Below are 132520 nucleotides of genomic sequence, written 5' to 3' on the forward strand. Positions count from 1 at the left end.
CCTCCTCTGCACGCGGCTCCATGTAGACGTGACCCCCCTCCTCTGCACGCGGCTCCATGTAGACGTGACCCCCCTCCTCTGCACGCGGCTCCATGTAGACGTGACCCCCCTCCTCTGCACGCGGCTCCATGTAGACGTGACCCCCCCTCCTCTGCACGCGGCTCCATGTAGACGTGACCCCCCCTCCTCTGCACGCGGCTCCATGTAGACGTGACCCCCCCTCCTCTGCACGCGGCTCCATCTCCTCCGCCGTGACTGTGTTGTCATTCGCCTCTTTCTTTCCTCTTCCCTCGCTGTTCTTAGTTTTGCTTATTGTCGCTTTCCTGCTCCAAGCCCCCTCATTCAGGATCATTTTTTTTTTTTTTATGAACTGTTCTCTTGCATTGGTGGGGCTTTTTTTCCCTTAATTTGACCAGGAGAGTCTACGATCTACGTCGCCATCTGGAAACGCACACCGGAAGTCACCCGGAGCTCCGGCAAGTTTCTTCTCTTGATAACTATAATTAATATATATTTACCAGGTACTTTAATCACTTCTAAGTTAAAAGATTTACCACAAACACACCTTTGTGCCAAACTAAATATCTTTTCACTGTCCTAAAAAAATCCCAAACCTCATTTGCTCACAAGCTGTAAAGCCTGACAAATCAAATATTTTTTTTATATTGAAGTGTTTATTGGACTTTTAGTCCAAAAATACAGACAATCAAATATTTGTATTTACATTGCATACATCAGGCATATTCATCAATGTATTTATTTGAATGCACTGATGGGCAACTGCTCAGTCCTATCTGAGCATCCCTCAGCAAGCACTGCACGAGGAGTCTTTTCATCCTCATCATCTTCTCCTAGCTGCTCCATGTCACTTGGATTGCCTTTAAGAATCATGCTGATGACATTTTCAACACTACCTTGATGCCATCTAAAAGTTAACAACAAACTAATGATTGTTTACTCAGAATGTATCCTTTTAATTAGGCAATATAACAAAAGATTATGTTAGACAAAGATTGTTTAATATCTATAAAAAACAAAATCAACTCAATATATCTTACTATGACGTTTCTACTTTTTAAGGATCCAAAACATTGTAGTTTTGTGTCAAGCCATAATCCAGATTGAATAATGAAATACAATACAACACCTGCTGTATCATATTTGAAAACAATTTTACTATAAAATAAGGAACAACATATTAAACACTCAATACACATATTGACATATTAACAATATTTTGGAAAGATCATTTAATGAAAAGCCTGCTACTGCCTACAGTGCATGAAAAGTCCACCAGATGGCAATTATTTGATTGAATGTGTTTATGTAACTCTGTTCATCTGTACACATGACATCTATTACTTCTGTCCATCCGGGGAGAGGGATCCTCCTCTGTTGCTCTCCTGAAGGGTTCTTACCTTTTTTACCCTGAAAGGTTTTTTTCTATTATTTGGGAGTTGTTCCTGATCCGATGTGAGGTCAAAGGTCAGGGATGTCTTATGTGTACAGATAAACGATGAACCGACTGTCCCAATGTTTCTTTTTCATCACGTCACGCCATAAACGTGCACGCTCAATGTTACGTCAGGATGCATGCAGTTTGTAGTCACGTATATTAACGGCTCCGCATTTCTTTGAAAGAATGAGTTACTAGTTACTTAGCAGATTAAGGTTATAATACAACATATACTCAATTAATAAATGAAGTGTTATTATAGATTAAACTACCAGCAGCATATTAAAACGAGTAGTGGGTCCTTATACTTGGGGTACTTAAAGTTTGTTTTGATGCTAAACTTTAGTACTTCTACTTAAGTCATTTGTTTTAATGCATGACTCTAATAAGTATAAGTTGAATACTCTTTAACTTTTATTGGTCAAAGAGTATTTACACCATATGGTGGTATTCATATATTTATTTTTACAAGATCTGTATACCTTCATCACCACTGTTAAAATCAGAGAACACCAGAATGTGATAAAGTTGTTTATTATATAGTATAATCATATTCTGATGGCATGGAGGGGGTCTGCCATTGAAATGTAAATAGTGTAGCTCAACAAACCCAGGCATGCAGAAAGAAAGGCACTTAATGTACACATATCATGTTAAATTGTCTGTACTAATCTCCTGCTTTCCATACAGACTACCTATTAATATCTGGTGTGAAAACAATGCCAGTGATGGATGAAGATGAAGAGCTGGAGAGAGATGCTGAGTGTCTCTCCTTCAACATGTGCAGAGCTGTGAGTAAACATCTGATGTCTTTTATTTCTTTGTCTCTACTAGCTGAAGATTCAAAATAATAATTTACAATTCATCCGATTTGCTATTAATCCTGTATTCTATTTAGCATATATGATATTGTTTTGTTTGTGTTTAACAGCTGTTTATGCATCATCCTCGTCATCTGCCAGACAACTGGACCATGAATTCTTATCCCACAGGAAGCATGACTTGTCTCATGTTGACCATGTTCTGGTCATGTTTGTCTTTTGGTATTCTGATGAGAAAATATGATCCTCATCAGAGACACATTCCAGGAGGAGGGTTATTACTTCCACCAGGACCAGTGGGTCACTGGAACACACGATTCCCCAGAGCCGTTTCAAGTTTAGGGGATGACTGGGGTGGCACGGTGGACTTGAAGCAGCCTGGTGGACTTGAAGCAGACAGGCGTTCACCTCCCAGCCGTCTCTGATCCTGCATTAATGGCCCAGCTCAATGCAGTCTCCAAACAAGTGTGTCCAGATTTTCATTTCTCTAGTAGACGCTGGAGAGAAGTTTGGCCTGCAGTACGTTGCGCGGTTGCCGCCAAGTTGGACTGGGACCAGCACAGGACCAAGACTCTGCCCCACCTCCTCCAAAGCAGCACATCCACTGCCCAGTCATCCTCAATGGCACCACTCAAGCTGTTTCAGTTTCCTCCATGCCCTCCTGTGGATTGAATCCCAGTACGACTCCCGGGTCTCAGACAGATCCAGGTAACCATTAAACAGACAAAGTAATGTCACGGGAGAACAGGATTTGGACCCAATAGCAGACCACAGGAGACAGAATTAGCTAATGGAGTTTTATTCCGTAAAGCAAAAGAAGTGTGGAGCCCGAGGTCCAACACAGCAGCGAGCCGATCACGACGTGTGTCCCGAGGATCGACGTCGGAGGCAGGCAGAACGAAGCAGGTACTCTGCGCACAAGGAGAGAGAAAGTTAGCGTAACGAGCCAGTGGAGAATCTCATGGCGCGGCAGTGGAGACTACCGGGGAAGAAGACGTAACAGACTGACAACCCAGGCCTGCAGGACCAGGGTTGATATGGAGCTGGTGACGAGCCAACAGGCCACAGCTGTGCACCGCTCGGGGGTGTGGCCAGCTTCTTGAGGTACACACCCACACAACAAGCACATGGCAAAAACAACACAACCAGGGCATGACAGACACAAGAGGTAAGGAGACTTGGGAGAACAGAGGTAAACACACAATGGGTCAGACAGAGATCCTGACAAGTAATGGACGAGACTTCAGCATTAGTTGGTAGGAACTGAATTTCAATCGCATTTATTTTTATTAGCAGGGTAATGGATATGTTGCAGTTTTCTTTTTTACAAGATGTGACAATATTTAATGTGTAAATGAATAAACTGATGCATAAACATACCAGTTAGCCATGAGTCAGTATCTGAAAGTGGAAAGCGTGTTTTGACCCGGACAAGTGTGTGAAATCAGGCTTTTCCTTCCTGTAGGTCAGAATAACTTATTGTACTCTTTGTCTTTTGTTTTCATAGAAACACGTCGCCCGTCTCTGCCCCTGCTGTCCTCACCGACTGGACCTGTGAAGACCGGAGGGAGAGTGTTTGTGTTGGACCACAAGAGGTGGCCGGCCCCATGAAGGCAGCTGACAACCTGCTCAATGAACACCGTGGGATGAAGGCCGTGCTCAAGCTTGTTTCTCATTTTTATTATATTAATTATTATATTGGTTTTAGATATTTGTGTTTTTGTGACCTTGCACTATAAGCTCTGTGTTCAATATTTACTGTCTCTGTTGTGGTTAATACATATATTTCATGGACTAATATCTACATGTCTCATTAATATGTGAATCATTATAGTGAACAGTAAAGACATATTTCATTTAATTAGTTGCTAGACTCGCAGGTTTTTGACCGTATGAGAGCAGACAGTGTCACAACGAATGTTTTGATTTTGATTTTTGGGACAGACAAATGGGTTTTGTAAGGGAACGTATCTTTTGGTTTGTGTTGGAAAACATACAACATTAGAAATAAATAACCTTTCGCGTTAAAACCTGGACATTGCATCTGTTTATTGCACGCATCTAAACTAGTCTATGAGCAACCATAGTGGCCTTTTCTTTGATAAGCAATGGGGTCACTACAGTAGTAATTGCAATTAAAATGTTCATAAGAAGGAAAACTGAAATATAATATGTTAATAGCCATAAATAATTCAAATACTTATATAATCTGTCTGCCATTACGATATAGTGACAATCAGTAAACAGCAACATTTTCTTGACTGATAAATAGCTCTTCTTCTTTGGCCCAACTGAAACTTGACCCTGTGTCCAGGAGGATATTTGAGGCCAAGGCTTTTCAGCACCTTGGACAGCGTTAATAATGTCATGACATACTGACCCTGAAGACATCCATATGATAATTTTGAATTCTAGTCATAGCATTGCTATCATATTTTTAGCTAGCACCCGATGCTAATTCTTAATACAGAAAACCTGTAACCAACGTTACAACGTGAAACCGAATCACCTTCACAGAATGTAATGGGTAAAATTGTCTCCAAAGTATTTGTATTGTGTTTTGTGCCCTTGACATGTCACTTCACGGGACCTGAAACAAGAGGAGAACATATTTGAGGCAGATCTCCTCGAGCTATGGGAAGACGTAGCAGGCGCTCGCTCAAATCCAGATTAGAAAGGTCAATCCACAGCGCTGCACTGCCCCCGACTGTCCATAGGATGAAGCATACATCCGAGGCATTATAGATCCTTTTAATACATGTTCAAGAAATGACCTAAATCAAAGAAATTAATAATCACATAAGGAAAACAGAGACCACATTTTGGATCATACAAAAAAACACTAATTCTGACAAATGGCCGATATTTCCTGAGTGCAGGCTCAAGCAGTCCAAGTTTATGTGCTTTGCATTTTAAAATCAAGAGTTTGAGTGTGGAAGGACTTTCATTTCAAACATCATTAGCGCTGCCACGATATCGTTTGTTGGTGTTTTTTGGAGTCAATCTGAAACAAGAGCTAATATGTATCTAATGCTCGTCAAGTAACACAATGTCCACTATGTACAGACACTAAACATGTTTTCAGAAACCTTGACTTCCATCTTTGTCGTAGCTTAAAGCAGTTTTGCTGTTGACATTTAACAAATAACTCCTTTACAGAACTGAATGAAGCATTGAACCATACTGGCTCATTTAAATGCTCGTGTTCGGAGTGTCAATTAATTAACTGAAGAAACATGAAATCAAATTGATGGTAAAGGAAATCCTTTTGAGTTCTGTTCATGCATTTATTTTTTTGCCCAACAAAAACATTTTATCCAATCATTCTGAATCCTTAGATTAAGATTAGGAACCTGAAAATGTTGAATAAATCATTATAAGTAAACCATCCACTTCCACTTAAGTATTGTATTTTGTGCATGTATGCAGAAAAATAACAGATAACACTGCTCCAGCTAAGCAGTGCTAAACAATATCCCTTCCCATGCCTGAAGTTTGGGGGGAAAAAAGTGTCATTCTTTTCATCACAAAAGAAACAATGCATGCTGGGAACATCTGCTGCACTGCAATTGAGTAACCAAGAAGGAGACACTCACTGCACTGACATTGATTTGAGTTTATTTTTCAATAAGATGTAGAGAGGTGTTACAGACACTTAACTCTTTCATTAAAATATCTTACCCAGCCATCAAAATCCTGATTAACCATGAAATTAATGAACTAAATCCTCCTTTCTTGCTTTAACAGAAAACTAAATCCATCTGACATTTCCACCAAAGAACACGCTTCACAGCGACAGAGAAAGAAACAAATCAATAAATAAATAAATGCAAAGCACTGCAGGGATGCTCCGCAATCACTCGAGCCCACAGCAGTCAGATAACAAAGCAGCCAGTCGAAGGATTACAGAAGACCACAACAAAACCTTCAGGAAATCAGTATATTATATAACTAACTGTCATACGTAACTGTCATTGTATCCTTTATTCAATTAAAATGTCCAAAACAAACACAAATGATCTCAACCATTTAGTTATTCTCAGAATAGATTACCTTTCAGAATAGATTACCTTTCAGATGGATGTTTTACTGGAGCACATTCAACCCTCGGCTGTTTTCCTAAAACGGTATGGAAAACACTGAACCCTCTAATAGAGCTATACGAACAGCATTATCCAATCATCTTCATGCGTCAGCGCCCTGAAAGTTGCTTGTACATGTCGGGTCAACCAGGGACGAGTCTAAAACCAAATGAGGGAGATCGACGTTCAATTTCTTTCTGCAATTTAAATGAGAACATGCGGTGGCGAAGCCTCTTCATGCAGTTACGCTGCCAACCAGGGTGGATTTGACATCCAAAAGCTCCAATTTCCCGTGCGTCGTGAACACATCCATAACCACGTTTAGACATAGATGGCAATCATCGGCTCAAATGTGCCCTTATTCTTATCAGTATAAGCCACAGTGGTGTTGTGATGCACAGACATTACCCTCTGCTCCTGTGTATATAATACGAGCCCGAGAGGATAAGGCTGCACGAATGCAGATGGAACGGGAAGACAGGTCTAGGTGCTGAATCGGGCAGAGTGACAGGAACGCAGAGCTCAAAAAATTATATTTAAAAAACACACACTGCAAGAAAGCAGCATTGCAACTAATGGTGGTCTGGTGTGGAATGAATGGAAGTGAGCCCGCAAACTGGGAGGATGACGAGGGGAGTGAGAAGAGATGTGAGGTAGACGGGTGGGACGGTCAGGTGATGGGGTAGAGGAGGGAGTGACTGAAGGGTTGGATGGAACATGTCAATAACGAAGGGGCCTGGGGAATAGGCTGTGGCTGAAGAGGAGGCATTGTGGCTGAGACTTTGAAAACCATCGTAATAATAGGCTGTACAAGGCTTTGTGTTTTTCATGGAATTTGTTGACAAAGAAAAATAGAAAAAAATCCCCCACGCACATCCTTTAGCAACTGAATATCATGACACAGGACAAATGATGATTAAATGCAACTGTATTTCACAGGTTTACTATGCGGCAGAATCTCAAAGTGCAGTTCCTGATAGTGTTGACATGTGTGAAAAGGTCACGATAGATTTCACTTTGTCATGACCAGATCCAGTTACCAACGATTGGAGCTCCCTGCCTCTGTAAAATAAGGACTCTGCTGTGACTTGCCCTTCACAAATTGTTGCTATCTCTGCACTTTATCTGCACCATTGTTTGGCAGGAAAAGGGTTAAGTAGTTTACCTGCACATGGAGTACCAAGTCTTCAACGGGGAGGGGAAGCAGGCTGCTTTTGCTGGCACGAATCAAGCAAGATCTTTGTCGGCAACTTCTTCTGAATTTAAAGCTACTGGAAGGTAATTACAAAAATTATATTTATCCTGTGACCGTGGGACCATATAAAACTGCACAGAAACATCCCAGCCATATATATGACTTAGTGGTGAGGAGGTGTGCACACTTGAGAAATGAGGCCTTCTCCTGCTGCAAAACGTGATGCTCCAATAACTCCTCCACGCTCATTTGCATTTCGACACACTGGACAGTCAGTGTTACACTGTGTTACACATCCTGGTGCTCCTATTGTTGTTCCTGTGAACTGACAGACGAGATTAAGTCTCCGCAAACACCCACAGCCTAATTGCTCTAAAATATGCACTCAAGCGTCCGGGATATTCACGCAGGCTGCAGGCTAATAATATCTCAGTCGGGAACATCATCGGACCAGCGAGGGGGAGCGGCACCAGAGGTCCAAAGATCCCGAGCAGAGCAGTCGGCTGATGAAACAGCACCATTTCCAACTGAAATAGTTGAGAGAGAGGAAAGCACTATTCACACGGAGCCACCGGTCCTCGAGCGGCCGCGTACACTCCACACACTCGTGTGCGGCCTTCACGTCCGGACATCCGATCGGCGGCTGCAATGAGGCAAAGCGAGCACGTCTCCTGCCTTTTAGCGGACAACCGGTGTCGCGCATCTTTCCCGGGCCTGGGAATGCACGTCAAGAGGAAGAGGCCCGTGTGATGATGATGATAATGATGATGATGTCAGACGATTGTGTTCCCAACACCAGAGGAGACGTGATGGGAGCGGACAGGCCTGGGAGGGATCAGTGAGCAATGAATGAGTTGGAACGCTCCGGACGAGAAGAGACGGGAGAATAATAATGTGGGCCAAGTCCAAAACAATGTAAGCGATAACAGTCATCAAACACGCTCTATTTAGATGTCCGGGCTGAAAATGGGATGAGACTGAAAACAGCTCGAGTATCAGTGATACGGATACAAGTGACAACCCGGATTAGCAGCGTTGTCTTGATGGACCACGGCTGTGTGTTGTGCTTCATACTCTCCCTTTACGTCAGTGGTTCGTCACGACGGGGAAACAAGCCCTTGACCAGATGTGCTGACTGCTCCAGGAACAGGGACAGGGCCTCCGGGTCTCCAGAGGACTCGGTGGGTCTGGATACGAGATGGCAAACATCAGCGATACAATGTTCTGGTCCCCTGAGAGACTCTCGATAACACTTTGACCATCCACTTCATCCTGTTCACCGCCGTGTCACAAAAAGCACCAAAAAAACGAACACAATACTGCACCGATGGGTTAAAGATATATCATGACTTGTGAGGTATTATTAGAAATACTGAATGGAATGAAATAAATAGTTTGACTTTTTCGGGAAATTTTCTGGGCCATTTTTTGCTGAGAGTTAGATGAGAAGATTGACACACAGCTACCATAGCTCTGTCCATAAGAGAAACAAAATATGCCTCCCATTACCTCTAAATATGTGTCACGTGCCATCTCATTCACTGGCAATAATATCTACATATATATATATAACTCTTATCTGTGTTGTATAGATACAGGTAGAGACTCATGGGCAGTTGAAGGAGGGAGGTTGGACTAAAGATGAACACTTTATGCTTCCCTGATACAGATAGAGATATAATATAATAATATAATATAATATAAAGAGGTTGGAATCATCTGTTATATTGATGTTCCTCTTCACTCAGGGATATATATATATATATATAGCATTGGGCACACATTCCATAACAACCTTTCAGCATCTTGCAATTCAAGTGGAAAACTAAACTCCTGCACCTTTTTTCAGGCTTTAGAAAATCGAGCCAATCACAGGTCATTTCAGAGAGTTCCTATTGGCTGTTCTGCCAATGAAATATTCAGAAAGAATTACGGCTGCAAGAGTTGCTTGTCCAGCATTGGTTTCCTGGTACTGATTTCTGGTCAAGTAACTGGGAACCTCTATGATATGTTCAAAGGTGCCGACCAGCACTTTTGATGTGTTCATTCACCCATCATGAAAATAAACCAACTAACTAAATGGTCACATCTCACGCTTTATTGCTTTAAGCTCATGTTTCAATCTGAACTCAATGTATAAGACGTTCAGCATCACACACAATGTACCGGTCGTGTCCACGTCGGGCCTTTGAGACATTCCTTCGTGGTGTCGATGGAGCGCCACATGCTTTGATGTGTCGCTCCGTCTAACGCACAGAGACGCAGGAAAGTCGTCTCTGGCGTGTTTGGAATTCTTCATTGTGACAGAAAGCTACGAGGTAGACAAGTTGGAGCCGTTGAAGCCACCTGGTGCCAGCTGAGACGTATCGATATTTACTCATCCAAGAATTGAAATCCCAGTTTTACAATGACATTCTTAATCAGCACAGAATCACTACGGTTACAGCTTGAATCCACAAACATTGAAATACATTGCGTGACCAATAATGTTGTAATATAGTTAGGAAAGCCCCTTTGGGTTGCTTGAGGCTACGATTCACCTCACATTTTATTTAGCAAACAATACATTGAGAAAACAATCACCAGATTAATCAATGAAATAATTCAAATAATTCAACAAAATGAAATCAACTAAAATAACTGTTAGTTGCAGCCTATACTGGCATCACTACATTAACACACCTGTCCTGATGTACAGGTGAAATCCAGAGTGAAACAGTGAATCCAGAGAAATTGGATAATAAACAGCGGACACATTTTTCACATAATCCAACCGATGGAGTCCAATATGAAGTCGTGGCAACTGCAAAAGTAACACATGGCTTTAAGAATGTGTTTTCATACTGTAATCTGGATTAAAAGTGCATGCACAAGTCCGCCCTCCAGAAGCCGGCCTGCATTTTTGCCACATCATCACTGCATGCCGTTATTTCTATATTGTCGCAAACCGTAAATGAAAGAAGAAGAAAAAACAACACTAACAAACTCGTGTCCAGAGCGTTGATTATGATGAAAAACCTTTTCAAACTTGTTTTCCATGTGTGCACTGCAGGAGCATGAGGAACTTTCAGTTTCCAAGGTGTTGGTTGTTTCACGCTGCGATGCTCCCTGTCCCACTGATTGACTGAGTGGAACACTTGAATCAGACGAGGCCCTCGGTAATGGTATTAGTAACATTGTGCTTTTCCTACTATGACACAATGGAGATGTGGTTCTTGGTTTTTACCCCTCAGGGAATGGACTCAATAAAGCATCTGATGAACTTATTATCTTCTTTTGTGTTGGCTACAAAGGAAAGCTATCAACCTCAGTAGCCTCCACCGCCATCTGAAGCTCCCTAATAGACACAGAGGCCGTGAAGTTGCATGCACGACATGCTGAAGCTGTTTCCACACTGGCAAATGCATATTGGAATGGGCAGACTCGTCTTAAAATAGGAGCTAAACACATCAAAAAGCTCTGTTTAGTAGCGGTTCTTAAAGGCTTTATGTAAGCCGACATACAGAGACACATCAAGGTAACGGATCATTTTTAAAAAAAGAAGCTTTTAAGACTTATTCTACACATGCACGTGTAAAATACACATTTAACCCTGAAATAAAAAAAAGTGAACCAGTTGCATTAGCAGTGTCCAGTTCCTGCTTCTACTCATATTGTGCTCTCAGCACTGAAATGACACGGTTGTCCTCCTCCCCCTCGACTGGACGGAGACCTGCCGTCAGAGGATTTGGACTCAGCCCGTCCGTTGCTGCTGTCCTTTTCAACGGTCCTCATCCCTCTTTTGGAGGACAAAGCAGCGGCCGTGCATTTCATCTCCCGGTCGGACATCGCCGCGGATTTGCGGTAGGAGCTCCTCAGCCCCTTGCGAAAGCGTATGGTGAACAGGCCGTAGATGATGGGGTCCAGGCAGGCGTTGAAAAGCCCGAAGATGAACAGGATGTGGGTGAGGGAGTGGGAGACTTTCCCCTCCAGGTCGTCCGGAAAGAACCAGTACCACAAACCCAACAGGTAGTACGGAGTCCAGCAGACTATGAAGCAGATCACTATAACGATGCTCATTTTCAGAGTTCTCATCCTGGCTTTGGGGATGTTGTTCTTGGAGCAACGGAGATGCGGCTCGTCGGAGGACACTGGAGGAAAGAGAGAGAGAGAGAGAGAGACAGTGTTCATGGACGGACGGCATATTGAGCAAGCGACATATTAAAATGAATGCATCACATGTAGGTCTTTTTGTGACCCACGAGAACTCACAGTTCCTTGTTGTCATCCGTTTGGAGATCTGGATGAAGATCCTGGTGTAGCAGATGATCATTATGACCAGCGGCAGCAGGAAGAGGCAGGAGAAGGTGAACATGTTGTACGCCGTTTCCTGCCAGTGAGTGACGAAGCTGCCCCTCGTGGTGCACTGAGTAAAGTTGGCTGGGTATGTGATGGTCACATTATGGAAAATGAACATCTGTGGAATTAAAATGGAAAAATATAAGGATATCATTTTGCTGGCGGTAATTTCTTCGCCTCGTTTGTTTGGCAGAGGTGTGATGGAAAGAGTAAAGCATTATGTTGGTTTGACCAAATAGCCCAGCAGAGGAATCGCATTCATGTAGGTCAAATGCCAGTGTTTGGTGGAAATTAATATGTCTGTATTTTATCATAATATTGCTTCACCGCCCCCAACTAACAGTCCAAAAGCAAAAGATATTAATGTGTATCTATTAAAACAACCCTTAAAGCAACAGCGAATGTTTGCGTATTTTTGCTTGAAATTTGATTTAAAAAAAGGATAGATTAAATATCAAAAACATAATTGCAGATTAATTTGCAATCTATTTTAGGGCTGCAACAACGAAGTTGAGTTGAGCGCAGAGTGGAACAAAAGAAAAAAGCCGGTAGAACAAAGACCATCGGAGAGACCCGTAACGTTGTGCGAGAACTAACGTCTTATTTATGTACAATTTCTTTTTTCTTTTAAAAATTAGCAGGTGCGGCCTATAGATAGGTGCGCTCTATAGTCCGAAATTTACGTTTGCCTGTTACCTGTGCATTTTCTGAATAAAGGGTTGGGAATGAATGCTTTTAAAAAAAAAACATTTTTATCCGATTCATTGTTTGATCGAACAAATAATCGACAGATTAATCGATTATTAAAATAATCGTTAGTTGCAGCCCTAATCTATATGCATTTGTGTTAATTTGTGCATAGATGTAATCTATTTGCATATGTGTTCATATTGTAGGAATTCAACCAGTGAACTCTGTTTGGAGATTGGAAAGCAGCGTATCAGCAACTTGTTCTTCTTCCCCCCTCATGAACCTGATCAACAGTGTTACACGCTAGGCTGCCATATGGCTCACTGTTTACAGTGGAGCATTCATACAGTCAAGATTAGGGATCCCCATCCTTGTGGAACTAAATGATGGAGCCCCTAATCCCCAACACCGAGACCACTTGGGGCCCCTGAACCATGCCGGTTGTTATTGCATTAAAGCCTCTATGAATTGTCACATTTTATGTAAATGCAGAGAGATATAGAGAGCATGATGAACCACGCATATAGAGATTTTTCATTTCCTCCAGCAAGTGTGGATCACCTACATTTAAATATCTCCGTGAAAACTGAGATAATGTGTGCAGATCCGATAATCTGAAGACCTGTATTCTGCTCACTGTGTTCCTGTTTGCAGGAGACAGAGTTCATAACATCTCTTATAACACAACACTTCTCTCCGAATCCGTTGCTTCCGTCTTTAATTCAACCGAACAACCTGTCTTGTCCAACCAGTGTCACACCTGGCCTTACCTGAGGGATTGAGAACAAGGCGCTCATGGTCCACGCCACCGCCAGCATGACCCGGTTCCTTCTCGGCGCCATGCTGATGGCCAGAGGATTGAGGATGGCTGACTGTCTGTCCAGACTGATCACCACGGTGACAAAGGCACAGGAGTACATGGCCTGCAGCTTGAGGAACATCAGGAACCGGCAAGCCAGGTCTCCGGCCAGCCACTGGACGGTGATGTTCCACACGGCGTCCACGGGCATCACGATGAAGGTGACCAAGAGATCGGCCGCAGTCAGGTTGATTATGAGCACGCGGACGTGGGATTTGCGCTTGTGGTCGTTGGCCGCCCACAGCACAGTCAAGTTGCAAAAAGTGGAAACGCCACACAGGATGAAGGTGAAGATCACTCGAACTTTGGCCGCCGTGGAAAAGGTGGGCAGCCGCGGCGCTCCGCCGTCCGCCACCGTCCAGTTACAGCGGGGAGGAGACAGCCAGTCACAGCTGCCGTCAAGGTCGCACCCGGAGCTCTGCTGATACGCCACGACTGCAGGATCACAGGAGGCGTTCATTTTCTGACCCTCGCCGAGGAGTCGGCGTCTGTCAGACCAGCGACATGGGAGGCCGGTGCCAGCTGGGGGAGGGAGATAAGGGAAAACACATCTACATGAGCCCAGTGCGTGAAGTTGGTGCAACATATCCTTCTACATGGATTTGCATAAGGAGGCTGAGAGAATAGTTCTGTGAGCAATAGAGTGGGTAGGGTGCATCTCTCTCTCTCTCTCTCGCTCACTCACAAGGATAGATGCTAAGATTGCCCTCTGTGCACATGGGTTTCTCCAGACTTTAAGCACAATTTTCTGTTATTGGACAAAATAAAACATAGTTGTTTGGTATTCGTGATACAACCATCTGTGATAGTGAGAATTGCAATAAACAACATTTAAATAATGGCTTCTAATCCCCCCCCCCCCTCCCACACACACACACACACACACAAAAAACTGAATTATTTCTATCTTTAATTAAGTTCGGTGTCTACGTTTGATATCAGGAATTATTAATAGTGCCATCAACGGGTGCCACAAAGAGTCACATAACAAAACACTGCATGTCACATTACACTATGTACACAACCCCCAATAATGCCAAACAATATATGTATATTAAACACATAAATGCAAGAAATAGGCAGAACAAACTCACATCTACGAACGTGTTGTCGTGGAGCGATACATTTCCCACATCAGATATTAATAAAAAATACAAAAAAAATAACAACATTTAAATACAAAAGTGCAATCCTCTCTCTGGAAGTCCCCCGGATCCTCCTTATGATGAGCACAGCACCGAGTGTCTGAGAGGTCTCCGGTCCTCCCTCAGCGTCCCCCTTCAGGAATCCATCAGATCGCTGTACGCGTTCTCCATCCTCGTGCGCGCGCCTAGTTGCTCCGTGCGCGCGCCGGCTACCGAGCGCTCTCCGCACCCGCAGGAGCGTCAGTTCAGTGACACTGACGCTCCGGCACAGTTTCTAATTTTAACCCCGTCCGGAGACATTTTAAGCCTCTCTTTTATGAGTGCAGTAATTAGTGTGTGCCGTGAGGTCACGCGACGATACAAAACGGGGCAAGAACACAAGAATATGCGCAGAATAAACGAACGCAATGCAAACGTGACGCGGTGGCGCATGTTTTTAGGAGCCGGGCCGTGTTTTGTGTGGTTGCCCCCGAGATGGCAATATATTGCCACGTGTTCACACGTGATACACAATGTTCTTGTTTTCCTGTAGTCCAAGACAGAGAGACACTTTGATCCTCAACAGGTTCCATTAGCGGATAATGGGAAGGACATACATAAATATGTAAACAGATACCACAGTCTTGCACTCTTATTGGCCCACTTTTTTTTGATTTTGAGCGGGGATACATTTCATTGTGCTCAAATTGTGCAAAATTAGAGTTGTTTTTTTTCAGGATTTGAGGGAACAGGTGCCCCACTGAGGATCACATGACCGCCAGTGGGCGAAATGTGTTGCTGGTTGGGATGAACCCACACAGAATTCCAGTCCAACTCTGCGGTTCCTCTCCTCAGCTCCGTGATCCAGCCCCCGCCGGCTCTGCTGTTCTAGTTCACGCTCAGCATTCTCGTTGTTCTCCAGACACGCCAGGCAGATGTTTCAGCAAGTTCATCTACTAAAACCAAGGTGCAGACCAAGTCAGCGACGAGCTGGTGAATATCGTTTTCTCAGGGGTAGGTGGAGACCAAAAGCAGAGCTAAAAGGAGAATGAACGTTACACTTCTCTCAGGTAGCCAGAAATGAGATCTCCAACTGAACTCTAATGTTGCTGCCCCCCCCCCCCCCCCTCCCCCACCTCAGTGTAACAATGTGTTGGTACATGCATACGATTACACAGGAGAAAAAGGTCATCAGTGAGTAAGCCGCGTACACCCCACATTTAAGACATTATGTTGAGAATGAAAACCCCCTGCAGACTTCGCTTTTACAGCACATTATCAAACATAAGCGCTATACACTCGCATAGTATGAGCTCATTATATGAAGTAACAAAAGGAGTCTTATGTGTGCTTCCCTTATAGACATTCAAGAAATAAAAAGGTGCTTAGTGGAAAATATTACTGGAAATGCCACAGCCAGGATCAAAAGACTCAGCATGAATTCATAAAAAATAAAGTGTAGCTAAGCCACGTTTTTTAGATATGACAAATGGATAACTTTTAAACCACGAGTCGTCTATGAACCACACACGTGTGTTGTTTGCTAGTTTAGGAAGATGAAACAACTGCAACAATGAGCAAAAGTAAATTTACAGAATGAAATGTATATGTGGACATATTTAACTTTCCCTGTCCAGAGGGACCGAAATGATGCTGAGACTGGATGACAAGCCGTGACCTGGATTCAAACCAAATCGGTTATGACGTGTATAACTAAGCTATCGCGGCACTTCTCTTCTGTTACAAGATGATTGTTATGCTACGTTAGACAGAAGAGCACTGGAACATGAGATAAGGTAGTGTGGGAATACATGAAAGGACCACCTTGATTTGATTATATAAGGACCGACAACACGTGTCATTTGACCTTCACTGTTCCTCAGAGCAGAATCAGAGAGGAGAAAACACACCTATTGTTGGTAAATAATTGCCGCACCTCTCAGTCGCACCCAAGCTCGCCCCTATTCATTCTACAGCGGTGGATTATCAGCAAAGTCATGGAGCAGCTGATCGGCGATGGCCGAATGTCACACTGTGGGCTCCAAACAGGTCGTGACCTTCCCGGCTCCACAGACACTTTTTCATGCTAATCCACAGTAATTGCGTTGCTGGTATTGAGGCTAGGTATTGTTATCATTCGTTGCTTCACCGGGATCCTGCTGAAATCCCTCACCTTCCACAACCCCTTTGACAAACCCTTGTTGAAGCCCAACAAAACAGTGTGTTTAACCAATTAGTTTACTGGAACCATAAAAAATTATAAAACCTGCCTACTACCTACCTCTATTCAGAGATTATATTGTGCCGATGGAGGCATAATGTGGCCTGTTTCTCCATTATGCAGCACATTTGTTTCCTTGTTAAAGGTTTGGGTCCTCATCCGACTCAAATGTGACAAGTTAAAACTCAAACCTGGTGGTGGCGCTAGATGTAGAGGTCAGGTTTTGAGGACAACATGGATATGTGCAAAGAAAAATTCACAGCAACCCAGTTGTCGAGACATTTCACTGAAACCCACAAATGTCAACTGTGTGATGAGACTATAGGAAGAGTCAGGGGATCACCGACGTCTTTAGGATTCATTATCATACGTAATGCCAAGGATGGATTACTGAACGGGCTTCCTGTGGAGGGGGTCACCCCGGCCTTAAATGTCACTCAAAGAGACACGTAGCCAACAGGAAGAGACTCTCAACGACCACCGAACAACACAACCTTACCACAAAGAGACACAACCTTACCACAAAGAGACACAGAATGAGTACAAAGGGACACAACATTACCACAAAGAGACACAAATCGACTACAAAGAAACACAACATTACCACTAACAGACACAAATCAACTACAAAGACACACAACATTACCACAAAGAGACACAAATGGACTACAAAGAGACACAACATTACCACAAAGAGACACAGAATGAGTACAAAGGGACACAACATTACCACTAACAGACACAAATCAACTACAAAGAGACACAACATTACCACTAAGAGACACACATTGACTACAAAGAGACACAACATTACCACAAAGAGACAGAAATCGACTACAAAGGGACACACTTCGACTACAAAGAGACACAACATTACCACTAACAGACACAAATCAACTACAAAGAGACACAACATTACTACAAAGAGACAGAAATCGTCTACAAATGGAAACAACATGACCACAAAGAGACACACATTGACTACAAAGAGATGCAAAACAACCACGGACAAAAAAAATAGGTGCAACTAGAGAGGGGCACTCAGAGTGCAGATCTCCGCCAGTTGAGTCTGCAATGATCACTGCTGCATTGTGGGATTGAATGAACGCGCTGAATATGACCTTTCACATGCAGCATAATGCAGAGGCTGTTATACTACAACACTAAGGCAAGAGTGTGATCTTCAAGTGAATAACAAGTTTTTTTCAAGATCATGAATAAAGACACTATCTGTTAAAATCTGTTATAAAACCAACATTAAAACCCCTAAAACAGCAGTCGACAGCCCGAAATGAGATAAAATTGCTATTTCTTTGCCATTTACTTTCACTTTTCACAATATGCATTATAAAATATAATACAAAAAGACAAGAGATGAAATGCAAAAGATAAAGTACAGAACCAAAGCTAGACTACCCAAATTATTTTGTCGCTGTGACTCGTGGAAGTGGGTTCCCCAGACAACAAGAGCTGCCCATGACTACGCTTGTGTTCCATGTCCTGTAATGAGAGTTGAATCAATCGTTGGTTACATCTGCCCTGTTGGCCAATCCCTGGTAGCTACACGTACAATCATGCCACAAAACCCAAAGTTGAACTCCTTCGAGCTGTTTGCCCGCATAGTAGCAGCTGAGAGGCGGCGAGGTACCGCAGTGTGTGTACTGATATAGTCCGTTAGCTATTAGCTGTTAGCAATAAAAGTGAACGAACCATATGCACTCAGCTGTGTTATCGCTACCGGCTAGGGGCCGTTAAGAGTGGTGTGTGAGGAGTCAGCAGGCAGTCCACAGCAGCATAGAAACAGGCAATAAAAGGTGCTTTGAGAACACGTGAGTCACCGCAACCACGCGAGGTCTTTGAGCATGAAGCCATTACTGGACGCCCAACATATTATGTAGTTTGCTGCAGCATAATGTGAGATTAGCCGTGGACAGACACACACGCACACACACAAAAAACACACACACACGCATTATCTCCTGGCAGAGTTAATAAGAAGATCAAAACAATTAGGAAGGGACTTGTAATCCGCCCATAATTATGCAGCACGGCGTTCAGTTCAGATCACAAGTTTGGAAAGTGATTTGACCGCAGTGAAACCTTTGTAATGGTCGAAACAATAAGTGGCCACACTCTCTAATAGTGACCTACATGTCGTGCCAGAGGAGATTTCCCAGGCTAAAAGGAGCTGGCAGGGAAGTGTTGATACAACATCACAGCCACATGCGCCAGACGGGGGGGGGGGCACACAGTGTTTTATAGAGGGTCGAGCTTCAATATTTCACCGTGGTTCTACAACCAATGCACGTCGGTCCATCCACAATCATGTGTTACTTTCTCAATAGAGAATCTGCTGCCACCACCACCACTGTCATAATACAACTATTGATGAGCTGTGGGTGATCAACAGCTGTTGGACAAAAAGGAAAAGGAAATTGCAATGGATATAACATTTTAAAAAAAAGATTACTAAATGAATGAGATATTCAATGCAAAGATCAAATTGTTCCAACAGCTACCATGGGCGATTTTCGCAGCCAGAGTGGATGTGCATTAAGAAGCAGCTCCACTGATGGGTGTAAGATACCGCGGATGGCCTTAATGCAATTTTTGCAAAAAGGCTGAAACCTGTCCTGACCCAATAAAGGAGCATGTCAGCGACAGAGCATTTCATTATCCGTATTCTTGAAGTGAAGGTCACCTGAATCCGACGATTTCATCGGAAAATGCTACGCTCAACCTCCACCAGATCTGCACGCTCATGGCTTTAGACTGCAGGGTGGTCATGTTGAACAGATGGCTGGCCAGCATGAGTCAAGGTTCCTGAGGATGACTGCAGGTCCACTCAGATCGCGTGGCTATAATAAGTCCCGGTGCAGTGATCTCTGACATTTTGGCGATTACCAGTAATTGAAGATTATTTTAGTGTTTGTAATGCAGATTATATTTCCCAGTGGCATTAAGATACGTATTTATTTGTTCACATAACACGCATGAACAATTAAATAGTCATGCAAATGACAATAACGACACAACATTATATTTCATAGAAATCAAATGCTGTTTGAAGAGATTATTGAATCAGAGAAGAGAAGGGGGGGGGGGGGGGGGGAGAAAACTGTTTTCAGCCGCAGCACGAGCTGTACTTATCAAAAGAATAATAATCACGGCGCCTCTGAAACCGAGAAGTGTCAACAGATAATGGGTGGACGGGCTTGAAAACGAACACACCAGCTGTTTCTGAACGCGTCAGACGAAATATCAACGCCGATCTTTCCGCAACCATGAACACAACTCTTTGTGCTTTCGCCCCAATTGCCTATCATTTTCTCTCCAATTAGCAACACTTGGTCTGCCCGCTGATGAAGTGAAGAGAGCGGGCAGCGGGAAGCGATACCTGCAGCGAGGATTCTACGACGTCGGTTCAGAGCAGCGTACTACAATACCACCAGTGACCTTCTGTGACCTTCTGACAAAAGTACAGAGGTTGTAAATGTACATGTGTTTCACGTCCTCTGTGCATGCGAGCCATGTGCCATTCATCGCTCTGCTTTCGGTATAACGTGTGCCACCCTATTACAGTATGTAAATCAAAATGCATTTGTCCAGTCAAACTAATCCAAATGGTTTACTGAAATCACCGACGGGGCCTTTTAATGCTATTAATGGCTCACACATCTTTGTACAACAAGCTGACCCGAACTAGCTCGCCCTGATGGCTCACATATACAATCCTCCTCTCCAAGCGAAGAAGAAAGCCCTTTAGCTCTCAATCTAATTACCAGCCGGATGGACTATGGCAGAAAGATAATTGACAGACACTTTTCACCATGATTCATAGTCAACAGCCCTATCTGCATATGGGGAGATTACAAGGAGGGGGGGGGGACAATCCTCTGGTGTTCTGGTACTTTCCACGGTGTGGCTTTTTGCTCCGGGCGACAGCAGCCACAGAGAGTTTTTAATGTCGGGGTATTAATCAAACTGAGCAAGTGTCAAGTTGAAGTTAATCCATCATGATGATGAATCTATTAAAAAATGTCAAATGAAAAACATATAAAAAACTTGCCACATCGGGACACATGCATGTATTACTATTCAGACTGAACACATCGTTTTATTCTCAACGTGGGCACCGTGTGCAAAAGTAGTGAAAAGCCAGCGGAAAGCAGGCGTGCATGTATCCCCGTGTCCCACCGGGGGGGGGGGGGGCAATCAGAAAAGAGAAGCACGTCCCTCTTGAGTCGATTAAAATTGGACTGGTGTTATTAACAGCCGCTGCGTGTGAAGGGCTCCATAGGTTGACCGTAATCATAACGTGACGGCATCTCATCGTTAAGCGACGGCCACCGCCATCGGGTCGTCCTCCTCCCTGATTGTCGGAGGCTACTTCTACAAATGGATGGAAAGCGGCGTGCGGAGAGACGGCTGCTGCTCCGACCGACGTGGTTCACCGCGCAGAACGGCCCCCATATTGTTTCGTGACAGGAAACACTTGACATGGAAGGCCGAGATGAGTCACTTCCCACGTTTTGACAAATTGATGAAACAATGGGTGAGGACATCAACGACTTTCAGTGACATCGCCTTCAGCAGTAATAGTATTTTAATGATATTAAACAGCTGGTGTGTTGTTTCTTCCTCCTGCTCCTGCACGGTTACCTGCAGTGTTGCACACAGGGGGGGGGGGGGGGGTTATACCTTATACCTGGTCAGGTGCATTTGTGAATCAGTGACCTCTCGTGTATTACTGACTGGGGCACACTGATTGTAATTGTGCGGGCGGGGAGGGGGGCCGAAACCACTGATTACATTTTCCTCTCTCAACGAGGTCGCAGAAGAGAATTAAAATACAAAAGGCATGAACATGATGGAAGCAGCAGGGCCGGGAGAATTAACTGCGCCGGGCATTATTACGAAATATGCAAATCGTATAGGCAAATCTCGTTTTAATTTATAGGCACATTTGTTTCTTGTGTCGCTGCTGTGTGGTGTGATGGATTCCAGAGAGGCAACGGCAGACTGGTTTGTGCTTTTGAAATGAAAGAGGGATGAGACTCCATCATCATCCATTTGGTTTGTACTTCTATTTGAAGATGCTGGCGGTCACGAAGAGGTCTGGAACCCGGGAACTGGACCACTGGGACAGTTCAAAAGGCTCAATTAAAACCGTCCATTAGACGAAGAATGGACATGCAGCTTTTATTGAAACTAAATGAAACCATTCCAGGTTGGCTCTGCGGTGCAGGTAGAACAGTAAAGGAAGCGGTTTGTCAATTAGATAACCCACAGGAAATATTTTTATCCCTGGCTCGCTCCCCTCAGAGTGCCAACGCGTATCTGCTACTGTCTCCCCTTCTCTCTCTCTCTCTCTCCCTTTGGGAATAAAGAGGGATAAACAGAAATGTCAGCTGGACGCTTCGCGTCCAGAGCCGAGGCCCCGTGGTCCAGCTCTTTGTCACCCAGTCATTCACTCAACACACAACCATTTCAAGGCAGCCTTGACGGGACAGAGGAACGCTGCAGGTTCTGGGGCTGACAAGGATTCAATCATCAGCCAGATCAGGGTTGTGTTGGTGGTGGTGGAGGAGGAGGAGGAGGAGGAGGAGGAGGAGGAGGAGTTGACAGACTAAAATAATAATGATGTGGCTGCTTCCGGATTCTCGGTGGACACCAGTCAGTTTTTATTACTGTAATGTCAGTTAAATCTAGACCCCGAGCACAATTATTTCGAGCAACTCAGCACAGTTGGTTATGCGCTTCTGTGAATAACACCTGACTTCAAATTTCTCCGGTCTTCAAGCATAAGCACACTCCCAGAGAGAGATGTGAGCTTATGGGCATTGTTTTTAGGGCATGGGTCTCAAACTCGCAGCCCAACGGGATGTTTTGTGGCCCCATACTTGACATCAAAGTTTAGTGTTAGTGCGACACTTTCTTCGGCTAAAGTAGTTTACGGTTACGCTTTCTCCAGCCGACGTGCGTGACATCCAGCCCCCCATAATTCGGCGCGCACGGCGTAAGTGCAGCGTTCCATTTTCAAACACTTTCATCGGATTGACATGAACGCTCAACACGGAAGTATCGCATCCAAATGTCGAACACTTTCTTCGGCTAAAGTGGCTTAGTGGTACGCGTTTGAGTACTCTGGCAGCAAGGAGTAGACAAGAGAAGCCCATGTTCTGAAGAACATTCTGAAGAACCCGTTCAACTGTTCCTGTTCTGAAGAACCCGTTCAAACGTTTATGTTCTGAAGAACCGTTCCTGTTCTGAAGAACATTCTGAAGAACCCGTTCAACCGTTCATGTTCTGAAGAACATTCTGAAGAACCCGTTCAACTGTTCCTGTTCTGAAGAACCCGTTCAACCGTTTATGTTCTGAAGAACCGTTCCCTGTTCTGAAGAACATTCTGAAGAACCCGTTCAACCGTTCCTGTTCTGAAGAACATTCTGAAGAACCAGTTCAACCGTTCATGTTCTGAAGAACCTGTTCATGTTCTGAAGAACATTCTGAAGAACCCGTTCAACCGTTCCTGTTCTGAAGAACCCGTTCAAACGTTTATGTTCTGAAGAACCGTTCCTGTTCTGAAGAACATTCTGAAGAACCCGTTCATGTTCTGAATTGTTCTTAATTAAAATTGAGAAGATTGGATCAGACTGGATCAGACTCCAAAAAAAAAAAGGCAATTAAATGTTGCCTTGTTAGCCTTGTTGTTGCATAATCAAACAAAAATGATAAAAAACTTGTTCATAAAAATTAAGAATCCAATTAAAATGCTGTTATTGTATTCCGAAATGATGACAAATTAATAACACAATTTGCTAATCATATTATGCATATTAATGTTCCCTTGGCGATGAATCACAACATGGACCCACCGTGACTTGGTTAAGAGTACCCTCTAGTGGTAAAGAAACCCAAAATCATACAGGGAGAGATATCTTTTACGCTGAGACGTCAAGCAGTCACAATACAGGCCCAAATCTGGGAGAAAACACAGATTTTTTTACTACTGATACTGAAGCCATCACATATTCCTGATATTTCTTTGTGACTCATAATTAAGGCCTGAACATCATTATGACTTGAGACTCCAGGAAGGCACCGCACCCAGCCAAGAAATATTATTTCCCCTACAAGAACGAGCGAGAGAGAAAATTAAAGCGTCATCCCACAAAGAATTCAATTAAATACTAAGCCGACAGAAAGATATGAAAGCATATTATTACGCCACAGAACATCAGGAAAGATTTCATAAATATGATTTAAGGTAACAACAGAATAGCTCAGGTTCCCATTAGGCATTAGAAGATTATGTATTAGAAGAAATATTGGAAAAAATACCATAAATAAACCTTATTTAATATAAATATAAATTTGTAAGAAAGAATAAGTATGTAGAAATAAGTTAAAGACACATACAGAGGGAAGTGTATCAATGTACTTGTAGATATAAACTCAATGCGAGGTCGGATGAAGGGTTTCAAGTCAAGGTCAACGTGTAGACCGTAACGGAGCAATACAGTCTGGGGGTCACCTTATGACCTAATGTTACCACGGATACCAAATTCCACGGTGATGCATCCAGGTGTTTGTCGAGACATTTCACTCAAAAAACTAAACTACCCACCTCGTGGTGGCCCGAGAGGAGTCCAAGGGATTCATCCTCTGGGGATCATCAAGGCTTGTTCCAAATTTCATTGCATCCAATAGTTTTTGAGATGTATAATTAAATTCTTGACCCAATGTGGTGCAACGGCCAACCAACAATTGCATTAAAAGGTCGACAGAGTTCTTTCACTGTTGTAATAAAATCAGACTAGTGATGGAGCACATTAGAACCAGCCAGTGCACAGTGAAGATGGACTTGAGACGAGCTCTCGGTGAATCCTGTTCACCCCCCCTCACAAGAATTCTTGGTCCCCCAGAAGTGACGTACCACCGTACCGTTGGCTCTCTTCACATAAACGAATCCAGCCTCCATACGAAGAAAGCCTGTCGGCCCCCCGGTGGTGACCAAACCCCGGCGGTGCCCAATTTAAGGACGAGGCATTAGATCCCTGATTTCCGTCCAAACGGACCAATCAGAGCAGTGCGTAGAAGCAACAGTCAGCGTCGTTCACGTTGGCTTCCACCAAAACACACTCACAGATCCTTCAATCGGGGTCAAAAGGTCGAGACACAGTTCCCGATCGACAGACGAATATATGCGTCGTTTCCTTTGCACATTTATCTGTAGATTTGCATAATATTTTGTCGAGAAGCGGGAGCTTCGTGCCCCTGCTGCAGAGCAACAAAGAAACAAAGATATTCCTGAGACGACTTCAGGGGAGCCATGAAAGACCCCATTCTGGCTTCAGCCATTCGACATGCATATTCAAAGACTTACTAAAAATCATTTCTAACTGCCGCACGTAAAAAAACTAAACAGATAGATTTTAGAGATCACGAACACACCTCGATTGGTCTTTATATGTACTTAAGATGTCCACAAAGGAAGCCTATATTGGGAACATTTTCCAGCACATTCATGGCCCTGAAGCAGCAGGAACTGTATTGTATTGCTTTAATCCCCTTTGGGACAGTGCAGAACTAAAGTCACATTGTTCCCCGGCCTTTGTAGCCCCCGACTTGGTGGACAGAATGAAAAGCAGGTGGCAAAGATCGGAAATGTGTCTCGCTGCTTTGGAGAGCGAGCGTGTTGTCGGAGGCAGACGGGCCTCGCTGGAAGTTTGGTTCACATTAACTTTGTGTAACTTGGCCAAAATGCTCTCAGAACAGAACGCATGTAAAAATGCACCTTCATACTTTATGTATGCTTCAAAGAAAAAAAGATTGCTGAACATTATCATAAGATCGCAACAGCTCATGTCACGGTTTGGGTTTGAGAGTTCATCCAAACGTAAAGCCAGACACTGAAGCGCGTGTGTAAACACTCATTTCTTTCAGATTGGACTTTAGAATAATTCATTGTGAAAACATTTGTAACTCACCTGTAAATCACATTCTTCTCGACTGAAATGGGATCAAAAACACAGGTGAGGTGATTATTGCTCGCCTTAATCTGAATAGTCCACTGCCCTTTAGTGTTTGCTACTTTTTTTTTTTGCCTCCACTCTACAAAAGAAAATAAAAAATAAAATCACAAATTCATTGTCGTTTAAACGGTGACTTTTCACATTTATTATACAGCAATACCTGCGTTTATTTTCCGCATCACTTTGAAGACACATACAAACGATGGTAGACGAACCCACAGCTACACAAAGTAGTCGCTGTCCAGAGGAATTAACTCGGGTCGCTCTAATCTATTTGCCGGCCCGTGGCACGGCACACCGACGCCGCTGTGCCAAGTGAACCGGCTCCACCCACCCCCCGCCCCCCCCCCCCCGCCCCCAGCTCTCCGGCGCGCGTTACTAAATTCTTCCTTCGACTCAGACGACCCGCTTGCTGAAGCCGCAGCAGGTCGGGCTGGTCACGCCGCAGCGGGTGGCACGCTGTCAGAGCTTTTAGGAGGTAATGGACACCATGTTGTTCGGACTCAGGATCTCGATCCAGTAGCCATCAGGGTCCTGAACGAAGGCCAGACCTTTCATTTTACCTGAGGAGAAGATGAGGGGGATGTTGTCAGAATAAAAGATACACCAAGAATACACTGCAGTTCATGCAGGTGCTTTCTGTTATGTAATGAGGCAGTACGCGGAAAGCTATTGGCAGTCCATACAGTATATCAGGACAATACATAGTTCATATCTTTTGTTAATTTACAAATACTTTTGGATCATCTGTTGAGAGCTGCATACAGCAAATGCATTGCTTTAATACATCTTGGGGTGGCGCGAACGAAACACGCACAAGTCTTGGTAGATTCTTTCAATTATAACATTACCTGTGAGAAAGCAAACATTGTTCACCTCTACTGTAATTCGAATCAAGACGTTTCAACCCCAATTTTTGGTTATTTACCATTTTGGAGTGTTTAGGCCAACTGAAGAGGGGACGTGGCGAAAAGAAAGAAAAGGAAGGTCACAAACATGTCGCGTCTTACCGTCGTCTGGCTTCTTCACAAAAGTGACTCCTTGCTCCTCAAACAGTTTGCAGGCTGCATAGACGTCAGGAACGGCGATCCCAATGTGTCCTGTTAAGCAAACAAGAGACCGGTCACAATAAAGCCACACCGCAGCCTTCAAACAGCACACAGTAGTAAAAAGGAATACATGACAGATGAATTGGCACTGTATGAATTAAAAAAAAAAAAAAAGGAGATCAAGACTGCTAAAATGTTTAATCATTTTACTGCGTGCTCCCAAATTTAAAAGACCATGCAGTAATATATTAGATGCCTTCGTACAAGAAAACTCTCGTGAAACAATAAAGTCTGGAAATTGGAAGTCACTTTTCAACATACATACATCTTCCCTGTCTGTTTATTAAACAGGGAAGCAAACTTACCAAAGCCACGTGGATCTGAGTTTCCGTTGTGATAAGACTGGCTCTCATCAGCCTCAGAGCCCCAGTTACTAAACGACAGGAGGGTTGGGGACAAAAAGGTAAGAGAAGAAATGAAGAGGCGAAAGGAGGAGCAGCGAGTAAAACGAAGACCCTTACTGCGTCAGCTCAATGGTGGCTCTTCTGGAGAAGGTCCAGGCCGTCTTCTCCTTCACATCTGTTGGAATCTCCTTCTTGTCCTCGTAGCCCAGGAAGTAGAGTGAGAACCGCATGGAGGGGAAGTCAAACTTCTGCATGAGCCTGGGAAAAAAAATAAAATAAAATGTTGGCACCCCAGAAAGAAAGCCCCTACACACTTTAGCCACCGAGTCCAGTTTGTGTATGGGAGACGTGCTCAAAGCGCACACAAACGCAGAAAAAGCTGCACAAATTTGCATCGTGTCACTTTTTGGGAATGCTTTGTTGCAAAGTGGAAATACAGATTCGTCGACCCCGACGCCCACACTACATACTCACGTCATGCCGAGGATTCTAGTGTAGAAATCCAAGGACTTGACTGGATCCTTAACCCGCAGCATAGTCTGCTGCATCATGAAATCCTAAAGAAAACAAACAAACACAATAACAGAGCTTTAGAACACTCAAAGTGAAATGGTTAATTTCAGTGGCTCTAAGCGGCGTGAAGTAAAAAAAAAACATTTGCTTGCGAGGTACGTCGTTCCCTGTTGGCCGTGCTTGAATTCCAGCGGGAGGGAAATTTGTATCCTGGCACACACTTACGAAAAAAAAGAGGGATCGCAGCCAAACTCCACTGCTGTGCAACCAGCCGCATATAATAATTCAATGATCGCCACATTTATAGTTATGCCTCGCGCCAGGCCTGCTTGGACTTTCTTGTTTTCTATGCAAAAAAACAAACATGCCGTGACGGGGACGAAGCCTGATCAGGTCCTAGAATTTGTCCGAAACCCTTTGTGAGCCAATAGTGACAGCAATGCTTTTCACAATGGCTTGTTGCTTGTAGGTTGCAGGTACATGTCAAGAGTCCTGCTGCGTGCCCATGGATGGGGTCAGAAGTGTCACGTGCATTTGGATTGTCAGAACAGATACGATGGGGGGAGGGGGGACGGGGGGGAGACCATCTCATGAATCACAGCTTACATGGGTCAAATTTAGGTGAGTCTTGTTTTTCACCCCCTTCTCTGGATCCTGATGTTGCGTGTGAGTGCGAGAGCGGGTGCATTTCACAGTTGAGCGTTATCTCCGTGGGTTAGCAAGCGTTCCCCTTTCCTGTGTGGTAAAACATCAACCGACAACGCAGCCATAGGACCCCCCCCCCCACTGCTGCAGCATTATCCAGTTCCCCATGCAGACCACGTCCACACGAAACAGTTGCAGGTCTTCCGCCACCTTGTCGCTAGATTCATGACCCCTGGCAGAGTTCCACTAAACTCCAAGAGGGTCCACTGGGATGACACAGAAGTGGTGCGTTCAGTTCCACTGTTGCAACTCTGGTTGTGTGGGAGGAACTTAAAGCAAACAAACAAACAGAGAAGTGGATCATGACGCAACAGAGGGGGTTACACGGCTGTCTGTGTTGTGAGGTCTTTCATTCATGACAACAACTCTCATCAGATGTGGACTTAGCTCTGGGATTGTGCTCACACTTCATGAGGGGGGCCCACGTGCTTGGAAGTCTTAAGGTGGACTTTTGATGGGTGTAAATAACCACCAGAGCAAATATTTAGAAGGAAGCTGTTACAAATTCACTAGAAGTTCAACTTGGGTTTAAAACACATGGGTGTAGAATATGGGGGGGGGGCTCCAGTGTCCTGGCAATTAGGGAAATATGGCGTCATGGGCCTGTCCCTGAGCAAGTGTGTGTTGTTTACAGTAGTGTGTGTGTGTGTGTGTGTGTGTGTGTGTGTGTGTGTGGCTAGAAATATATAACTTATATAAAAGATAGAACAGACAGAGTTAGCGTGGGCAGTTTGTGCTCGCGACACCGCCTACGTTAGCCGTCCGCCTGCGTCACGCCACAGCACATGAGAGGATACGTTACTCTGGTCCGGCTTCGCCTAACGACCAACTCACGGGCCGTTTAGTGATATTTAACGTAAGTTACTTGTTGTCGCGTCTCAGCTTCGCTAACAAGTTAGTAACGAGTGCAGCTGAAAGTTAGCTAGCTTACAACAGCCTGCGATATAAAAAAGTAATACAAAAAAAACCCACCGAACATTAGTGACCTTAAGCGGCTACGGCGCCACAGCATTCACCGTAAACATCGGCTAACGTGTTTCCCCCCCCCCTCGTCGCACAATCCCGGAGGAACGTCGCTGTCCGACAATGGACGCAGCGAGCGTCTCGTCCAGCCGTCGGGTTGAGCGGTTGGCTTCGGCTGCCTTGGTAGAAGTTGAACAAAAGGGCCGACAGCAGACGTACCTTGGTGATCGGGTCTCCATCTTTGCAGGCCGATGCCGCTGCCTCGTCCGACAGACCTTTGTCGCTCATGTTCGCCAACAGACTGTAGAAGAGCTGGACCGCAGCTCTGCGAGGAGGACTGACAGGGAGCGGTACTCAGCTGAGGGAACTTTAACAGAAACCCTTTCCGGTACCGGATTTCAAAATAAAAGCCGCGCTTCGGAGCACATCGGAGAAGCAGACTTCATTTGCATTACAGGGCAGGGCTGGTGGGCTTATCGACCCTTCAACAGAACTTCCCCTTCATAATGGCTCACGCAGTGCTCGTTGAATCTATGCATGTTCAAACCGGGCTGAATGCTTTGACGTGTTGCTGCATGCAGGAATCTTGTGACTGTGAGCAATGCATTTAGTTATGTTTTCTTCTGGCATTATGATTAAGACTGATAATGAGGATGTGGAGTTGAAGAGTGAGAGAGCCTTCACTGGCTTTATTTACAGACTTTGCTAATTTACACAATCCTTATGTGCAGGTGGTGACTATTTGCCTGATGAGGTTAGTTCTCAGTTAGGAAAATACATCCCCCGAAAGTTTGCGGAAGGTAATAAAAAAACACCCCAGTAACTTTAACTTAAGGTTAGGAAAATATGGCCATAAACCTTCACAGAATGTGAGGAAAACCACATCTAAGTGTGACATTTAGATAAATAAGATACTTGTCTGAGGCTAAACTCGGGCCTTACTCTTACCCCGTCAGTATGTCGGCTCTGTAATCAGGTAGAGAGCACTCTGTTTAAGCACCTGCATTCTCAGTGAAGCACTCAAAGATTGTATGTAAAATTGTAACTATTACATTTTGAAATTTGAGACAGGAAGTGCCAGTTTTTTTTTCTGTTGGCTAGACGAGGCTCAGAATTATGTAACAAAGGAAGCCTGTTGTACCATTTTAATCCAATACCACATTTAAATGATGTGCCTTCATTTGACATGTGTACTACTTGCATTTCTTTCTTTTTCCTGTCACTTCCCTCAAACACAAATAATTCATGACCATCTATCTGAGCCAGCGAGGAATCCCCTGGTTTACAAACACCACCCATCTTTATCCTGGATTAAAAAAAACAACAACACAGGGAAGTTTGCCATGGAAATAACTTTATAACGGACAAGTTGTAGAGTTCATTAACCGGAGAGTATTGACAGGTGACTACATTATTGTTTACCATATTCAGTTCCTCACAGATTTATGTCATTGGGCTTTAGGTGGATCAGAGGAATTTATATTTAGCTGAGTCATGAGCCACATACTGTAACCAGTCATAGAGCAGGGCTTTGAGAATACCACGTCTACAAGACCGAGTACCTGTAGAGTTCACGAGACCGTTTTGGCTGCGAGAGATGACACTTTTTGTTTTTTGAGAGTTTTTCTAGATTAAAAAAAAAGCGGCAGATCATATGAATTAGTAACGTTGACAGAAACAAAACTAAAAAACTAAATCAAACTTCTCCTTTTGACAGTATTGAGTAGGAACTTATAAAAAAATATAAATTCAGAAAGGATAGGAAAGATTGAATATTTTCCTAGTTTCTGGTTTTACTTCCAATGCTCATACAAACCACTGCAGGTCAGTTAGTGTTCTTTTGGTATGACCTTTAAAGACTAATGAGGCATGTGGGTGAGAAGCAGTGCCACACAACCATTGTCTCTCATAACGGGATTCAAAGAGTTAACAGTTTCTCTCCACTTTCTTCCAGATGCATTCATAACTGTGTTAACATGTTAAAAAAAAAGGGAAAATCGTTATCTTCCCAGTCTAATACCACAGTCCAGTCACCTCACACCCCTGTCACCCTATATGCTAACAAGAGATCAGACAAAAACAAATAGATGAGAGAAGGTAGGAGAGCCCTTTTTGACCAAGATGTTCATCCCCGTGCTCAGTAGCTGCGTCCGAACAGGGTGTAGTACTGGGCGGGCTCCTTGCCGCTGACGCACATCTGACCGGGCTGCAGTGTCTTCAGGGGTGAGAAGGGGATGCAGAGGCTCTTGGCTCCCATGGAAGGAGCTCCAGGCTCCAGGTCCTGGTCCCTACAGGACAAGCAAACACAATGTCTTTTAATGGTTGACATTTTAAAAAAAAACACAAAATCAAAATTAGGTTAACATGGGAAGTAAAAAAATAATATTTTACAAATGATGTGGTCGACTTGGTTGCCTGGTCGAGCCAAGGATCAACTCAAATCGTTTCAGACGGTAATATGTTGGACGTACTTGGCAGTGATTTTCTTGATCCAATCCTCGCACTCAATTCCTCCACAGAAGGGGATCTGGACAATCTACAAAGCAAGTCGGATGTACCGTCAATTACTCACTCAGGCGAGAGACCGCACATGAAACGTTGTGTGCTGCATGTGGTGGCGTGTGCTCCTCACCTTGTTCTGGTCCAACTCACTCTGGAACTGTTCTATCGTGTCCGCGGACACCATGTTCCTCTTCAGGTCGTCCGAAGCTCTGACAAGCACACGCGTGAAACACTCAAATCAATTGTCGTGTGCGTTTATGAACACCACGTAAATATTTCTTCATTCTGCTGCAATTCTGTGTACTCTCATTTCACAGCTGGATCTGTCAGTCTGTGCACATCATTTCTGACACAATGTCGCCCCCAGCTGGCTGGGGGGGGGGGGGACACAATCATTTTAAACCTGCAATAAGCAAATTCTTAAGTTTGTTGTCCAATTGTCTTGCATGAAATGGTGTTCGAATCCTTTCAGTAAGATTTAGAGCAGGCGAGAAAGGTTTCACTGTAGTTTTGTTCTCTCCATAACAACAAAAACATCCAGTGGTCAGTTAATGCAAGTTGTCCGCAGAGTGTCCTGCAAGCATGGCCCTAGTGGGAAGTGCTGCATCTTACTTGTTAAACAGGCTGTTCTGGATGTCCTCCAACAGGGCGACCAGCCTCTTCTCCACCTCAGCCTCCGGAATGGTGACTTTTGCGCCCGAGTCTCTCCGCACCGCGACGCACTGACGCTGCTGCATATCCTTAGGACCCACTTCCAGACGGATAGGAACTCCCTGGAGGAAAACACGCAGCCATACACAGATAGAAACAACAAAGAGAGAGAGAGAGAGAGATACAGTCACTACCAATGCCTTCACAACAATCCGGGCTCTTATCTCATCTACTTAGATAAAGCACTTCATTAACAACCGTGGTTGTCGTCATGTGATTTCTGACCTTGAGCTCCCAGTGGTTGAACTTCCACCCTGGGGAGTAATTGTCTCGGAGGTCAGTCTTCACCCTGACGCCAGCATCCAGCAGCCTTTTCATGTATTTAGAGCACTGGGTCAACACCGCCTCCTTCTCCTGCTCCGGCAGGGAGGCAGTGATCCCACATGGGATCACGACAACCTGCAAAAAAGAAGAGTCATTTTAACAAGTGCTGTATGAAAGGGGGATAAAAAGCAGGTGACTTGGGCTTAATGGGTATGTCATTACACATTTGTCAGTTAACCTGCTGTATTTCTATGTGTGTGTGTGTGTGTGTGTGTGTGTGTGTGTGTGTGTGTGTGTGTGTGTGTGTACCTGCAGGCAGGCCACCCTGGGTGGCAGTACGAGTCCCATGTTGTCTCCGTGGACCATGGTGAGGACACCGATGGTCCTGGTTGTGATTCCCCAGGAGTTCTGGAAAACCAGCTGTTTCTCACCCGGCTTCTTCGGATCCTCAAACATGATCTCGAACATCTTAGCGAAGTTCTGACCGAGATGGTGAGACGTAGCACCCTGAGGACGCACAAGGCAATGCAGTGCAATGTTGACTTTGTTCTAAAACATCAACTCGGACCAATCACTGTCTGACTGCATGAGGATAAAGAACAACAAGAATTGAAAGGCTATCATTAATCCCCGCCTGTTTCTCTGCAGCTCATATTCTGCTGGCCTCTGTGTAAAAGGATCAAGAGAAGTGGACCAGTACACCACAGTACCTGAATGGCTCGGCCGCTGGCAGAGATGAATGCCTCCACAGTGGTGGTGTAATCTCCTCCGGCAAACTTCTCCTTCTCCGTCTTCCTCCCCTTCACCACGGGGATCGCCATCAGCTCCTCGTACACCCGGGCGTACAGATCCAGGATCTGAAGCACCTGCAGATACATGACGTGTAAAGTTTTGCACAATACAGCACAGGTAATGGCACACATTTAGGAGCTGGAACTGTACTGCGCTTGTACACGTCCAAAACACTTCTGGTGTATTGCATCAAAGATAAGGGACAGAGGCGTGCTCGTGGTGGTCGTCGTAGCGGGGCCGTTACCTCCTCGGCTGCCTCCTCTTTGGTGGCAAAGGCCGAATGTCCCTCCTGCCACAGGAACTCTCTCGTCCTCAGGAAGGGCTGGGGGTGTTTGAACTCCCATCTCTGGAGGGAGAAGCGGGGCAGAGAAAAATAATTCAGTCTTCCGATTTTCTTTAACAAGCTTGTAATTACGAAGTAAAGATACACAAGTGGGCGGCGTGGAATGGCCATCGCTGATGAAGATGCTGTAGCTGCGACTGTAGGAGGATACTGACCACGACGTTACACCACTGGTTGAGTTTGATTGGCAGGTCTCTGTGGGACTGGACCCATTTAGCGTAGGCAGGGTACATCGCTGAAGGAAAAACAAAACAGACCACATATGTAAGAGCAACATCGTGAATAGAAAACAACTGTTTACATATTAAGTTCATTGCACGTGTCCGCGTTGATGACTATACTGCATAGTTTGGATTAAAATCAGAGCTGTGGTTCAGACCTGTCTCACTGGTGGGTCTGACAGCAATGGGCTCCGCCAGCTCGGTCTTTCCTGAACGGGTTACCCAGGCAACCTGACCATTAAAATGATTATATAATATGATTATTTAAGTTGCGCAGTCATATTGTACATCGTCATATTGTTTCCGTAAAGTACACTTCTGTTATTTCTATTTTGTACGCTTTTTCCCCCCATCCCAAAGGACGGCCTTTTACCTCTGGGGCAAAATCCTCTATGTGGGATTTCTCCTTCTCCAGGGCAGCCTGCGAGACGAACATGGGGAAGTAGCAGTTCTCCACGCCCATTTTCTTAATCTCCCGGTTAAAGAAGTCTTGAATGGCCTCCCAAATGGAGAAGGCCCAGGGCCGCAGCACATAGCAGCCGCTAACGTCATAGTACTCAATCATCTCCGCTTTAGTGATGACCTGGAGGGGAGGAGCAACATTACATTGAGGAGGAATTTTCAAAAAGAAATGTCAGTGTTTTAAAAAGGCTTTTTCTCTCGACGTAGAAAATGGTTTTATTGGGCTAAGTCACCTGAGAGTACCAGTCAGCCAGGTTCTCCTCTTTCTTGGCCTCCAAGCCCAACCTGCCGGGAGACAGACAACGACGTTAAGTGTGATGCAACCTTGAAATGAAGAGATCCAAAACACTGCAATAAAACACATATTAAAAATGGGAAATTTGTGTTTTGATTTTGTTAATCACACAATTCAATTCATTATTTTCGGTTGTAGACGTCATCGTTTTTGAAGCGGCGAAGAATTTTCTTTTTGTCTCCGCTCAAACTTTTATATTTAGCTCACTGAAAGAATAGCGTGTCAAATTAAAAAGGCAGTGGTGATGAATACTATAAACAAATCTATACTATGAAAATAAAAACAAAGGAAATGAACACACAACTATAATATGTCAGGCCATGCCTCCTGGTTAGTTAGTCTAGGCGCAGGTTAAGGCTGTATCGAACATCATGTCTTTACATTCAGAACTTCTATTGAGGTTTTTGAAATAAAGCAGATATTGGCATCCCCTTCAAAAAAGGAAAATAATAGATTTTGTGTTATTACGGTTGTATAAATTGAACTCATGGTGTTGATAGCTTCCTGCTGGACCACCCCGTTAATACAGGTGTGCCACCCTTTCAGTGCGGCAAGCGGGAGAGCAAACTACCTCCGTAGAACTGTACATTTTTAAAAATTTAACACCAACAAACGTGGATTAAAATAGTTTGTGAATTTTGGAAAACGATTCCATCCACCTTTTTTGCAATACATTTTGACACCCACCCCCAGAATGTACTTCTACAAATAGTGTAGAAGTACTATTAGTGTGACCGTCATCTGTATCGGTCACTGTGCAGAAACACTGGGTTTAAACAAACAAAAAGGATAAAGCTCCTGCACGGCATTCAAATGTTGACGTGGAATTCAAATGTGGTGGAAAAGTTATGAACGAAGACTCAAAGCGTTGAAACTATTTCGATACAGCCTTAGTGCAGGTATCAGAGTACTCCAGTGCATTAACAAAAACACACAGCCATTGCCAGCGCAGACAACCATGCAACTCGAAGCTCACACCGGTAGCAACCGGCTTCCAACTGCTAACCGACACCACAGAGACGGAGCTGCACCATGAAGGCAACAGGCTTAATCTCCATTATTGGGGCGATCGTGTGATCGGGATTATAAATCTTTATCTGAGGAACAGAAGCTTTTATACTTTTGCATCTTAGATCAAATCCGTATCAACTTCAGAAGGTCTTCAGAGTTTAAGGGTGCTTATGTGTTTGGCATTTACTCTGGATAGAAAACCATGCAGAATAAAATAAAAAATTAAATTAAAATAGTAGTGCAGTGTATCAAGGAGCGATCACGTTTCATCCACAAGGCTTACGGCAGACTACAAGCACTGATCAAGCAGAGAAAACCACACCAACCATTAAAAACTCACCAAATGTGAATACAAAAAATACAAAGTCGTTAAGCAACTGTAGCAGAGGGTTGTGCTTACAGACGATCCATCTTCCGTGTCCAGGGAAGAACTCCGAGCATCACCGCTCCATTCTTTGTTTAAAGACCAACAACGTACAACTCACGGCCCCTTGGTTGGAATAAAACTATCCGCTGCATGTTCACCGTCTCGTGGTAACAATCCAACACCTCCGTGAAAAACAAATGCATCTCGCCGATGAAGCGTCTCATTCAACAAACTGCGTCCAAAACAGAAAGGGCAGTTCAAAACTAGACTTTTTATTAGCTCTGCTGTTAAGACTCATTTAACTTGAACATTTTAGTCAAATCCTTTTTCAGAACAACCAACTGTAACTGCCGTATGATCTCGCCATGCATCCGTTCATCTAAACTGCCTTTCCAGCAATCCACCTTTCTTCAGTCTGCAGGGCCTTGCTGCCCACGTGGGATGACGGAGAAAAAAACGTTCACTATAGTTAGACATCCGAATAAAACTGACAGCAGGTTGATGTTTAGAAAGTGATGTAGGAGGTTAAATCTGCACCGACAAGAGACGCTGAAAGACGTTCAAGAATTCAAAGTAGAAAAGGTGACTTGACCGATGCAAAAAAGTACAACATTTTGTTCCTCAGTATTTGTGCTACACGTCGGATTGAAATGTTATCAAAATTGCAACATGGCCTCCTGCAATTATAAAATCGTAGGAAGAGAAATGTTTGTCAAAATACCATTTTAAATTAAATTGAATTACAAATAGTGTAGAATTAAATTTTAAATATTGCCGCACTGCAGAGTAGTCCTGACCTATTCTACAGACTTGTTTGGCACAGAATTGAGCAAAAAATAAAGAAATCCCATCATAATCAGGTAAATTCGAATGAAAATTAGAATATTGATATCGAAATGATAATTGCAACAACAGTGAAAAACAAAAACACAATTAAGATGTACTTTTTTTTAATTATTCAGTCCCAGCAAGTATCATTATAATGATGTTCACAGTATTGATTGTCATAAGTAATAGGATCTTATCTGAAATCAGATACAACTCACCAGTATGGAGCCCGTTTTATACTAAACATTGTGCTGGCTGGTAACATTTCACTCTACTGCCAGATGAAGAAAAAGCTAATTCATCGGGATCTACTTCTTAACCCCTTCCATCTCTGTTCCAGTCTCTCACCGTGTTTGTTTCTTAGGTCCTTGACCCTCTCCTGGGCCTCCTGCTCCTCCTGAAGCCTCCTTGCCCTGGTTGGCTTTGTCTCCTTTACCCTTCTTCCCTCCTCCTGGTCCTCCTCCTCCCTGTTTCTCAGACTTGTTCTCCCTCTCCTTGCGGTTTTTGTCCTCTCCTCCAGTGGCTCCAGCAGCGGCCACTGGTTTGTAGTCCTGTCCAGTAAGCGTCTTGTACTTGCTCTTCAGGTCCAGGAGAGTCTTCACGGCTTCATCCACCTGGTCCTGAAATGGAAACAGAGTTGTTGTCCTTTTCCTCTCTAGCACTAGTCGCTTATTAAACTCCACTCTGATTTGCTCCTTACCTTGGGGGCCTTCTCGGATTTCAACTTTCTCACTCGCTCTCCCTGTTGGGTCACCTGGGAGAAGAGTTCCTCGGCCTGCGGGGGAGAGCTGGACTGAGTCTGGGCCTGGCTACCTGGGGCTTGTAAACCAGGTTTGTAATCCTGTCCGGTCTGCTGTTTGTACTCGGCCTTCAGAGCCAACAGCTGCTTCACTGCAGCGTCCACCTGATCCTGATGAACAGCAAGCACGAAGAGAACCATTAAGTCCTAGCAGCAGTGGCCGTTGTGGGACTAGCCAACAATATTACGTCTCTGATATCAGAACAAATACCTGTAGTAGATGAACATGTAGAAGTTGTGATGCTGCAGTTATTATAGTCTCACCTTGGAGGCCTTTTCGACCTTCAGTTTCCGGACCACTTCCCCCTGCTCAGAGACCTTCTCATACAGGCCGGTGGCAGCAGGTGCAGAGCTAGGACTGTTCTGGACAGGGTCCTGGGCTTTCTGGACTGGAGCCTGGGCTTTCTGGACTGGGGCCTGGGCATTCTGGACTGGGGCCGCTCCAGGTTTGTAATCCTGTCCGGTCTGCTGTTTGTACTCGGCCTTCAGAGCAAGCAGCTGCTTCACTGCAGCGTCCACCTGATCCTGATGAACAGCAAACACGAAGAGAACCATTAAGTCCGAGCAGCAGTGACTGTTGTGGGACTAGCCAACAATATTAAGACTCTGAAAGCTACATGCTGGTAGTAGATGAACATGTAGAAGTTGTGATGCTGCAGTTATAGTCTCACCTTGGAGGCCTTTTCGACCTTCAGTTTCCGGACCACTTCTCCCTGCTCAGAGACCTTCTCATACAGGCCGGTGGCAGCAGGTGCAGAGCTAGGACTGTTCTGGACTGGGGCTGCTCCAGGCTTGTAATCCTGTCCGGTCTGCTGTTTGTACTCGGCCTTCAGAGCCAACAGCTGCTTCACTGCAGCGTCCACCTGATCCTGATGAACAGCAAGCACGAAGAGAACCATTAAGTCCCAGCAGCAGTGGCCGTTGTGGGACTAGCCAACAATATTACGTCTCTGATATCAGAACAAATACCTGTAGTAGATGAACATGTAGAAGTTGTGATGCTGCAGTTATTATAGTCTCACCTTGGAGGCCTTTTCGACCTTCAGTTTCCGGACCACTTCTCCCTGCTCAGAGACCTTCTCATACAGGCCGGTGGCAGCAGGTGCAGAGCTAGGACTGTTCTGGACAGGGTCCTGGGCTTTCTGGACTGGAGCCTGGGCTTTCTGGACTGGGGCCGCTCCAGGTTTGTAATCCTGTCCGGTCTGCTGTTTGTACTCGGCCTTCAAAGCCAACAGCTGCTTCACTGCAGCGTCCACCTGATCCTGATGAACAGCCAGCACGAAGAGAACCATTAAGTCCTAGCAGCAGTGACTGTTGTGGGACTAGCCAACAATATTAAGACTCTGAAAGCTACATGCTGGTAGTAGATGAACATGTAGAAGTTGTGATGCTGCAGTTATAGTCTCACCTTGGAGGCCTTTTCGACCTTCAGTTTCCGGACCACTTCTCCCTGCTCAGAGACCTTCTCATACAGGCCGGTGGCAGCAGGTGCAGAGCTAGGACTGTTCTGGACAGGGGCCTGGACCTTCTGGACTGGAGCCTGGACCTTCTGGACTGGAGCCTGGACCTTCTGGACTGGGGCCGCTCCAGGCTTGTAGTCCTGGCCTGTGACCTGTTTGTACTCGGCCTTCAGGGCAAGCAGCTGCTTCACTGCTGCGTCAACCTGGTCCTGGGGACACATGGACAAGGATACTGTGACTCACTTCATATTATCATGTAATGGGTAAACACTGTCGTATCAACACATGTGCACAATTAGCAAAAGCACCGGGTACAAATATTCGTATTGCAACGGTGAAAACCACTGGCCAGGTCAGCCCAGATTTAGCCGCGTTTCAGCCTCAATGTCGTGTCTACGTATCGGCTGATATTAGATGTCTTTTAAATTTAAATTAGCTTGTTGGCCCCTTTGGTTACGGTTAGAAATCTAACTAAACTTCACCGGCAGCCCAAATTTATCGATGTTTTCGCAAAGGGTCAAACAGCTATAAGACGTATAATAGACAATTCCCACTGTAGTCCAGTTGGTAGCTAAGAACAGGTGTTCGTTTTTCCCTTTTGTGGACAGAGGAAAGTGCAGATATGAGAGAGAGAGAGAGAGAGAGAGAGAGAGAGAGAGAGGGAGAGAGAGGAGAGAGAGGGAGAGGGAGAGAGAGAGGAGAGATATGACATGCAGCAAAGGTCCAGCAAGGTTGAAATTGAAACAAGTCCCTTTCTCATATGTTCTACTAAGACTTGTCTTTTGCATAATCCGACATAATCCGACGATCATTAAATCAAGCATATCAAATAAGACAAGACACAGCCCTCGTTGCGTTACTTCAAGGACCATAATGTCGATTTTCTTTTTTATTATGTAAATCTTAACTGAACCACATATATTCTATTATACGGGTATTTTTGCATAACTTTCTGGGTTTTCAGAATTTCTCTAGGCCTATTTTCAAATTCCATGACCGTTTCAAGGTTTTTCATGATCATACGAAACTTGTATGAAGGCCTCCCTGGATCAGACACGAGCTTGTGAACCTGAAATGATTCCTACCTCTATCCAGCCAAATATATTGGATAGAGGCATTAAAGGCATCTTAGAAATGTGAAATCCTTTTCAAATGGTGCTTGTACGAGTAATGAGATACTCTTTATTATTAGGGAGACTAGATAGCTACTTGCAACACACCGATTTGCATAATTATGCTTTATTTTTATAAGCACTGGTTTTTAGTTTGTTAATTTTTTTCTGTCACTTCGTCATTCTCTACTGTCAGCATCAGAATACCTTGGGGGCTTTTTCAGACTTCAGTTTCCTCACATTCTCCCCTTGTTGTGAAACACGCTCATACAGGCCAGAAGAAGAGCAGGAAGAAGAGGAGGAGGAGGAGGCTGCAGGAGCTGGAGCGGAGGAGGAGGCAGGAGCAGAGGGGGCCATCCCAGGTTTGTAATCCTGACCAGTCAGCTTTTTAAACGCCGCCTTCAGAGCGAGGAGCTGCTTCACTGCGAGGTCAATCTGGTCCTGGTGCCATCAACAAACCAGCTTATTGTTGCAGGTAGTTATGGATAAACGTGACTGGCATGCAAACGGCGTGGGGACATGCGCATGGACGGGACAAATCATTTGGGACATGAGCAGCGAGCGACCAGACAGTAGACTTTGGACGTGAGAATTCACTGGACAAAACACGAGGGCACGACGGATGACTGGACGAATCACTCACTCAGAATGATGAGCACGAGATTTATGAACGGACAGACGGAAAGGGACACGCAGATGTGGACACGCTCAGTTATTGAACAAACATCCAGCTACCTTAGGCGCCTTCTCGGCCTTCAGCTTCCTGACCAGCTCGCCCTGCTGGGTAACTTGGGTGAACGGACAAGAGTCTGTTGATGTGGTGGGCGGGGCTGGAGCAGAAGTGGGAGGGGCCATGCCCGGTTTGTAGTCCATACCCGTCTGCTGCTTAAACTGCACCTGCAGAGAGAGAAAGTACGAATGAGACAGCAAACATTTGAATAAACAAGAGGCTTCTCATTGTTTTTCATCCGAGCTGACGTACCTTTAGAGACAGCAGCTGCTGAACTGCCTTGTCCACTTCGTCTTTAGGAGCCTTGGCAACCTTTAGTTGACGGACAGCTTCACCTTGTGCTACAATGCTCGAGAACATGTCACTAGCTGAGGTTGCGGCAGGCACAGGGGCAGGGGCAGGGGTCGAGGCAGCTTTGGCAGAGGTCGAAGCAGGCTGAGACGAGAGCACAGGGCAGATTTAAAAACACAAAAGAAGAGCAAGAACCCGACGGGTACCAGATCATCCCAGACTTCGAAGAGATGAATGCAAGTTCCTTTTTTCTTTCGCTCAACTGGTAAATCTGGACTCAAAGCCTATCTATTCTTAGTTTGACTATTATTTGACCAACCTTTGCATTACAGGTTAGACCAGTTAGCGATCACTAGCGCTTAGGTTCCTGCTTCTATTGCTGCGGATGTCCCAACACAGCTAACTCCTCTTAAAACTTCTGTACTCCGCCCAGGGCGGAACACCCCTTTTCCCTTCTTAATACTGTAGAGCAGACTGTCTCCCTACGTCATTTTAAATCCACAATTAGTGGATGCTAATAAATAAAACATCTAAATATTCAACAAGTTGACTTTAGATGAGGGCCAGAGTGCTGCTCTCGGCTGCTGTGGGATTATTCATTTAAGAAGTCTTATACACTGATTACAAGTCTGATTTACAGATAGAATTGTAAAATAGATAAGTAAAAAAAGGATTGGAGGTTTTCTTTAAAAGCACTCACTGTTTTGCTGGAGGCCTGGCTCTTGCTCTTGTCCTTGGATCCAGCAGTCGGCATCTCCTTGGTGTGTCCATCGGGAATGTAGAGCAGCACACAGGGACTCTCCTTACAGCTGTTAGGACTGAGGAGGTTAACCACAGTTAGAAACAGACCATAGTGAGATCCAAGTATTAGTTCATCTCCAAAAAATTGGGTGGTTTAATTCCCCTCACCTGACGGCCTCGTAAGGCTGGTCACAGATGAAGAAGCCCCGCCTCTGTAGCTGGATGATGTCACCTTTCTTCAGGCTCTGCAGACAAGGGTCGCCGAGCATCTTCTCCTCCAGCTGAGGAAATGACAACGAGGCGATCAACCAAAACATTTGAAAAATGACAAATGCGAGACGCCCGCCGTGAGATAAAGACCGCGCGTCGCAGAGCAGACCTTGCTGTTTTTATTGATGTACTCCTTGAAGTCGTCGTCTTTGGTGATGACGGCCTTGGAGATGAGAGGCAGGTAGTTTATGCAGATGGTGGGCAGCAGGGGAGCACTGTTGGTGTCGGCCAGCCACGTTATCTTCGTCGTCTTCTTGAAGTCCTTGTTGTCCAGGTTCAGGCGAGCCTCCATCGAGACGACCTTAGAGTCGGCCCCCCTTAGCAGTGGGAAACGGGTGCTATTCGTTAATTTCACGCAACGCTTCGCAACACTCTGGATAAGCTGAACAGGGATCCTACATACTTGTTGATCTTGGTGATGATGAGGTTGCCCCAGTTGATGAAGGTGACCATCTCCCCCTCTGCGAAGGTCTCAGCATCGGCTCCTTCAACCAGAACTCGAGGTCCGTACCAAACCTTCTTCATGCCCACTTCCGCGTTCTGGATGGACACAGACAAGAGATCACAATGGCCTCTAAAACCTCCACGTGTTTAACACGACAGTACAGTGTTGTTTGTAACAGACACAGAACTGAATCGCTATTCAAGTAATGTAAAGACACCAACAGGTCACTGAGCTTCTTCATGGGGTGTGAACATGCAGCACATCCGCCTCCCGTTACTTGCTTTGCACTTCTACCACAGTACAAGGATCTAAATGCTTTGCATGAACGAAAGAGCAGTTAGCATATGTCCTCCAAGAAATGCAAAGAGGGGAAAAAACAGGTGCCGGACAAAACAGAAGATGATATGGCAAAAAGTAGCATCAAGACAGAGGTCTGCTGATTACGGTGTTGCTCTCACCTTAGGGTGTTTGGCCACCTCCTTCATCTCCTCTGTAGCTTCTGAGATGGAGACAGGAACCACATAGGAGCTGGACAGAGCTGTGTACCTGGGAGCTACCGGGTCAATGACCTAACACAAGACACACACACACACACGTCAGTGAAAGAAGCAGCAATCTCTACATACAAAAAGCCATGTAATGAAAGGACAAAGCAGAGAAGGATGCAACCTTTCTTCAAAAACAATACAAAATGGAAAGAAAAATGAGCCCAGCTCAGAAGCTGACAAACGGAGAAAGCGTGACGCACAAGTAGAAAGACGAGTGGAGGTAGAAAAGCGGATTTCATGAGCGAAATCGTGGTCGTATGCAATCGAGGGAAACAAGCTTTTCTTCAGCTGCTTCTTCAGTCACCTTTCACTATTTTACCAGTCGGCTGTTACAGAGACAAATGAATGATTTTCATGACTAGCCAATCAGAAGCAGACCAACACCACCAACAAACTATATATTAAACCTGACGGTCACAGAGAAGCGTTGTCGGATACTTCAATGCAAACTACTTGGCAGCATTATCGCCCGGTGCTCTAACAAAGATGGAGTGGAATCGGTTGATGAGCTTCGTTGACTCAGAAGATGAAACCAGACACAATTACACATTTGCATGCTCATTCCAAATAACAATAACAAGTGTGGGGCACTTTTGAAAGCTCACATCAAGGAATGAACATGTTAAATAAAGTGGATATACTTCAAAAATTAAGAAGAGGAAACGTATCAAGTGCTCGCTCCAAAAAGCTGCAATGGATTAAAGGATGAAGGGGAGGGAATAGATGGAGAGGAACACATTAAGGGAGGAGGGTGTAACACTTTGATGCAATACTATTTAGATATATTTAGCCGTTTAACCAGACGGTTTTGTACAGATTCACGTCTGTGTTTTTTTTTTTTTTTAATCCCTCTGTTAATTCTAGCCATTTTACTCCCATAGTTTTAAATCATTCTAGGACCCAGAAGGGCTGCGGACTATAGCATCCGGACAACGCAGTCTCACTGGAGTAGTTCAAATAGTTCCCATAACTGGTTTGGTGTCGGGTATGAGCAGACGGCATTTCCTTTGGGACAAGCTACCATAGGATCTTGGCATTGTTTCCTATTCTGACAAAAGCCAGGTTCCTTTTTAATATTAACACGGACAACTAAACCCCCCAAAATGTCTCCTCAACAGCTCCATTCCACCTCCAGCAGCCACGTGTACTTCCTTCAAAGCCAAAGCAAGCAGACAACTCACTACGCTTACTTCAACATTGTTCACAATCAGCTTGAATCCGTGAGGATGGGGAATAAAGAGGGAGAAAGCCGGGCTGGGCAATAATCCAATATGACAATTCATCTTCTTTCAATGGAATTATATCGTGATGAAATCTTAAATCGAGATATCGTGTTACACAACCGATAACTAGCACATACCAACTCAAATCTTTCTCTATAATTTCACTTGAAATTTCATTTTACACTAAAGTTCATAATTAAATGTGTGCATACAAAAATAGTCTTTACCTTGTGGTTGTTTCTTACGGACTCATTCATATTGTTATGTAGATGATATGAACTATATTGGGATCGAAGATTTCGGCCATATGGCACAGCCCTAGATGAAAGCAACAAATGGGTTGAAAGAACACGGTGTGCAAAGAGGCCCACATCGATCAATCTTACTCATTTTTGTGCAAGGTTACACAATGAGCCAATTCAGAGTTTTAGAGAATCCAACACAAAATAACTAGTTTTCTTATAATTTCTTCTTTACGGCATTCTTCAAAATTAAAATCAGGCGTCAGCTTTCAACCAGCACCTGGGAGTTGGTTAAGACTCCCGTTGTCTGTCACATGTCTCTCTCACTTCCTGTTTCAAAACCTCTGCTGTCCTTTGCTTTCTAACACCGTTTGTTCTTCGACAAAAAACAGCCCATGACGACAGCGGGGAGGGAGTGGGTGGAAATGAGCAAGAGGAGGTGGAGCGGGAGGTGGGGGAGTACCTTCAGACAGCTAATTGGCAGCTTGGAAACAGAAGAGTGAGATGCTGTTTAATGTCAGATACAGGGAGGGGGGAAGAGAGAGAGGAGGTAGAGACACATTTACATAGAATGGAACGTTTACATTATTTCTGACTCTTTTTTTCTCAATTCAACCGTTTGCACCTTCCCGTTTTTGTTTGTTTGAAGAGTTTCCACCTTGAGCCACCTACGACTCTTGTCCTGAGAGAACACCGTGCTAACCTCCATCTAGTCTCTTCTGCATCTCTCTCGGAACCCATTGGCTATCGGCCTGATGACGATTTAGCCTCTCGGGGCAACTAGGCAAATATTTCTGGGGCTGCGGCGTAGCCAGCGGATATCCGGATGACAGATATCCGGGCAAAGGCTCGTTTATCCTCGTCTACGGTCTGATTAGCAACCTGAGACGAGAGAATTGAGTTGAGAGTTGACGTCTACGGCTAATCCTTTAAAACATATCTGCAAAGAATGCAGATGAATTAAATCAAAAAGCTTCTAAAAAGCTAAATCTTGGTCAGATGATAGCCGACGGGTTCCGAGATTGCAGTTCGGCCAAGGCACGGACTGTTTATCTGCATACAAACAAAAGCCTGCTCAAACATGATCGGTCAATAGGCTCAAACTACATGACGGAAACCGGAAAATATATTAATTTGATAAAAAAATTATACAAATATAATTCTTTACTCCAGGGATCCAATGACCCTTTATAATCTGTACCTTTTCTGTTGCCCCCAAAAAGAATTAAATGGGATCAAAATATCAAGGGAATGTAGAGAAATCTCTCACAAGAGGAGAAGCACAGAGGTGCCAGCAGAAGACCGTTGAAGGAGTTGAGTGACTTAATAAAAAATGCATACCCGTATTCACTGAACTCACAGGCTTTACCTTATTATTTTACAGAAAAACAAGCAACTGTGAAGAATGTCTGCAACCACATTTAAACATGAGCGGCTGTTACAGCAAATCTAAATATTGGCAAGTGGACGTAACAAAGCTTTGGGGGCATCAAACTGTCTGAAGAGGGCAGAGAGGAGTAGGTTAGAGGAACATGCATATGAAGCCGAAGTTTGTTTGTGTCAACCTGACGCCAACTGTCAATACTTTGGTAGCTCTTTTTGGTCCCAAACTAAGGTCTGACACTCACACGTTCTTTCCCTAGATATATATGCTGTCTCTGTTTATGTGCACTTTTAAACTATCAGCTTCACACCTTTTATTTGACTCTGGGATGAAGCAGCGACTGCCAGCAAGGAAAACTACCCAGAGGAAAGCAATACCGGTGTCTAGACAGATGAAAATGGGGACAACAAAACACTACAATCCAATGTGGGACATGAAATGGGGCGACTGGATTGTTTTTTAGGAAGTTTTCAGTGTTATTTTGGAGGGGGGGGGGGGTACGGAGGGCTGAGGTAATGAGGCAGGAAACCGGGGAGCAAATGAAAGCGCTCAATAGAATGAGAACAGCGAAGCAGAAAGAAGCCATGCCAGTAGCGAACCCACGGCCCATTCTCTGAACTTCCGTCAATCACAGTGTCCGATTCATTCAGGACATTCTCTACCAGAACCGGACTGGTCAAACAAACACAAAATTAGCCCTTAATATTACACAAATGGCAGTGATGGTAAAATGTCTGCCGTTGTATCTTACAAGATACAGTTCAACGATGGCCCCACAGAAAGACCCGTCAAACATTGTTAAATGATGCGTACATTGAGCCACATTCAATGTAAGAATCATTCGTTATGACCATTTAAGTATACAGCTAGGTGCACACTATCGGGCTTAGATGCAAGATGACAAAAGAAGAAGAGTGTACCTTCTTATTGAAGGCCCAGATCTTGTCCCACTCCATGTTCACCACTGACCGTGATCCACCCTGGAAGGAGGCGGATGAGAGAAAAACACGTTTTTTTTTTTAACTGATGCAAAAGACTTTTGCAATTAGGCTGCTAATTAGATGTCGACACATTTTCCAACTCTTAAGTCCTTGATTTTGAAATTGTGACACTCAAAAGAGGAAACAAAAAAGGGAATTGTGTTATCTATGGAATCATGTACACAATGTTTAAAAGTTTTCTAAACCCATGTGAAAATGAAAGAAAAAAAGAATAATTTTCAGACCATTTTTTGGTCTGGCAGAGAGGTGAGAATGTCATGTCTTGTTTATTCTTCATTTATTATTTTAGTGGACTCATGGCGCTGCCCGTCTCTAACTTTGACAGACGTACCTGGGCTGCTATGAACTGCTTCAGACCCTCAACGGTCATTCCTCTCCTTAGGACTCCTCTGACAGTGGGGAAGCGAGGGTCATCCCTGGAGGACGAGATGAGAAAAGTCAAAGGGGAACATGGGGCGTAGAGAGGGAAGAAAAAAAAGTAAGGGTAAAGAGAAGAAGGGAGGAATAAAGGGGTAATTGAGGGACAAGGAGTGGTTGAAGAGGTTGTGAAAGACCACCAAGCGTGAACAGAAGAAATAGATGCCTCAAACGTTCTGGATAGACACACGACTACGCATCAGTCAGCGGATAAATCAAAACCTACCAGCCATCGACGTATCCCTGGTCGACAAACCAGGTGAGCTTCCTCTTGGACAGCACCGTGTTGTTGAGGTTGAGTCGGGCGTACTCCCAGATGTAAGGCTTCCTGAGGCGCAGTGCGTCGATTATCCAGTAGAACTGCTCGTCACGATCGTGGTACTCAGTGGTCCTAAGGGAATGGGTCACATCCTCCAAACTGTCCACGATGGGACAGGCAAAGTCATATGTTGGGTAGACGCTGGAAAAAAGGAGGGAGACAGTATGAACAATGAATACTTGGAGGGTATTTCAATATGTCCAATATGTGAGGTAAATACTCCAGATGTTTAAGTGCAAATTGTTTGTTGTTTTTATCCCAAATCATAAAGGCTAATAATGTAGCCTGCCCCTCCGTGGACTTATTTAAGTCAAGTACTTGTAGGTGCTTCCGGTGCGAGGGTGAGGAGTGGTCTTGCAGCGGTAGAGGGTGGGGTCTCTCAGGCATCCGTTGTTGGAGTTCATGTCGATCTTGGCCCGCATGCAGCAGGTCTGACCGCTCTTTGTCCCAGCTTTCATCTCCGACCACATCTTCATGTTCTGCTCCACCGCTACAGAAAGGGGGGGAGAGAAGGTGTCACTTTAGAGAGGTCTGAAAAGTTGCACTTCAATATTCACTGTGAATGTCTCCTCAGGCGTACTGTTATTTCTGCATTTGGACTCGGCGCGCTGCTCCCGCTCTAGTTTCATCTGCTCAGGCGGCGTGTTGTCAATGTAGGCTTTGCCCTCAGCGAGTAGCTGTTCCCCAAATCCCATTATGGTGATAAAATGGTCACTGGTGTAGGTGAACTGGTCTGGGTGGATCTGGAGCATGGCAACATCTTCCAAGATCACCTTAGAAGCAATAAACACAAGTAGAAATAAGAACATTTAAAATCTGAATGATAGAGACATTACTATTTCCTTACCGGTAGTATGGAAATAACTAATTGACATGTCTTACCTTCTCAAAGTCCTCCTTTTCCTTCTCAGGGTTGGTGTCGTCGAAGCGCATTATGAGCTTGCCTTTGAACGTGATCTGGTAGTGCTGGTTGAGCAGAGCGGCCTTGGCATGGCCGATGTGCAGGTATCTGTCCACAGAGAGATAGACAATTGGTCCCTGTTAGGAAAGGCACTAAATGTCCATGTGTAATGTGAACCTCTCCTAAACTACAGATCAAAACTCACCCACTGGCCTCGGGAGGGAATCGAACCACCACCTTGCCCATCTCGGCTCCTGGCAAATCCACAAACTTGCCAACATCTTGCTTCTTCTCATCCAACTGTTAATCAGAGACACAAGCAGTCAATGTGAGTTCCACTGAGACCAAACAAAGTTTTAACTGACTAATCACAAACATAATAAATCAACCAACCGATCATGAGGGAAGAAATTATAAATTCAGTTTCTGCACTTGACAAGAGCTTGTGTTGTTTTGTTAACGAATAAAAAACATTCACACCCAGACACTAATAATGTGTTTTTCTCCAGTACAGTGAGCATAAACACATATATTTTGAACATTATATCACAAATTGCTTCATAACGGCTGAAATAACACTTACGTTGGATTTGCTCAATGGAGCTTTCTTACTGGCATACTTGTTTCCCACAGCGGTGAAGGGAACCTGTGAGCTCAGGAAAGAGAACCAGCGATTGACGTGGGAGAAGGACTTGCCCTGGCTTGGCCATTCCCCATGACCTGCAGAGAAACAACCACAATCTGTAGGGCTCCATTTGACCGTTTAAAATAGAGACAAAGTCCACATGAAAACAGACCAACAGACGGAGATAGTGGCAACGTTCCAAACTGGTACATCCTGTATGGTACTACTGACCTTTCAGAGCAGCCCAGACGGACAGGTCAGCCAGGGTGAGGGTATGTCCAACCAAGAAGGTCCGCAGGGAAAGGGCCTTATCCAAATCCACCAGCGCGTTGCTTAAAGCAGGCTGACCACAGAGCCGCTGAGCACTGAACTCCAACCAGTGGTCGACCTACAGGTACCAGACAGATTCTTAAATAATGGGAGACAATCGCCAAACAGAACAGAAAGTCCCTAAACACGCAGAAACATACACACACCTCAGTCTGCTCCATCATGTTGGCTCCGTAGAGGCCAAGAGCGGGAGCCACACGGGCCAAGTACCGACTGATAGAGTTGGCATCGTTGAACTGGATCGCACTAAGGGAAGGAAAGGGCGGACAGAGTAGAAATAATTTTAAAAAACACTAAAATTCAACAACTTTTTCAACAGTACGCCGAGTTGGAGCTCATCGAGCAACTTGAAGAAACAGCTATGTCACCCACTCTGAGACGTGAAGCTGGGTGTCTTTGCCTTCCTCCACTGACACCTGCACACTGCCCTTCACATGCTCTGCTGTCAGAAGCGCTCCTGCAGGACAGAGGAGAAAATTCAGTGTTAAGAGTTTGTTACATAGCTGAAGAGCCAAAACCAGCTGCGGTCATTCTGTTTCAGAGAAACTAAAGGAGTGAAGTCAAGGGCAATTGGACTTGCTTTTGGATTCTTAAAAGTGCAGAACAACATTGACCTATATGAATGTCAATCTTCACATCCATTTTGGTTTGAAAACCGGTTGAACTGGTCCTGTGATGCAAAGCATGCTCAATCCAGTGTGTCATTCTACTCTGTAAGATGCGATCTCTGTAAAGGTACTGCCTGTCTTACGCAGGAGTTTTGCAACGTGTTAGTACTCGAGTGGCTCTACATGAAACCACTTGTAGTTCAACATACATTTATATATCACCTTCTGTCCACTTAAAGTGCGTTACACTACACGCCAACATTTACCCTCTCCATACACGTATGGCAGAGACTGCCATACAAGGTGCCCATTCACACAAGTATGGCACAGCCATCCGGACTTCTGGGGCAACTGCGGCTCAGTGATGAGCAGGGTCATCAATCAATCAGAGTATCGACGGTGTGATCCCCAGCTCTGCTAGCCCATGTCGGGGTGACTATGGGTCAGTGGTTAGCATGCCCGTCTTTCAATCAAGGGGTTGGCAGTTCAATCCCCGCCCTAGTCGATGTGTCCTTGAGCAAGACACTTAACCCTGCATTGCTGCCCGTAGCTGTGTCTACGGTGTATAATGTAAAGTGTCTTTGAGTATCTTGAAAAGCACTATATAAATTAAATGGATTATTATTATTATTATTATGTCGATGTGTCCTTGGGCAAAACACTTAACCCCAAAATTGCTGGTGTAGCTGTGCCTACATTGTGTGAATGTTAGTTACTTCTGATGGGCAGGTGAAACCGTAGCCCCTCCCATCAGTGTACGAATGGGTGTATGACGTCATGTAGTGTTAAGCACTTTGAGTGGTCGGAAGACTAGAAAAGCGCTGTCCAAGTACAGGTGCATTTACTTCTGGAGGAGACGCAGAACCCACTCTCCCTCCTGAGCCACAGCCGCTCCAGGCTCTCAGCATTCCTGACTTGCCATTTGTCTCACACCCTCACAGTACTCCTTAACAGTTTAGTGGAATGGATTTTACTTTTTCAGGTTCACCTCTCCAGAGGAAAACTGAGTTTGTGGGCACCACTTCAACCACTGACTAATTATGGCCCAGCATTACAATAGAGCGATCAACTATTATGCTAACATGATGCAGTCCTCCATCCGACCCTCCACGTTTCAACGCGCTTGCATCAGCCTGCTGTGTTTACTCGAAACGCACAGGGCCGCTGTTCAGCAGCTGTCACTTGTGGTGCAGAAAGCCCCGACACTCAGCACCCTCTGGAAAGCTTTGTCCTCGCTTCGTTGAACACGACACAGTGAACATCGCACACTGATCAAATACATGTAGGCAACATGTAACTATATATATCTATATATATAGATATATATCTTAATCAGACCCCACCCAGCTAACGGACACGGTGTCACACACAAACACTACGTGTGTGTGTGTGTGTGTTTTCTCCATGTGTTATTTTCAAGTTCATAAAGCATTTGTGTTGCGTCATTCATTGCGTTACATTTTGGCATCCCACGCAGACGGCTGGAAAGCGGCCGTGTGAAGAGTAAAGTGGCCGCTGCCATTAGAAGGACACGTTACCGACCCGTCCACATGTCGTGGAGCCGAGTGCCACGAAGACAACTCCCGTTAGCTTCCTAGAGCTGCAGGCTCTCGTCAGCTGGCTAACGTCATGCATTTTAACTTATATGGACATCCAGCTACTTCAATTCATATCGGCCTTTACTTCACGTTGCAGACGAGACTTGTGTGCATAATAAACATGGCTGCTTCGTTGTCCATTCTCGAGTCGCTATCATTTGGCTCTTCCATTTCGGTTGGTTGCAATACCAACATTGGCACAATTACAAACAATAAAAGTTAACTTTCAATATTGTCTTGTGTATTTCACAGTCGTGTATTTCATGTCTTCCGTGTCTACCAAGTCGTAACGACTGGTCCAGTCTTTAATTGTCTTGGACACAGCTAACGTTATCACTTGCATTGTTATGACACGCAGATACACATCAAAGTGCTGCACATTTAAACAGGATTCGTCTCGTTTGTTCGTGTGACATGTTAGCTAACGGCTAGCTAACTGTTACCCGACCCGGTGAAGTGTTTATTCAGGGGGGCCGCGAGGCTGCAAACTCACCGAGCGGCGGATTGCTTGTGTTAATGGTGAGGTTTAACGCCATACTGCGAAGTCCTTCTTCCTTACAAACTGTTTCGGTAACCGAGCAGCACTCCGGTAGACACCACACTGCTCACCAGAGCACCGGAATCAACGCGGCGCGAGACAGAGACGGGCTGAGACCGATTTAGATTTCACGACTGCCAGCCAACAAAGTCTTTGGTGTGCAATACTGCCACCTACTGTTCAGGAGTATGAACAGACAGGCAGTCACAGAATACAAAGCAGGGTAGCACATAGTAGACTTTGTGATAGAAAGTTTAATACAATTACAGAAACAGATACACAATAATCAAAGTATGAATGAAGCCAACGGATGTTGTGTACAAACCCTTGTTTTATAAACCTATCAATTAGTCGCTGGCTTGTATTTACGTCCCGCCGTTGAGGCGGAACTACATTACCAAAAACAAAGCAGGAAAAGGAGTTTCGACCCGGACACGTGTTCCCTGGGCACCCCCTGCAACTGTGGTTTGTTACACGGGAATGTATCGCATTAGCTTCGTTTAGCGGTGGAGCGACACGAGTCACGACCTCATTCAGCTGTGCTGCTGCTCACGTATCTGACTTGGTAAAAGCAAATACCAAGCGCGGCCTTCATGCTACGTCACTTACGCTCTTCATAACAACAACACTGTGATACCAGCTCATCACTCGCGAATTGCAGAACGTGCACGATCGGCTTTACGTGTTTTTTAAAAATGTATTTGTGTTTACTGTGTTAATCGTTAGTATGAACGATTTTTTTAGTGCTGTATATTTGCGCCTAATTCATATGTTGCCCATTTTTAACGATTTCATCGGAGCATGCTTCTGATGTTATTGTGCATGCAGTACATTTTATGTAAACACACTTTACATGTAGACGCAGGAGTTAGTCCCACGTTATGGACTTTGCATTTATTTGAAATAGCCTAGATGCACCCAAATGCTGACATGCTGTCACTTGTGTTTGATTCAACCTGTCTCTATTCGGTTATTTTTTTAATATGTATAAACAGTAATTGTCACAAATCGCCACCAGACTGGTAGAATAAGTTGGCTCAAAGCCGCTCTGTTCTGAGAGTGTCATGGCTATCAGTTAATATGTTTGGTACAACACCTGGAGCAAGCTGGGGACCAGCAGGGTGACTTTAAGCTACATTTAAGTCGTGCTTGGTCTTTTAAATGTCGGAGCTCTCACAGTCTCATCAGTTCAGACCGGTGGCTTTATTTCAGGCTCGCTCTCCTGATGCTCACCTGATGCTTGAACCCTCTGTATCTCTGATCAGGCATGTCTCAGGACAGTCACCATGGCAAGTGGACCATCTCCAGCAGTGATGATGATGACGAGGCTGTCCCTCTCTCTGGGACTACAACGTCTGAGCCCCGCCGACCTGCTGCATCCGGTCAAGGCTCCCATCGGCCCGCTTCCCCCCAGAGCCCCAGACTGGAAGCAGCCACTGTGGACGTGAAACCAGAGCCAGCTGACGCCCCTGTGTCCTCGCTCGCAGATGGCTCGGAGGCCGGACGGCCGGCATCGACAGACCAGTTGAATGCATCGAAGTATGAAACCAGTCCGTCGTTGGCTGGAAAGCGGAAGAAAGAGGCGTTGGACGGCTCAGGCTGGGCTCTCTCGGATAGTGACGATGATGATGGAGATGTGAAGGGGAAGAGCCTCGGTAAGAGGGCCCCTCCGAGCCCCAAGACAAAGAAACCAAAGGTGGAGACTGAGCGCCCCCCGAGTCCCCACGGTCGCCTCTACTACATCGACGAGCCAGAGGACTTCTTTGAGTCCAGCATTCCTCGTTTGAGTGACACATACAGGTTTTACCTCAACAAAGTCACAGGTCTGGACAGGAAGTACAACAGTGGGGCTCTGCACATCAGAGGTGAGAGGAGCTTCATTTACCAGCATTTGGTGCAGACAGATTAGTGAGAGGAACAATAAAATAAATCGTGCTTTTGATGGGAATGTTGCAAGTTTGAAATTAAAAGTGTTTGACATCACTCATTCTTTTCACCTCCAAATCTCCTTCATTGAAACAGTAGGAGTTGCTCAGTGACGAGCAGTAAACGGCTGGGAAAAGCTGAGAATGCTTTCTGGGTCAATGGAGGCTGACTATCTTTTTTAAATGAGTTAGAGTGGCTTGTGTGTTCGTACTTTTTAGATTTGTCATTTTATGAAATGGCAACAGGGCGATCCCACAGGTGGGAAACCCTCTGGTAAGATGAAGGTCCTAGTTTCTTGCCCTGACTGCAGATCAGAAATCAGTGCACAGCGTAATTCATTATAATCTATTCTAGTAACCATTACTTTTTCTTTCATCCAGACATTCTCTCGCCATTATTTGGGACCCTGAAAGAGTCTGCTCAGGTGAGTTAACTTATGTCCTGCGTTTAAAAATGAATAAATGTCGCCACGCTAGTGTCATGGCAATGTGGGTCTGTCAGTCCAGTACTCCTTCAGTACAGACTAAAATATCTCAACAACTATGGGCTGAATTGCTGTGAACTATGGTATAATTTTTAAAAAAAACTGCAGAGGATGAAACTTCGAAGATTATGTGAATATTCATCTTCTCACCATGATGATGATGTTGATGTCGTTGTGTTTCCCTCAGGATGACACCATAATCTTTGGTGATCCTTTAATTTTCATCTGGTCAAAAATACAAAACTAATCGCATCATTCTCAGCTATACTTTGTGTTTTTAATGCTAATTAGCAAACATTAGCACGCTAATGTGCTCCACTGAGGAGGAAAACGTGGTGAGCGGCATAACTGCTAAACAACACCATGTGAGCATGCTCACATTAGCATTTAGCGCGCTCACATTAGCATTTAGCGCAAGCACATTCTCCCAGCTAGCTGCTAGCATAGCTGTAGACCAGTGGTTGTCGGCTTTTTCGAGTCGCGACCCCTCCCCCCATTTAAGTTGAGTTTGAACAGCTAAATGTTAAATGTATTTGTACTTGTATAGCTTTATTTGGCTTTTCTTTCTTTGGACTTTCTCTGTCCCCCCCGACCTCTTTATTGACCGTCATTGACTCTCACAAACACACTCGGTACAATCTATCATTAGGGCAAATTATGTCACTGGCACAGGCGACGTAACGTAAAAATTCCCCAGTCTGAAATCTGTTTAATTTATGTTCACTATACCTCCAGGTTGTGAACCACAGCTGTAGACTGCAGTATATTCGTCCATTAACACAAATGTGTCTTTTCTTCGTAGTTTAACTACTGCTTTGATATTGCCTGGATGGTCAAGCAGTACCCATCAGAGTTTAGGTAAGTTCTGCTTCTGCAGGCTCTGCAGAATGAGTTAGTTTGTGCTTTTCTTTAACAGTGACTCTCGGTCTAAAAGGACATTTGTGTTGCGTTGTCAGGGATCGTCCAGTTCTGATCGTCCACGGAGATAAGAGGGAGGCCAAGGCCCGGCTGCTCCAGCAGGCGAAGCCTTTTCCCCATATTCACTTCTGTCAGGTACAGACCCGCCACTACAGGAGACCATTTGTCTGATATTACATAAACTGAGCTGTAAAGTAGGATAGTCTTACTGACATATTCCTGTTAATAAGGTTCCAGACTGATGTTGTGTGACTCTCCCCTACAGGCCAAGCTGGATATTGCTTTTGGAACTCATCACACGTAAGCATTTCTTTCCCTGCCTGGTATCATCCTGCTCTTTTTTTTCTTCTTTCTTTCACATCTCACATCAGTTTCAGATTGTATTGCATCTTTATGTAAGGCTCTTACCACTTTTGTCCACACTTTAGAATCGGACGCAGTCACAGTCACGTAGTCTGCCCTTATTGCACTGTTATCAACCTATATCAACGAATAACTTATAGGGAGTACTTCTACATTTTTAAAATTTCTTGCTTGAAATGATTATGATGAATGTGCGCTGGCAATGCAGGTAGGGTCAGTGGTATTGCAAACTGTACAAAGCAGAACATTGTGTGTCATTGTGCAGGAAGATGATGTTGCTGTGGTACGAGGAAGGCTTCAGGGTCATCATTCTGACCTCCAACCTCATCAGAGCCGACTGGTACCAGAAAACACAAGGGTGAGTCTGTCTGTTGGAGACGGGATTGTTCTGAGGCACATCAAGCCGACAGTAGCTTCGTATTGTTTCCAGTTGCCCCCTGAATGTATAGATTTCCCAAACCAGGATGTGGATGAGCCCCGTGTTTCCACGGTTACCAGAGGGCAGCGGTGAGAGCGCGGGGGAGTCCCCGACCTCCTTCAAGAGGGACCTGCTGGAATACCTGGCGTCGTACCGCGCGCCAGAGCTCGAGGAGTGGATCCGGCGAATCGGAGCGCACGACCTGTCGGAGGCCAGGTAAACGCGAGGCACGTGCTGCTAAATGATGCCGCGTTGTGGGTGACATCCGGCTCAACTCTTTACCTTCCACACACATCTTCTATTACTAGGGTTTATTTGGTCGGCTCAACCCCAGGGAGATATGTTGGCTCGGACATGGAGCGCTGGGGCCACCTGAGGCTGAGGAAGGTAAAGATGTCTCCTCTCTAACTAGTTAATAACGGCCCAACTACCAGGCGGAATTGGGGAAAATATAACGAAATGTAACAATTTCCACGTGGTCTCTAACTGTGGTTTCTTCTTCTTATTGCATTAGCTGCTGTATGACCACGCAGATCCTGTTCCCGGGGAGGAGAGGTGGCCCGTGATTGGCCAGTTCTCCAGCATCGGCTCTATGGGACTGGATAAGACCAAATGGTTAACGGGTGAATTTCAGCGCACCATGACCACGCTGGGGAAATCCTCACTGCGCTCAGACCCCCCCATGCACTTGGTACGTTCCCTTGAGAACACACTCCGACCCTTGCTGGTGTGATGCAGCAGCGTTACAATGCACAGGGCGAAATGATACGATGCTTATTAGGTTTTCTGCTGCTGCTGTTACGTTCTCGAATAGAAGATAGCATTTGCCTCAGCTTTAAAGTTGTAGACGTTTTTTACATTTCCTCCCTGCAGGATAACCAATTTCAGACACAATAATGCTTGATTTGAAAAGTGAACCCCCACCAGCCCCATTGGCACTGCTAACTCATCTCTTGCATGTCTTAGAGTGTCTAAGACATGAATTAACATAAATACTGAAAGAATACACAATACTTTCTTTCTCTTGCATGTAAAAAGTAATAAAAAAACCCCAATACAAGCAATAAAAGACTAACCGACCTGACCTTTTCTCTACCCGTGCTACTGATCTCGGCCTTAACAGTGATCCTGTAAATGCCACGTTTGGCCACAGTTCAGCACGAGTGGCACAGCTTTCCCAAACAAGCTGCTGATTGGTTCATCTTTTGCAGGTGTATCCATCAGTTGAAGACGTGAGGACTAGTTTAGAAGGCTACCCAGGTGAACAATGTTTACATTTCTACATTTGTTTTAATTTATTTTTTATTATTCCTTCATGTGTTGTAGAGGGCTCTTTACTAAATGCAGGTAAAATGCACAGACGATCACGTTTGCGGTCTTTTAGCTTTCTTTAAAAAAAAAAATAATAATAATAATATTTGTTAATTGAGTCATCCACCTCAAACATCTACTTGCTCGATTGAGCCAGCATTTGATCGTGTGGTGACTGCCGTACGTCTCCTCTGTCCTCCAGCGGGAGGCTCTCTTCCCTACAGCATCCAGACGGCTCAGAAACAACTCTGGCTACACTCCTTCTTCCAGTAAGGTGTACTTCTATTAACCTCTGTTAATATTCATTCATAATACCCATATTGCAAAATGACTGTAGCTGATCACACCGTACAAGGTTACTACACACACCGTGATCATTTGAACTTTGGGCTATGTACAGATTGATTTAAGCTTATTTGCTAACTGTTGACAAGACTTATTCGCATTTATACATTACATTAAGTTAAATACCACAGATTAATATAGTGTGTGTGTGTGTGTGTAGCCGTTGGAAAGCCACTGCAACAGGAAGGAGTCATGCCATGCCACACATCAAGACCTACATGAGGGCGTCACCAGATTTCACCGAGCTTGCCTGGTTCCTCGTCACAAGGTGTGTGTGTGTGCGCTCTAGCTTTATATTTGTTGATTTATTTTTACTTTTTTTTATTATACATGTGTCTTTCTGATTGGTTCTCTCATATTGTACATGTTTATAGCCTTTTAATATATGGTACCATTCACGAGTTTCACATTTAAATTCATTACGAAGAACTTTCACCAGATTCTCACTCGTAGACATCAATCTTTTGTCTTTCACACAGTTTTTCATTTTTTATATAAAAACAAACTTATTTTTCTCATCAACATAAAAACAACTTTTGTCATGTCATATTTAAATAGAGCTGAATGCAGCTGCGTTCTCTAAATTAAATATCCCATCGTACTGAAAACGAATTGATGTGCTCATTTTCAGACTGTCAATATGCTGTACTGTTTCAGTGCCAACCTGTCCAAAGCAGCCTGGGGTGCGCTGGAGAAGAACAGCACCCAGGTGATGGTCCGTTCATACGAGCTGGGAGTCCTCTACGTGCCCTCTGCCTTCGTAAGAACAACTCAGGGGCCAACGGCAGCAGATGACACGAGCTGGACAACATTGGGCCGATGTAGAGTAACGTGTGGTTGTCTCCTTCCAGGACATGAAGACCTTCCCCGTTCACAAAAGTCAATTTCCTGTATCCGACTCCGCTGGTTTCCCTGTGCCCTTTGACCTCCCCCCCACATGCTACTCTCCTAAAGGTACACAGCAGAAGTGTGATATAGTTGATATAGATATAGTTGATGCACCACATAGTCTCTGCTGATTCTACCAATTTCTCTCTGCAAATGATGACGTAGAAACATTTTGAAGGCTTTAGCTTTGAACTACATTCACAGTGCCATCTCGTGGCATGCAGGAGAAAGAGTTACTTCGCCATATTTTAGTAATATATTGTATGTTTAGTTCAATTCAAAGCATATTGTGTGGTATGTTTATTTTTTATTTTTTAAAAAGCCAGAGCCGTTGATATGAGTGGGGCCTGCTCTTCCACTGAAACGGTCAATGAAGACAGCGTAAACGCTCTGCAATATCCCTTTTGAAAAAAATCTATATATTAAACAATGTATTTATATATATTTTAATGTCACTGATCTCTTGTCTTTCTTTATTTTCAGATCAGCCTTGGATCTGGAACATTCCGTACAGCCAGGCTCCCGACACACACGGCAACGTCTGGGTTCCCTCCTGAACACACACACACACACACACACACACACACCGACCTCTGTTACTTTACAACTGCTGGTTGTAATTGTCAGTACTGTAGCTACAGTAGGTGTTAGTTGTAACATTTATTTTTTTATATTTTATACCAGACTGTAGACTGACGTGTTTTCTACCAATAAATCCAATACTGTTCTCATTGTCCAGGTGTGGCGTTAAGATTTGAATGTGAATGCACTCACCTCGTTAGTTTGTGTTAAACATATTGGTTTCATTAGATTAGGATCGAGGCCCGTCCAACAACGCATCATAGCGTGGACGACAGGAAGCTGTTGTTATCCCTCAGAGTGATTGATTTATTCATTTTGTTTGTAGTTAGCCAAATTATGAACAGCGAGGGAACGAATGTATCCTTTTAGAGGTCAGATGGGATCCTATGTTGGCAACTCCTAATGCTGATTCAGCAAAGTGTTTGCTCCCGAATATCCTCCTAAAGTCGGTTTACATCGTGGACACAAACTGATTTTACTTTAAGAAACTTGCTTAGAGTTAACAGTTTGTGACACGTTTCCCTTTCGTGCAGCAGCTCCTCTAACCTACCAGGTTGATAATTGTATTCCTACGGTCCCCCAGGTGTTAATTTGTCACCGATTCGGCAGCTAGAATGCAAACCAGCAGGACTGTCTGTGTAATGAGTGTCAAGTGTCACTGATCTGGCGAAAAGGACAAGGACACACACACAAACACACACACACACACACACACACACACACTGTTCCTGACTCACCACCGGCATTCTGGGTAAAGGAGTTCCAAGACCCTGTCTCAAGTAGGATAGCTGGTCCCAGAGGGCCGAGAATGAGTGAAGATGTAATTATGTAACTAAACTGTAGTACCACCTCTATTGCAGCTCCAGGACAAGACACCGGGGGCAGAGCTTTTAACCACGATTAAATAATATATACCTCTACTGGATTGAAGTGTGTGTGTGTGTGTAGTTTATGTAAATGTGTACACTGAAATATGTGTAACAGGAAAAGGAATTTAGAAAAAGGAACAAACAATAAGTAATACGTGTCGGTTATGTGCACATTGTACCCGCTGTGACTCCGAAGCGGGCTCCATAAACGTCATATTTAACACGTCGGGAACCTCCCCGTTGTCATCGGGGCTGAAGCCACAACTCGCCGGCTGTGTCAACACGAAACCGACGAAACGCCGCGTGCACCGAACGCCTCGGCCAGGTGTACCTAACAAACTGGCACCGCGTACAGTAAGTTCTGTAAACTGCGACTCCCGTCGTTCATTGCGTCATTGTGTCAACATGGCGCCTGTCTGCCGGACAAAAGGCGAATCTGTCTGACGGAGGATTGAAACCCAATTAGAGGCAGAGGAGACATTTTGGGAAAACTGTCAGTGTCCGTGTGTCCCGGCGGCCCGAGGCACGAGCTATATGGTCAAACGCACGTCTGCGGGGGCTCTTGGACTGGAATATTAAGGTAAGTTAAGTCCCGCCGCTCCAACTGCTGCCTTAAAAAAAAAAAAACGACCCCGCTAGCCGACGTTTCCTTTTTCTCTGTGCGGCGATAACAGAAAACTCCTTTCAGAAAAGAAAAAAAAAAAGCCCTTTCACTCGGCGCTTCCCGTTAACGCCGCCGTACCTGTAATTAAACGGTCTTTTCGGGACGATAAACAGTCGGCGTCCAATTCGGCGTGCACGCAGACCACTAGCAAACACTTCATCAACACACAATGTCAACTTTTCCAGTTGCTCCACAGCGCTCGCGACCGCGCTGCACGTCCGCGTCCGAGTGGAGAGATAACCACGAGCGGGCGGCACAACGTACAATTCCGCTGTGCGGGGGACTGGCTAAGTGGACACGGTACACGCCGGACGGAAGGGTTGTCCTTCACTGTCCATAAACACGTCTGAAGACACCCTCTATCGGGCATGCCGTTTGCCCCAGAGGCACGGGGGACTTAAAAGCCACATTTTCCCAATGGGATGCGGCGTAAAAGTCGACGAAGGGAGCTCTCTGCATCGGGGGTGGCTACCGCCACATTTGGGGGTCGCCTCCCAGTGTTTCGTCTGCGGCCACGCGAGCCAGATGTTCGGGTCACATTTTCAGGGGCTCAGTTTGAAAAGTCGCCTACCGCAATTAAAATGACTCGTCTCACGGGCTCAGCTGGTGCATGTCTGCAACCAGGGTACAGGTCAACGCGGTGCCACGTCTGGTTGTGGGGTCTGAGGTCACGGGGGTTCAGGCACAGCACCGCGGTTTCTCTTTCACATGTTGTGGACAAAAGTGAAAGCCCAGTCTTGCAATGACGTTTGTGTGAGGAGTGAACACGACCACGAGAGGAATCCTCAGCCTGGAGAGGCGATACCAGAGTTCATTGATGAATCACACTATCTTTCTCTTGAGGGGGGGGGGGGGGGGTCTGTTTCAGAAGCTCTCTGCTCCACCAGGGAGGTCAGAGGGCAGGTCAGGTTCACTAAACACCTGCCAGCACTTGAGCCTGATCTCTGAAAGAGTGGAGTGGTCAGCGTCATGCCTTTACTGACCCTCTGTCCCTAAATTCAGAAATATCCTAGTTTCCTCTTTAGAACAATCCAAACTACAATATCTAATCTGGTGTTCTTCGATGAGGTGCTTCTTCCTTACTGTACCAATGTTATATTAATAAAGGTTGTGCGGCTGCTGCTGGAAAGGCTTGGTTAATGTACCAAAACTTTAGTGAGCACCAAGCTCTCTGGGTCCTGTGTGTGTGTGTGTGTGTGTGTGTGTGTGTGTGTGTGTGTGTGTGTGTGTGTGTGTGTGTGTGTGTGTGTGTGTGTGTGTGTGTGTGTGTGTGTGTGTGTGTGTGTGTGTGTGTGTGTGTGTGTGTGTGTGTGTGTGTGTGTGTGTGTGTGTGTGTGTGTGTGTGTGTGTGTGTGTGTGTGTGTGTGTGTGTGAGTGAGGGGGGGGGGGGGGAATAAAAGCGACCGCCTGCCAAATAAATGATTCTAACAAGTTGCCTTACAATAGGAGCGCTGGTGCGATAGCAAAACACTGGACTCGACTTAATTGATAGGAGCACAGAAGGAGAAGCAGTCAGCAGGTTCCATTCATGCAGAGCAGTTTCTTTCCAAAGCCACATCTCTAATTAGTCTTTCTTTGCCCTCCTCCTCCTGTGGTTTCAGCTCTGCTAAGGAGGAACAGTAACAAAACAAAAAAACGGAACATCAACGGATATTGTGCGACAAAGTAAAATCACAGCGTTAAAGGATGGAATTAACTGGAATGACAGAAGCGTCACGTCAGAAAAAGAGGCCCAAAGGGAAGGAGGGCAGCTTGTTCGGCCTCTCGTTTTAGTGGAAGTGAACACACCTGAGGAGGGGCGGTCCTTTCCAGGCAGGAGTCTGTTTCATCCCTGCTGCCTCGAGTGTGGTCATGTGATTGCAAGTAAAACAAATCTGCAGAAGTGTATATGTCCAGGGCAGGTCAGCACTTTCTTGCTCTTCAGCGAACATTAAATAGCTGCAGCTTCAGAGCACTTACTTGTCAGGCGGCCACCGGTCTGATGGGGACCAGTCCAACTGCACTCGCATCCATTTGGTTTCCTTTTTAACGTTCTAAATTAGACGGTATCTGGCCACCTTTTTTCGTTTTGTTGTTGTTGTTGTAGTTTCCACAATTCACAAGTGTGCACCGAGCAAAACTAAACACAGAACCTGGTCATTATAAAAAAATGGAAGGTCTTCGAGCTGTCGCTCTGGCCAAACGCAGACAGTGGCCAGAATGACCCGGAAACTGTGAGGCTAAAGAAGGCGGGGTTAATTCCACGTTATTTGTTTGGGCATATGCCGACCGACGGTCTGCACAATGAATCTTAATCCCATCTGTCAATTTATCGAGTTTCCCTGCGTGCTCGGGGCAAAATGTTGCATGAACCACAGATTCTGTACTTACACTTTCAAACCAAAGTGTTAATTGCATCAGTTTTGTGAGTAGCTGCGGCAACAGGCTCGACAAGTTACTGAGATAAGTGAAATCACGTCATTGTTCATTTGCAGCAAGATATCGTAAACCGATCGGTTATTATGAAATGAAAACCTAATGGTGGAGCCCATCATTTCCCTACAATTCAGCAGCCCTGTATGGAAACTATGTATCGGTCCTAACTTCATATAGCGTGACTCATCCTCTGCAGCAGTGAGAGAAAGTATGGCGCTTGGCTGCCTGAGATGTAAATTTATTTTGGCATTTTTCCCAAGACAGACACACACACACACACACGGACACACACACACACACACACACACCCACACACACACACACACACACACACACTCCCACCCTCCTCCTCTTTATAAGTGTTGACATGTCTGCTCTGCTGACTTTGATTCTCTGCTGTGGCCTGTTTTTCTTCTCAGCATCAGAAAGAAAAGCATCAAGACAGATGCGTTATTCTCTCTCTCTCTCTCTCTCTCTCTCTCTCTTCTGTTATTCCAAGCGCTGTTCTTTCTTTTTTTTCCTTTAGAAATGATATTAAATCAGTGTGTTTGTTGAAGCCACATTGTAGAGAGCATGTTTTTGGTTTGAATAAATACCGTACATTACATTAATAGTAGGGCCACATTATATGAATATTGGGGTTGGAAACGAATCCCCGATGATAAAAGCCGTATTTAATCTGCAGGAATGCTTTGTATATCTGGATGGCAGCTGCTGAGCTCTGATGTCTGTGTGTGTGTGTGCGTGTGTGTGTGTGCGCTGTAAATCTGCAGGCAGGAAGCTAACAGATGTGACCGTTCTTCCATTTTGTTTTTTGATTGTCTCTCCTTGACGTGGATGTGAAACCCAGTTTGTAGAGAGGCCATCAATGAGCTAAAAATGTATTTTTGGAGTAGAAAAATGCAGATTTTCCTTTTCAACAAGCTCCATTTTTGACAATATTCATGGTTAATATTCTTTGCCCAAGAGCCACTCGATGTGTACATGTGTTTGTCTATTTCCTCTCTCTCCAATATATCTTAATCTTTATTTAAATAGGAAGTGACATTGAGATTAAAAACCTCTTTTCTATGCGAGACTTTGGCAAGACGGGGTCAAATGGCAGCGACACATAACCGGACAAGAACATCAGATAAGATTAAATTAATTTAAAGGGGTTGAGGCTCTCCAGGTCAAGCTTTGCCTGCAGATCGTTCCAGGACCGTCAAGGAACACGCTTGTTTTTTTGACAGCCTAAAATGAAGCCATTTGTGCAATTTAAGATTCCAACAGCGTGTGACATTTAGGGGGATTTGTGTATAATGACCTGAAACCTAAGAATCCATTATGTTTTTGTTGGCTTAGAAAAAGCTATTTATATCTCCACAGTCCTCCTCACGGAGTCCAGCCATGTTGCACCGCCATGTTTCCACAGCAGCTCAGAAGGGACAAACTGAACACTGGCCCTAGCAAGACCCTTTCGCGTGTTGACCTAAAGTAAGGGTCGGGTACCAAAACTCCGTATTGAACGGGCCCCAGCGCTAAACTATTAGAAACTGTAGTATTGATAAGCCCCGACGTTTCTGGTGTTTTTTTTTATCCAACGGTTTGAATGTTTTGGTGTCATTTTATTAGCACGCTGCAGCGGGCATCTCCTCTGCTCTTTGTGTCAGGGCTGGCCTCCTCCAACTACTTTCTCTCAAACACACAAGCACACACACAGTGGAGACCGCTCAGTGAACCAGGTGAAGTGGAGATAACGACAATATGCTTGTTACATGCGATAAAACATTGGCAAAGGAAAAAGCCTATACTTTATCAATACATCTGTTCAGCAAGCATGAACATGTAAACAAAAGCGCAACCTAATTCAATCGGCTGCGTCTGCAGTCTCTGATCCACCGCCCCGATGCTCACACCAGCACAGCACTTTTTTTTTTTTTCTAAAACAAAAGTCATCTGTATGTAGTTTAACTGTTTAGCTCAGTTTGTTTTGGTAAACTTCTAATCAGGCTGAGACAAAGCAGCCCTCCTCCCTCTACCAGCGGTACCTGCAGGCAGTGAATCAGCAGAGGGAGGAGGACGGAAGACAGGAGGAAGGACTGATGCTATCTGATTAGTTTGCGTTCTTCATTCTTTATACACTTTATTTTATTGACAAGTTCGATTTGTTTCTAGTGAGATAAGACTCTTTGCTGTTGCAAAAAATGACTGTTGCCGAAACAATTTACTCATACTAGTTATTTTAATGCTGTATTTGGAATTGTGTCTACTAAACCAAACTAACTCTTTTCATTTTTCTTTGCCATTTATGGTATTGTCGTTGTTTTGATCCCCTGCAGGATGTTCCAGCCGTGCGAGGAGCCTCGTTTCACCATCGAGCAGATCGACCTCCTGCAGAGGCTAAGGAGGACCGGCATCACACAGACGGAGGTCCTCCATGCCCTGGACACGCTGGAGCACCTGGACCGCAAACATGGACACAAGTTGTACCATAAACCTCCCTACATGCCTCCTTCCTCATCCTTGTCTTCCTCCAGCGCCGGCGTCGCCTCCTCCTCCATGACTTCCACCGCCACCCAGACAAGTTTCCCAAACAACCGACTCTCGCTGTCGCCCAGCAACCACTTCGACACCGCCTCCCCGCCTCTGCCCATCCCAGTGGCCTCGCCGGTCACCATGGCAGCGGTGGTCCAGAACGGCCTGGTTGCCGTCACCAACGGGAAGCTGTCGCCGCCCCGGTTCCCTCTCGGCGTGGCGGCGCCGGTCTACGGGTTTGAGACCAGTGAAGAGGACATCGATGTTGATGACAAGGTGGAGGACTTGATGAGGTAAGACTAGGGTGGACCAGAACTGGCTCGACCAGGAAGAACCAGGCCAGGCCAGCTGACGTCAATTTATGACAAAGACAAAAACATGTGCAATAGTTAGTCCACCGGGGAGTAATGACAAATTAGTTTTTCAACTGTAAAATGTTCTGCCATGTACATTTCGTCAGTGCATAAACTTGTTTGTACTAGTTGGCAGACTCTGAGCCCCGTGCTTTGGCAGTATTTCCACAGAGTGCCAAGAAACCTAACCTTGTTGCTGACAGTATTAAAGACAGAAAAGACTGAAAGGCCAACTGCATTTAGAGCCATTGGATTACATGTAGATTCTGTACAGTTTACTACAGCCACCAGTTCCCTGAATTAGCATGAACATTATGATTATTTAAAATTATTTTGCAATCCAAAGGCTATATGTGGCTTTAAAGCCCACTGGGAGCATAAAGAATAGATGGCTGCAGCAGACGGCCGGGCCTGATGGTCGACAGCTCGCGCTGAATCTGAAGGATTCAAGGATTAATGCCTGCACACACACACACACACACACACACACACACACACTCACTAGTGCTCCTCATCTGTAGTCTGCAGTCAGACAGCAGTAATCAGAGCGGTATTGATTCAAGGGTGTGTGAAGATGAAATCAAAGCAGAAAGCAGCGAATATTACAGCAGCGTCTGGCCTCTGATTCCTGCACATAGTCAGCCTCGGCAGCAGCTGCTGCCATGAATATGTTTATATAGGTATGTGGAGTTAAAGCTGGTTTTAAGTGTGCTCTATATGTGTAATGTCAGACTGTACTTTGTGGTAAAACAGTAGACACTCCCTCCCCCCCTCTGTTTGTAGGAGGGACAGTGCTATGATCAAAGAGGAGATTAAGTCCTTCCTGGCAAACAGGCGGATCTCCCAGGCCGTGGTCGCTCAGGTAACGGGTGAGTATCGACGTCCACCGCACTTCACCCACCTGCACCTGAACTGCCACCAGAAAAAGTTGACGTGCCAACAGGCGTCCAGCCTCTTGACCTACAGACCTCACTCCTCTCCCATCCCCTCCCCTGCAGGGATCAGTCAGAGCCGGATCTCCCACTGGCTCCTGCAGCAGGGATCCGACCTCAGCGAGCAGAAGAAACGGGCCTTCTTTCGCTGGTACCAGCTGGAAAAGACCAACCCCGGTAACACCACCCTCCACTTTGTAGACGTTTTTCAATAACCAGCTGCACTGAATGCACGGCTGGCAGTGCTGACTTCAATAACATGTAGCGTTTCTTAACGCAGACGTAGCAAAAATCAGTCCCATCAGACTGAGGAGGACAATCCTCGCTAGAACAGAACAGGAAGATCTCGTTATCTGTTCCAGACATGTTGCCGTCGCACATTGTCACAGTGTCCCTGAGTCGGACCCCGGACACCCGAAGACTGGCGGCTCTCATACACCAGGGCAGAAAAGTAAATTGTACCCAAGCTTGTTGGTGTTAATCGCTGATTTCAAAATGAACTAGGAGAGGTCTGGTAGCGGAGGACCGGCCTCTGGTGTTCGGGGTGTTGCAGCTAAGTTGCCGTCAAAGAGTCTCTTCTGTCAGAAAAGAAAGCCGTGGCATGTGTTTTTTTTTTATTTTCATGGCAGTCTTGAGATATCCCTGGTTCCAGGAATAAAAGGCTGTTTTCCTGTGATTGAACAATGACTACATTGTGTTCGGTCCAGACCCACACAGTGGAATTTATGAAGGAATCAGTGCAGTCTAGTTATCCTTGTCGTACCTTGGAGAAAAAGAAAAAAAACTGGCACGGTGCCTTCATTAGAATCTCTTGACTTTAATTTGGTTCATTGGCTCGATGCTCGAAGATAAATGTCACGGTTTTAATTAATTATTTTTTGTCCTTGCAACCTCATGGTTAAGGGTAAAGGTGCATAGCACATTTTCAATCTCCAACAATTACTTTTCATCATTATAGTTGAGAAATCTTTTGGGTGGTGTAATGCTCAACAGAAAACTGCTTGTGAAATGCCTGCCTTTGTGACTTTAGGTGCCACTCTGGCCATGCGAGTCGCCCCAGTGGCCCTGGAGGACGTGATGGACTGGCAGCAAGCCCCGCCTCCGTTCGGCTCGGCCCCCGGGGGCTTCCGTCTGCGGCGCGGGAGCAGGTTTACCTGGAGGAAGGAGTGCCTGGCTGTTATGGAGAGGTGAGGAGAAGGGGGTGTATACCATAAAGTATGGTGTGTAATTGGTTCAGGGATTATAACGTGTGTGTGTGTGTGTGTGTGTGTGTGTGTGTGTGTGTGTGTGTGTGTGTGTCTGCACAGCTACTTCATTGACCACCAATACCCCGATGAAGCAAAGAGAGAGGAGATTGCCACCGCCTGCAACGCCGTCATTCAGAAACCAGGTAGGTCAAAATAGGAACGAATGACTTGGACTGAAATGGTAAATAGTGTCAATTGGTTAACTAAATAGTTTTAGTCTTTGCTTTTAGCTACTAAGATGAGATGTAGATCTGCCATGTCAAGGAGCCACATGGTCCAAATGCAACTAGGTGGTTATTTCTAGAAGTGTAGTTGGCTGTGAGTCCTACTCTATTTTTGTAATGACTGAGTAAATGATCACAGAGGAAAAACATTGTAGCGTTCCCCGTGTCATATCCATCACTTTGTACACTGAGACACAACAGGAAGTGTAATCGGACTTTTACAACATCCACTTCATGAAGTCCTCTTCATTGCAAAAATGAAAAAACAACAACAAGGTAACCAAAAGTGTTGCATCATGACAAACACACGACTTAACTCCTCTGCCTCAGTTTGCTCTGATATAAATACCTCCTTCGTAAAACTACTATAAAATCACTATATATTAGTTTTATTTTCGACAATCACGCTGTCCAATCAGTCCGGATCATAAATACCAAATATTTCAGAATGTAACTCTTTAAATACCAACAGTTTATTTACATGAGGCCACTATTTTTGTTATGGAAAAAACCCACAAAAATGTAATTATTTTCTATATACTAAATGCTTTGGGGATTTTATTGTTTGACACATGCTTTAAAACAAGTGATGGAAAAAATCTCCCCAGTGACGGGGTTATATACACAATGTGTAAGATAAGCAAATAAGCAGCCGCATTGAATCTTTAAACTCCATCGTAAGCTAACTTGATTCAGAAAATGCAGCATCACCAGATATCATCTGTCAAAGATGGGAAGAACCTTGCATCGCTGCGAAGAGACTTTCTGACCAGTAAGATTAGATAGGCTTGAATGAGCCTTCAAAAACACTCCCAGGGAGATGACTGAAGGAGTAGAGGAGAGAGACGCTGAGTAGCTGAGGTGTGTGTGTGTGTGTGTGTTCTTGTACTTCTATCCCGGTGGGAACTTTTACCTGAGTACACACAGACCCATGGGGACTTGTGTCACCGTGGGGACCAAAAATGAGGTCTCCACGAATGAGCAGACTCCTCCCACAAGCTTCAAAACAGTGTCTAGACACGCTCCAGTTTTTCATGAAAGACAGAGTACTGCAGTCCTCATGAGGTCAGCTGTTCTGGAAGTGTGCATCCAAGTCTGTTCATTCTCTTACTTTTATTAAAGTTTGGGAATGCATTTTAAACGTTGTATCTTTTTTGACCAAAGATAGGCATACATAAATTGCTACATTTGTAAAAACTAAATGAATACACAAATCAATATACACAAATCAATACATAATATGAATATTTATATTGATATAGTTGCTATTGATTTTTTGTTTTTAAATGCTTTTGGAAACATTAAAGTCACATTGAATTGAACTGAACTTTGTCAGCATTAAGAGCTGAGATGCTCAATAGGACACAGCATATGTGTCAACCATATCATATCCCCAAACTTGTAAAAACATGTTGTGGAGGTCCACATGCTCACAAAAAGCTTTTAAGTATCTGCATTTGTATGTGTGCGTATGTGTTGCAGGAAAGAAGCTGTCTGATTTGGAGAGGGTTACATCTCTGAAGGTCTACAACTGGTTTGCCAACCGCCGCAAAGACATCAAGAGGCGCGCCAACATTGGTAATGTCTACCCCTGTCTGTCTGTCTGTCTGTCTGTCTGTCTGTCTGTCAGGCAGTGAATATTATTGGGGTAAAACTGACAATATGTCCAAGTGTGATGAAAGACCTCAACATGATGCAGAGACTTCCAAACTCAGTGCGTGTGATCCCTTTTTAAGAACCATATATCCACTGTGCTGAGCGGTCTCTAAATAAATCAATACACACACATAAAATAGCTTTTACTCATCAGCCCACGTCCTAGTCGGACGCTCGTTGCTCCCTGTGTGGCAGAGAAAGACACTTGGATGCCATTTTGCTCTACACAGCTGCTGTGGCATTCTGCGCACACACACACACACACACACACACACACACACACACACACACACACACACACACACACACACATAGAATACACATTCCTCCCCTGACTCGCGGATATGCGTCCTTTCTTGTCTAGTGCGCCACTTGAGGTTGATATGCTATGATGAGGTTTGTGTTTTTGAAGAAGCAGCCATCTTGGAGAGCCACGGCATCGAGGTTCAGAGTCCAGGCGGTCAGTCCAACAGCGACGAGGTGGACGGCAACGACTTCCCAGACCAGGTAACTGAGCAGCTCGGAGGTATGTGAGCGACAGTACATGCAGGGTTTTGTTTTGAGTCCACTTTGTGTTTACATTTAGTCACGTATTTGACTCTGACATTTTCAATCGCTAGCTGCAAAGAGGTCAGGGGTCGCAGCGTTACGGCGCTATTCTCGTGGCGGTGGAATGAACTGGTTATTGTGTAACCTGTGTGCTGCTCTTTCACAGGGCTGCGAGGTGTCCTTATTTGACAAGAGAGCTTCAGCCAAGCAGTTTGGTTTCAGTCGAGCTGACCTGTCCTCTCCAACCCAGGTACAGCCGACAACCCTCCCCCCCACACACACACACACACATACACATACACTGCCTCCTCACTGTCACTGCTCAACAAAGAGCTTTGGGGCAGATTTACAGTAGAAACTTCCAAGACAGTCTTGGAAGAAAAAAAAACATTCTCCTGACCATTCCCTTTATTTTTCCTCTCCTTGTTCAGGTACCCACACTGCTCCCCAGCTGGTTTTCTGTCCTGAGCAGAGGGGGCTTGTCTGGACAGAGGGGCACCTCCCTGATTGGCCGCTCCCTCGTGTCAGGGGCGGGCCCTCAGGCGGAAGGTTCCAGATTGACAGGCGTGTCCTGGTCTCCCCCGTCGCCCTCCCTCCAGGACGAACCCACCATTCACAGCGCGCTGTCCGAGCCCCAGGACCCAATCGGTTTGGAGAAGGCGGCTGTCAATCACGTCAGCCACGCCCAGGCCAATCAGGTGGACGGGGCGGGGTGCAGTATCGGGAATGACATCAAGACGGAAACGCTGGAGGACGACTGAAATGGGCGGCGGACATTGGAGTTGTCAGAGCAATGAATGGAGCAGGATCTGAGGTGTGTTAATATGCAAGCAGATTTTATAGGAATGTAATGAGTGAAAAACAAAAAAATGAAAGACCAAAAGTCGTGTAAAGTCCAACCCTGAGATACCTCCCAACCCTACCTCCAACCACCAACCTGCTCTGCTACACTCTTATAGGAATTACTAGTATGTTATAATAATAAAAGTGCTCCCTAGCAGACTATGGAAGACAACAAAAAATGCCCTAATCAAACCAAGAAAGGGAAATCACATTCTCTAATCATGACCCATGAAGGGAAGGACACACGGCCACGTGCAGCGTCGTTCCCTTTATTTCTTTGTCGATTTTGTTTTCGGCATTTTAAATCTTCCGTAGAGACTCGATGCATTGCGCAGGTTTCTCTGGAAGCTGCATCTTTCACCGCAGGACAACACTGTATTTGACACGGGGCGCACTGTGATCACAACACAACTGAACAGCCTCAAGAGATGAAACGTCTGAGTTTGGAAGTCGAGTTCATTTTCAACTGGTCGTCTTCACAGTTGGTTCCATTTCAAAAGGTTTTGCTGTTGGTTCCTTCCAGTGTGAAAGACGACAGAGTGAATACGCTCAGTTTCTTCGAGGGTCACGGCGCGTTGGTAATATCCTTCTGTGGGCCTATGAAAAAAGTAGAAAACAGAAAGAAACCGAATGACCCACTCCTCCACCTCCTGCCCCGGTAGAATAAGCTCAATATATGGAAACAAAGAAAGGAATACCTGAATGTATAATATTTAAATTTTTTATTTAACAACGATCTATCTGAAATTGAGTGGTTAAATTCCTTGTAAGTATTTTAAGTTCTCCAAAAAAAAAACATATTTCTGTTTAGAAAATGAAGGAAGTTGAGAAACTTGAATTTAGCTATTTTGATCTTCAGACTTTCTTTCTTCTTTTTCTAATTGCACAACTTGAAATTTAAAGAGTTTTAACCACATAAATAGGTAGTTATCTTAATAAAAATAGTATAAACAGACTATAAATTCAGCAGTATTTAAATATCAAGTTTTAGGTATGATTTCACAATTTAAGCATTCAGTTGCTTTTAAAACCTAAATCTTCATGTTCTCTTTTTGCTTCCATATTAATAACAAGTAATACAAACAGTTACATGCATACAGATTTGAATGAGAACTAGAAACCCGGATGTCCAGATGACCGGGTGTTATTAATTTGTGGTCAGGCATACTGAATTGTTAGTGTGAGATGATCTATAATCAATACTGATCAGTCAGTTGGGTAGTATTAAACAGTGGAATGACACGGTTTAATACTACAGATTAAAGTGTAACGTGAATACATACATGCTTATACTACACATGTATGCATATACAGTATGTTATATAATCCGTATATATATATATATATATACACACACACACACACACACATAAACACATATATATATGTGTGTGTGTGTGTGTATATATATATATGTGTGTGTATACATATATATATGTGTGTGTGTGTGTGTGTGTATATATATATATGTGTGTGTATACATATATATATGTGTGTGTGCGTGCGCGTATGATCCATTTCTATTTACAGTATATAGACATATTAGCTTCAAATGAGAGAAAGCGTCTGTATGAGTCGTCTTGTCGGTGAAAGGTGAGTGACGCATCAGCCAAAGTATTATGTTTTTATTTTGTGTATTTTCTGTGTGTGTGTGTGTGTGTGTGATGGTCATGGATGAAGCTGTGTGTTAGAGATATGCTCATCAAAGATGCATCAGATGTGTCAAATTATTGCGAGGAAAATGCATTTTCCTTTTGTCTCGGCATATCCGTGTTTTTGCTCGATATGCCACGTGTTCTAAACACACGTCCAGTTTAAATTATATTTTCATTTCAAATGACACTTTATTGGATCAATGTCATGGTGCTTAAGAGTCCCTGCTGTTCAAACACTCGATTGACCAGTGTGAACGACTGACCACAGAGGCAGCAGGAAGAGAGGAGGAGGATTTGGGGAACCGAGTTGGATTCCCTTGAACGAAAAGAACCAATGAACTACTCAATTCAAGAAATATGTATCCCAGTACAGCCATTGTAGAAGTCTTTTTGTTGTTGTTGCATTTTTAGTCATTTACAACCCAACAAGGAATTATTAAGTCATGTTTTGACCTGGGGGTGTCGCTGTGTTGTCAGCGACGCAATGAATAGCATCAGCTACTGGCCGGAGACCCTGTTAAGAGTGGCGAGGGCGGAGTCAGCAGGCGGCCAATGGCAGTATACAAGTGAGTCACCGCAACCTCTAGATGCCCTTGAGCATGCAGCCATAACTGGGCATCCAAAAATATTGGGCGGTTTGCGAGATTAGTCGTGGACAGACACTGAGGCGCACACTCACTCACAGACGCTAGGACCGAAAACAAAGCTAAGTGCACCTTTTTAATCGTTCAGGTTCTAAATGAAATGCTACATGTTATTGTTGACGCTCAAGTTCAGTAGCTGATAGCTGTAGAAGTTCCATCAGACCTTGAAACCTCCTTCTCGTTTGTGTAAGTGTAGTTAGCGTAAGTGTAGTTAGCGTGTGCGTTGCGGTATCGCGTGACCTTCTTGTGACACATTAACACTTTCTCACTAGTTAAAGAGTAAATAATACCAGAGTTTGGAGCCTCGGTTACTAGGAGATCCGGCACATCCAGAATGATTTCAGTAATGTTTCTGTTCCACACACATGTACCCTACGTTTCTTCAGTTGAAGTGCCTTATTTATTGTGTTTATAACACACGATCAGTGCATGAGGAAGGACTTCCACAATGGCTGTACATTCATCACTGGACTAGAAAGCAATGCAAGAAGTTAACACGATGTTCTGTGTCGGCCAACACTAACCGGTTCATCGCTGTTCATCACCAGGTGCTTTACAGGCTACTCATTCAGAGTTCAACAAACTCAACACGAATACCTCACTTAACCCCGCTCAGCTATAAGCTACACCCCGCAGGTTCCTCAGGCTGCTTCAATGTGAATAGAAGTCCAGGCAGTCGGGGGGTAAAAGTAACTGGAGACGATTTATTCGGAGGAGACAAACTGTGATGTGGCTGTAAAGGCGGCTCACTGGCTGATCTGGGATCAGAAATGTCGGTGTCCTCTAAAAGGGAAATTCCTTCTTGAACTTGAGCCAATAACTATTGAGTTTGAACATAAAGGGAAATTCCACTCTTAAAAATATATCGTTCATAAGCTCCTGCTTCCACCAAGTCCAAGACATACTTAACATATGATGTGTGTATATTGTGTATGAGAGCTTCCCCCTCAGCCTGGTGGAATACTAACACAAGTCGTCAGTGTTAGATTCAGATTGAACGTCTTTGTGGTGGATTGTCTCTCTTTTAATTGCTGCCCCAGGTGTCACTCGCTTTGAGCGTTTGTAAAACTCTCGAGTCATCATGAGTCAGTGATGTAGCTTTTTCTGTCATCCGTTTGAATTATTTACACCAAAATATACGTCTAACTACAGGGTTAGCACTTTTAATGATCTGTTTTCTATCTGCCAAGCAGAAGCCTTTCTAAGGTGAATCTATGGGTTCATTTAAGACTATGTGCTGTTTTGAGATTTCAGGATTTTAAACCATTTCAGTGGCTGCCTTCATGGTCTTCTTATGAAGTGTGAAACAAAGGAGGGCTCTTTTGTGTGTGTTATTTTAGAGCCCATAAATCTGAAAGGAAAATTAAATGGAAAAACATGAGAATTCAAATGAATCCAAAAAATAGTCCATGTGAAACTCCAAAATAACAAACGCAAACTCTTGATCTTTTTATCTCATTTCCCGTCGCGTTTCACTTTGCTTTCAGTTTCAGGCCCCACACTGTCTCTTCACAAGTGTTTTTAAAGTGTTTATTATCATTATAATCAACTTGAAACGCACCAAAAGTCAAAGTGATCACGGAAATCTAACACAGTAAATACTTTATCTTTATTTGCTCTTCCAGTTCGATTCAGCGCCTTGTTTCTGACCTCTTCATTAACATGCGGTTGTATGGCCTTCAGCCCTCCGTTGCCTTTCCGTACTGCTTCGTTTAAAAAGGAAGAGTTCAAACCGGAAACAAAAGAAACGCGGCCCGTGTCTCGGACGCCAGGTGTTCACTTTGATGTTTCCGGTCCCTTCACGCAGTAAACGTGTCGTTAAAGGTGTCTTGATCTGACCTGAGGTCAGCCCGCGGGAGCAAACGGAGAGGTCCCACGACTGCGTCGCCAACGTGGCTTCAGTCAGTTCGCCTCAGAACTGAATGTTGGCTGACATTGGCTGTTGTATTTTTTTTCTTTTAGGTAAAAACAAACAAACATGAATCATAAAATGTAGATGTTCCAGTTTTAATGTCTTCATTAAATCAGCCGATGATTGTAAATAAATACTTTAAAAAAAAAGGTTCCAACATTTTATCAGTCATGTAAAGAAAAAAAAACAACGAGTTGTTTCCATTTCATTTTGGCAATAAATGATTCAATGATTCTCTATAGAATGAAAATATCAAACCTCAGCAGGAAGTTTGTTGTTTCACTTTGATTTGTATCCCTCGTTCTTTTCTATTTCAAGATTTAGTGCCTTTTTTGGACGGTAGACTGTTCTGTAATCGCTATGTGGAAGATCTGCATATGCCTTTTGTTACTTTTTCATCTGTTGGATAAACCTTATGTTATTTTTAAAGGTGTTTTTATTGATATTCTATTTACAAGGGAATAAAAACGTGATCCGAGTCCATGCAGTGCGTCTTGTTTTGTTGTTGTGTGCGTACGAGGTCCGAGTACCTTAAACTGTCCCAGAGTCAAACAATAAATATTCAGCCAGAGAAGCAACGTTACGTTTTTGAAGAAAAACCTCAGGAGAAGACGCAAATAATAAACAAACTCTTTTAAATCTTCCTTTATTTTTTTTCCTACCATATTACTGTTCAGATGATAAAAATGTATTATAATACACATTTATTCTTTGGATTGCAGCATAGAATTACATTAACTTAAATTAATCAAAACCCAAACTTGAGAGACACACACACACACACACACACACACACACACACACACACACACACACACACACACACACACACACACACACACACACACACACACACACACACACACACACACACACACACACACACACACACACACACACACACACACACACACACACACACACACACACACACACACACACACACACACACACACACACACACACACACACACACACACACACACACACACACACACACACACACACACACACACACACACACACACACACGTTACCGAGGACATTTGAATGCAACATTGCGTTGATAACAACTGCCTTTAAAAATAAAATAAAAAAAATGCACCAAGATGAGAAGTTGTATCTGAATCCTCGGCTGTTGAAATAATTGGTTATTGCAAAACAACAACAAGCCAAAGCAGCAACAGGGCTGCACTGCGTCTGTGTGGTTTATTCTAATATGAGAGAACACAGAACGGTGAACTGGGGGCCAGTTGAGTAGCGAAGTGGGTTGAAACTCTTTGTCAGCTTAAAAAAAAAGAAAGAAAAAAAAGGCCTCAGGGAAGAAGTTGGCAGATCACTCTGGAGAGGCGAGAAAGAGGTAGTAACAACAACAACAACAACAAAAAAAAGGTGAACACAAGGCAGGAAAACGTGTAGTAGTTGTAGTGCCTGTCAAAAATAAAAAATAAAGCCAGCTACTTTTCTGCCGGTTAAATGTTTTTTAAAAACAACACCACCTCAGATCTGGTGATGAGCCTCGGCGGGTTGGAGATCCACTGATCCGATGATGTTATGGTGGTCTATACAATTCCCTGTGTTGAAGCCGGGCCCCTCCAGCAAGGCAGTAATACAGGAGCTTAAATCAGTGAGAAGCTTATTCCGAAGTCCCTTTGACGTCTATATTTGAAAACAGCAGCTTCATCTTCACCAAATGAAGATGAAGCTGCTCCGTCTTTTTAAACAAATTTAAACAGTAAACCAGAATGGTTTTCATATTATTGTTGAACAACAAGTTTCATAGTACAGCAGTGATGCTGCGTTTGGTTGAAGGTCGAAGGTCGAAGGCCTCAGCGGGGCGGAGGACGAGTCGCTCCGCTCGTCCCACAGAGCAACAGGAAATGCAACCGGAGGTGAACGCAGCGCAGATATGGGGCCCAATTAGGGGCGAAACAGAAGCATTTAAAACAAAAGAAAAGAAAGCAACAAAACAACAGTCTGAGGGGAAGATTGAAACAGATAAATAGGAATATGCTGGGACACAAATCGCATCAATAAAAGTCAAACTGGATGTGGTTGTGAGGGTTGATGGTCACATAAATAACACTTCTGGCTTTGCTCTAATCTCTGCAGTGGCCACGAATCACAAGTTACATCATCAGATCCATTCTCTTTTCTCTTTACAGTTCCTTATTGAAATGTTCTGCCGGGCATCAGGCAAGCTGCCTTCTTTTCTCTTTACATCTAATGTCAGCGTCACACTTAATCTGATAAAGTAATGCACGTACGACGCTGCAAACTGAGGGGGGGGGGGGGGGGGGGGCTTTTGTGCAAATCAACTGAAGCGTCGTCGATATGAAAACAGCGTGAGGAAGAAACTCGGTCACATGGTTTTCTGAGGCACCGACACATACGAGGGACATCCAGAAGCCTGAAGTGATCTCGAACCCCTAGAACAGTACCGCGAGCCAAGACCAGGACGGGAGAGTCCACCAGCCACAGAGGGGAGGGGGGGGGCTTTAGAACTAGTCCAGAGAGTTTGTTGCCCCCCTCAGCTGAAGTCCTAAAGTGGATCAAGGAAAGTGGCAGCTGGTGGTCATTTTTCCATCTTGGCAAGAACTCGCAGACATTACTGAGTCAGAGCCAGGTCTCTCTCTCTCTCTCTCTCTCACTCAAACACACACACACACACCCTCCAAACCACTCTCCAATTGGCCAACTACTAACCTACCAGACAGCCACCAATAGCAACGACCTAGCAGAGGTCTGCTGTGTCAGATATGAACCACTCGGATCATAACTAAACGACGGTGACATGGCGTCTCCTCGTCCCACATTACACGTTCAGCAGCTCACGAAAGGGCCTCATTTCGAGGATCTGTTTTTTTTTTGTTTTTTTTTTACCACTTCAACCAAAAGGGCTTTAGCGTCTCCATCTGGGGGTTAAAAAAAACTAAACTTAACTACTGGAATCCCAATCTAGTACACAGTAAAAGATTCAGAGCGTTAGATAAATCAACCGTTCCATTTACAGGTAGATTTTACAATGCTAATAGCAGCAATTTTCATTGACTCATTTGTGCAATATAATAATTAAAAAAAAAGAAGAAAAAGGCGTTCATCAATTTTCATGCGATAAATGCATGTGTACAAGCATTTAAATATAAATACTAAAATTCAGGCCTCTCGAATTAAGAAGACGCGTGATAAAAAAACAAAAACATGTTGCATCCATTAAAAAGACGATGGCAGTGTTTGGAAAACACAAAGTGCGTTTCACGTGCACGCCGTCCTCCAGATGAAATGGTCATATGTGTGCATCATCGCGTGAGGAACAGGTCTGCGTCACCATAGAAAACGCCTATGATAATAAGCACATTCATGTTCGTCGTCATCAGTCGTTAATAAACGAGACATGGCACTAAAGTAACCGAGTGATGCCGATCAAGATGATGATATGAAATGTTACTTTTCCATCATCAACCAATCAGAACGTCCCCATCGCTCACGTGAGACTCAGGACGACTGAAGCCAAACGCTTTACACTCCGACCTTAATGTAGGTCATTAAAAAAGGACCACTCCCCTTCTCAGACTTTACAGAGCTCTCCCAGAGCGACAGGAGACATTAAAACCACTGGGCAGTACTCCTCATGAGTAAAAAGGGTTACACACGTTCCTCGTGAAGTGGTGGGAGACGTTAAAGTCTGTAGACACCGAGTTATGCTGCTAATGCTTTCCCCACAACGACACACAGAGAAAAGGTCCCTCTGGAATGTGATGCTCAAGAGGAAAATCTTTTTATTATTATTGTTTTCACCCCAAAATCGGTATCTTGCATTTCATCCCACACTCTCCGTGCCACTGGGAATGTTCAGTCACACCTGCTTTCCTGCTCGTTCTCCCAGTTATTCTTCTCCCGTTTGAAAATGAATGAAAAAACAAACAAAACAATGCATAGAAGCAAATCGATTCTCTTCCCGAGCGTTAAAATAGCCAGCAGAGCTTCTGCTGCCCTTCTCACTTTCTTCTCCTCAACACACGTACACATGCCCATTCCCACCGACCACACCGGAGCGCTACAGCGCCCCCTAGTGTCCACAACGTCAGTCACAGCGGGTCGGACGGCCGGCCCGGTGCCAAGACGTCCACCAGATTGAGAACGCCATCGACCACCATTTCCACGCCGCTCGTTGGCTCGGCCGCCTCTCGTCCCGCTGCACCGCCACCGCGTCCCGCCCACATACTGATGCTTCTTATCTCATCCAACGCCTCCAGTGCAAAATCGACTTTTAAAGCCTCCCAGTACAAGCAACTTGCTCCCATAGTGGCTTTGTCCCGCAAAAGGACACAACTTTTCCTGCCTTACAGTCTTTAACATCGACACAACTACAACAATATGAACTTATCTGTGCACATAGGCCAACACTGTACATTTACAGACACACACACACACACACACCTCCTCGTCCTTTTCCCCCTCTGCGGTCCCTGAGATCACCTCACACTTTGCACAAGGCAGAATCTCTTCAACACCAACACGGATAACAGAAATTAAATAAAAGAGAACATACAAATGCAAACCAAGCCATGGTGAAGGCACATTCTGGGAGGAGCCATCTTCAAAAAGACAAAAAAGGAGTCCAGGAAGAGGAGACGAGTCTCAAACAAAATCATCAAAGAGTTTAGTCCGGAGACGAAGAGTTGAGGGGAGCGGCAGCCGGAGCAGAGGATTCTGGGAGACGCGGCCTCAGGAGCGGAGACGTCATATCCAGGGATGCAAACGCACAGTGCGACTGGTCCCAAATATAAAAAGGATATTAATTTGTCCATTTTTGTTAAAATCGCATGATAGTGAGATGTGAAAGAATAACAAATGCAAAAGAAAAAAAATCTATTAAATATTCCTTGAAGCCAAGACTACGAATAATCTAGTTGTGAATGGTGGATAGAAGAAAAAGGCAAACATAATTATAATTATAATAGCCAGCATCCAAGTGGAAAAGATAAAGCCTTTTCATTCTAGAAGTGTTTTGTCTTTAAATATATATTCTCAGAAGTGAAGTGGGATTTTATTTTTTTTAAATGACTAGTTTGCATCCCTGTATGTCAGCTCTGAGGAAATGTTTTGCCGCGGCGTCCAACCCACTCCCCACATTCACTCAGCAGTCTTCCCATTGACCGCCATTCATTTAGCATTTTCTTCCCACATGATAAATAGTCCTTCCACGGACTTGTCGATACTCTGCATAGTCTTTCATCAACTTCCTTGCCTTCGCTCTGTATGATCTCTTCATTGTCTTTATTGTACTGTTCCATCCATTGCTCATGAAGGGATGCAGTGGGTGTATCTTTAAACAATAGGAGGGTAGGCAGTGTGTCAGTTCTGATGTTTGAGCCTGTTGCATAGCTGGGAGGAGAGGAAGAAGAAGAAGAGGAGGAAGAAGAGGGCTGTGGGGAGTTCATCTCTCCCATCCAGCTCCCACTTTCTCTGTCTCAACTGCTCCAGGACTTGCGGTTCTCCCCCCGGCGGGCAACAATGGCTTCTCCTCGCAACACGGGGACATGGGCGGGAGCAGCGAAGTCTCCCGTGCGCCGGCTGGTCTGATCGCGGTAGGAGAGCCGGTCCGGGCGAACCAGCACCCCGTAACCCGGTTTGCAGTGGAAATACCGATGACCTCCGACCGAACCGTCATTTTTACCTGCGGGGAGGAAAACAAAGGAGGGCATCAGGGGCAGTCGGATGTCCTTCAGAAGTAATCTGTGGTCAGCTCCACCAATCAAAAGGCAGTACTGTAATCATGGCAAATCAAAAGTTTGTGACCATTACTAAACTACAGTGTACTCTTTTTACTGTTGAAACATGGTGTTTGAGGAAGTGGTTTCTCATGTATTTACGTCATTTGCGTGTAGCCCTTTAATTGTGTACTTACCTACAGGGGTGTCCAGTTCCACACCCACCCACAGTCCTTCAGCGAACTGCGTCATTCCCACATAACGCACCGTCCCGGCCTTATTGCTTCCTACTGTAACATACGCCCCTTCTGTCAGCCAATCGGGCAGTACGTCGTCCTGGCTGCACTCGTCATCGTCCATAAAGATTTCCAGCCTCTCAAAGCCTCCTCCTCCCGAGTTGACCAGCTCGTGTTCAGGGAAGGAGTTTTCTGGTGTGCCGTTGTTGTGATTGGCTGAGCTGTGGGAGGCGGGTGGAGCAACGGCGGCCGTCTTGGTGCCACACTGAGAAGGAGAGGTTACAACATCGTTCCTGTAAGCACCCTGCCGCTGGGGGTTTGTGGGTAACGCGGCCTCGGCAGCCAGGAGGGAGGATGACGAGGAGGAGGGTTGGAGGACGTCAGAGAGGGTAACCGTAGAAACACTACTGGAGAAGTAGCCGCTTGATGACTGGCTGAGGGGGCTGAGGGGGGTGATGTCATGCGGGTCATGCACAGGAAGAGGAGGGACCTCTGGGAACTCTGCCCGTCTGTCTTTGGCCGGGGGCCGTAGAAGTGCGGTCTACAGGAAGCCAATGGTTGCCACGGGAACAGAGGGACAGACGAGAGCGTGCAAGACAAAACAGGACAGAAATCAACAATAATAATCAACTTCCCCAAAAATGTCACGGTCACCTTTTTGGACCAATCAGGTGCTCTTAAATCTCGGGTCTGTTATGTGCAACATGAAAACATTGACATTTGCAGCCACACGCTGCTCGACATCAAAAAAAGAACACAGTCACCCTCTGGGCTAATGAGTAAATACATGAAAAGGTCTTTGGAACAAAGCCACACACACACACACACACGCACACACACTGGTTGAAGGCATTTATAAGACGGGAGTATTTCCCAGGCAGAGTGGGTCCAACAGAAAGCATTATTGGAGGTGTTATGATCCATCTTGAGCTTGGCTCATACTGTGGACCAAAATACAGGATTATCTCAGCCTCTTCTGATTCGCCGTCTCCGTCAGTCGAGATATTTATGGGGGGGAGGGGGCAGTAATAAATATCTGCACAGACCCTCTAACGCAGTATGGCAGTAGACAATTTATGTGCAGAGGGACTGCGATTGCGGTCAGTGTTGTGCAGCTTGAATATGACTTGTGTATCAGATGGATGAAAGCTGCAGTGCTTATCCACAGACCAATAATCAGACCAATAATTTCATCCAATTACAATTTCACAAAAAGCGAAGGATTTTTGCAATGTTTTGGCACAAATCAATGCCCATATTGATCAAATCGTTACATAAAATCCCAACCTGAGCGACAGGGGACCCAACAACAGAAAGTCTCGAGGGGAAAGTGAACCAATCTCACCGCGTCGGCTTTCACTCGACTGTCGTCCCCTCCTGATGTCACGATGCGAGGGACATGCTGCCGGGTAACAACAAACACGGTCACGACACGACAACACATGCACATGTTTGCATTCCTGTACCTTGCTGCCACAGTTGGACTCGGCATCATTTACTACTAATTATATAGTTGTTATTTGTAATCTGCGAGGCTAACTGGGTCCCAGCCTGCTCCACCAGTCACACAGTAAAACGAAGCACTGAGCGCTGCTGACCTGCTGGTTGTGTGGCGACGGTCTCAGCTCCTTCTTTTCGTCACGAGCCGGAAACAGAGACTTGAGCAGTTTGGGCATCTGAGGGACCAGCGCCTTAACTGAAAGATAAGAGGCAGCAAGTCCTGAGCGACCTGGGGAGAGGGGGGTGAGGAGAGGAGAGGAGAGGAGAGGAAAAAGTGGAGCAGGTGTGGGAGGTAAAGGAGGTGTGAAAGATTAAGAGAAAGTTGAAAGTGGGTCCAGGAAATGGCCCAAAACACCCCCCAACAACACAGTGATAGACTGCCAGAAGGAGACATGAGCCAGCAATAAGACACACCGACGGTTGATTTAGCAATAACAATGCGGAAAAAAACAACTATTCATTTTTGTTAACGGAATTAATCTAAACCACGTCACAATCACATGAATTATGACATGCACAATAAACCACTCAGAGCAACTGATTACACAGGGAGGCTTTGGTAATGACCACGAGGAAGGATGGGAAGGAAGTTCGCAGCACTGCGTTAGACGAAATGGATGCAAGCGGCACCAAAAGGAGCAGGTAGGAAGAGACGCATCACTTTTGCCGGGGAGAAAGGGAACAGAGCATTGAGACCATGAAACAATGATATTTGTGGCAACATCAAACAAAAGGAGTGGAGTCTCATGAACCAGCATGGAGTAGAAATGGATGAACCAGTTAAGGAGAGAAGGGTGAAAGAACTGGGAGGAGGGGAAGTTGGGAGTGTGGAGGAAAAGGGACATAGGAAGTATGCTAGAGGAGAGAGTAAGGGCAGAAGGGGTAAAGGGAGGAGGTTTACCTTGCTCTGGCTCCTGGTTCTGTGGGGGCGACATGCCGAAGGGAGTCGAGGATGAAGACAGGGAGGTGGAGTAGGTGGAAGGGGAAGAGGCGGGCCGGGGGAGGGTGCGGTAAAACTGTGAAGGCATGAAGATGTCCTGCTGACTCTCCCATCGACCCTGAGACACAGACAGGAAGAGACAAAAGGACATTGGTTTGAAAACGTGTTATTGATCATATTCTAACTCATCACTGACCAGCTGCTGTTGAGAAAAGTCAACATGTAGAGGCAAGAAGCAAATAGTGTTACCTTGTCGTCCAGGCAAGTTGTGGACAGGTCTTGTCTACTTCCAGACAGCTGAGGATGGATGGACAGAGTGAGAAAGAGAGAGAGAGAGTATATTGAGGGAAATCCTATTATATTGTACTTATTTAAATGATCCTGCAGTGCATTATAATGGCATAATATGTGTGTTTACCCTGTGGACAGAAGGAGAACTGATGCTCCGTCTGTTGCTCTTCCCTCTGCTAGACAGTTGCTCTTTCACTGCCACCTCCTACAACACACGCAGCACATTTCAACATATTAGAACGTGCTCTCTTGAAAGTACTAAGTGTAAAAAGACATTACAACCATGATAAATGTAATAATGAAGCACGCCGTGTGTCTTCTAGGCTGCTGTGTGTTAAAACTTCACATATTCTGTGTGACTGAATCCTGCCTTTCGATAAATATATCTTCTTAACTTCTATCGACTTGAGAGATTGTACCTCGACCAGTTTCTTTACTAACCTGTCTGAGTCTATCCAGAGTCAGGATGTTCTCCAGACTGAGGACACTGCGGAGGTATTTCTCAATTGCGGCCTCGTCATCAGCTGAATCGCTGTTGTGTGCACTGGCGGCGAGGTTGGCCAGCATCTCCCTGTCCTCTGAACCAGGTGCGTCCTGATGGGACAAAAAAAACGTCATCAAAATTTGTAATAAATAATCCACCCAACTGAAAAATTCTAGAGCAAAAACACTAGATGCCTGATATCTCCCCCCTGGCCTTACCCCAGGGATGTTAGAGACCACCTCGAAGGTGACCCCGCAGCCAGGTATGGTGCTGCGGGCGGACATCCTTCTGAGAAAGTTGTGTGCAAAACCCTGGCGGCCCGGGTTGACGTTGACGCAGATCCTCTTCCTCAGGACCAGCTGCATGTCGGCGGGGTGGCTGAGCTGCACCACCACGCGAATCGTCAGGTACACCCGCTGCTCCGGCCACGCCCCCCCGCGACTGAGCTGGGGACACTCGTGGATGGTAGAGTCCCACGATGCCTCTGCTTTGACCTGCAGGGGTCGACAAAAACACGCTTAGCTTACGACACGGTTTCCCAAGAGGACATCCTCGGGGGGGAAAAAAAAATACCTCACGAGGGTTCCATCATCGTCATCCTCACCTCTCCGTCGTAGTGTTTGACGATCTGTAGGTCAAAGAAGTCGTCCTCGTCCTCTCCACACAGGGTCGCGTCCCAACCTCCGGCCTCGGGAACCTCAAACTGCTCTTGAGAGCTGAGGTCATCCGCTAAGGAGAGCCAGCAGAAAACATTGCAAATCAGCCAGCGAGTAGAAGAGAACAAACATGCGAGCAGGCTTATTGTATTTAGCAAAGAAGTGCCATACGTTTGAGGTTGAGGAAGATGACAGGAATATGAGTCTCCATGCCCGGCAGAGGAACCCTGTGAACACACATTGGGATCAACAATCCGTGGCTTAAGGAAGTAAAGTTGAGAGAGGCCTTCACAAGGAAATACACATCCTGCCGTGTGTCATACCATTCAGCAGGTGCTCCAGGAATGCCGCTGCCAGCAGAGGGCACCATGACAGCGTTTCTCTCCTCCGTCAGAGTCAAGCGCCACTCCAGCAGCTGGGCCTCCCTCTCCATGTCATCCTCTGTTTTTTCTGTGCACACAACAATGCTCATACGTTGAACACTTTCTACACTAAAAGACACCACGGAATGTGCAATCGTGTTTTTATGAATGTTTGTATACTTATGTGTGTTTTACCTTCTTTGCCGACCAGACTCTGCAGGTGCTGGTCCAGGTATTCCTGTCTCTTGGTGAGAGCAGCTAACCACTGCCGCCGCAAGCGTTCCAGGTCTCCTTCCTGCACAACAAAGCCACCAGTCAATCATCTTTAGCTTCAGTTCGCTTGGAATTTAGTGAAGGAGGCAAACGAGCCGTGGACAGAGCTGTATTCGACTGATCTACCTGATAGCTGTCCATCTCATCTCCCTCCTGTTCTGCTGCCGTGTTTCGGATCTCCACACAACCCACCGACACTGCGAGCAGTATTTCGGCTATCAGAGGCATGGTGCCCGAGTCCTGTACCGAACGCAAGTCCACCTGGATTCGCCTTGACTGACCCTGGAGAGGAGGAGGAGGAGCAGGACATATTTAGGAGCTGGCTTTTCAGAGCGGACGTTTGCTCGTTCCACCTGCTGTGATCAAGTCGACTGCGGGTTGCGTTAGGGCTTCGCTCCTACCTGCCGAAGCTGGAAGATTCCCCCGGTCCGCTCATCCCGAGCAGGAACCACTTCCACCGGGACAAAGTCTCCGTTCTCGTTTATCTCCAGGATTTGAATCCACAGCTCCAGGCGACGCGTTACCTCGCTCCACCTACAAAAAGAAGCATCGTCAGCACATCTGGGCAACACCAGCGCATCAGGTGGCATTTTCAGAATGTACCGCAAAGCAAAGGGGAATGCAAAAAGTCCAAGATGACTGTTTACCTGTCTCGTAGTGAGCGTGTCTTTGCCTGGATGATGCTGAGGTCCCACAGGGCGGGGTTTCTTCCAGCATCAGCCTGTCTGTGTCCAAATACCTCGATGGCAACTGCCCCTTCAGTCAGGTATTCAATGAAATCCTCCGTCACCGACACTGCCACCTCCTACAGGACCAAAGAAAGATCAGTCGTACACCAACAACTTATAAATGAAATGTCCCCCCCCGACATCACCTGGCAACAATGACTATAGTTGCCCGCCCAGGCTTCACCTTGCAGCTGTCAAACACCACCATGCAGTGTGGGTCCTTGGCGCTGGGCGATGAGGATGCTGGGTCTACTTCAGGAGCCACGATGATGGGCTCAGGTTGGTCCCAGAATGAATACTGACAGAAGACGAAGTTGGACAGGTACTGGGGAAGACCAGTGGCCTGCAGGATCTTAATCTGGAGAGGGAACACGGGTCAAAAGTAATTTCAAAACAAACCTTTTTGCAGGACTGTGCAGGTCCTCCTGGAAGGATTAGAAACCCAGGTCTGATGACCAGAGATAGTGCACTTCTCTCTGATGAGCTGTCTGTCTTACCATGCAGACTAGTTTGCGATCCTGCATTTCAGTGTCTTGATTGTTGTCGGGTTCATCTCCTCCGGCCATGTTGTCCTCTAATCCCCCTCCAACCCTCACCACCTCCACATGAAGACGCCCTGCCACCTGAACACCGGAGAAACATTATAAAACACCTTTACTTTTAATCATACCAAGAAAATTGGTCTGTGAATGAAAGTTGATTAAAGCTACTCATCCACCATTTGGAGTTATATTGTAAAAATCAAGCTGAAATGTACTTAGACTTGTTACAACCTTTGTAGTATTTTGCCATCATACTTTAAGCATTCTGGAAACATGATTATCATCTGACAATCATGTGACTTTTAACTCTGACATCCATGATAATCCATAATCTAAAAGACTGCTGATCTCAATGGAAGTCACTATGAGTGGGTGTAACAGAGAAGAACAGGAGCAGCTGCTTGGAATTTAGAAACCACATCAGAAACTACACTAAATAAATGTATAATACCCCAAGTCTGGAGACTCCATCTCCCAAGCTCTGATTCCTTATTGATTCCCTTTTTTATGACAAAGAGATGGAGGAATCAAATCAATAACCAACCGGTCTGGGACTACCTACCTCCCCCTTCTGGTTGATGATGGGAATAGCATACTGCAGCTTGACGTCGTAGAAGAGACAGGAAAGGAAGACGTTTGCAACGCCGATCAGACTGTGGTTTTCCTGCTCATCAAAGAACGGGTCTGCTCGACGGAAATACGAGCGCATCACCTGAACAAGGAAGTGAGGAGAACGTGGAATACAACACAGGACAACTTTGTTTTACTGAAATGAGAGTTTCAGCATATCGTAACCACAAGTAGGACTCAACAGTGCTCGTCGTTTACAAACTGTTACATTTATTTATTTATTTCACACGGAAAATGTGTAAAGTATACTCACAGGGTTGTCATGGTGATGGAGATGGTAGTCCTGCCACTCTTGGTAGAGCTCTCTCATGTCAACCAGACGGTTCTCCATCTTCTCCAGACTCCAGATCTGCTTCCCTCGACACCGGCGTCGAACCTGAATCGCTGGTTCACTGAGCACTGCGTCCCTCTACACACACACAGATAATTTTGAGATTTGTCTGTGCTAAAAACAGATGGCAGGGAGATCTGTGCATGTGCATGTGTGTGTGTGTGAGAGTGTATGTGAGAAAGACCTTGCGGTTTGCGTTGAGGTTGTCTGATGGAATTTGCAGAGTGACTCTGTACTCTGTGTGTCGCTCCAGCTCCTCAGAGATGAAACAGGCTTCCTGCACCAGGAGGTTTGCCCTCACTATCTGCTCCCTCAACCGCCGCAGACTCCTGACCAACACCGCTTCCCTGAAGGAGGAGCGGAGGGGGCCGGGAAGAAGGGGAGACAGAGGCGAGGAGGAGGGAATGGAACGCATTTAGTTTGCATTCATATCCAAATGAACATTCAAAAAAGATCAAATAATAAAATGAATTCAGTGTGTAAGCGCCAACCTTTCCTCATTCCACTGTCTCAGTCTGCTCTGAGCGCTGGTGGAATGACTCATCCCTCCCATGCTGAGTCTCTCCAGGCTGCGGTAGTGAGACTGCTGTCCTGGACCTTGCTGGCCGGACGCCGGCCCTCCAGAAGGGCCGGTCGACAGGCGGTCCGGGTTCAGCTTCTTGCGGAGCTGCTGGAGTTCCTGCTCGTACATCTGCCTCTGCCGCTCCAGAGCGGAGCGCTTCTCCTCCTCATGCTGCCGCTCCAGAGATTGCAGGACTGCTTGCATGGGGTCTGACGGGAGAACACGTAGGAGTCAGAAAACACAGGAGACCACACTGACTAATGCTCCGTCAATGCAGTATATAAACATCAAAACAAAAAAGTTCAGAGGTTTGTGTTTGGTAGATTATTTCTCTGTTGTAACAATGCGTCTTGGCAATACATGTTATATACCGTTGGAACGCCTGTTTATTTCCCTTTCAAACGGTGCCTAATTTATTCATGCCTTACTGGGATGAGCAGCATAGCTGAGTATGCGGATTGCGCTCATTAAAACGTTGCCAAATCTTCTCTGCCAACGGCAAACAGCTTATTCTGCCATGGCTTCAGGCCTGTTTGAGCTGGTGTCGGCAACACCTGCACTGGAACCTGCACATGTGGAGGAACGTTATGTACGGCGATGAGTCCAGATTCTGCCTACGGAAGTTGGATTGTAGTGTCAAAGTGTGGCGAATGAAGCGGAGAACGCTATGCTGATTACCTCCAATGGAGACGAGCCTCGTTTTTTCCAGTGATGGGGATGCCACCCCGCACATCACACTGCCTCCACCAAAAAGGTGTTACTCTATCGGTGCAGCCAGTGTGATGTGTGGGGCGGCATCCCCATCACTGGAAAAACGAGGCTCGTCTCCATTGGAGGTAATCTCAATGCAGAGAGATATCCAGATGAGATTCTGCAACCAGTGGCAATCCCATTTATCCACAGTCTGGGAACCGAACTCCATCCTCCAAGATGACAACGCTCGCCCCCACTGAGCGGGGTTCATCAGAGACTACCTACAGAATTTGGGAGTAGAGAGAATGCAATGGCCTCAACCCAATTGATGAGCTTGGGCGTGCCGTTCGTGCTTCAGTGACCAACACAACCACGTTGGCAAAAAATCCTGCTTGAGAAGTGGAATGCCATCCCACAGCAGTGTGTGAGCAGGCTGGTGACCAGCATGAGGAGGAGGCGCCAGGCTGCGGTGGCTGTGTTTGTTGAATTATTCAAATAAAATGGTCTTGTTTCTTCCTCGTTACTGATAGACTTCAATCATCCAATCCACCAAACAAGAGTCAATAGCAACAGCAGAATAAGCTGTTTGCCGTTGGCAGAGAAGATTTGGCAAATTGTTCATGGGCTCATCCCACAAATGCCTGTTCCTTACACATTGGGCACCATTTAAAAAAGGGAAATAAACAGGCTTTCCAAGGGTATACAATGGATTGCCGAGAAGCATCGTTACAACAGAGAAATAGTTCGATGTTTAGATCCTTAACGCCGCCTTACCATTATTGCCCAGGGCCTTCATCATGACCTCTGTCTGGGCGAACTCGTAGGAGAAGCTGACGTCACTGGACACTTCGCTGGCTGTGTCGCCATCCGCATCCAGCTGCTCACTGCTACCACTGTTCTTCATCACGCCACCCTCCCCGTCCTCGTCCTCAGCTCCCCGAGAGCGCCGTTTCGGCAGGTTGATCCTGCAGGTAGGGTGTTCAGTTAATCCATCAAAATGTTTGGTATGGATCGGTTAATCAGCGATATGTGGTATATGTTTTAAAATGGTGCTATAAACGTTTGCTAGGACATGACAGAAATTTGAGATACAAAGAAGAACTGTGTGTTTTTAAATAATAAATAGAGTAAATTTATATTTTGAAGAAAGTTATATGTAATTAAAGGAGATGCCAACTTATGTAACATTGATTTTTAATAATGTTTATTTAACAGACAACCGATCAACCAACTATTGAGTAATATTTTATCAATTACCTGAAGAAGTGGTTGTTTCCCCAGAATATTCGGTCCCCATGGTGAAGCTGCAGAGCACTGGTCACTGGAGAACCATTAACACATGTCCTAGAAACACAATACAGACAGCAATGACATCAGGATTGACTGTTTACGCCTGACGTCTCCAGTGGTAACAACTCCAAACCGTGGCTGCAGGTGCACGCTCAGTTTTGGAGGTCTGCGATGTTGGTGTTCCTTACCGAGCATTGCGGTAGGGACTGAGGACGACTGCAGAATCCGCCGCTATGTCGATGACGCAGTGTTCTGCCTGGATACCCATGCCGCACAGCTGGATGTCCTGAGAGTCCGCTGAGCCCACCTTTGTGTGTTCCTGAGAAACACAGTTTGAGGTATGACTAAACAATACAACTTACTGTCATGTCTACTGGATCAAAGCCTACACACACCCTTTTGTCTTTCAAAATGCAATCGCAGACGCTCTTGTTATACATCTTTATCTTGCCCATCTTAACATCAGCTCGATTTTGTTTTCTTAACAGCTGTTTTGTGCTTTTACATTTGGTATAATTTCTGTCTTGAGGCCTCCCAACACACAGAACACTGGTTTACACGAGCACCCGATTTCAGTCAGATGACAACTGAATCCTGCGAAGCCAGTTTGCTACGGAAAGGGCGCTTCGGTTTCTCTAAACCAAATAGCTTGAGTTGAGATGTTGCGTTTCAACCGTGAAGATGGATTGAAAATAGCGTGAAACACTAGAATTGAGTTCACTTTCTGAGACAATATTGCTTGGTATTCTGTGTGTACCTTCAGGTAGTACACCAGCAGTTCGTTGAGGGCAGGATCGGCGTTGAGGTTGACAAGAAAACTCTTATCATCTCCAACTTTAATCCCGGAAGACTGAAGAGAAATTCCCAGACTTTCTAACTGCTTCTGGCGCTCCTGCAAAGCAGACAGAGATCCCATTCACACACTGTGTAATCCAATTTCTAAGTATTTCTTCTTTTCTTTTAAACACCAAATATAGTGATTATGTATTAGAGCTCAATACATTTGGTTTAATAACCATATATTCACAACTCCAGTTTGTCCCACCTGTGCAACCTCCTCCGTTTTGCGAAGCTTCTCCTCCCACGTGATGGTCATCTCCTGAATCAACTTTTCGGACTCTTCCAGACGGTCTTTCAGCTCGGGAGCCTTCAAAGACTGGGGAGAAAAAGAGAAAACAGCAGTGAGTATGGGAAAACAGAGATTTATACATGCTAGGAGTACGAAGACCACTCACCTCGGCCTGAGTCAGTTGTACTCGCAGTTTCTCTACTTCCTCTCGGAGTTCCCTGATGATGCGAGCATTGGGGTCCTCGTTGACAACCGCGTGGTTGACGATGCTCTTCGCTCGGTCTGCATAGCGCAGCGTCGACAGCGTCTCCTCATAGTTGTCGGCTGATGGACTGACGGTTGCAACCATCGCCGTGCGACTGTTGCCGCCCAGACAGTCCTGGAGGAGGAGGAGGAGGAGACAGGAAAGAGACACAAAGGGACATTATGAAGACAATAAAGAACATGCACTGGATAATCAAACAAGGGGGAATGTCTACAGTCCATGGTGGACATGTTAAACGTGTCCGTACCTTCAGCAGCCACGTCAGAACAGAGTCCCTGTAAGGAACAAACTTGTTCTTGTTCTTTGCTGTTCCCTGTTCAGCTAGCGCCGAGATCACAAGGCCCAGCGTGGTGAGAGACCTGACAAACGCACAAAAATGTACATTTCATGCATCTGTTCAATGGTTGATATTGGTATGTCCTCCGTGCTTTGGGATTATCTAAAATTCAAGCTCGTTTTGAGGGGTTTCCAGACACATTCACTTATCATTCAACGATTTAGCTGAAAGTAAAAGTTGCTGTAGTGCATAAAACAAAAACGGTTATATGCTTTCTTTCACATGCACATGCAAATTACCCGAAAAAAAGTGTCTTAAGCAGCATATGACAACAATCTGTGGTTAGAAAAAAATGTCTTGCAAAAGAACACAGACAAAACATCTGTAGACAATTTATGGGGTAAAGAGTTGAATAAACAGCTGATAGGGTGGAACAAAACTCAATAATGTTTTGCTCTGCTTTGGCGTACTTGTTGATGTTGCTTCCCTCCTTCAGGCGTTCCCCTGCCGCTCCAGTCTTTGCTGCTCGCTCGCTTCCAGCCAAGTCCACCAGACTCAACCGACTCACCTTCTCCCCGCTGGTCTGCAGAGAAAGAGAGACAGACACTGATTGTAGTCTCATTCTCGACAGTATATTCAGCTGTCAAAATGACAACTTGCATATCTTTTTATTTTAAAGGGTCCCCTACTTTCCATTAAAAAAAAAAAATGGTGGTTTTGCAAATAATTGTTAGATTCACCATTTCTGTCAACACAAGACCGCTTTCAACTTTCCGCACTGGACAATTCTGACCAGACAACTTAAACACTTGCCACCACTGGCAGTAACGAACATTAGGCAACATTTTCCTCAATGAATAACATTACATTTTCTTTTTGTCTTGTAGCTAAATGTATCATGCCGTTTCAGTGGGCTGGATGGACGTGCAGCTTGAACAGCGGACATGATTTTCATTACTGTCCAGTGAAAAATATGAACCAGCTGATGTTCTGGTCTAGGACACACGGACGACTTGGCGCTGAGGTCCGTGATATTGAGGAGAGCGGTATCATACACCCGCATGAGGTCGGACAGGATGGCTCATTAATCACCAAGGAGACACTTCTTCAACCCAACCCCTGCTGGGTGTTCAGCAGCTTTCAACTGAGTATTTCTCTGATTTGCCAGCATGACAGCAACAGACAATCCAGGAATAAACAACAAGGTGTTTGGCTTCATCAGAAAGCTCCCCTCGACAGTTTCGCTCTCGCTCGGCTCGATGCTGCTGTCGGCCCTTGTTCGGACCTTCTCTCTGCCTTTCTCAGATTCTTGTGATTCTGCCAGCCAAGTGCTCTGCTTTGGTTTCTCATCTTTCAGTCTCTTGATGACGGGTTCCTTTGGTTTCTTCTCACGGGCTGCTGAAAGTGCAGATATCACATTGCCATCTATACTGGGACGGATCCGGTCCTGGCCAAGCGTGACAGGGCAGTAGCTGACTGGGCCGTATGTTAACACCTGATCTTCACCTGGCTGCTGCACAGCAGAGTGTCTATTCAGCCGCAGTATAAGCCTTCGCTTAGCCAGTGTTGTATATGTCGACTGGGAAGCGTTGGTAAAATAAAGTCTGGAGTTCAGGCTTTATCCACGAGGTGTCTTTTTAAAAACACTCCAAATGGAAAGAGTTTTCTCATTACGGCCAGACAAACAACGAGGTGCCTGACATTGCTCAGGTCCTGTAAGATTTCCCTACTTGTTGAGGAAGCCGGTGACTACCAACATAAAAACACACTCATGCCTCCATTTAATCAATCTGGATTCCATACTGCTTCTGTGATCTTCAGTGGTGTGACCTTTGTAAGAAAATGTCAAAATAAACTGGCTGAAAACACGCGTTTAAGAAATTCTCCTCACCGCCCGATGATCACAACAAGAATATTTGTGGTGCTCAACATATTAAAGTTTAGAGAGAAACAAGTTGCCGACTACAATTAGTCACGATTACTACACGATGGAGCTGTGTGTGCAAAGGAGGTGTGTGCTACTTCAAATCCCCCCAGAGCAAAACAAATGATCAAACAAGAGATTTCCATCTGTGACCGAGCAATTTAAATAAAGAAATAGACAATTTTTACATTTCTAAAAGGCGACGTTGGTGAATGTGAACACCAGTGTGTACTGTAGGAAGCTACAACTTAGTGTAATTCTCAATTGAGGCATTTGGTTAAATAAAAAAAAAGGTAAAATAATTCATCACAGCTCCTTATTGCAATTACCAATGACTGGATTCCAACATACAGTGCCAGGTCCTGTTACCTGGTGGTGCCAGACTTTTTAATAATTACCAGTAACCCACTTTCTTTTCAATGTGCATGTCTCTACAGTTTTGTTAATTGCGTACAGCATGCAGACACACTTTGTCCTAATGAATTCATAATATCTAGCTGGCTGATAATAGCCACTGAGGCATTTTCCATTCTTAACAAGGGACTCGTGGGACCATGAGAGATGATACCTGGGTCAGTAACCAGGTCAGCAGTCATACAGCCTGGCAGCAGCTTAAGGGTACCAGCACAGAACAAGTGGCAGGGCATCAATACACACTGCATGTGGGAAACAATCTAGTAGATGACGTAATGGGAGGAAAAACTGGAGAAAAAAAAGAAAACAACTCAACTACTTCACCAAAGCTTGACAGGATTCAGTAAAGCACGGAACGAAACAGCAAACAACTGAGGTGGCAGCAAACAGGGCCAAAGCTCAAACTGACTGAACTTTGAGTCTTTGGTTGACAGGTCTGAGCAGGACGCGCTACTGAAAGAAAATCCTGTAACGAGCGTCAGAATGACTCATCCGATGATTGTGACGCGGTAAACCTGTCCTTTTATCACTGTTCCTCATCCTGGCTGAGCCTTTAGGGCGCAGATGAGCTCCGACGCTGTGATGATTAAAACACAAGATGGCCTGCGCAGAATTAAATACGACATCAACAATATATACACTACAACAGTTCCAAAGCACGCAACCAATGATTGCGATTAATCTAGTAATTATTTCATTGATTAATTTATGACTTTTAGCCCATAAGTCAGAAAAGTGAAAAATAGGCACATCACAAGTTCTTCATACAACTTGTTTTGTCCATCCAACAATACAAAACTCCACATATGTACAAAATATGTAATTCTGTATGGTATAATAACAGGAACAGCAGCAAATCCTAGTAATCCTAAATAATTAACTGATCAAAAAGATGAAATTTTATTTTCCAACGACTGATTAATTGGTGCTCTAAATATCTTTATCAATGTGTGTCCTTGCTTTCCATATTTATAAATTAAGAAATGGGTAAACATCAAACTTTGTTTTCATTCACACTCCCATACCAGATAGACCGTTTCTCACTGCCCATGAAACGCTGTTGCCTGAGGATCAACTGTAGTCATCAAGCATACTTTTTATTACTTTTATGTCGAATGAGGAGACAATAAAATAAATCATTACAGAACTGACTCATCACAGGATGTGATTCACTGACGACAGTCTACGTATTAGCAGGTTGCCCGATGAAGCTACTGACTGACTGTGGGTGTGCCGTGGAAACAGAGCCGGCTGTATCAGCTCACAAACTCAAAGTCACGCCTTTGAATTATTAACAGGATTCGCTGGTGGGCGATGTTTATCTGGAAATAAGAGCAAAGGAGCCCAAGTGGGTCAGTGAGGATGGAGAATTAGTCATTAGCTTTTTTCCCGGAGTGCCCGGTCAGACAGCTGAGCTGACATCATCGTTTTGTAACTACCTTTCCCTCCGTTGGCGGCAGAGGGGTGATTGATAGACACCAGACACCTTTTTTTTTTGTTGCCCAGCCTCGTGTACACAATTACACCTACACTTCTGTTCTGGTACAGATAAAATAAATAATATCTGGAACATGTTGACAGATAATATAAATCAAAAGAAAAAGAAAAAAAACTACCACATCCAAGATGTAGCAGATGGATTCTAAGGCAACAGAAGGAGGGAGGGGACGTCTGATGATGTGCAAACTAGGATAACCTTGTAGGACACCAGTCTGGGTGTGGATGGGACACACTGAAAAAAGGCATCGTTCAGGATACCGATGTAACTATAAAAATATAAATATAAATATAAAAATAAAGTAAGCCAGTGGCCACTGAGGTCCGGCAACCGTGTGCGTTGTGCCTTACCCCAGACTGCAAGTCTTTCAGTGTGTGCGTGAGGATGATGTTGAAGACACCGTGCGATCGACTGCTCTCCTCATTCATGTTGGTAGCGGCGACGGTTCGAGACTTATTCCCTTCTGACATCAGAGACTCAATGTCCTGGCAGAGCAACAGAAATCAAACAATAAACGCATGAATAAATGAAATAATAATTTGTATTTTCCAATGTTGTTTTACCCTTGTGGAATAACCTTTTTTCAGACTGGGAGGAATATTATACAGTAAATTTGGTTTGTTTATGTATTTAGTGACTGCTTCTGGGTGAAGAGTTGGGGCCTGGAATACAATATAAACTGAAAGAAAATGTAATTAATCCTGACATTTTTATTACTAGCCCCTTTCCAAAGTGATTGGTAGACCGGTTACTAAGCAGACGACTGCCATCATGTGAGCGACGCCGTTACAAATCCTCAAAGTTTAAACATTAATGAAAGTAGGACGCGCCTCTCACTTCTGTGTCTGCTGGACACTGACACACTAGAGGGGTGGCAAGGATTCAACACAGCAGAAGAGCGTCAATAAATTTAAAAAAACAAACATATATATATATATTTTTTTAAGATACTGAAATCTAAGATAAATATGCTTACCTTGTAGCTGGCCACAGCTAGTCGAGACAAGCCGTCCACGTAGGGACCCAAAACCTTATGTTCCCTCACCCTCAGAGTTTGTTTTCCCCTGGACAGAAAATAAATAATAAACAGGTTTAAAAACACAGACAAACAACATGGTCACTCCCGGGAAATTACTATTCATCTGATGTATTAGCAGGAATGTCAATAAAGGCTGAGCTGGTACTGGCCACCACTACCACTTCCCCCAGTTCATAGGAACTTGGTTCGCACTCTGACCCCTGATTCAAACTTGCTCCAGGCCTCACAACTTCATCATTCTCTGCTCCAAGGCAAAGCCCATATGGCTTCACTGAGGTTAAAGGTCACATTGTGAGGGAGGGTCAACGGTCATGCAGTCTGGGGCAGCAGACGCAGGCCTGTGTTCCTGATTTACTGACGACCTGCTGGAGATGAACTGGACTTGATCAGGGACTGCGAGGCAGAGAAGTGATCTTTGCATCCACCAGCAACTTCCTCTAGTTCTACCAACTAACTCGAGGTTAAAATGACTCCAGACACTGGTTGTTCACCCACAAAGTAGACCAACTTGGCAGAGACGGACTGCATTTACTTACATTTAAAGTCGATGCCCCAGTTCATGATAAAAAACTAAGGCTGTGTTCACACCAAAAGCGAATTCTTCGCGCGAGTAGATTTCAGGTCAATGCACAGACGCAAAAAGGATGCGAATAAAGCAAAAATGCGCGAGTTGAAATTGTTAAACGTTGCCGAAAAATTTGCCCGACACTGAGTTGCGAAAGCCAATCAGCGTTGAGACGCTCCGCCCGTCATCACTGACGTCGTGCCGTTGTTGAATCAAACTGGATGCTGCTACTCTCGTAGCGCTGGAAGCGGAAGTTATCCAGACGTAGTCGGTGAAAGTCACCGAGCTGTGTGAGCCTACGGGTGATGTTATGAACCCAAACGCCAGGGCGTTAGATGTTCCCACGTTTGTGGGATTTTCACAACAAGTTTAAAGCAGAAATAGTAGTTATTTCTTTCATGGTGGATGGCGGAAATGATAACTGTTTCCACGGAGATAAGCCACGCAGCCCCTCTCTGGCGAGAATAAACCACGAATAGTCCGCCGATTAAACTCACGCAAGTAAAGCGATGTGAAAGTTTGCAACGCTTTTGGTGTGAACGCAGCATAAAAGTAACCTTAGACCTTATACAGAGAATACAAAGTGAAATAAAAAGGACACTTTCTTTAATAAAAGGGTTTGAGGATTAGGTCGAGGTCCTACCCTTTGGGGTCGAGCAGATCTCGGACCTTCTCGTTGTAGATCTCCATGTAGGACACCTCAACGGTGAAGCACTCCTCCTCCCGCTGTTCCTTCTGGGTTCGTTCAAACAGAGCGCTGCACAGCCGCGGAATCAGACCCGGCTGGTCCCCCGATCCCATCATGGTGTACGACTTCCCCGAACCTGGTAACAAGAGACAGAGACACACAGAGTTATTAAATATTAAAACAACAAAAGGACTACATCGGCGACTTGAGTATGCAATATAAGGCAAATCAATAAAACAATGTCAATAACGTTCAGCATTCCTTGGCTTAGTCGGAAATGTGTAGATTCAATAAGAGGTTTATTACTGAGGTCAGACTTGAAGGTGGTGCTGCACTGGACTGACTTATATTGATCCAAGTTGTGTGCATCCTGTTTACATACAAGAGATGAGCAGTATTTTTAAAACACCGTGGAATAAAAAAAAAATCCCACTCCACCGAACTAAAACATTACGTTGAATTAGAAACTCTTCAGTGTCCAGAACCTGGAACCTTATAACCATAATTTGTTTGGACACTAGACTGATTCATCAGAATCAGAGTATATCAAGTTGTTCTTTAGTCATCAGTCTGATGGAATGAATACGCAGTGCAGATATCTATGCCGTGTGCACAACATCGCTGAGGTGCATTTGGGTTCTTGCAACATGTTCTCTGTCTTTCATGCCTTTACAGTTCTGCTTTTGGTTGAAAACGGCTTTTGAGCTTCGGTATTTGGTTCATACCGTAGAGAACAGAGGCCGCCCAAGCTTCCTGCAGCAACACATCCACAATGACGTTCCCCTCTTAAAATCACTATACAAAAAGATTCACATCATGTCGGCAACAGAAGAGTGAGTCGTCTCGTGGTTAATTACCAGTTTGTCCATAGGCAAAGATACAGGCGTTGTAGCCCTGGAAGGCGTTGTGGAGAAGACTTTCCCCAAGGCACTGGAAGACCACCTCCTGACCTGGACACACACAAACAGACACAAATCATTTCATTTGATTTATTTGTGAATGTTGAACTGAACCGTTCGGTTTTAGTGGAAACACTTTACAACTTGAAATACTGTGCGAACTGGATCATTTCATGAACTAACCAGCAAATCTCTCCTTATCGTTCTCATCCATGGACCAGAAACAATAATCGTAGGCAAAGACCTGGGAAGAGAAAGATGGAGCAGCATGTCACAAATCTGTGGCCAATCTTAATGTTTAAAAACTTATTTCACCTTTGACTTGCCATACAGGTTTTGGTAAATCGTCCATATATATGAGAAACTGGAGTTTTCATCCAATTGTAGCTTGTATATAAATAAGAGATTTCTTTTGTTTAATTGTCAGTCAAGTGCGATTTAGGATGTAGATCCTATCCATCTTTCCAGTTTAAAAAACGTTTGATTTAATTGACTTTCAGAAACAAAAAGGAACAAACTTGGATATAAACTAGTTTTTTTAAATACTTTACGTGTCATGTGGTTTATGTGTTAGTGTTCGGGTACTTGTGGAATTTCCCACATAATAGAAAAAAGCAACAAATATAATAAATTAAACAAGACCCTTCTGGCAATTCATTACTTTGTATTGCTCCCGATTCACAAACCGAGTCGGTGAAATACGGCAGCTTTATTCACAGTGATGATTCACAGCCACGGAATAAGTCTTAAAAGTGTCTGTGCATGTTTGTGTGTGCCGTCACCTTGGACTGACTCCTGCAGATGTTTGGGTGGGTCAAGGTCCACGGCAGCATGTGGAGAGATAAGAAGATGACATTTAGTACACATGTTAAAGAAGATGCCGTATGTTAAGCCAATTCAATAGGCTTTTCACACTGCAGGGTAACTTGGGCCACACACACACACAAAGAGCAGTGTCAGTAGTACAGCCCTACTAGCCCCAAAACATGCAGCGTTGTTTACTTTAGCCCCGTTTCATAATTACTTTTTTTTTGCCCCGTATTTAGTTGAAGTGACAGGCCTAACCACACAAACTCGAGGCTAACCCTGCAGGGCCGGGACAGCAAGCCAACTCCAGACCCAGAATAGAAATGATTTATCAACACTTTTTCTTTTAGACAAAGAGAGGGAGTGGGACATTATGAGCAATAAAGACACGGGTGAGCAGAGACAGAATGAAAGACAAAGGCCGAGATAGAGCCGACGGCCTCGGGCTCAGTCACTTTAGCACACATTTGATTCATAATCAGCCTTGTGCGCGAGTAGCTTGTTTACGTCTTGTTTGTTTGCCACATGTCAAACCAACTTCCTGAGGGGTTTGGTAAGGGTGTGTGTCTGTGGATGTTAGGGTAGGACCAGCATTCACATCTAAGTGCTTGGAGAGATAAATTAAAAAATTAAAAACTGAATGTCTGCCTGTGTTTGGGCATGTAAGGGCATGTGTGTGTGTGTGTGGGAATGTGTGTGTGTGGGCATGTGTGTGTGTGGGCATGTGTGTGTGTGGGCATGTGTGTGGGGGCATGTGAGGGCATGTGTGTGTGTGTGGGAATGTGTGTGTGTGGGCATGTGTGTGTGGGCATGTGAGGGTATGTGTGTGTGTGTGGGCATGTGTGTGTGGGCATGTGTGTCGTGGGTTGGTAGCGAAGCTGGCAGAGGGTTGAGGGTAGTGTGTGGTGGAATCAGACGGTGGCGTGGACGGGTTACTGGGTCGAAGTCATGCTCAGCGATGAACAGGGAAAACGTATTTGATGTATGGTATATAAATAAATTGACACTTAAAAAGAGAGGGGGATTGGCCCCAATATCCATGTGATATTTTACAGAGAAAAACTGAGGTAATATAACGCAAGCAGGCATTTACACGACACACAGGAACCCACACACACCCATGTCATGTCCTTTAAGACAGATCCTCAGCACACAGTGCATCCATCTGGCTGCCTCTGCAGATGAGGAACTTCAGAGTTTCCAGACTAGGCTAATTGATAAAACAACAAAAAAAAACATCAAGTTGCAGAAAGATAATCCTGTCTTTAACATTCTCTGCAGAGTACAGAAAGATATGCCACCTGTAAATTGATTGGTCTATAATTATACTCACTCACACACATATTTGTGACCCTGCACCAACATTGATTACCATTATATTAATTTCAGTCGATAAGTTGAGTCGTCGTCAACTTATTCCGCATCAATCTGCTTTCAAACAGGTGATATGTTTCAACCTACTGGACGTAGTTATTATACAAGGACAATCACTGTAGACAGTGATACTTCTTTACTGTGCCTCGGAATCTACAAGGGAAACATGCCCATGAGAGGAACGACATGCACAAAACAAACTATAACAACCCCATTATGAGTTTTGATGATAATCATCACAACATCGTCCAGATAATATATCTTACCTGTCAAATATTTTTAAATAAAAGGAGCCTACCTACGTTCAGCATGTAGTTGGTAGGACTAAAAAGTGACATGGTTTGTACTTGGTTATTTTCAAGCCAACAATGAACTTCTGCTAATGTCAATTCCTTGTCAAATGGGAATAAAACTAACTGACATGCTTTCTCGTGACTGAATTGTCATTGGCCACGTTAATCAAAAAAGGGCGTACTGAAATATGACAACGACCCCTGAGGGAACAGAATCCATAACAATGGCTGTCATACACAAAGGCTGCATGTGCTCGGATTCCTTTCTTTCTAATTTATAAAATTATCTCCTGCTGGTGGTTTACACACCCACACTTCTAGCCTCCTTATGAGGAACCACATTTATCACTAATGCTCTCCATCAGTGCGAAAAGCCTGACCTGACACCGTATGATCAAACCTTGACCCCGAGCTACGTCACAAAAATGTCTCAGACTCGCAAAGGAACACACACAAAAGACACCCGCACACCTGTTTCCTGTTACCCGTGCACATTCTTTACAAAATGCCAAAGCTGCAGTTCTAACGCATTAAGCAGCCAGCATCCAGTCCAATCTGCAATGCTTCATATCTCACTGACGTTCCACTGCTGACGTGCTGCATTCAGAAAGCGAATGCACGCAGTGTCATTCTGATCTGAAGCCTAACTGATTGCAGCTATTGGGACGTCTTCGGCGAGGCGCTGTCGTTTATCCAGAAGACCGTTTTTACGCAGTCCAAATATTCAACAACAATGTGTAAAAGCATCATATTCTCAAATAATACAACGAAGAGATATAAACAGGATGCTACTGTGTTTCTGTAAAAATAATTCTATAGTAAAATCTCAAACGTGTATGAATCAAAAGGCTCGCCGACGTTGTTTATGAATCTCTGATCCCCCAATATTCTGTGAACACTCTTCTTCGGGGTGTTCACGAGAGGGGGGGGGGGGGAGCATCCTCCATGCCGACCATCTCCCCACGGTCATATCTCCAAACACTTTAGGGCTGAAATCAGTGTGCCGGGTTTTGACGTACATAGTGATGACAGCTGTCATGGCTGCTTCAGAGGCTGCGGGCGAGAGGGGTTGCCCATGGACGACGCTAAAGCCCATGGACGACGCTAAAGCCCCCCCCCCCCTCCCCAACCAATGAGACGGGAGAATGAGGCAGTCAGGAGAGCCCTGAGCCCGCCTCCCTTGGTCCTTGAACACTTCCATTCATCCCTCTCCCTTCGGCCTGCTCCTCCGCTCTGATCACCGTCATTTAAAAAATAACTTAATGCATGGTTGCTTCCCCCCATACAACCCCCCCCCCCCCTTCTCTACTGTCCTTGCATTTTTCATTCTCTCTTTTTTCCCCTCTCTGGGACTGTACCATCCTTGTGTGTATGGAGGAATGGAGGATGGAAAGGAGGCTGAAGGTAGCCAGGGGGGTTGGGGAGGAAAGAGGCTGGGCATGAGACTGGAATGTTAAGCTGAAGCAGAAACAGCATCAGCGTAACACGGTACACACTGACGAGGATGACAACAGGACATGTAATAGGCTAAGCTCTATTCAAATTGGAAGATACCAATCACTGCTCAGGTGCTGTGTCATTTCTCAAACGTACATTGAAAGCACAGCGTTCTAGCGGCCTATGGATGGCGCTGAAATGGTGAAATAAAACTCACTGCCACGTCAAAGAGGCCCATGTTTCACCACATTATTCACACAGCCAGAGGAGATTTTCTCTGGCAGGAGGTTGTATTTCACATGCATTTATGCCATTTAAATTCATGCATTCTCGATGTCATCTCGATGTTTCATGGTTCCTGTAGCGCATGCCTGAAATTCAAAACAATAAATCTCAGACAGTGAGAATAGCTAAAACGATAAAGATTCAGCACGACAGCTTTTACTCCCACTTCTCTTTGCCCATTAGCACCAACATACCTTTAAATAAATCCAATACATAAGTGTAACACATTATACGTTCTACTTTAAAATTGAAATCTGGCTCGACGGTTAAACCTGAAAATTACAAACACTAATTGATTTGGACCATGCCAAGCTTACAGCAAGTGGAGCATGAAAGGACCATTGAAATCAAAGAGTGCGTCTTGACGTTAAGTCCTCGCATCAAACAGAAACCCCAGCGTACGCGTTTCACTTTCTATCCATGTGATGCACATTAACTCTGAATAGCTTCCACGCTCTTCACAGAAAAGTAAACAGCAAAGCGGACCGAGAAAATGTAAATAGTTTGCATGATTAATGTTAATGTGTCTTTAACTTGCCCATCGCCAACAGTGAACCAGTCTAGAAGTACGATATTTTCTAGCCGTTGAAATTCTTTAACTGGGCCCCCGACTCCGGAAGGTCATGCCAAACATGAGCTCAATGCTAATTTAGATCATCTCACGCAGTCGGGAGGGGTTCAGCCTCACGAGCAGGGAGATCTGCATATTTGGATACAATGCTGCTGTCCAACAACGCATAGTTGGACAGCCACTCCACTCCTCACATATTTGAGAGATGGACCAGTGCGCTGTGTCTGCTCTTCTCTTCTCTCGTGATATTGTTGGGCACCAGACGGAGGCCTCAGACGCTACCGCCAGCACATGAACGCACCACGCAACGTTAAAAGCATATGCTGCTAATAGGTTGCTATGCTTTCATATTTGTTAACTCAGTAGCAGTAACTGTCCAAAGCCTCAACCTGAGCCTGGTCTGAAACTGGAAAATTGTGTTCAGAATGAGTCAGCGTGGCCCGTGAACCAATGACACTCTCTTTCCTGAATTCCTAACTCTGTCATTATGTTAGCGGGCTGTTAGAAACTCCAACCACCACATGGTTGGTTCAGGCTGGACTGTTAAAGCACTTTGCCTTGCATCAAAACATCACCGCTCAGTTTCCACGGCAACAAATAAACCGTAGATCCTTCACGTCCGAAAAAACCCATGTTCGCAAACAGACACAAATACAGTTCAACATCATTCCAAGGTACGCGGCCGCACACTCTGTTGTGAAACCAAGCCGCTGTCTGACAGGAGACAGATCGCTGTCGGAGTGTGTCAACATCCAGCTTCACCAATCCAACGCAAACGGCCTCCGGGCATCGTGCAATCTGCGGTGTTTGACAACACGGCTTCGAGGGAGATTAGCTGTCTGCTTATCAGACGGACTGGGAAAAAGTGTTCCAACTTTGGAGGTCAGGACATCCATGGTGGTGGTTGCAAAGTGATACAGGGAGAGCAGGTGCAAAAGCAAACGGAAGACCAAATAAAGTGTGTGTACTTTTCCAGAAACAGACAAATTAAAAACCTTGAAACCTTGGCTGTCGGAGAGCTGGTAAATCACAGCCTTAATACTTCCTTGATGATCCTCTAATACTTAAAAAAAAAAAAAAGAAGCAAAAATACTAAAACAAGATTGATGTCACCATCATCAGTGAGTCACTGAGAGTGGCAGCGTGAGGAACTAAAGTCTCGCTGCCCAGCTCACGCTGCTGGTGGAAAAACTGAAGCAGACACACAGGCAAAGCACACAACTGAGGAGGTGGGGGGGGGGGGGGGAGAGATGAAGGGAAATTACCTTCAAATGAGGAAGAATTCAAAAATAGTCTGGATGTTTTGATCAGGTAAAACACAGAATGGAAGTTCAGTTCTGAGTTGCTAATGTAACAGCATGTGGTGTGGGGGGAGGGCGAGAGAGAGAGACAATGACTCGGTCTACACACTGGGTGGACAAGGTCTATTGTGTGTCAGGGTTGTTCAAGGTTCAGTCTTTAACCAATCCTGTACATGGTCCAATGATGGGTGGTCTTTTTTTTCCCTCCCGCGCACGAGTGGATAAGACGGTTCATTCTTAGTATAGTAAGAGAATGTGACGTTAGGTGGGGGAAAAGAGGGCGGCTGTAGACCCGAATCATGATGTACACTTAATACACAGAACAGGATATTGAGTTCTTACAAGAAAGTCCTTTTGAAGGTTCTCTTCCCCGACACCTTCTGTGCCCCGACCCCTGTATCAGATTATATAGACCAATGAGGAAATGACCACTATCCTCCAAGCAGACACTGGTCAATATTAATATGGCAGACAATTAAAATGGTTTTGCCCCCTTTGGGTAATTTCAAAACCTTGTTGTAAGCAGTACACAAAGAGGGGAAAACGGCTTTGACTTTCAATAAACGGGCTCAATATGTCCAGAAAAAAAAGTTGCAGTTTAATTGTTTTAGCTGTCGGGAATTCTTTTCTCTTACAAACCGGCTGTAAGCTCCACAGCAAAAACATGCACACCTACAAATGAATGTCTGACTTCCCAGCTGCCGTGAACCAATTAAAGCATGTCATATCAACCCCCAGTGGGTTTTTACCAATTACGTGGATGGAAAATTGTGAGAGAAAGAGAAAACCTTTCATCTGTATTTAAACAGCCAACAACCCCCTCAAAAACACTGCTGCAGACATTTTTTGAAAACTTCACTTAACACTGTGGAGACCAGGAGTCTGCTGCTGAAGATGGTGAATAGAAGTTTGTCACAGGTAAAGGTTCCATAGGAGACGATTAACAGGGAGGTTGCATTGCACCACCTGAGAGTCCTTGAAACACTTCATGCTAAGCTATGAAATAATATATGTACCGTTTACTGCAACGTCTGTAGTTTTCCAAAGATGAGCCGTAAAAGATAGAGTTTGGTTTCAGTCAGAAAGCGGCACTCTCTATTTTCGATGCGTTATCTGCTGCAGATATGTCTGCTCAGTTTTAAACAAAGAGCATCCTTGTAATGGAGTTAGCTAAGGAATCACAATGCACCTGCAACATCCTAACTTGACTCACGCACCCACTCAAGTCTTTCTCAACTCTTAACAACCAAAGTAAAATGCAGAGTAAAAGATAATCCTCAAATGTAACCAGTATGGAAATAGAGAAAGAAAAACAAACAAATAAAACAATTAAAATAGCATCTGCACATCACATTGAGGCCAGCAATCAGTCAGTCCATCCTCCTGCTGCTTCCTCACTCCTTTGTCAGTGACAGACAGAGAGAGAAACTACAGCACTGCTGTTGTTTAGTCCTCCATAAACGTCACAGGGGGAAGTTTATGGTCAACAGATGCTCGAGTAAAGGAGTTTTTATTTATTTTTATTTTTACCCCCTCAACACTCAAGGAAGGGGGCTTCATGGTCACCCAAGGCGACCCGGAGTTAACCTCCCCCTGTGTTGCCACGGAAACGGAAGAGCTGAGAAACAGGGAGGAAGCCAGGCGGTGGGAGTCACGACCCGGCGGAGTGAGCGGAGAGAGCGGACCGGAGTTTGTCTTTTCATGTGTAATTGTCTCTGTCCGCCTCTGTCTTGATGCTGTTGTCTCTCTTCCAGGTTGTACCTCTGACACACACACACACACACACACACACAAGCTGCTGCTGTCGTCGTTGTTGTCTGCTCCCGCACCTCAGAGGCCAGATTTATTCACTACTTCTGATTCGGCAGTCTGCAGTCGGCTCCACCAGCAACAAGGAGGTCTTTCTTCCGACACAGCTGGCTTCCCCCAAGATGGCGGGCCGGTAGTTGAGCAATGCCAGCGGGCTGATTTTGAACTATTACATTGTTTAAGCTGTAATTATTACTGCGCTTTCATTACAGATGAGGTGATTAACTACACAGTTAGTCCTCCCGGTTTTGCAACTGGTGCAACACTCCCTCTCGCAGAACACCTCCTCGACAACGCGCTCGTACACAGAGTACATGCAGTTACACATTTCTGTTTCGGCCCGGTGCAACACGTCCGCCTCAGAGATGCTCAAGACTCCAAGAACATTTCGGCATTACCCGCGAAACAGCAGCTGGTTAACAGGATGAAAACGGAGTAAAAGCCAAGAGAGGGAAACAAGTGATTCCAGTTGAAATGCACCTGCCTTGAAAAGGCCCAACACAACAACTGGTTAGTCAGCGTCCGGACAAAAGCTACATCGTGGCGACAAAGGAACATTTCAAACACGTCTGAGACCAGATTTCTTTAAAGTAGCAATCGGGAAAGGGATACAAAAAAGGTTCCATGACAGAGTACTTGCTGTATTGACAGACAAGTTATACAGAAATAGAGGTGTATCCTGTCTAGGTTTTTAGATTTCACTGAAGTATGACAGAGAGAATACAAAATTGCTTTCAGAACACCTGCAGGCACCTGTCCATTTTACCTCATGCAATATCTGTGCTTCACTATTTTTCTTGATCAGTGCTGCATAAGATGTATATTGCAATACACAATCCCTTGTAAAATATATATATATATATATATATATATATATATATATATATATATATATATATATAGATAGATTTTTTGAAGAGAATACATCAGTCAAGTGGAAACAGATTGTGGTCAGACTTGTGACAAGCGTACCTGGAGTCTCCTTTGCCCAGGTTAGCTCCGCCAGGATGGAGGATTGTCTGGTTGTTCTCCATCTCCACGATACATTTCGTGTTTAAATCCTTTTCTGTGGATCAGACGACACACGTTGTTACAACCAAAGCACCGAACGCCGCGACAACACGTTTCTACAGTTACCCGTGATCGTTTTTAACATTTCAACACCATGTCATGGATTGAGGCACACAAGTTAAATAGTTAATGTTAATTTCCTGTGAAACATCAAAGTTTAAACAGTTCTTAGAGCGTGCCGAGGAAACACCAGGTCTGAGAAGTGGCCTTTGGGTGAGCATTAAGCTAATCAATTGAACAGGACTTGTCCATGGAATCAGTTTATTTCCCTTCCACACACACACACAGACACAGACACAGACACAGACACAGACACAGACACACAAACACAGTGTGAGTCATGACGCAACTCACCACAGAGTGGTCCTAATGTTCCATTCACTTTATTTATGTTAATCGCCTGTACAGGTCAGCATATAATGTCGCTCATTGAGGATGTGTTACCAAGGTGTTACCCGACAAATGTAAGGGATGCATTAGTGCAGAGTGAATATCTGCTCTCTTTTTGACAACCTAAAAGACGGACGGCTCACATGTTCCCAGTATGAACAAACTGGTGTTTGTTTTCTTACAACTTCTAATAGAAGCCTTGCTGTGAAAGCAACCAGCACAAGAGTTGGAAAATAACTAAACGAACTGCGCTGGAAAAGTCACGAGGCTGGTAAGTGTCTCCATTCATCCGCCTAGGAGTCCTAATGGTGACCAGTTTTTGGCAGAACTTGCACTGGTTGTGCATTTTAAAATTATTATTTTTAAAAGGGCATTTGATCATTTGACTTTTAAAATAAGAATTTGACTAATTTAGTAGAAGAATACCTGTCTTTAGTTCTGGGAAAAGGTTTTATTTTATTTTTTTATTGCAAATTGCTGCAATTTATTACATTGCACCAATCTACTTTTCCACTCACATAAAAATGTTAAGGGTCACAACATATTGAATTAACATAATAAGGATCATGCAGATTTGTTTTTTAAAAGGGAAAATACTCTCAGGCTTTATGCTAATCAATAATACAGGATCAGGACATCTACATGTGGTCAAATTCTTGCCATTTAACTGGATAGGATTTAAGGTGGAACGCAGGAGTCTTTCTTCACTTGTGTTGCTCCTGGTGAGGATATCATCTTCTATTTTGCCACCTTACACAGGGAGGGTCAGATGTCGAGGCTGGAGCAGCACTCCTTTATTTGCAAATCAGTGTTTGCTCAAGGACATTACGGCAGAGAGGGGAGTTGCTGGTAATAAATAAATGTCCTTCAACTGTCCGACCTGGTTCAAGCCTTCAATGCAAACAAGCATCCATCCTGTAATGTAAAGTGTATCACTGTATTGGCCATCGTTAGATTTCTAAGACACAACCATGATGAGATGACCCCAGATGACTTTTGATTATCACGTAACCATTAAGCAGAACTTCAGCAAATGTATTAGGACAGAAGAAAAATGGTCTGTGGTTTCAATTCCTTTCTTCTACAGGAACTCTTAGTCAGTGGCATTTATGCCTTCAACTGCCTTTGTCTGATCAGGGCATGACTACTCTGAAGCAGGGATGAGCTCGTACAGTACAGTCAATTAGTCAGCAGTGGAGCGTGTGCCATTTTTTCTCAACAGAACTTTTTTCATCCGGCAGTAGCAGGTAGAAGTCACTTCACAAGTGTGTTACTTTTTCTGAAAGTAGCAGTTCCAGTAGACTACTCGTACTTCCTATTCACAGTAAGAATCTGGCATATTCCCCCTCCCTGAGATACAAAGGGGAATCCCGACCCGAGGAGCTCTACATCTGAGGAAGAAGCTAGCTGTGCAAACCAGGCACGCAGGGGTAGAGCCATGGAAACTTGGTGTCAAACAGTCAGAGGACCTGAATCACCCTCCAATTATTCTGCTGTCAAGGATACTACAGATCAGCAAAAAGGAAAAAGAAAAGCAGGGTGAGCCAACAGCGACTGAAACAGAGAGGCTGAACTTTATTCTGCTGCTGCCTACATTACCCATGTGTCCCTACTGCTGCGGCTTCACTTCCTGCTAACCCAGAGGGGAAAGTTTGATGCGATGTGGTGGTGATGAGGATAAATGCACCCATTGTTATCTGCCTCTCTTTGCTCCACAACCAGCGGCTCCCACTTTCCACTTCTCTCTGGTCCTTCCACCGGAGCGGAGGTTTTGGCACCGCGGCCCCGACATCGGCCAGGAAGCCGATTGGCCCCGGTGTTGGCGTTGCTACGCCTGGGGTTGCTCTGTTCTTGGAAGGCCACAGCCATGGGAACATGGGGCATTACGCAATGTTAGCAAATATTCATTCACTCACTCCCTTCCTGCCTTTGTCCAGCTCGCCTGTTAAAGCGCCTCTCCTCCTCAACCTGGGCTACACAGGGACAGTGCCCTTGGGGTTAAAGAAGCCGACTTATTATTTCAGAGTCACAGGTCTGAATCGCTGCACCAGCTGGTGAAATGCGAGGGCCCTCCCATAACTACGACTGCTGCTGCTGCTGCTGCTGCTGCGTCCTGAAGCAAATGTCTGGCAGCAGAGGACAGGGAAGAAGCTGTACCTGAACAGAGCAGCTGAAAGAATGTGAAGAGGCCTGGAGAGCAAACCATGTGGAGCTCAGAGATCAGAGAGGCACCACTGGAAAATTGGCTTTGCTGGTTCCAAAACCCTTTACCGCTGCCTTCAGTAAGCCATCAATTTGCCTGCGTGTTCACCATCACCAAAATCATAATTAGCCTTCTCTTGCTGAGCAATTGACAACCAGTGAAGGAATTTGTTTACACTGTGAACAAAATAGGCTTTGCCTGTTTGAAATCAGGCACCAGGGAAGTTGGAAATACAGCAACTGGGAACACAGGAAGATGGACTCGTCTACTTTTGACTTTTTTGGTGCTTGAATCATAGTGATTTTGCAATAACCAAAAACACAATGAGGATTTTGTGTTCCATAGTCAGAGTATTCAGACAACAATGGAATTAAAGGTGAACGCACACACACACAAAAAAGAGGTGTCAAGTAAATCTGGCAGACAGGTTTGCCATCACCTTAACAAGTTCACACTTACAGCGGAGAGTGCACATTGGCATACAAAGTGGGAAGTGGTCCATAACATAACTTGTCCCGTTAAAAATGCATGAGATGTGGCAAAAAAAAAATGCATTACAGTAACTTGGATTCCACCAGAGCCAACCTGTGACCTCTCCGCTTCTGTCTCGCCGTTTAGTTAGTTAAGTTATGTCTTCCAAAAAATAGGAATACATACATAGAATGTATGCGTCCCCAAAACAAATGTCCAACTCTGCAGTGTTATTACTGAAATAATGACACACTGCTGCGTTTCTCTAGATTAGAGTTCAGGGTAATTCTCTGCTTATGGGAACAGTGTGGCGATCAACTGCCTTGGTCTTGTGACCGACTTCTCAGTCCCAGCTCATGGAGGAGAGAGAGAGGAGAGAGGAGAGGAAGAGAGGGATATAGAGAGAGGAGAGAGAGAGAGAGATGCATCTGATTCATTCTGCCAGTTGTCAATCAACCACTCTGCCTCAGCAGCTCTGCTCCTCCTCCTCCTCCTCCTTCTTCTTCTTCTTCTTCTTCTTCTTCTTCTTCTTCTTCTTCTTCTTCTTCTTCTTCTTCTTCTTCTTCTTCTTCTTCTTTCGTGGGACACATGGTCTCCCACTCAAGAAACACGACTTGGCAATCGACCAGGAACAAAAAGTAATCCGTCCCTTACAGCGTGCTGTATTGAACAATTGCAATATCATTGGCCGGAGACTTTACACGCAGATTTGTGTAACACTGAGCCTTTGTTACCCCAGGCTTTTCTAAAATTAGGCACGAGAATGTGACAATACGTGGACAGAATAATGCAGCGGTCCACGGAAAATTGGTGGACTGAAGATACGTCCATGTTCGCCAAATGTTAATGAGGCAGCGATGATGGGAGTAAGAGAAGAGCCTCTATCCAGAAACTATATTATCACTGGCAACTTAATTTATAGTAAAAGATATTTCGTAACCAATGATGCTCCTGAGTTGTTGTTGTTTTCCGCTGACATTTTGCTGTTGCCCACGTTAAATGTTGTGGCAGCAAGTGACAGATGAAGTCAAAAGGCTATTGGCGTCTGGATGTCAGCCAAAGCGCTTGGACTTTTTAACAGTAGATCTCACACAGCAGCTCAGCTTTAAATGTAGCTGGATGCCAGGCAGCCATGAGCGAAGCCCTATGGTAGCAATGTACACACAAATGCCATCCAGACCACGGCTTTTTTTTAAAAATGTATCTGCAGGAGCTCATTTCACAAATGTGTGGGTGATTTCTGACTGGCATCCCATTGCCAGGAAATTAAGAGGAGGGGGGGTATTTATGTCGAGCCAGTCTCCTGTTATTGTTTGTTTACAGTTAACCTGTGGTTGTGTATGCCTCATATAAACCTGAGGTTATCTATGTGCAACAGTGTCCATGTGATTTCGGGGCATTCATATCAATAGTCGGACACATTTACATGCACTATACAGTCTCAAAGCATCCATTATGTTAACCCTGACATTATGCAGCCTCCGTGTACAGCATTCGTTTTGAGAGCGAGTGTAACAATAACAAATCCAACCAGTGCAGCCCCCTCACCTCTCCTGTTCATGGGCCGGACACGGACAGCCACCTTGACATTAGCGTCGTCCAGGCTGGGCTCCCCCATGCTGACTCCTTGCCCGGGCAGGGGAGGTATCGCTGGTCCCAAATATATCAGCTCTTCGGCCAAACAATCATCCAAAAGGCTGGAAATGTCGCACTAGCGGGTCTGACAGCCAGCTAGCTTCGCTCAGCTTTGCTCCATAGACCAGGCATGTCCACGGGGGAGAGGAAAAAGACACCCAAAAAAAGAAAGCCTGGACAAAATCCTGCAGGAAGCCAGCCGCCGCCGCCGCCGCCGCCGCTGCTGCTTATCTTCTTCTTCTTCTGCTCATATTCCAGGCTAATTTAAATCCACAGAGGGGTGGACGCTGGAAGGAAAGGAAAATGGAAATTAAGTACGTAGTTAAAGCAGATGGTGGATGTGACCGAGCAAACATATATGCTATCTGAAAAAAGAAAAAGAAAAACGGGCTAGCCAGCTAATTTGCCAGGCAAACTGAAGGGTAGCAGCGGTAGGATAGGAAGAAAGTTTGGGCCATTTCCTTCCATTTGACTTCATAACATCCCCGGAAACTACCCCGCCTTCGAGCTACACACCTTGGTGGATTCATCCCGGGGGTGACACCGCTAACCTACGCGTATAACGGGGGAGAGAGATCGCTAGAGGAGCGCCTGGCGATGATCTACTTCTTCCCAATGGAATCCACTACGTCCTCCCTGCGCGTCGAGCTGGAGGCTGCGAGCGGCGTCCGCTTTTCCGCTAAAGTGTTGCCCCTTCAAAGTAAAAGCGCGACAGTTGAACTCTCGTCTGTCAAACTCGGTTCTCAGTAGAATACGCATCGTTTCCACACAACACGATAGCGACGTTTAGGACGAGACGGGCTGTGTAGCCTTACAGCTAAAACGTGCATACTTGTAGCTGGTCCTGACGCATTTATTTGTTCGTTAACCCAAACCACCAAAGAAGCCAAGGGGCCGCTGTCAAACGTCGACTTTTCAGTTTAATGTTGCTTTAAAACTACCGCCAACTGGGAATATGTTTTAACGTTTGTTAAGGAACACTAAAATAATCGGGATTAAAAAAATAGCGGCAGTGAAATTAACGTTAGTAAACCCCTTACCTTACTGTCTCCGCTAACGTTAACTCTCCCATCGCTACCGTTCATTTATATAACGCTGTGCTCAATAGGAGCACCTGTTTACGTTGACTAATTCGTGCACGTTTACGACAGTGTCCGTTGAACGTGTCTCTCGTTTACGTCCCTCTATTCTTACGTGTGTGGTTCATCTTGCGGTTTCGGCGAAACAGTTCCCACAGGGGGACGTTATGAGCTCACGTGCACCAGCCGGTGACCGTTAACGTCAAGTTAGCAAGCAGCTACAAAGTGCCGGTCAAGCTCGGTAATTCAGGGATTCTCTCACAGTTCCACGCGCTCCCCGGGAGAACCGGGCTGAATAACAACCATAACTACCGTTCTTTTGGATGAAATATGGGGGGGAAAACGCGTGTTACCAGATGTGTTGAAGCCCTCAGTCAGTCACGCGACACTTCCGCTGTCCGCCGTCAAAGTAAACACACTAGGGCGTTACACTTCCCACGATAGTTTTCAAAATAAATCGCTCGAGTCCAGTCCCATTACTTCGTGTTACAGTGATATTCAGCCAGTCCAGTTCAGTTTCGTCGCATTCCACGTCAAGCAAGTGAACTCAGATGAACATTTATTGATAAACACGCTTTTTTAACTAATATGTATGTTAATCAAACGGCGCCTAATCTAAAATTGCATCAAATACCACGCATTAAAACGTTTACCAGTTACTAAACACTAATAACATATATACTATTTTAGAATCAGCTATTATCTTGAAAAGCAAGTACCGGAAGTATTGACACATCCTTCGACGAAACAAAGGATTCTTGTCAATTTCAATTCCGACTGTGCTACAGGCCTATAGACTGGAAGGTTGCTGACCCCTGCTGAGCACATTTGGTACCACGTGACAATATTACAATAAAACAATGAGGCATACCATGCCTAATATTAGGCTTTATCTCGTGATGGAGTTGTTCCATTTCTTTTGGCTGTTGAGAAGCTAAAGCCATGAGTGACCAAAACATTAAAATACGGTCGAGGGCCTCTTAAACCCCATCCATGTCATCTGCTTCCACTGTTAACGTGAGGAAGTGTGTTGATGTGAAGCCAGATGATGGTAGTTATATTAAGCTTAAAATATATGAGGGGAAAGGATGATGAGGGGCCTCCATCAGCTACACTTTAGGATTCAAGGCCACCTGAGAAGCACTTTTTAAATAAAAGGGAAATAGGACCTTCATATGTTCCTGTCTCAACCAAAATATGTCATCATTTGATCATTAAGACTGACTGTGTAGGTTTTGTAATTTATTCATTTCTCAATTCCTGTTCAGTATCTCTTATTGGAAGACAAATGTGATCACAAGACATACTATGTGTGCTGTGGATTGCAGTTAGAGGGTTGTCTAGTAACAGGTATTTAACTACAGAGTGAAATCCAGTTTAAACCAATTTACTCTTTGGGGAAAAAAAAGAGAAAATCAGAAAATATCCATCTTAAAGATAGCTTCTCAATCATAGTAGAGGGGTCAGAGGTCACGTAGAGGGGTTGGCATCTTTTTTACATGAAAAAGCAGGTACAGGTATTATACTGGCGTTTACTGGGATCTGATCAGTGGAGCAGTTAGAACCCCTAGAGGGCACTCTGCTGCCAAATGTGGCAGATTTGAAATGTCATCGTGGTGGAAAACCATGGAGAACAACCGTATGTTTAAAAAAATAAGAAATAAAAAAACACTCCTTGCGGTGTAGAGTGGCAGTAATGTAATGGAAATGGTGACCGGAAGGACAGAGTGTATTGAGCTCTTGTCATCACATTGCTGAGAGCATAAGCAGAGGGGAGAAAAGGGATAGGTACCCCACCTCTTTTTCCAAGACACGCACACACACACACACACCAGAGTCTGCGGTCAATGCTCATGTCTTACGGCTCCCAGTGTCGATGTGCTGCCGAGCTGTACAAGTATTGGTTGGAAAGAAGTGCAATGGTCAGCTGCAGCATTTCCTCAAAAGATTGAGATTTGGGAAATGAAAGTAGCAGAAAAATACATACTTTACCTCATTCACATTGTGACCAATTCAAGTTATTTTTCAACTGTGGTTCATTGTGAGATTGAGGAAGCAGTCTGGCGTGGCGCTAATCAAGAGTTATTTTGTTGTGTTTCTAGGAGTCTTCTCCCATGACATCCTTATGGAGCAACAAACAAGACCATTAAGAGAAAAGAGAAAAGAGCTTAGTGTTGTCTGGTTTGGGCATCAAGTAAGTCTGATAAATGAGATGCAGATGAATGAGAAGATATCAGAATGCACAACAGAAAAAAAAGAAATATAAATAAACTATGTTACCAATTTCCAAACTAGACGTTTGCTAAAGGGGAACATAAGAAGCACCGAGCATAAATCACAGTGCACGTTATGTGCTCCACATGTTCTTAGTTGTATGAAAAGTATCATCTTTGGACAAAACAACGTATTTAGTTAAAGTAAGCTTGGATTTCTTGGAAATTGTTAAAGTCCTAACACATGTTTTTATGTTCATGCTTGCACATGTTTACATTTCAGGGTACATCTACTTTGACATTCTTTAAATACATGGCATCGGCGACGGTATATTGTTATTCTTAGGCTAAAGAAAGAAAAAAAAAAAATCACATTCAAATTGCATGTTGAGACATTTGTTTGCACACTTCTGAGGCAGCCGAGTGGTAGTGGAGTTAAAGAATAGTTTAGAGAGAGCAGCAGGAGGAGGGAGATAACTGCAGCAGTGATGCAGACAGAGAACACCAGGTCCAGGTGTTCTCATTTAGCATTAACGAGCCCCTGCCATCTGGAAAAACAGGTCAAGAAGGCAGGAGTCGCCTCACCAAGTATTCAGACCCCTTCACTTTGGCCACACTCGCTTGATCGAGACCATTTTTGTTTTACCCCCACCCCACCAACAATCTACACTCAATAATCCATAAGGACAAAGTGAAATCATGCTTTTATAAAAAGTCGGCAAATCATCAGAAAAAGTTGACTGACATTTTACCACAGAAGGAGCGAGAACACTCGCAGCTTTAGAAATGGTTTTAGAGCCTTGCGGTCTACAGAGAGTTCCTTGGATTTCTTTGCTCGCTGACTGGGAATTTTGGGATATTATATATACGCAGGCGTAGTTGTTTTCTTCTTTTTCTTTTACATTTTATTAATTTAAAATTCAATTTAAAACATAATCACGTGTGCTAAAATGAAAGCCTTTCTAAAGCTTTGCACTGTACCTCACATTTAAATCATGGCAGCCCACGCAGTGCAGCAGAGCTATGGTGGGTCACACATAAAGCCACTGTGAGGATGCTTAGACAGTTTTGTAACACAGCATTCAGTCTGTGACCCCCAGAGGGCTCCGTAGATTACGTAGTTGTAATCTGGAAAAGGAATTGGAAAGTCGTGTCTATTTATAAAAAGCTCACAGTATAAGGCCATTTTCATCAAAAATAGACACAATGTTGACAATTTGGACTTGGGATAACAAAAAAAAGATATTCCTTATTGGTATATTATCATTATTCATCATAAGGTTTTGAGAGGAGATACATTGGGGATGAAGCATGACTTCCAGGCACAAAGGGATTGCTGATCAAACTCCGATAAAGAAACCGGAGGTTAGTAATTACATTTCAAAACCAAAGAGAGACCGCCATTTTCTTTCAAAGAAATACAGTTTGGGGGATGAAGAACACACATAATTAGTGTTTTTCCAGGCATTTCTTGATCCAATGAATTTCAAAAGTGTTTACAGTACCGATAAAAAGTAAAACATCCCTTCACCCTTCTGCATTACTGTTAGAAGGTACACATCCTTTCTAAGTCGGTGAGTTTTATGTCGGGGAATAACTCGTTGATTTCATTGCAGTGGCTGTGGGTGCTCCCCCCCCCCTCGCTGACGTACAGTGCTACATAAGTGCTGAAAGGAAGTTAATAAGGGGACGTCAAACGATTAAAGACTCACACCACTCCTCTTATACGTAGAAGAACTGGAAATAGCAGGTTTAAACTGAATAAGGGGGGGGGGGCAAAGTACGGAGAAATGACAGATGTCACTGCTGTCAACGGGACACATTATATGTGACTGCATGAAGAAACATTAAAAATTCTAGTGCCCTACAGGTCTGTTTGCTTTCTTTCAAGCTGGTTAATTCAAAGTAAATGTTTGCGCCCCACAAGCGAAGGGCTTAGATTGATGAAGACTCCCAAGGGGTTTTCCTAAGCAAAGGGCAGGGGTTTTGAAGTATATTGTAACGTTCGCTACAATATTAATGACACTACTGTTCACAAGCAGCATCTTCCACTCAGGGTATAAGCAGCAAGGAAGCAACGACTGCGGGAGGTGTGGCTCATTGCATGCGGCCTGAATGAATCTAGTGAGTACAATTTTACCATTAGTGAAATAAATTATTATAAACTGCACAAAAATAAGATCTTAGTGTCAATTGGGCATTTTAAAGTAAAGGATAAATATATTACAGTTAATGACATTGATATTCTGTGGAACCTATAAAAATAATGATAGTTTATTATAAAATCAATTATAAAATGCTACCAAAGCTCTGGGTGACAAAAGGGGTGTTGGACATCTTTAAATAAGACAATAAACCATGTAAAAATATTTGGTTAGGTCATGCTGGGGTCAACAGCAATGAAGTTGTAGTTGTGTGTGTTTTGGGGTAAGACGCTCATGTTGGAATAATGGAATAATGAGGGGCATGTCAATATATAATAAAGCAACATACTTGAGGGGATTTAGCCAACCAGCTTATGTTATTGTGGATTTATTACAGTATAGGTGCTGTTCCTTTTAATATTACATTACATTTAGCTGATGTTTTTATCCAAAGTGACTTATATTTTATAGACCATAGGAGCCTGGGATCGAACCGCCGATCCTCTGATTGTCCACTGATAATATGATATAATACAATATACTGTATAAGATATATATAGAATATAACATAGATTCACTCTTAGTATATGCACACAGTAGGCTGATATACAATATTGAATGCTCATTGTATTAGATGTGTGCGTGTGTGTGTGTGTGTGCGGTAATGTGAGTGATAAGGGCGGAGGGGAAGGTCTGATTCCTTATCTGCTCCTTCGCTAAGATGACTCGATTACAGTAATTGTTCCGGCCACTAATCAGACCAAAGCAGGAGATGGTGTGTGCGTATATGTGATGATTAGCTGAAAGATGGGTGTCGAGAATTCTCAGCATTATCTAAGTTGGTCTTTAGCCCAGCATACACAACAGGTAGTTTCATTTGGGCAACCTGATTGGTTACAGCTGTATTCCATAATTCCCATTTTATGCGTCTGTGTGTGCGCGATAATGTGTGTGTATGTGCTTTCTGTGTGTTCGTGTGTAATCACAATTGTAGATTTGCGGAAAATCCCTCTACTAGATGCATTGTTATGATCCACAGCTTTTTTTTAAAGGCTAGTGGTCTTTTGTCGTTGTTTTTTTCACCATTAACGTCCTACAGAATGTTTTTAGTGTTTTCCATTATTCGCCAACATTTATATATTAAAAAGATGTATAAAATGTTCCGCACAGTGAGGACATTACTTTTCTTGTGTCCTGGTCAGTCTGCAGCAGTCAGCAGTCGCAGCAGGTTACAGGAGCCGGCTGGTGATTGGAGGGCCGCTCGGTTGAATTCCCGAAAGGCTCAGGGGAAATCCAGGCGGGTTGAAGACATAATTGAGTGATGCTACCCTCCAGCGGTGTGCTGTGCACACACAAACACACCGTTTCAGTGGGTTGTTGTTTTTTTGATAATGATGTCTGCTACGGCAACACTACTTTTTAGCCCCAAGATTTATAACCACTATCCTCACTCAATCGAGGTTAAAAACAAGGCTGCGTGAAACAGTACAGTACTTTTGGGAAACTGGTAATGTCAGTCAGACAGACTTGTTCATCCCAAAACTTAAAACTGTCCTCTAGTATTTTACCAGCCAGTTAAATATTACATTTTGAACAGAACTTTACAACTTTTGACTGTCCTGCCCTAAATAGAATAGGTGTTAATGAATTAAAATGAATGTCGTAGCAGGATGGCGAGAGTGGCAGACATTTTTTCCCTTGTACCCTTGCCATTGCGACCACAGGCTTACTTACATATTAACCGACTTGCGGCAAGTCACTGAAGTGAGGGTTTACAGTTACAACTAAAATGAGCAGTGGAGTGGTAACGTTGCGAAGCTTAGAGAGACAATCGACAAGCTAGCTAGATAACTAACGGGCAGCTGGCTAGTTCGCTAGCTTATTGCCCCTGCACCTCACTCCCCGCTGCTCCGGAGAAGGACAAGCTACTTACATAACTAGCCAGCCATCCACCTCCCTGAAGCTGCGTCCGCTCTCTTCTACACTTTATGGCCCAACTGACGTGTGTTGTCGCTTAGGCAGCTAACAATTGCCATTTTGTTTTTTGGACCAGTCAAATGACCACTAGCCACGAGTCAATGGCCGTTCTACTCCTATTCTATTTCCGTGGTCCTACTACGGAAGCCGGAGGACATCGTCCAGTGACGTTTGACATCTGGACATGATCTGAGTGCAGTCCGCCTGAGAACACAGTCAAGACCTGAGTGATGTGATGTCATCCTGTCCATTACAAGAGGCAAAGCAATGCATCCAACCTCTCACATCTCCAAAAACTGAAGCGCCAGCCGTCAAAAATCCTAATGGGATCTCAAATGGTTGCTTAATGTAATTGTCTTTATTGCCAATTGCCTCAGTGCAGGGCATGGCGAGGGTTAGGGGTGCAGTTAGTGTTGGATGTGTGCCGGGATGGAGGGGTGCTTGGAGAGGGTAGGTATGCGGCTAAAAGCAGAGCCCTGCTCAGGAGACAGTGGAGATTGGTCTTTATTGCCTTGGTGGTGGAGGTCCATGCCAGAATATGGCCGTCCATTACAGCAGGCTCTTTAAGGTTAATGACTTTAGCAGCTTTATGGCCATGAGCTCATTACTTAGACAGGCCAATATAATCAGCAGCCGCACCGGTGACCACCAACAAGCAAAATGGTGTGTTGGAAAAAGTGATACCCAGGGTTTTCCCTGTGCAGCCTTAGAGATACTCTGTCGTGTGTGGACAGAAACTACTGACACCACCCATGTACAGTGCATTTGAAGAAGAGGCTCTCCATGAGTTTTGATGATTGCAGTGGTAGATTTGTAATTTCAACTAATGTCCCACTTACAAAAAAACAACAACCTCAGGCTATGATGCACATACTAACACGATTAGAAATGTTGTTAAAATGTACGTGTGCGTCGATCTGTGCAAGATGAAACGCAGCAGCAGCAACATTGACCTTTCCTGCATTGACTCATCAGCTAGGTGCTTCCTGGGTCCTTCGGTTTTTAATAGGAAGCTGCAGGTACACAGTGGTCTAGAAGCTGGGGGCGTGGTTTGTGATGGCACGGGTGAAATGGGATTTACCATTTGTACTAATCACAATGTTCAGCGCATTTCATTTGGCGCTTCTCTTATGCCATTTTCCACCCTGCCATATCTGCCTTTGACATTTGCTGATTTACTTCAGTATGTATGTTTTCCATTTACAAAAGGCATGTTAAGTAATAATGTGCATACTGGTCAATGTACCACAATAAGGAGAAAAATACAAAGAGTACATTTGGACATCCCAGTCAGGCAACATATTTGAAACTTGCAACATGTGATGATTTTAGCTGTCAACAAAAACAGTGTTTTTCGAGCAACGCGCAGTCTTTAGAAAACATCCCATTTTACAGACGGTCTGCTCGGCTCAGTCCTGGTTCTGGTTCTTCTGTGCCTTTCTTCCTTCTAGCGGGGCCCAACAATATGGCCTGGCCCTCAAACCAGGTGCTATCTGTGTTGGCTTCCCAGCGGGGACTGCTTATATGGGGAACTGCTACTAACTGTAGCAAGCCATAGTATGTCAAGATAGCTCAATATTTTCTCTTGGCTGTTCTGTTTGCTTTGACATTTTGTTTACCATTACACACGATTATTAAAGAGAACAAATAAAGCTTCCTGCATTAACGAGCTTGCAAACGGTGAGTTCGAAGAAGAAGTTTACACGCAAGAAGTAAATGGTGCAACGCAGGGAATGAGCTACGACCATCTTCTCCGATTCTGTAGCTCCGTCAGCTCAAAGCTCGCGATTGGTCAACAGCGCAAATATGCATTTAATCTCAATTGAACTCGACATTTGCACCGATTAATTTGAACTCTTTGAGTGAATCCAATGATGGCATGTTTTTTCCCCCACATTTTTTAAAATCCTGGTGTGTTTTAAAGCCAGGCATGGCAGACATATGGCCGACATTATAGGTTTCCACCGAGACTAGAACCTCTGCCGGAGTTGATCCCAAAGCTTAGTTGTGTATTTTTCTTGTCACAGCAACACTAGTCAATGCACTCAACAGTGTTGTTTGTGCTCCACTGTGTAATTTCATGAAATGTGAAGCTAGCTGCTGCTGTATGGGTCAGTGTATGATTCTAATTCTGAGAATGTGTTGTGTGTGTGTGTGTGTTTGAGAGAGAGAGAGAGACATGATGGCATAAGTGAAGCATCCTGGGAACACTGGTGGATAACAGAGTTTTTCTGTTCTCTGCTCTGCTGAACACCAATCACTTCCTCTCTCAGATAAAACCCCGGGGGAGTGAAAATAGACTAGTGAATGTGTGTGTGTGGGCCAGTGGGTTTTTTAAGTCCACACAGGGATGTGTGACAATGAAACGTTTACTGTTCTAGAAGTCCAGTATTAATATTTCAGCAGTTGTGCTGATGCAGCTGTCCTTGAGTCAACTTTTTCTCATCTTGGTTCGGACTGACCACCACAAAACATTGGGTCGGGCAACTCTCAGTCCCTGATGCTTTGGCCTGCTGTCCACATCCAGATTTCTTAGCTAATGGTTCTGACCTCTATTAGTGCCCTTTTCCATCAGAGACTCACCTCTTGGGTCCGCCTCCACATGTCGGCCCCCTTCTGTTCTGCTCTCGACTCCTCCTGTCTCTTAAAAGTAGCCTTTACTCTTTCTTTTCAACCATCCTCGCGGCGTCGTGATCTCAGAATGGTCTTGTTGGTTGTAGCCCACAGTTTTACTCGGTCCTGTCAGACGAAGAGGACTTGGGTTTTAATTTAATCAATTTCACCAATGCCTTTTAACTATTCATCATTTGGTATACTTATACACGTAATATATATGACAATAAAAGAGGTAAATGAAGAGAAATCTCTTCGTCTGTGGATCTCTCAGATCAATTTGTGCTTATATGGTTTGCATGTTGCACACTTTATCCAAAGTGTGGCATGCAGTGAGGGACTCACACTGGTCTGGTCTCGACACACTCTTGGTCTTGGTCTTAACTTGGTCTCGGTTTAGGTGGTCTTCACTACATCACTCTTTATCAAGCAACCAGTAGAGACTCAAGGAAGACACGGCACTCAGCCGAGAACTACTACAGCACATAACTGTATTTAGAACTGTCTGAGATATAACATGGCCATTAGTGACAGAGCCACCTGTGACCAATTAGATCTTTTATAATTCAGAGCTCGACTATTATAAATAGGATTCAGGTGTGCTCTTTTGTGTGCACATCAATGGAGGGTAATTTTGGAGCGAGAGTTAGAGAACTTGTAACTGCAATATATTTTGTTTACAATACAGTAAAGGTCATCCTCCGATAAAGTTACTGTGTCTGATACTGTTCTGAGTATATGAGGGAGTTCATGGAGTTTTAAATGTGTATTTTCTTGTGCTTTTGCAAGAGAAGTATGATATTTCTCACTTTACATTTCATTTAGCTGACGCTTTTTGTCCAAAGCGACTCACAATAAGTGCATTCAACCACGAGAGTAAAAAAAAGAACAACAAGAATCAAGGTACAATTTCTTTAACATAAAGTGCTATAATATAAGTAAGTGCCATTTTAGTGCAACTAAAGTGTTTAAACATTTTTTTTATTCAAGGTAAGATGTGTTTTTAGTTTTCGGCGGAAGATGTCGAGGTATTCTGCGGTCCTGATGTCATTGTAGAGCTCATTCCACCATTTAAGAGCCAACTTTATGGCACATATATTTTATATATATGTTTTTGTCCTTAGGGTTTTGACAGAGAGGTCCCTAGTTACTGAAATTGTGTTTCAGCCATTGCCAAAAAAACAACTTGTAATAAAGACCTTCAGCTCTAACATTGATCATTCACCATCCAGATGAGAGCCTCCGTTGGCTGGGGAGGGAACACATCTGTCCATGGCGCAGAAATCCCAGATGTGGCACTGTGGCCCATTTATCTTGGAATTGAGGAGCGCGTTTGTCAGTCTGATCCTCCTCCTTCATCTTGTTTTCCTCCACTCTCCGACACCATTCAGTTGAGCAACCGATGGCTAGATCATTGACACGCTCGCCATTGACAAGCTGATGACTCCTCGCCATGAATAATGGGTATTGCATTGAATTTTACAGCGCCGCACCAGCTCTCTGTCATCGTTAAACTCCTTGGATGTAACGGGCCGTCACAAGACAGTGATGGAGAAAAATGTTTATCCAATCTTTTGCTCATGAGTTCCAGCTAATGTGGCCATCCCGGCATGGCCTTTAGAGGCTGATAAATCAGCCGTCGAGGTGGAGGCAGGATCAAAGCCTGATTGGCTCCGACCTCAACGTCTACTATAAAATGAAGCAGTTCAATGGCGAAGAGAACACCAACTAGCTGCGAGCATCACTGTCGTCACAGTAGGCATCAGTCAAGACCATGGCGATGAGGTGAAAAGCATCCTTTCAAGGAAGACGATCACGAAATAATTTCTGATCCTTAAATGTATATGGGAATAGGAAAGAAGAAAATCTGAAGACATAATTATAAAATGATGAAATGAAGAGGAGGTAGAAGGGAGAGATTTGCAAACAGTCCAAATAAAGCTTGTGGCGTGTCCCCTACAGTGTAGTGTCTCCGCCGCAAAACAAACACTTGCACATCCTCATCAGCTATGACGACAGTAGTGATGGGAAGATGTCCATTAACCTTAATAGACAGCGGCTCAATTATATGGGGAAGAATGGCAGCCAGCTGCGGTGGGGAGGAAGGGGGCAGTCGCGGTAACCTTTTTGGCATCGCGGTGGGTAAGAAAATGACATGGTCTGGCACCTGCTGAGCTAATCACATCTGTGACATTTGGTCCATCAAGAGGTTTTCACTCATGGTCCGGGTGGCTAACAACACCCCCGCACCGGCAACTGAACAACAACGGATATAAAAAAGGCTCGGGGAAGAGAAGTTCAAGGTTGTTCGGGACTGTGCGCTGCCTCTTCTTTATTTGGTTCGGGAAGTTCTGTTGGATGAATACTGAATCCAGAATTGTCTGTCGTCCATATGCGTGCTTCCAAAAAAAAAAGCCCATTGTTGTCTCAATTAGAATCTCCTTTGACGTCAGTCCCCAAAAAAAAATCTTTGCAAAAACATCTCCCAAATCAATGCAATGCTCCTTCAAGACAACATGGAATCTAACAGAACGCCCCCTCCATCAACACCTTTGTTTTCCCCTGAATCTACTTCTTGTTGAGGCTCGGCTGTCGAAGTCAATGAATTATTTTAACCAGGTCTCGATCGGATCAGGCCTCTCAGCGTCTGGCGGGGAGAAGATAAGACCTGTTATCTCTTTCCGACAAACCCGCAACCTCTCTCCGTCCTCCCCGTGCCTGGACCAGAGGGAGGGCAAAAGGGAGGGAAGGAGATGAACGACACAAATACATCAGCCTAGATATAATTACAAATGGTCGTACTGATAAAACTAAATATATATAGATATTTACACACAGAACTGAAAATCTAGAAATTGGTGGGAACTTGTAAAATGCTGATAGTAAAATGTTCTGTATTTAAACAAGAAAACAACAAACTGATTTTCTTCTGCATGAGTTTTGTTTTTGTCCTTTTGCAGCACCGAGGGACACACATAGATTAATAGTTTACCAAGACATTAAGTGATTCTTTTGGCCTCGTATAGGCCGAGGAAACAAGCCATGAACACACTGAGATGTTAGTTGAGCTGTTACACAGATCCAGCAGATATGGAGCAACATAATTATTCTGGAGAAATATCTGTCTCTTTGGCTGCAAACGCTCCACTGTGTTCCAACTAGTCGCAATTATTATTTACAAATATTACAATACTTACAAATAGGGAGAGAGTTTTGTGTTCTTTAAATTGTGTGAGTCTTAAGAGTAAGACACACAAAATATTAGAAAATATTAATATTTAAATAAGAATTAAAAAAAGTGAATTGACATCATTTTTAATGTAAATACATTCTACAAAATGACCCAAGAATTTTTAACCTGGCTTTATTATTATTATTATTATTTATTTCTATTCTAGAAATGTATGCAAATTAGCACATATGTGATAATAAAAGGCCTAATTTGCATATTTAAATATATATACATACAAATAATATAGTTTTCTTGCTTCCGGCTGTTTTGAAGAAGGCTAAAATTATCATCTGTTGTGGTTCTGTCTAATACACTGTTTAGCAATCAGCCATTTCCCACAGGAAAAGTCTTAACGAGTATTTAATTAATGGCATTGATTAATTTGGTGGAGGAAAATCTGCTCCATGGGTCAGACACAAGGAATCGGACAAAGCGACGTCCCTCACCATTTCTCAGTCCTCGTCTCGGTTTTACACGTTACACTCCGCGCTTCTTTAAATGTCTTCATTGTGTCACGCTGCTTGCAGATGGCCCCGCGTGGAAAGCCAACATTTCTCCGCGGTGTTGTTTGGCTCAATTAGCGCACCGACTAGCTGCGGTGGGCTCCACAATACAACCTAATTGCTCATTTACCGTTTTGTGTCTCTTTTCGGATTGCCAAAAGACCAGAATGTGTAATCAGGTGTGGGCACTCGATGAGGCGAGGCAAATAAGTCAACGTTGCAGACCATCATTACCGTGCGGGGGATTGTGTGATGCCGCGGAGGTTTATTTCCTCCTGTCTGGTCTCTGAAGATGGAGGAGAGTGCAACTTTGAGCTGAGGGAGATACACATCCGATCGCTCTGTCTTTGCTCTCTGCTAGTTTGATTGGTCGTGTGAGTTCAGTCCATATTTGGTCTGAGTCGAGTCGAATATTTCTATCTAGCCCATTTTTGACAACCAAGCTACACCACTGCTGCCCTTCAGTGTCAATCCCAACCAGCTGAAGCCATATCCCTAAACCACAGTGAACTGTAGGCGATGACAATTCATAGGGCCGCTCTGCACAAACAGTTTATTTTCCCTTCATCGATGAACGGTGTGAAAAATGTTCCATGCTTCTGAGATTTTACCAACGTTTGTGAAGTGCTTTAAAGGCGGATCGCGATATGACGCGCGGCGTAAATGGTGAAGATGGACGGAAACATGAGACGAGTGAGTGGGCACTGAAACTGTGACGTCTTGATTATGGGACAGACTTTTTTTTGATTACTAGACCAAGCGTCTGTCTCTGCTGCGATGCATATCTACTAATGAGCCGCTAGAAGAGACAAACACAATAATAGCCTATTGAACTCCAGAGGGCTGTCTTTACTGCCGCAACAACCCGTCCGTCCGGGCAGCGGGTAGCTGGTTTGTTGGCAGTCAGGAAACCTTTTTGATGACCCGTCACAGAGATGAGGCTAAGCAGTGACTCATCATTTAGAAGATGCTCTCAATCTTAATGAACTGGAAGGGGTCGCTGTCTGTCTGTCATATTTAATGGTGATGCCTTGTGTACCCAATGTGTAGTGCATTAAGAGGAGATTCCTATTAACTGTTACACCGGTAAACGGCACGCTGGATGGGACTCGCTACAATATTAACTGTTACACTGGCGAATGGCATGTTGAATGGGGCTCGCTACAATATTAACTGTTACACCGGTAAACGGCACGCTGGATGGGGCTCGCTACAATATCAACTGTCACACCGGTAAACGGCACGCTGGATGAGGCTCGCTACAATATTAACTGTCACACCGGAAAACGGCACACTGGATGAGGCTCGCTACAATATTAACTGTTACACCGGTAAACGGCACGCTGGATGAGGCTCGCTACAATATTAACTGTTACACCGGTAAACGGCACGCTGGATGAGGCTCGCTATAATATTAACTGTTACACCGGTAAACGGCACGCTGGATGAGGCTCGCTACAATATTAACTTTTACACCGGTAAACGGCACGCTGGATGAGGCTCGCTACAATATTAACTTTTACACCGGTAAACGGCACGTTGGATGAGGCTCGCTACAATATTAACTGTTACACCGGTAAACGGCACGCTGGATATGGCTCGCTACAATATTAACTGTTACACCGGTAAACGGCACGCTGGATGGGGCTCGCTACAATATTAACTGTTACACCGGTAAACGGCACGCTGGATGAGGCTCGCTACAATATTAACTGTTACACCGGTAAACGGCACGCTGGATGAGGCTCGCTACAATATTAACTGTTACACCAGCGTACGGCATGCTATGTAAAGCTCCCTAATATGTTATATCTAATTTGTGCCCCTGCAGATTTATTGTGTTTCCAGCCCCTCCTTTCTGTGACAGACCACTGACTTAGTGACTCGCTTCAGGCCCTTCTTGTTTTGTTTGTTATTTCTGGGGTGCTTTTGCTCATGTCGTGACATTCACTGCTCTTTTCCCCCTGCGCCCTCAGGATCATCCGCCGCTTACCACGCGCAATACCTCACCTTCATCCAGCCTGGTCGTAAATTCACCATTGCCCCTCTGCCCCGGGGCGGTCCTTGTCCTAAGCTAAGCTAAGCTAACCCTGTCCTGGCTCCAGCTTCGTAATTTACTGACAGACACAAGAGTCGTATTAATCTTCCCGTCGTGAACAGTAAATGACAAGTACACTGTCCACAATGTCTAACTGAGTCTTTACGAATAAGAACTGTCTGCTGGCCTGCCTGTCGGAATAGCAGAGCTTGTTTGTTGTGTGTATGTGTGTGTAGACGGAAGAGGACAGCCTCCTGGAGGTTTCTCATCACGCAAAACCTCTGTTGACTTAAGGAATCCACACATGATGCACACACCATGAGACAGGAAATACTCTAGATATTTACTATTTCTGGAGTACTTCCTGTCTCAGTTTGACATGAATCCTCATGAGGAATAACCACTTTACGAGACCTATTTTATATACAGAGTTTAATCCTTGTCATGCATGGCCAGAGGAAAGCGAGCCTAATGAAAGAGAAACAGAGCGCATCCTCCCCAATAATGAGGGCCGGACAGTTGCAGAATAAGAAACTCTGCAACTCGTGCTCCTCGTGGTTATTTAGTTTCCAGCGCTGATTGTTTTGTTTGTGAGCATAATTGACAGTAATATAGTCCTGCCACTGCCTGAAGAGAGGTTGGAGGACATCTGACTATCACTCCCACAACATGGCGGAGGAGTGACAGCCACAAGTCCTCCAACCTCTCCTCAAAAGAACGTTGCACATAAATACATAAACGTTTTTTTACGAGGTAGTCACTGTATACGCAGTCTCAGTAGAGTGTGAAGACAATGAATAATCTTAAAGGCACAGCTAAATGAAAAAATAGGACTGCCAATAAAGATTTTGAAGTGCTCAATCTAAAAATTTAAGGGCATATCTATCAAACGAGGGATTTCCTCCACACCCCTCTCACCCAACGGTGCTAACAGTGCATACAGTGGAGACAGAGCTAACAGTGTTAACAAGTGGGGCACGCTCACATGTACTAATATGCACTTAAAGGCACGTAAACAAAGCACAGCAACGCTTAGATTACAACACACACAGTGGCAGAGCAACGTCATCCTCTGCTCAGGGAGACATTACTCCAATGTATCCGTACACAGCAAAATAGTTGTCTGCTGCTATATTAATGCTCCGGACGTCGACTTTAAGGCCCCTTCAAGTTTATGACTTCAGCGTGTAAACCGGACAGTTAAAACTTGAATATTCAGACTCTCACACACTATGAATATGTTATGGCCAGTACAATGAGAGAATTTTTAAAAATATGTCCCTCTACACATGTTTTTGCCCAGTTGTGGAATATTGTTCAGATCAGATGTAGACATATAGGTTAACTGTGAGGATTCCTGTGGAGAAGTTGACAACATGAAAACATGAATGCCGTTAAGATGCATTATAATTTACTGAAAGGTTTGTGCAAACCATTTAAGTCCCTCTTCTCTCAAAAATGTGTTTTCCTTATTGCTACTTTAGTTGGATGTTTGAGCTGCACTGCTGCACAGCACGAGGGTTAAGCAGAGTTAAATTGGACTTTTCAGAGAAGCAGTTAAACTCTTGATATGAACAATATTTTCTTCTTAATTTCTTAAGTGTCTTTAATGTCTCAACAGTTACATATTTAAATATCTCGCCGCGAAGCATGAACCCCCTCACCCACAATTAAGGCAGACATGAAGGATGCCTTCCTTCATGTCTTCCTTTTCTCCGTAATCTTCCCTTCTCCTTTCTTTTCTCATTTAAATATTTCTCTCCCTCTCTTTCAATCCTTTCCACTTTTTTCTCCTGCCATATTCTCTCTTGCCTCCCTCTTGTTCTCCTCCTTCATCTCACCACTTACTTTTCTTCCCATCCCAACTCCTATATGTATCTCCTCCTCTCTCCCTATACCTCACACTACGTCCCTCCACCAAATTTCTCCTCCCTCCTTCCCCCTCTGCATATCATCCCTCCCTCTCTTTCTCTCCGCGATGAAAGAGGGAGTTTTGAAAGCGAGCGAGAATCCGAGGAGGAGGTTGAAGGGGAGGGGTGGGTCCCTATAAGAGCATCCGCCTCCAGCCTCCACGAAGCCAGAACAACCACGCTGAGACCGAGGGAAGGAAACGTATACGCTGACGAACCTCCACCTGCACCCGAGGGACCCCTACAGGCACCCACAACATCACCCCAACACAGGTAAGGGGACACTGTGGAGAAGGAGGCAGACGGAGAGGGAAAATAATTGGCTTGACCTCTGACCTTTGATACAGAACCGTTTGCGCTTAGCAGGTTTGTCGTAAAAGCGAAGACCTTTTGTTACATTGGTTAACAGATTGACAAGCAATATTGTACTTTAAGCTTTATTGGAGAAAGGACAGATATTTGTTCATGTTATCATGTCAATATGTCTGATTTAGAGTGAACAAAAAAATGCAATCCAAATGTGAATTCCTTTTTAATTAAATCTAAATTCAACTGAAACAATTGGGCTTTGAAGGGAAGAATATTAACACTTTTTTTCGAAAAATACTTTATTTTTCCCAAGTTTTTTACTCCATCACTTTGTCTATCATCCACGCCTGCTGTAGGGTCCCAGGGTAACTGTTGCAGCCATTGTCTGTGACCCTCCGACCCCCTGGGTTCCTTGAGCCTGAACGCTTGTAATG

General features: G+C 44.6%; 6 protein-coding genes and 1 long non-coding RNA gene across 23 annotated transcripts; 3 read left to right on the forward strand and 4 right to left on the reverse strand.

Moving 5' to 3' along the window:
* The first annotated feature begins 2145 nt into the window (after window positions 1–2145).
* Window positions 2146–4238, forward strand: LOC117727030. Of its 2 annotated transcripts, XR_004609008.1 has the most exons (4): window positions 2146–2247; window positions 2388–2985; window positions 3089–3381; window positions 3785–4238. It is a non-coding gene; the product is annotated as an uncharacterized LOC117727030 (long non-coding RNA). The 2 variants fall into 2 exon arrangements; XR_004609007.1 differs by having other exon boundaries at window positions 3089–4238.
* Window positions 4239–11202: 6964 nt separating this feature from the next.
* Window positions 11203–14639, reverse strand: LOC117751281 (putative gonadotropin-releasing hormone II receptor). The gene is made up of 4 exons (XM_034563033.1): window positions 14536–14639; window positions 13353–13963; window positions 11806–12010; window positions 11203–11684 (listed from the first exon to the last, which is right to left on the reverse strand). Exons 2-4 carry the CDS (start codon window positions 13899–13901, stop codon window positions 11203–11205), a joined length of 1236 nt encoding a protein of 411 aa, XP_034418924.1. The 5' UTR covers window positions 13902–13963; window positions 14536–14639.
* An 11300-nt stretch (window positions 14640–25939) lies between these two features.
* glo1 (glyoxalase 1) lies at window positions 25940–29841 on the reverse strand. Its single transcript, XM_034529663.1, has 6 exons — window positions 29678–29841; window positions 27752–27834; window positions 27395–27535; window positions 27239–27306; window positions 26835–26924; window positions 25940–26387 (listed from the first exon to the last, which is right to left on the reverse strand). The coding sequence occupies exons 1-6, from the start codon at window positions 29744–29746 to the stop codon at window positions 26296–26298; spliced, it is 543 nt and encodes a 180-aa protein (XP_034385554.1). The 5' UTR covers window positions 29747–29841; the 3' UTR covers window positions 25940–26295.
* A 954-nt stretch (window positions 29842–30795) lies between these two features.
* eprs1 (glutamyl-prolyl-tRNA synthetase 1) lies at window positions 30796–52971 on the reverse strand. Of its 5 annotated transcripts, none has more exons than XM_034557744.1 (38): window positions 52792–52971; window positions 50465–50549; window positions 50239–50338; window positions 49994–50150; window positions 49721–49857; window positions 49343–49437; window positions 49119–49245; window positions 48817–49009; window positions 48555–48726; window positions 48144–48377; window positions 47832–47916; window positions 47420–47479; window positions 43561–43671; window positions 43061–43197; window positions 42767–42974; window positions 42556–42668; window positions 42347–42464; window positions 41608–41790; window positions 41361–41522; window positions 40833–41066; window positions 39462–39722; window positions 39109–39315; window positions 38725–38757; window positions 38318–38578; window positions 37955–38164; window positions 37603–37874; window positions 34987–35038; window positions 34665–34874; window positions 34450–34522; window positions 34226–34305; window positions 33972–34073; window positions 33646–33801; window positions 33245–33442; window positions 32897–33070; window positions 32573–32733; window positions 32091–32169; window positions 31930–31994; window positions 30796–31746 (listed from the first exon to the last, which is right to left on the reverse strand). In XM_034557744.1, exons 1-38 carry the CDS (start codon window positions 52832–52834, stop codon window positions 31596–31598), a joined length of 5499 nt encoding a protein of 1832 aa, XP_034413635.1. In that variant the 5' UTR covers window positions 52835–52971; the 3' UTR covers window positions 30796–31595. The 5 variants fall into 5 exon arrangements, with proteins under 5 accessions (XP_034413635.1, XP_034413627.1, XP_034413643.1 ...); XM_034557736.1 differs by having other exon boundaries at window positions 38725–38922; window positions 39076–39315; XM_034557752.1 differs by lacking the exon at window positions 40833–41066 and having other exon boundaries at window positions 38725–38922; window positions 39076–39315.
* A 68-nt stretch (window positions 52972–53039) lies between these two features.
* tdp1 (tyrosyl-DNA phosphodiesterase 1) lies at window positions 53040–60223 on the forward strand. Of its 2 annotated transcripts, XM_034557987.1 has the most exons (16): window positions 53040–53401; window positions 54102–54701; window positions 55143–55186; window positions 56049–56104; window positions 56203–56299; window positions 56430–56464; window positions 56793–56885; window positions 56991–57161; window positions 57254–57332; window positions 57460–57636; window positions 58157–58205; window positions 58459–58525; window positions 58762–58869; window positions 59259–59361; window positions 59453–59555; window positions 59973–60223. In XM_034557987.1, exons 2-16 carry the CDS (start codon window positions 54104–54106, stop codon window positions 60044–60046), a joined length of 1854 nt encoding a protein of 617 aa, XP_034413878.1. In that variant the 5' UTR covers window positions 53040–53401; window positions 54102–54103; the 3' UTR covers window positions 60047–60223. The 2 variants fall into 2 exon arrangements, with proteins under 2 accessions (XP_034413878.1, XP_034413888.1); XM_034557997.1 differs by lacking the exon at window positions 59973–60223 and having other exon boundaries at window positions 59233–59361.
* A 787-nt stretch (window positions 60224–61010) lies between these two features.
* Window positions 61011–73302, forward strand: LOC117748348 (homeobox-containing protein 1-like). Of its 3 annotated transcripts, none has more exons than XM_034558010.1 (10): window positions 61011–61520; window positions 66341–66829; window positions 67673–67758; window positions 67888–67998; window positions 68852–69008; window positions 69129–69211; window positions 70775–70870; window positions 71361–71455; window positions 71664–71747; window positions 71929–73302. In XM_034558010.1, exons 2-10 carry the CDS (start codon window positions 66342–66344, stop codon window positions 72256–72258), a joined length of 1530 nt encoding a protein of 509 aa, XP_034413901.1. In that variant the 5' UTR covers window positions 61011–61520; window position 66341; the 3' UTR covers window positions 72259–73302. The 3 variants fall into 3 exon arrangements, with proteins under 3 accessions (XP_034413901.1, XP_034413919.1, XP_034413910.1); XM_034558028.1 differs by having other exon boundaries at window positions 71367–71455; XM_034558019.1 differs by having other exon boundaries at window positions 61012–61520; window positions 71364–71455.
* A 6120-nt stretch (window positions 73303–79422) lies between these two features.
* Window positions 79423–115553, reverse strand: kif13ba (kinesin family member 13Ba). Of its 9 annotated transcripts, XM_034557579.1 has the most exons (40): window positions 115501–115528; window positions 114585–114761; window positions 113982–114355; window positions 109271–109364; window positions 101204–101216; window positions 100605–100665; window positions 100380–100472; window positions 99478–99658; window positions 98207–98294; window positions 97581–97715; window positions 93865–93977; window positions 93365–93476; window positions 93019–93231; window positions 92829–92939; window positions 92541–92675; window positions 91972–92102; window positions 91751–91837; window positions 91268–91458; window positions 89730–90009; window positions 89423–89585; window positions 89161–89316; window positions 88840–88989; window positions 88233–88358; window positions 87920–88093; window positions 87655–87812; window positions 87409–87541; window positions 87134–87289; window positions 86930–87029; window positions 86696–86822; window positions 86544–86599; window positions 86321–86445; window positions 85935–86210; window positions 85674–85826; window positions 85360–85437; window positions 85191–85238; window positions 84903–85059; window positions 84100–84230; window positions 83847–83903; window positions 82463–83042; window positions 79423–82231 (listed from the first exon to the last, which is right to left on the reverse strand). In XM_034557579.1, the coding sequence occupies exons 3-40, from the start codon at window positions 114049–114051 to the stop codon at window positions 82026–82028; spliced, it is 5418 nt and encodes a 1805-aa protein (XP_034413470.1). In that variant the 5' UTR covers window positions 114052–114355; window positions 114585–114761; window positions 115501–115528; the 3' UTR covers window positions 79423–82025. The 9 variants fall into 9 exon arrangements, with proteins under 9 accessions (XP_034413470.1, XP_034413506.1, XP_034413460.1 ...); XM_034557615.1 differs by lacking the exon at window positions 114585–114761 and having other exon boundaries at window positions 84100–84197; window positions 115501–115553; XM_034557569.1 differs by lacking the exon at window positions 114585–114761 and having other exon boundaries at window positions 115501–115553.
* Window positions 115554–132520: the final 16967 nt, after the last annotated feature.

The sequence above is a fragment of the Cyclopterus lumpus genome, chromosome 3, assembly GCF_009769545.1.
Source record: "Cyclopterus lumpus isolate fCycLum1 chromosome 3, fCycLum1.pri, whole genome shotgun sequence".
NCBI lineage: Eukaryota > Metazoa > Chordata > Actinopteri > Perciformes > Cyclopteridae > Cyclopterus > Cyclopterus lumpus.

Coding starts and splice junctions, on each gene's coding strand:
- LOC117751281 (XM_034563033.1), bottom strand. CDS start 13,901: ATGAACGCCTCCTGTGATCCTGCAGTCGTGGCGTATCAGCAGAGCTCC. Junction 12,011..13,352: donor CCTTGTTCTCAATCCCTCAG/GTAAGGCCAGGT, acceptor TTAATTCCACAG/ATGTTCATTTTCCATAATGT. Junction 11,685..11,805: donor ACGGATGACAACAAGGAACT/GTGAGTTCTCGT, acceptor TCTTTCCTCCAG/TGTCCTCCGACGAGCCGCAT.
- glo1 (XM_034529663.1), bottom strand. CDS start 29,746: ATGAGCGACAAAGGTCTGTCGGACGAGGCAGCGGCATCGGCCTGCAAA. Junction 27,835..29,677: donor ATGGAGACCCGATCACCAAG/GTACGTCTGCTG, acceptor TGTTTTCTTTAG/GATTTCATGATGCAGCAGAC. Junction 27,536..27,751: donor ACTAGAATCCTCGGCATGAC/GTGAGTATGTAG, acceptor TTTTTTTCCCAG/GCTCATGCAGAAGTTTGACT.
- eprs1 (XM_034557736.1), bottom strand. CDS start 52,834: ATGGCGTTAAACCTCACCATTAACACAAGCAATCCGCCGCTCG. Junction 41,523..41,607: donor AGCAGCTGCTGTCTCTAAAG/GTACGTCAGCTC, acceptor CTCTCTCTGCAG/GTGCAGTTTAAGCAGCAGAC. Junction 33,071..33,244: donor CCAGGGTGGCCTGCCTGCAG/GTACACACACAC, acceptor TCTTTTTTGCAG/GTTGTCGTGATCCCATGTGG.
- tdp1 (XM_034557987.1), top strand. CDS start 54,104: ATGTCTCAGGACAGTCACCATGGCAAGTGGACCATCTCCAGCAGTGAT. Junction 56,465..56,792: donor GCTTTTGGAACTCATCACAC/GTAAGCATTTCT, acceptor GTCATTGTGCAG/GAAGATGATGTTGCTGTGGT. Junction 56,886..56,990: donor TGGTACCAGAAAACACAAGG/GTGAGTCTGTCT, acceptor TTCCCAAACCAG/GATGTGGATGAGCCCCGTGT.
- LOC117748348 (XM_034558010.1), top strand. CDS start 66,342: ATGTTCCAGCCGTGCGAGGAGCCTCGTTTCACCATCGAGCAGATCGAC. Junction 69,009..69,128: donor TGCCTGGCTGTTATGGAGAG/GTGAGGAGAAGG, acceptor GTGTCTGCACAG/CTACTTCATTGACCACCAAT. Junction 71,748..71,928: donor ACCTGTCCTCTCCAACCCAG/GTACAGCCGACA, acceptor CTCCTTGTTCAG/GTACCCACACTGCTCCCCAG.
- kif13ba (XM_034557569.1), bottom strand. CDS start 114,051: ATGGGGGAGCCCAGCCTGGACGACGCTAATGTCAAGGTGGCTGTCCGT. Junction 93,477..93,864: donor GAGGGAAGCAACATCAACAA/GTACGCCAAAGC, acceptor TGCGTTTGTCAG/GTCTCTCACCACGCTGGGCC. Junction 92,940..93,018: donor TACAACTGACTCAGGCCGAG/GTGAGTGGTCTT, acceptor TTTTCTCCCCAG/TCTTTGAAGGCTCCCGAGCT.